Source organism: Aricia agestis, chromosome 1, assembly GCF_905147365.1.
Source record: "Aricia agestis chromosome 1, ilAriAges1.1, whole genome shotgun sequence".
Taxonomy (NCBI): Eukaryota; Metazoa; Arthropoda; class Insecta; order Lepidoptera; family Lycaenidae; genus Aricia; species Aricia agestis.
In genome coordinates, this window is record NC_056406.1 from 2,167,479 (window position 1) to 2,311,657 (window position 144,179).

The following is a 144,179-nucleotide window of genomic DNA, read 5'->3' on the forward strand; positions in this document are numbered from 1 at the left end:
TAATACACGGCGTAAAAACAGACTTCCAACTCGCACTTGACTGATTTTAATTTTTATATAAAAATGCCTAAAATCAAGATAAGTAATAAAAAAATTGCTTTTATATCAGGTAATAGTTTAAAATCCTACGATCGCGGATATTGCCTTGTTTTAAAATATTATATTTGATGTTTTATTACAGAAATGATGTAACGCAAGATAAAATATTTTTTGAGATTATTTATATACAGAAATCACATTTATTTATTGATCTGTGATCATCTTTTACAACATTCAATTATTTTCATTTCACAAATTATTTTGTTGTCTCTTAGAAAGCTTAGCAAGAAAAAGGGTAAAAGTCACTTGACAGTTGACACACAGCTGACAGCTGATAGCTGTCAGCTGTGTGACAACAGCAAAAAAGCAAACACACGTCAATGACGAAAAAGGAAAAACCTTGAAGGCCTTCCGTTCAAAATGGTGTTTCGGTCGCGAGTTTATTTCTAAATTAAAACAAGTTCTAGAATAATATGAATTAAATCCTAAGCTACCAGAGTGTAGTCAAATTACGATATAAAATTTCAACCAGCCGCGAAGTAATTAGATGTTTAGTTACTGTGATAAAAAAAATCTATGCGATTACCGCAAATCAATTTTAGTGTGTCGTGTTTTAATGCCTGTGATGTTATTTAAAGTGTCTTACGTAAGTATTTTGTTATTAAACACAACCATCCGTGCGTTTTGCTGCCAAGATGATGTCGCATCGCTATGCTATTAATTTATCGATTCTTCTAAATTTGTGTCTATTAGACATTTTTATGTTTTCGCCGAGATCAGCTCGTTCACTAATTGCTTATAATTAGACATCATTACAGAACGGTAGCTTAGAAACTTGTTTTCTTGAAGGGTATTTACTATTGCACAGTGTTGTACAAAACATGCATTTAAATATTGTTTTATACCCATTATTTTTTAACATTCATTCATCGTTCTTTTCAAACTTTACTCAAGCTATACGTATCTAAGAATATTTCAGAAAACTTTGTAAATACATAATAGATTTTCAATTGTTATGCGGCAGCCACGTGCCGCTTGGGGATTGATGGGCTAAGTAGAGAATGTTAAAGTCTATGTGATCTTTTATTATCAATATCTTAATCCTGAATTTTTTCCCTTTAAATATTTAAAAGAACTTACAAGACCTTAACTTTAAAACTTTAGAAATATACCATATTTTATTACTTATTCCCTATCGTGTCGACAAACCTGATTCTGGATGCGATTGATTGTAGTAGTGTTATAGTCATGTTAATGCAATTCATTGCCTACTTTAATTGCAATTTTATGTCCGTCTGTTGCAATGTCTAATTTTTATAGCTGTGTTTTATTTAAAAAAATAAAACAACTATGAGGTCATTACATGATGTCATCCTGTCATCATTTACATTACGATGTATAATGCTATATTTAAATCTGTAGATGTAACTGAGGTAGAAACCAACTTAATTAGAACTTGTACACTGTAATCGTCTACCCTAATAACATACCTAATTTATGTTGTAAGCAATAATTAGCTACAACACTTCCATGTCTGAAACTTGGCTGACCATTTTACCATTTATTGAGTATTAAATGTTAAAATGTTACTGTCCAATGTCCATACTACATAATATTATATTTAAAATGTTATTATACTAATTTATCAAGCTACTCTTAAACAATAATGGTCTTTGATAACTACTAACTTAATTTATATAACACATAACACATAGCAAGGCATAAGGACATAACAACTATTTATTTAGGTTAGTACATTAGTCATGGGTTGTGATATCATTTGCTATCTATCAATAAAACAAAGATTAGATACACTTTTTATCGAGTCAATTTTACACAATGCGGATCTTCTCATTAAATTTACAACAAGATTTAGTCTGTGATTTGGTGAAACCAAATCACAGACTAAATCTTGTTGTAAATTGTGGTGCCAGTGCAGTGGACATTTGGCTTAGTGTTGGTGAAATTTAAAAATTATGCTTGGCTGTGTTACAAAATAAAGATTACATAGTATCTGTGGTTGTTGATAAGAAAGTAGAGAGTTTTGTTTATTTTAGCTGCATTTGAATGTCAGAAATGAGTATGAAGTGCCATCAAAAGCCATATTATTTAAGTTCTACAATCTTACATGCAGTTCCGCCTACCTAAATATAGCAGGAAATATTTAATTGTCATACTATCCAACAGCAAAAAGAAGTGTTCATCTCTTATAGTCTGTACCTGACAACTGTGCCCAATTTATAAAACTCAGTCTAGTAGGTACAGAGCCAAAAAATATTTCCTCTTTATAATATTTGTATAGACAATGTTGTAAATGATGTACTTATTCAATGTTTAGTCATTATTTACTTTGAATCATTGCACTAGCTTTGTAAAGTGCTGAATGCTTACCAATAGACTTTGTAATTGTGGTGATCATGGGCACCGGCAGGGGGGTGCCAGATGGTGCACTTGCACCCCTTGGGAATCTCAGGATAAACAGGAATTATTGAAATAAGAATTATGGGCCTAGATGCCTGAAATAAGTGGTAAAATAAAAAAAAAGCACTTTGTAACCCTAATCCCTATTGCCATGCCATACAAAGATAGTTTGTAATGTTTCGGCAATCGGCACTAAAAGTATTCTGTTGACGTAAATAGACTAAATAGAATAGTAAAACGTAAATAGAATAGTAAATAGTTGTTCGTAAAAAGTAAAAAGAAAAGAAAGAAAACTAAAATCTGCACCCCTTGGAAATTATTTCTGTAAGGCGCCCATGGTGATGATGATGTGATATGGCCCCCAATAATAATTGTTATCAGTACATCACATGCCTGTTATCAACCGTGTAAAATTATCAATGTTAATTAGTGATTAAATAGTATCTATTTAATCAGTAATATAGTAAATGCATATAGTACTCTGCTCTATTGTGCACTTAGCCTTAAACTTTGAATAATTTGCAGATTTTGCACAAGAATTCAATTGGTATTGATCAATTGGATCGGCCAAACCGAAATGCAGAATTTGAAGAGAACTTAAAAAACTGTTGACTGTATTCCATTTTTTATTATGATATAAGGGGGCAAACGAGCAAACGGGTCAACTGATGGAAAGCAACTTCCGTCGCCCATGGACACTCGCAGCATCAGAAGAGCTGCAGGTGCGTTGCCGACCTTTTAATAGGGTAATAGGGGAGGGTAGGGAAGGGAATAGGGGAGGGTATGGAAGGGAATAGGGTAGGGTATTGGGCCTCCGGTAAACTCACTCACTCGGCGAAACACAGCGCAAGCGCTGTTTCACGCCGGTTTTCTGTGAGAACGTGGTATTTCTCCGGTCGAGCCGGCCCATTCGTGCCGAAGCATGCCTCTCCCACGTATTCTGGATAGTACCAATAAAGTTATTTCTAGGTAATAAGGTCCAAGTGTAAAATGACAAATCTGATCTGTATTTGGCCTGTAGTATTAGTTTCGACTTTCCACCAGGCTTAGCATGGCCACTGTAGAAATACGAAAAATAGAAACGCTGACAGTTTTTGCGGACAAACTGACAATCATTTCCCTTGTTAGACCATCATTTTGTCTACACTCTACTCTATCGTAAGAATAACCCTTTCTATGGTTGACATAGCCTGCCGACTATTTTCCAAATTTCTTTATAATTGACATTACCTGCTCACCGTCCACCGAGGAAAATGTTACTGAGCTAGTTGACGCAACAAACATTTCGACATGTGTATCGTACTGAATGTAGGATGCTCCCTCACGCACAGTGCAAGTAATGACGAAATTTATTTACGGTACAAAGGAATGTAGCATATTATCAACAAAGTGCCCAATTGTCGAGTTGTGAGCGAGCCGATGATAATGAACTACGGCTCTATATCCTCATTTTTAGCTTTCAAACAGAAAAACTGGATCAAAATCGATAAACCCGTTTTGAAATTTGAAATTTCGGAGCCATAACGTTACGACTTAAGGAGTGAGCACACTGAAACGGGCCGTGCCGGGGCTCATCGCAAAAATCCACCTCCATACAATTTGTATGGAAGCGGAAATCCGCTCCGCTGCACTCCGACACAGTGTGCGATACGCGCATACGCTTCCATACAAATTGTATGGAGGTGGATTTTTGCGATGAGCCCCGGCACGCTGAGCCCCGGCACGGCCCGTCTCAGTGTGCTCACTCCTTTACGAAGTACGAACAGACAGCTTTCAAAAGGAAAATTTTACGACCGATACAAAAGTGTGCCCCTACTCCCTGGACACAAATAGACAACAGACATGTCAATCATACTATGTTTTCGTCGGGGTTTAAAAATAAACAACAGCTGCAAACTTCTCTAGCTGATAAAACAGTCTCTCCTACTATAGACTCTAATACTCCGTAAAAACAAGCTTAACAAGGCTTGCGTTATTTCACACTAGTCTTCCGTAAGACCGTCGCCTAACAAACTAGAGTAACCAGCCCCCGTAGACAAGTGGCAAAACGCTTACGCTAACGCTAACGCTAGCGCTACAAAATGTATGGATTTGACATTAGTATTCGCTAGTGAAGCGATGACTTATGTCAAATCGCATACATTTTGTAGCGCTTGCGTTAGCGTTAGCGTTAGCGCTTTGCCACTTGTCTACAGGCCCTGGAACATTAGAATACGAAAAAAAAAATTTATTTGAACAAATAATACAATACTACATTTTATTGTATTCCTACAACCTGCATTCAGTGAGCAATATATACCAGTAAAATGGCAACTAGCCGTCCAGCCCATGACAGTGACTAGTGAGTGATTCAAATAGCCGGCACATGCAGACGACATCCCATAAATCAGAAAACTACGCGTTTAATAGCTCCAATGGTCCATACATTCTCTTTTGAGAGGCTTTAATATAAAATATAACCTACTACAAACACGAATGCGGTATTCGTAATTCGCCGCTAATCCTTTGGCAGTTGGCATTTTTATATAGAGAGTTTATGGTGTCTCTTTGTAAAATATAAAACCTTTAAAGAATTTCAATCATATTGCTAGCTCACTTATAACTAACTAGTTATAACCTGAAGTCTAAAGACCTCAGTCTTGAAGTTGTACTCAAGTATTCCAGTTAAAGTTTGCAGCTAGGCAGTGGACAGTGGTCAATTTCTACACTACAAAATGTAATAGTGATCCCTCTAGCTGGACATCTCTGGCAGAGAGAGAGGCGAGAACTAGACCTTAAACGCGACCAGCTAAAAGCAAGACCGCCTGCTACTATACGATATTTAACTTTGTTAATGGTGGCCTAACTTGCGAATCCTGCTCTCGCACCTTTTTCTGCCAAGATTGGGTATAATATAATATTAGTCAAATTAGAACAAAACATAATGAGATTGTGTACAATTAATCATAACCAAGTCACCAAAGCCTAGGCCACGGCTAGGTAGATTATTATTAGCTAGGCAGGAACCGAATTCTATACACGGTAATACGATGTAAAGAGTCTTCGGACGTAACCCTGGCTAGTGACGGTATGTAGATCACAATTACATTGGTAACAATAAGTTATACCGTATTTGGAAATGCTCCAAGCTGGTGGAAGTTGGAACACAACGCTCGGAGTCTCGGAGTGAATCACGGTGGCGCATCGTGACTCAACTTTGACTTTTTGTCAACTGTGTCGGTTGGCGAATTGATTTTCTGATGGTACTGGCAATCAGTGGCGAAGAGTCCATATAACCCGATTCCCGTCGGCTTCCCTTTTGGAAAATCGAATCTATGAGCCAAATTACATTTTTATCTAATAAATATTTTACATACCTACTCGTACTTAAAAAACTTTGAATTCACTAAACGCCTACAAAATTTTATATGCAATAAATTTTTCTCTCACTTGAAATAGTTTGAATTAATAATTAATCGCCTACAAATTTATATACGCAATGCAACGTGCAGGTCATCTCCGATAGAAGCCGATAAATTAGCGGGTTATTTCTTCATACAACGATATTTCATAGTAAGCATCTGTCCTTTTCATTCCTGTGAACTGATCGTCATGTTCTGTCTCGTTCTACCACGCGCCAATATACTCGGAAATAAGCCGATACTCGGCGAGTTATTATGTTCGGGCCACACTAACGTTTAACGTCAATGCCCAACAACGCGACAATTATTGCGATAATTTTAACGCGTTAAAGTGGGTGGCTACACTTGAACGGTCAACGTTTAATGCCCAACGGCGTTGTAAACGGCGTTGAAAACGGCGTTGATTTTACTTAACCGACTTTATAAAAAGGAGGTTATCAATTCGACGCGTATGTATGTAACATTCCAGAACTGCCTAATTTTCGTATATCAGCGTCTGAACAAATGTGCCAAAATATTTCAAAAGTGTAGGTATTTATGTATGTTAAGTAGGTATGTATGTATGTATGTATGATCCTGTCGGGCTCTCAACGCAAAGTGACGATACGTAGTGTGGCCGCTTCATCGCATTAATTCTCGCGTTAATCTCTTTGATGTACCGCCACTAGAGCTATCGTCAAACGGCAAACGGCATTGTAAACGCCGTTGAAAATTATCGCGTTAAATTGTGGCTACACCTACGGCTAACGTCCAACAACGCGATAATTAACGGCGTTTGACGTTAGTGTGGCCCGAACATTACGGAGAAAGGTTAATTAGCAACGCACAAGTGCGAGCGAGAAAGATAAACTTCATGAAGTAAAATTGTTATAGGTCAAATGGCGGATGAGTGTTTGTAAACAACTTGTTTGTTTTGTGTTTAAATGTCGAATGTTATTTGTTTTAGCGTTAAGAAGAGTGCAGTGTCGCGAATTTAAATTAATTTGTATTGTGATTTGTTAATTGTGACTCGTACAGCTGAGACTGTCAGACAACTGACAGATTATTTGATGTCGAAGGAAACTTCGTTTTCCAAACTTAGTTTTGAATGACCGTACTGTCCGTATGTGCCGTCACGAGGCATTTTTCAAAGGCATCATTATCAAACTTGAAACTCGAACATTGTTGAACATCAGTGCTGAGCGTTTTGGTAAGTAGATTTTTTTACTCCGGCTTCCCTTCCGAAAATATTCACCCTTCGCCACTGCTGGCAATAGAGACCGAACCGTATTCATTCCATACAAGTACAACCCTTTTTTGACAGGTTTGAATTTGAAACATACTCTCAAGTCTCAACTAAGGCCCCTTATGGGCCATGATAATAGATGGCTGTCTTTGATTTCCATAATGATTGCGAAGCTGTCTATTGTGTCTATGTATTTAGTATTTACCTAGTGCTACAATCAAACCGATCACGTTCGTCTACGCATTTTAGGCGTTGGAAATCGCTCGAATTTTGGACGCTGAATAATGGAACAAGTATTTAAAGGAAAGGTTTTAAAGAGGGTCGCGTCATAAAAAAGGTTGAAAAACACGAAAAAACAAAAGAATGACCGGCTTATGTAACGTACATTGTCGAGTGTAGACTAAACTTTGCCTAGGCTACCAAAAGTATGGCTTCCTTCCTGTATACTCACAAGTCACAACTTGAACATGCATTCTCGAAAACAGTTAAAAAATAACCTTCACATTGTTAATTTTAGCTGAACTGGTAAAACTGGTTCAGAGTTTCTCACGGATGGCAATAAAAAACTAATGTAATAAAAAAAATGTACTTAGTAGTGATAAGTAAGAACCTTTGGTGACATCTTAATAATATGATGTCGCAATATGGGTGCTAGGTGCTAGTTGTTAATTATTAATTAATAATGTTTTTCTGCTTCCTAGAATGTAGGGCAAAGTGCTACAAGCCAAGCATAATTTTTAATACAAGACGCGTAGAACATGAAGCCACTAACATTGCTGTCACTTAGTAAGTAAAGCGTTTAATGTTGCTCTTTTGACCCTCAGCGTACATAGTACGTGCCTGGGTTACCGCTTCGGGGCTTCGGCCGCTAATATAAATTACGACTGTATTAACAGTATCACGAGAAGGATCCTTAGTTCAGACACAATAGACGTAACAAAACCAGTAAGCCGACTTCAAATAAACTGACAAATAGACGCGGGTGCCGCTGTAAGCATGCTATGAAGCTGAACAACACAAAGGCACGGCGCGCTGGGTGATATGACATACAGCATACTTCGTCAAACGTATGGAGAATACTTCTAAGCCGGGCTACTGGTTCAGAAGATAGAGCGCTATCTAAGCCTATAAGTCCTGTTCTAATATTGCCGTAACCAGATGGTTAAGACAATATTAGAATGCGATTATACTATTAGGGAAATTCCATATGATATGGAGAGTTTGTTGATCTTGTTATTAAATAGTGACTGTCCACTGGCATTACCACCAAGTTGACACAGACCGTATGGTAAAATGCCTTATATTCTCATCACGGTTAGCAAGTGCCTGTCTTCAGAGGCTTACTTGCGCTAATTTAGGTTACCCCTGACCCTGCGTTGATATAATATACATTAACTTTTAACTCCATATTATTATCAATGAAAAATCATAGAGATATCATGGGAATTAACCGAAGCCTAGCTTAACCAAGACTTGCACAGGTGAACCTGATATCAGTTGCGTCTTTTGAGTTCATACTTTTTTTTTTTTTTTTTATGAAATAAGGGGGCAAACGAGCAAACGGGTCACCTGATGGAAAGCAACTTCCGTCGCCCATGGACACTCGCAGCATCAGAAGAGCTGCAAGTGCGTTGCCGGCCTTTTAAGAGGGAATAGGATAATAGGGGAGGGTAGGGAAGGGAAGGGAAGGGAAAAGTTGAGGGTAGGGAAGGGAATAGGGTAGGGGTTAGGGGATTGGGCCTCCGGTAAACTCACTCACTCGGCGAAACACGCGCGTGCTCACAGAAAACCGGCGTGAAACAGCGCAAGCGCTGTTTCACGCCGGTTTTCTGTGAGAACGTGGTATTTATCCGGTCGAGCCGGCCCATTCGTGCCGAAGCATGGCTCTCCCACGTATAAAAAACGTACTAAAGAAACGTAACCAAACGCGACTATCCATAAAAGCGCAGAACTAAAATGTAAAGCGGTGTGACGCTGTTTGACATTTCAAGTTGTGCTTCGTTCGTTTATGTCGCTTCGTCAGTGAACACGCGGCGTAATAAAATATGGCAGTTGTATCGATCCTGTGTCGTTTGCATGGAGTATGCTGTATGGAGTATGCACCACTTGATGTATTTCAGAGTATTATGGATGGGCCGGGCGACCTCGTTCGGGCCGTCGCGGCCACGTGAGCTCACGAATAATGACCTAATACTCGCCTGATGATTCTCGGAACTATTTTCATGGAGCTATAAAATATCTCTGATATAACTAGATGGCAACGTCATCTAGATATATCGACGCTGCGCTGTAAATTCGTTTCCGCGTGATCATTTTGCCGGGACAAAACTGTAATTACCCAGAATTCAATGGACCTATATCCATTAAAATTGTTTCAGTAGTTTTGCCGTGAAAGCGTAACAGACAACCCTACATAATATAGCATACTAAAACTCTAAGAAACAATATAGAAGGATTCTTTCTAGAGAAAGTTATCACTTGATCCGGAAACAAATCCTTTTGAGCTTTGATTAACGAAAGAAATCTGTCAATTTGTCCCTAAAACTCTTGTTCCTTCGCATTTGCAATGATAAAGCATAAGTTAAAATTGCAGGGTTAGATAATAGATTGGTAAACTTATTATTGCTGAATGATTTGCCAAATAACTGGTGGGCACCAAAAATAAAGGTTATCTGTAAATGCATTTTTCACATTGATGAAGTCACCAGTCACGACTCACGACGTCCTGACCTCTTATATTTGGAAATTAAACAGCTGTGGCTATTGTGCTCCTCTTCTACTATAGGTATTTCTCTTCATCCATAACTAATAAGCCATTCAACTGATGCGGAATAATAACGCTTCTTTGGCCAATTTTGCCATGACGTAACTCTCTTAGCGACGATGGTAGCCTGTAGGTACCATTTCTTGAGGTATTAGGAAAATTGATGAGGTCATATTTGTCTGCAGGTGAATTAAAATGGTGGTTCGCGCACAGTCGTAGCAAACGGGAGATGTCTGCCGCGTCCGGACTGAAGCATGTCGCCACAGAGCCCGCGCAGCTGGACAACAAGCGTGAGTGGACCCTTTCCCTTTGCTCTTACGCCTGATACTAGAGCTTACCTTACTTAAACCCTTGACCTAAGAGGTGCTAAATATATAAGCTGGACAACAAGCGTAGTGGAGCCCTTTCCCTTTGCTTTACACCTGATACTAGACCTTAACCTGACTTAACCCTTTGACCCTAAGAGGTGCTAAATACATAAGCTGGACAACAAGCGTGAGTGGACCCCTTTCCCTTTGCCCTTACGTCTGATACTCTTACCTTACTTAAACCCTTGTCCTAAGAGGTGCTAAATATATAAGCTGGACAACAAGCGTAAGTGGAGCCCTTTCCCTTTGCTTTACACCTGATACTAGACCTTACCTAACTTAACCCTTTGACCCTAAGAGGTGCTAAATACATAAGCTGGACAACAAGCGTAAGTGAAGCCTTAAGCATTTAGCCTGAACCCTATGAAGCCTGCCTGCCTAGCATACGCCAACGAGATATCTCACTCTCGAGATAATTAAAAACTACTCGTCTCATAATGTCAAAATCTCGACATTATCTCGAAAAACTCTATAAAAATGTGTTACTTCGATGATAGATCTACGCGAAAAAAAATGATTGTCATGCTAGGGTCAATAGAGATGAAGAGACAAACCATCAAACAGCGAGAAAACATGTAGAGTGAGATATCTCGTTGGCGTATGCTAGGCAGGCTGATCGACCTTCGGCCTTACAGGCGCTAAATACTAAATACGTGTAGTCGGGCTCAAAACCTTTTCCTCCCTGGATAGTGCTAGTAGAGTTATAATTTTTTTCCTGAATATCTACGGCCACTAATACAATGTCCCTATGTTTTCTTTTTTTCATAATTTAATTATTAAATAAGAGAGTTCAAAAACCCAAAAAAATGGCCAGATTTTCCGCTGTGTTCATGTTGGAATTAGCTTAAATATTAACTTAATTCAATGCACGGTTATGGCAATAAATGAAAAATTCGTGAAAATTAGATGTATCTTTGTAATTTTTTTCTATCGAGAAAATTTTAAGATATCGTGTTTTCGCTCAGATCGAATTCTTGGAAATATAATGTAGTATCTAATTTTAGAAAATGAAACAATTGGGCTTATTTTCAAATCAAAAAATTTGGGTTTTTATATGAAATAAAGGGGCAAACGAGTAAACGGGTCACCTGATGGAAAGCAACTTCCGTCGCCCATGGACACTCGCAGCATCAGAAGAGCTGCAGGTGCGTTGCCGGCCTTTTAAGAGGGAATAGGGTAATAGGGGAGGGTAGGGATGGAAAGGGAATTGGGGAGGGTAGGGAAGGGAATAGGGTAGGGGATTGGGCCTCCGGTAAACTCACTCACTCGGCGTGAAACAGCGCTAGCGCTGTTTGACGCCGATTTTCTGTGAGAACGTGGTATTTCTCCGGTCGAGCCGACCCATTCATGCCGAAGCATGGCTCCCCCACGTATAAAGTTAGTCGCCTCCTTAAATCGGTTAAGAAGAAGGAATCAGGGGACAACGAATCGTTGATTTTCTGCAGTTGTCTATCGCGTTCTGCGGTATAGGCTTGAGGTAAGGGAGGCCCCTGGTGTATTCTCTTAAATTACACTTTTGAGGGAAACAGATGAGCCCGAAATACTGTCTCTGCCACCAAAGAGAGTGGTATTGCGAATTGCGCTACATGATACATCATACATGTTCTTTGATACAATTTCAGTGGTTCAAGTCCGACGGTCCCGCTATTGCAGCTGAGCTAGGTCAGTTTGTGACCTAAATGTTAGTGTTTAGGGTATTCAGTTCTTAGAATAGATACAGAGTATGGATGATAGTGAAATGGAAATATTTGCTTTGGAATCGAGTTGAAAAAGAAGAAGTTAGTTTTTTGGAAGACATTTTAAAAGACTTTTACGCCACTTGCTTTAGTTTTAGAGTATTTTACCCCTGACACGACCATAATATGCAAAAGACATAACATTTCCGCAAAATCTCTTAAAGTGCGACAAGCCTTTAAAATACTTTAAATGGACGTGGGCGGGGGCGCTGCTGGTAAAGGAGAACTGTTCCTTTTTTCGCCACGTTCGTTTAGAGCCTTGTCGAGCTGTAACACCTCCATCGTGGGTATCGCAGACACAATCGATTTTCAATTGATATGCGGCAGCCGGCTGCCGCTTGGGGATTGATGGGTTATGGAATATTATTCTGAAGGCTCTACTTGCAAAGCATTAAACAGTGTTGACGCCGTTGGGCGGTGACGGTGTCGGGACTTGTGCTCTATCAAGATTCAAGCCTAGCTATAATTAAGTCGGGTTTGTCAAGCCACTGTGATTTGCTATGAGCTGTATACGGAGGGATGTACTGGATCTGTCAAACACAGGACTCCCTCCACTACTGGACAGTGTACCTCAAAAGGGAACGGAGTTCCACCAAAAGGGTTTTGTCAAACCCAGTTGACTCATGACGACTTTGATTGACTTGATATTTACTCAACCAAATAACGTACGTCCGCCATCTGCATATGAATCAATTTCGCTGTAGTACATTTAGGCAAAATGCTTATAAAAATACATTATGTAACACGTCGTTTGGATATTTCCTTCTTTCCTTAGCGTGGAGTGAACACTCGAAATTATCCAATTGCGTGAGTGAAGCGCCCATTTTATTGAAGCAATAATTCGGCTTATCACGTTACGGGTAGAGTATTTTTAGTTATTTTACCTGTAATAGAACTCTTATGCTGATTGCTGACCATATAAGGATCACTTTAGGAACACTGAAATAAAACTACATTTTTGAGCACATTGAGTTGTGACGGGCGCAGCGGAGCTACAACCATTGTGTCATGTGTACCTGTATTTCACGCCCAAACCGCTAACACGATTTTGCTGAAATTGTGTATGGAGATTCTTTGAGTCCCGGGAAAGGATATAGGATAGTTTTAGTTAGGGATATCTGTACGATTCCCACGCTATAAACGAATTTTGTCGCAACGGAGTTGCGGGCGTCGTGTAGTCTTCCATATTTTTATAAGCAAGAGCGCGATAGATTATAAAATATATTATGTGGAAAATGCGGCCCGCTGTGCTGCGTGCGCGTACTTCAAACGGACTAGATAGGTATGCGCGTATGTTGTGGTCGCGAATACCGGCACAGAATATATATTAGATACCGGTAACCTCGGATGTCAAGGTCGGTAGCGGCTACGTTATTAATTTGGGAATAAATTATTAAAGGTAAGTACATATTAGGTTAAGGGCTCGAAACAAAATACCGAATACGAATACGTTTATCGTACTTCATACTAATATTATAAAGGCGAAAGTGTGTTTGTTTGTTACATCTTCACGCCCAAAACGCTGAAACGATTTTGCTGAAATTAGGTAATAGAGATACTTTGAGTTCTGGGAAAGGACAAGGATACTTTTCATCCCGAAAAAATGTACGGTTCCCGCGCGATAAACGAGTTTTGGCGCAACGGAGTTGAGGGCGTCATCTAGTAGAGCTTGATGACGCGCCCCACCACTTCATTAGTTGATATAAACAGAGACCATATTTTTTCTTAGTCTATGATAATATTAATGACTTGAGATATTTGGTACCTACTATAAAAACGAGATACAGGCACGTCATTTTAAAGTAGACGATCTCTATCTAATATCATCAAGATCACCTGAACTCTAAAACCAATTGGATTTCTATGTCCGTACTCCGTACGCCTAGTGACGGCCGAAGGATAAAAAATATTTGTGTATTTGTGTTGACGATAAGTTTCTACAAAAGGTTTTTGAATAGATTACTTTCTTATTCTTTAGTCTCTGAGCAAAACCGAAGATAGACAGACAGACGGACAGACGGACGGACGGACGGAAACTATAAGGGTTCCTTGTTGACTACGGAACCCTAAAAATCTGTATATATTATAACCTTTTTTGTTTGGTCGGGAAATGCCATTATGCCTCCCCGGCAGCGTTGGGGAGGGCAACCGGGGTATGTGGGACTCGCTACGACCGATGAGATGGTAGTGGGGGCCACGCGCAGCTCTACCCACCAAAACCCGACCGTGTTCCTTTCCGCGCCGCTACTGGCAGAGGCCCAGAGCGCACAGACCACTTAGGGATACGAGTTACGACGTATTGCCTGAGCGGAAATGTGGGGCCACCGCAGCTGTCGAGTGTCGAATAACCTAAAACAAAGCTGTATGAATGTTGGAGAATCGAGCATAATCTATTGTCGTATTTGGCCATGTAAGACTGTGCGGTGTAGTCGCCAAGTGCGTACTACCACAGAATACATATTAGTACAAGACGTGTACTACGTACAACATAACGGACATTTTGTTGTGATACCTCGCGCCTCGCGGCCGGTTGACGAATTACCGATGCCGAACACGTTGTCGATTATCTAATCGCGCCAAGGTCGTGTCTATAATTTGTCACCAAAACAAAGCGACGGATTATCTATACGCTTGATCTTTGTACTAATGTATTGCACTGTCATCGGACAGAAACCTCGTCAAACAACTTGTACTGGACATGCATTCAATTCAAACTAGTAGTTTCTGAGATGAGCGCGTTCAAACAAGCTCTCAAAGAATAAGTTTTGTAACAAACTAAGGCTGAAGATGAAGCGTACTAGTAATATTATGATGGAGGCCTTACCTACCATCTGCTACTTACTCTATTTCCTTACTTTAGTTTAGGTTTATTTTGGGGTGGCAAATTTTTGTCACCATTTGGTCTGCAGAGAGAAACTCGCCGCAAATCTTTTCTCTCTGTAGACCGAATGGTGACAAAAATTAACCCTTATCTCTAAAACATAACGTTCACGTTCCAGGCGAGCGTCGTCGCGGCAACTCGACGCGGGCAGCGGGGCGGGCGGCGGCGCTGCGCCGCGTGCCCTCCGACTCGGACTGCTCGGTGGAGACGGCCAGCCTATCCGCCGATAGCGGGGACCGGTCTGTGAGACCGCCGCCGCCGCCGGTCAGAACGTCCAAGTCCAGGAGGTGAGGGTCGCAGACCGCAGTTAGTACAGGAGATAAGAACCTAGTAATATTAGGGTTGCAGTAAGTAGAATAGGTGCAATGTAAATGTCTAACAAGGTCTGGGAGACTGTTATTTCGACAGTTCTGTGCCCTATGGTACGTGCAAGTCCATGAGGTGAGAATTGAGATAGGTCACAGTAAGTCCAGGACATGAGCTTCTAAAAGTAATAGAGTTATAACAGATCCAGAAAGTGAGCTACTAGGAGTGCTAGACTCTAGAGCCACAGTAAATCCAGGAGATGATAACGAAATTGTGAATTGAGGCTATGGTCTTCGTGTCTCTTTCGAAGAACCAATTTCTGGTTAAACCTCTTTTCTGGCTGCCCATTGTTAGCGAGGGAATTCTTAAGTAATTTCTCATCTAATCTGGGTGTCTCTGTGCCCTCCCTGGAGGCCTAACCCCAGAGCCACTAAATACACAAGGCATTTCTCTCAAACGGATAGATTATGACCTTTTCGCCTCATAATATTACCATCTATGAAACAATAACTATTAATAGAGACTTCATAGTCAATAGGTATTGTAGTTTCCACCACCAGTTATTATTATCTCCGTCACGGCTCATTGCACACAATAATGACAGAGTAATGCTTATCATAACGCAGTTTTGTTGTCTCAATGCAGCCTTTTATGGCGATTATGATTGACATTATTCCAACAAATCAAATAAATATGAGTATTGTTCGCTATGAGCTGGAGAGTAGAGGTGTTAGTAGAATTACTAATAAGTAATAAGTAATAGAAGTGGATGTTTTCATTGTTTACGTCATGAATAAGCCACAAAATATGATGACCCCGCAACCTGTTTACGTGAATAAGCCACAAAATATGATGACCCCGCAACCACTTTTGACGCTATCAATAAGTTTTCATCTATTTTTGGGGTATTTGCCGCCTAACATCTATCGAATCATTCTTGGTTTTGGGATATATCATATAACCCATACAAACTTCTTGGGAATAGGACATTTCCTATCGTCGCAGTGCCACTGCGTGCATCTCAGTCCTCACATTTTAGTTTAATATAATATAATATGTAATGATATCCACACTCCGTTGTTATAGTAGGATAGATCAGAACTATAGTATGCTCTGTTACCATCTTGACTACATAATATCTGTAAATAAATCTTGTTTCTAGAATTTTCTTTAATTTTGCAGTCGTCGCCGCGGCTCGGAGTGGGAGGTGCTTGAGGGTCTGAAGGACGGGCAGCGGTTCGACAAACGGCCAGAGGTGTTTAACGGGTACCTGCATAAGAAGAGGAAATGGCCCCTCAAGGGGTGGCACAAGGTGAGAACCTTATTGAGTACTGATATAATATATTGATTTTGGGCCTTAAAAAATAAAATAATAAAGCCTTATCTACAGGACTAGTTAGTAGTGGACACGTTTATGCAGTGCTGATCCAGCGCCAGATCACATTGATATTGGTGACCGATTATGTACAGATTTATATTGAAATAGAGAGATCCTCGCCTATTATATGGAATGTAAACCCTTCCTTTCAAGGCCATGTTGGGTTGGCCGTATTGTATTTAGAATTCGTTACTTTCGAATTCTTTTTTTAGTACCTGTGATGTTTTTTAACCATATCCATAATATTTACAGCGTTTCTTTGTCGTCGACGGCGGTATACTAGTATACGCGCGGTCCGCCGGCGACGTGGCGCGCGGCCGGCTGCACGGCTCCGTCGACGTCGGCCTGTCGGTGCTGTCGGCCAAGCCGCGCCGACGCCGCATAGACATTGACGCCGACGAGTTCATATACCACCTCCGGGCTAAGACGCACGACGCGTTCCGCACGTGGCTGCACGTGCTGAAGACGCACAGGTACGTACGCGACTACGCGTACACGCACGCACGCTCAAACTCAAAACATAAATTATATTTTATGTTGTAATTATTATTTATTATCGGTATAGGCCTTTTTTACTATGAAAAAACCACGCCGGAGCACTACATCACTCCATAAAGAAAGGATACGCACGCAGCACGTGCTAAAGACACATAAGCACACGATTGATGTACGCATTTATTACATTCGTAATATTTTGTGTAATATTTTAGGTACTACATAAATTACTGGATATTTTATAGTTTATAACTTATTTCATATATATATAGGAATTTGAATTCTTTTGCAGGCTATACCGTCAACACCTGCTGACGTTCGGCGCCCGGGAGTCCGTCCCCAAGATACATGCACCCCTCGACGACATACCTCCCAATGAGAACTCCTCCCGTGAGTACTTTACCCGCATAATTCACTTTTTAGGTCGTTAACACACAAAAGGTGAATAGTGGATCCACTTTCTCATACCTCAGATCGGTATAGCCTCAAAAGGTAATCGGTTACAATGCAACGCGCTCTATCGCTTTGTGCCGGACCTCATTTGCTGTATTGTGTTGTCTTATTTCTAGTCATCTTCCAAATCAACCTTTACATAATACTATATTAATATGTGCATTTGTATGATAATAATAAGTGTAATAATTTTCATGAATTTAGTTGTCTTTCTAGTATTGAGAATAAAGCACTACTATTTTCAATCAGGTATGATGACGAGCAAAGAGCATAAAGAAGTTCCTAAACATGCTTCAAATAAATACCCCGAATCCAAACTTTTATCATCAAAGACAAAGAAAAAATGTAGAACAAGGCCTTATTATTCACACTCTAAAGTTTCTTCCAAAGAAAAACCATATTTTGTTTCACTATGCTCATGGAGTGCTGGAAAAGAAAAAACGAAACTAGATTTTAGTAATCAAATAGCTTTTATCAAGTCATCAATACGCAAACATAGCCCTAATTTTTCCCTTGCCAAGAATAAGAAAGAGAAAAGTAAAAGGCAGAAAGGAAAAACAGAAAATAAGCAAATAAAGAAAGCTTCCGAAGGTGGTAATAAAACTATTTCAAAAAATATAATTAAAAATTCCACTGTATCGCGATTTATAGATACCAATAAATCTGATAACCAAAAAATAAGGAGAATAAAAAAATCTACGAACGTTATAAAGTATCAGAATAAATTCTATGAACCGGTTCTCACCAATGCTTATAATTTTGTAGCTTTAAAGAATTCCAAAAGAATTGTATCTGGGTCTAATTCTTATTCTTTAAGCTTTAATGAGAAGAAGGTTTTGAAAAATTGGAATTCACGAGTCAGAAATATAAATAATCTTAATAAATTAGAATATGACATGATGGTGAAAAAGGTAATACAGTTACTATCTGATAAAATAAATGAAGAAAAAGAAATACCTACTACAAGGGCTTATTTGAATGAAGTTTTTGAAGAAATGTCTGGTACCAAACTTCATTCAGAAAATGAAAATTCATTGAAGGAACTGTTTAAATATTTACTTCAATTTTGGCTGAAGACCACTACAACGTTAACTGATGCCGATATTAAAAGACATAATGATATAAAAGCAAATAAATGCACATCGAATACTCATGTTTCGAGTTGTTCTGTCGCAACACAAGCATATGATTATGAGGATGGACTGATTAAATGTGACACTTTTATAAAAGAGAAGCATGATTCTGATCTTGAAAAAGTGCTCAATAATATTGTTTATAAATGCGAATCAACAAATACTCTCTTTGATGCAAAACGTATTTCAAATAACAATTTACGAAGAGAACAGAAAATTACGCAGACAATGGATAGATTGGAGTCCATTAAAATATCAAAATTTAAGAAGACACTAAGCAGGCTGTTGAGTAAAATTCCTATATCGGCGGAAACTGCTTTAGAAATATTACAGTTGTATCTGGAAATCATAGACGATGACAGTGAAAACTTTAACACTAATAACGCTACGACAAAAAATATTAAACCCAAGCTTATGCCATCTAATATCAGTAATAACATTAATTCTGATTATGAAAATACATCCGAAATTAACTTACGAAGAGTTTGTAACACAGAACATGAGAACAATAGCATAAATGTATTTGATTCAAGAAAAGGCTTTGGAAAGTATGAAACTGATTTAAATGATAATGCTAATAACAACTTGTTCAAATCAATTAATGTGCTTGATATGAAAAAGGCTACACCTAACAATAACATTGGAATTAACATCTTAGTGTACACAAATTTATTGAGAACAGTCTACAATAACCCAAGGAAACCAGTAGACGAACGCGTTATGCTGTTACTTCTTGATAATCTACTGCCACTCTCAAAGAGCACAACCATACATAAAGATATAAACAACCTATGTATGAAGTTAAGGAGAAAGTTTGGAAAGAATACCGAGGAGCATGGGTTGAGTTTATTGGGGAAGATTTATGCTGATGTAGTTAAAAATTCTACCACAGATCAATATACTAGTACAAATACAGATTTAAGAGATGAAAGTAACAACGATTTTCTGGAACTGCAATACGACGACAAAAGTACGCAATATATTTTGAATGAAGACAAACTTTGAAAATTTTGATCAAATCTTCAATACAGGAACGCAATTGGTTTCATTTTAGATTGCAATATTTATTTGATAACTTATTTAAATAGACAAGTAAGAAACTGTTGTTAGTTTTATTCATTCTTCTGGATAAAGAAAGTTATTAAAATATAGCAAGGTAAGAAAATCTTTTAGAACCAGTAGAGAGTTTATAATGAGTAAGAAGTGTATGGTAAAGTTGACAAACCAAAAAGGGTATTTTAGCGGTCCTTACTACAGAATTCTATTTGGTCATCGTTTTACTGTAATGCTCCTGTAGTTACATTGTAGTAACATATTCTCTAAGTGCAAAATAAAGAAGACTACTAACATGTTTCAGGCTTGGTAAGCCCCACTTCGCCCCCTCTCCGCGGGCCTCAGGCTGGCTTCGTGTCTGGCACACCAGGTGGACGACTCGCCAGTTGGATCATAGGTTAGTTCTATTTACTTCCCGTTCACTTATTTTCAACTAGAAATTTATCTAGTTCTTTGGAATTAAACTACACACACTCATACAATAAAACATTATCATTATAATCAATTCTGATATAAAATTGAGTTATTATTTATGAGACTTACACGCTGCGCGAATCTTTTAACATTGCCTAAGAATTGACAACGAAACGAGGTGTCCTTTAAATATTAAGTAAAATGAAATGTCAGTACTCTAGTTACAAGCAAACCACAAACAACGGCATGAAGTTTTATATTGTTCTGTGTCACGTCACTTCAATAAAATTAAATAAAATCTAATCGCCCCTTCAACATTAACAGAATCAGGCTCCGGTCTGGAAAGCGCCACACGTTCCCTCAGCGAGGCGCAGCAGGGCGTGGCAGCACTTCAGCGACTTGCAGCAGCACTGCAGGCGGCGGCCGCGCCCGACACCGACGCGTCGCTCGACGGCGCCTCCCCCGGCGTCAAGACTACGCGCCGCAAGTTCGGTCTGCGCAAGAAGAAAAGCTCCACGAAATGCTCGTCCGTAGACCTGCACGCAGCCGCGCACGCTGCTGGCGTACACCTCGACCCGTCCGGCTCGCACACGGTCAGTATACTCTTATACACAGTACACACACACAGCTCCGCTAAGTGCTCGTCCTGCTCGCACACACATATACACACTCAAATACACACACACAGCTCCGCTAACTGCTGTCCGGCTCGCACACGGTCAGTACACACACGTACACACGCCAAATATTCGCCAGAAGACCTACGGAGCTAGTCAATTCCTGTTCGACGTGGCTTCGTTAAGTTGTGGCCGGCTATGAGCCAACTAGAAGTGACAGGCGTTTATTGATAGACGACAAGCTTCACACTGGGAACTTGTCAAAATACGAGTAAAATATCGTTTCGTTAATCAGGTCCCTAAATCCTTACTTTTAAACCTTGGTTTGGTTAACTCGCCGACGCGTTTACATAAGATGAGAGATGGATAGACCGTACCGTACCGAGAGTTATAGTAAAAGAATTGGAACCCTTTACATGGCGAGCACTTCTATTAATTACATTGTTGTATTCACTTACATCCTCTATCTTTTTCAGGCGCTATCCGCTTTAACCGCGCCCCCTTCGCCCGGCGGCGGCGCGTCCTCCATGCCTAACTCTGCCGCATCCCTGCCTATCGGTAAGTACCATAGTCATAGACAAGTATGGCATGCAATATGGTGGACTTAATAATCTAAATAAATTATTTATTAGCTGATAAAAAGATATAGGAGCTTAGTTAAAACCAAATAGATGCACTAAAGTTTGACAACGCAATTTAGGATTTATATAAAGCACTGTTTAATAAATAGATGTTAGTTATGTTGAAGTTAGGCATAGGTTTTAGCTTTTATTCATATACGATTTTAATAATATGTCTTCGCAAGGATTCTACGAAATTGGTAAGTCGGCCATCTTGTAGTGATCACAAAATGGCGCCCAATTTCCCTCGCACGGCGATAATAGAGCTAACCGCTTGATTTAAATGGAAGAAATAATCCATTTAAAAATTGCTATGTCCTTATTTAAAACATACGTCATTCTAAACAAAGATTAATCCCTAACGACATGTAATAGAAGCTATTTTCTTTCAGCGTTTCTTTCCTCCTATCTGGCTTCCACTACTATAGTTCGTAAGGTTTTTTGTTTTTATTTCTCATTCCCCCTCCTCCATGTATCATGCGCATTCCATGTGCATGTGAAACTAGGCTTCATTGTGTGTGTCATTAGATTCTTAATAGAATACAGACATATCTTCGTCTCGCTCACACACATCGGCTGCGGCCCGTGTACAAAGGACCGCTATATCCCTATCAATCGCGTGTGATTTTAAAGAACAAAATGCATGTGAATTTTAACATGGTCATTGGCATAATGTTGAAATCAATATAGACGAAAAGAGAGTTCGAGGAAAAAGAGAAAATATCAAAATGCGGAGGGATAGGAAACCAATGTCATTGTGAAATATTTCACAATCATGCTTATTCGGGCTTTCAGTTCGTCTATGCGCAAATATAAGTCTATGGTCATCTGTAAATGAATCTATCTACAATATTACGTTGATAAAAAAACAAGCGACACTATTATCAATAAACAAATATCTTCATCTCGAACAACCTTGATCATGTAGATAGTCTTATCTCAGATTATCTCATTTTATACGTAGAGAGCATGTCAAAGTAAACTACACCGTAACTCAAGATAGAAGAGTTGAAGATACCGTACATAGACTGTGTTATGGGAATTGGTTTTGATGAATTTAGTTTGATTTCTTCCGTGAAACTGAGTGAATCATTGAAACTTACATAGTGTATTTAGTTTATAATATATTAAACAATGTCTAGCGACAGTGGAGGGTATATAGTTGCGTTGGGCAAATGGCTGGTTATATTAGCTGTTAAAATGTTAAGAGACTGCGAAAGGACGCTTCGTAAGTATTGAGTAGTGAGCATGCCATGCCTACTTTTTTTAAATTGAGTTACCCTCTCTCACTCTGTATAGTTATGAATGCACATTTTGTTTCACAACTCAGATACACCTTATATTTTGTGCAAAGAATCTAAAGTATAAAATAGAATTTTAAACACACGCTGAATATGTCCAAAAGTATTTTTTACCTGAGAGCGTACTTAACCTCTCATATATATCTCACTCTATGTTTACGTAGCATTTGCCTACGTTACGTAGGCTACGTACTCGCTACGGTCACTTGTACGTTACACTCACGTTTATACGAATAAGCGTAACCTTCTGTTGAGCTCTAGTTGTAACTTGTAACATGTAAATTACTCAACAGCTCCTTTGAACTGAGCAAACGCACACATAAGTGTCAATACATAATACGGGATGTATTATGTATTGACACTTCCGTCTGCCATATTCACATTATTGAAATTTAAAGATCTTAATGAATACTTACATATCCAAAATATTGTACGTATACGCACTTACGTGTACGAATACGTTTCAGCGTGCGCGGCCGCTCGCCCGCAGTCCCTGCCGGGTGCGGAGGCTCTCAACGCGCCCACGAGCCTCACCAGCCTCAACCATGAACACCAGCTGAGAGATGACTTCAATGTCTTGGCTAAGGACCTGGTGACCACGCTCAAGGATGTTGTGGCTACTCTGGTAAATGTAATTTTGTATATTGTATGTTTGTGCGTTTCACGTGTATGTAATTTTGTGCTTAAAATGCAACTTAAATGGAAATCGGTATCTTGAGCAGGTTGATTGTTGACGTTTCATGATATAATAATAATAACAAACTGACTTGCTATTTGACAGCTGTTATTATAATAAGTTAACTAGACAATAAATAACATAATTTAAGTTTAAAATAAATGTTAAAAAGTGATTTAAAATACATCTAAAATGTTAAAATCTAAAATTATCACCTTTGGTTACTGCCGCGATGCACCGAAAGCCAGTAAGTAGGCTGGGATCGAGTTTTCCGGGCACCCGGCACACACAGAAAGGATCTCATTGTTTGAAGAACGGATGCGAGACCAAAATGCTGCAACGCGCGCCCTTACAATACTCTATTTACCTATTGATAAGATATCATGACATTATTTCGCATTTTGAAATGTCCTAAAATCATTATATTTTATTAACTTAATATTATTATACTTGAAAAGGTTAGTGGCAAAAAATAATTAAAATTTGTGAAATAATAGTAATGTGAGCTCAACTAAAGAAACTTCCTAATTTCTCAGGTGATGGAGCGTGGTCGCCTTCGCGCGGCGATGGAAGCGGGCGACGGTCCCACTGGCGGCGTGCTCACCGCGCTCCGGAACAATCTGTCCACCGCCTTACATCAGAACGAAGGTAAGAAATGGTGGATCAGTGAAATCCATAATAATATTGTAAATGCAAAGGGGATTATTATTATATACAGAACTACTTAAGATCAAGATTAAAGTTTTGTTTTAAATAAAAAGATTATGTCAGCAAAATGAAGTACTAAGAAAACTGTATAAATTATATCGCTCCCGAAGTATTTGGGTGGGTGTAATGAATCGTGAAGTGTCCTCCACAGAGCTGCGCGCGCGCCTCTCGCGCATACACGACGCCTCCGACCTCGCAGACGTCACCGCGCCGCCCCACAACGCCGAACAGGTGAGTGACATTACTATGACAATACAGGGTGTAACAAAACTAAGTGATAATAGAGTTTGTATGGGTCTGTGCAGCGCCACGATCTCGTGGCGGTGCTAGGTGTAGACCTCTCACTCCCGAGCATGGTGCGCTGCATGCTCGAGAGTGATGAGGCTTGGCAGGCGGCGGTTTCTTTCTGCGAAACCGTCCTTTCACAGAAAGAGGCCGTGGAGCGGAACAGAGAGGATGACCCTTCCTCCGTTCCGCTCCGCCGGCGTAGGACGGAAATGCGGAGGCGTCGCTATGCGAACCTCCAATGACTTCCATCCCCGTGCTCCGGGTCAGGATGGGAATCTGCTCGGCTTAGCTAGTCCCGACGCCGATGGGAACGCTTCAGTTTGCTAAACGTTTCCTAACTTTGGTGGAAGTCCGGTCCCTTTTAGGTAGACCGGCCGGTCGTAGAGGGAGTCCTGTGTTAGACAGATCCAGGACATCCCTCCGTATACGGCTGAAGGTAAACCGCAGGTGGTTTTAGTGGGTAAGAGTCCCTTTTACCCCTAGGGTGCTTCAGCTAATAACTGAAGCACATCTCCTACCCGGGGCACCCATGATGGGTTTCCCGTGCGCACAGTTTACTGTGAAAGTAGCAGCGCTGAAAGAGTATTTTTTTATGGGAAAATTCATGACGCTCGTGCGCTTACCCCCGTACAAATCACCAAAAAAGCTCTTTCAGCTCTGCTTCTAAAAAACTCTAGAGAAAGGACACATCCAAACCCTTAAGTATTATCACTTAACTTTGTTACATCCTGAACATTATTATAACGATTAACGAGTGATGAGTATGAAATGTTATGTCATTTTATAGAAGTGACACCGCACTGAGCGTAACTATGCTGGCGCAAAACAGAAAATGTAAATAAATAATAGGAAAAGCTAAAATGTATCAACACATGAAAATTCCTGGGATAAAATCAGAGATGAGAGAACATTAAAAAAAAATTGCAGCATAGCGATGCGACATATTTTTACGTGACATATAACTGTAGTGCCATCAGCTGTGCCGCGTATTACTTCCTGCGTAGTGCGGTCTCTTCGTTTTATACCAGTAATTTTGAATTAAATTGTATCAGAAGGGATTTTGTGAAAAATTAACTCTCAATAAAATAATTTGATTTGATGTTTCCAGAACCGTCGGTTTCCGCACTCGCTGAGCTACAGCTCGTCGTGCGTGTCCGCGTCGGAGTTCTTCGACGCCGAGGAGCACGACGACAACAAGACCGACGAGATGTTGGACGCCGACGAGGTAAGACTATGCATATATTAACACCGACCTAAATACGTTGTGTTTTCCTATACCCATTTTAATAAAAACGTTATACAATGTACAAGCTATACAATGTGTCTAATACTTTAGAAAACTAAAGTATTAGACAAGAATCGTCTACTAGACCTTTTATAGCGCATCCATTAGTCAAATTTTCTTATTATACTCTAGGCCGCTCGCTAGTGGAGAGAGTTCTGGGGCCGGCCGCGGCAGAGTTCTGTAGCTTTAAAAGTAGTGGCGTATCTACTTACTTGGACGTATCTACCCGAAGATGGGCTTCATCTGCCTTACAAAATATGTCCTACTTCCATACAAAAGCACTATAAAATAATATTCAGTAAAACTGGCTACCGCCGCTCTAAACCGTCCTCGATACAACCTTCCTTGCCATATAGTCAATATGGCAAGGAAGGTTGTATCGTTATACGAGTAGCTACAAGTAAAACAATAATGTTATAATACGATTTGTTAATAACAGGCGGGTGTGATCGAGCTGGACGGTGACTCGTCGTCTGAGGCGGGCTCACTGAGCAGCGACGACGCCTCCGCCAGCACCGACAACTCCGACGCCGTGGGTGAGTACGCACATTATATAATATATAGCCTTTGTAATGGGGGAGCAGTTTATATTGAAACAAGACGATGATAATTGATAGGTCTTCCAATACAGAATTTGCAAGACGATATGCGAAAACTGTTGTCAAAGTCCTTGTAATGTATGTTCTTGGTGTGGTTCATGAAATTCGATTTTAGTTCAGTATCTTCGTCTCGCTTCTGCATCGGTGAACTACTGAGAATAATCTGCAATTTTAGAGGAATACTAACGATCCATAAAGTGCTTTGGCAGCCAGGAAGAAATATGTCGTTTTTATTAAATTTTTAAAAAGTCCATTGCGGCCTTATATCTTCAGTACAATACGTTTGCTTTTATATGTATTTTGTTCTTAGCTTTATGCGATTATGTTATTGACACTGTGGCAAATACGTAGCTAGGCTTGGGGCCCCAAAAAAAAGGTCAACGCGCCGCAGGCTAAGTACATCCGGTAACGAGTCTAATAGATCTAAACGCAAGCATTCCAAACAGAAACGTGAGTTTCCTGCATTCAGCTATCCCTCTCTTTTTGGTATAGCTATCCCTTTTTAAGACATTGTGTGCTTTTCGTCCTTACATCTTAAAGACATCTGCATAAATTCGTACGCGTACGCACAAGTATACGCAGATTGCGTACGTATACGCAAATTTTACATTGCAAGCTCTATGTTTCATATTTATAAAGCTATAAGTGTGGTGTGTTGCTGTGTTTTGTTGTTTATATGTAGACACAATCACACTATACACATTTTATATTATGTCGCAAGCTTTCAATGTATATGTCAACATTTAGTCTGTCTATACAAACTTATGCTAGACGTTTGTGAATTTAATACAAGTTTTTACACATTTTAAATGTTTTTTTATTTGATTAATTGTCATTATGTTTACATTAATTCGTCTTTCTACAGTATTGTACAGTATTGCATTGCTAGTATTTGCTAGTAAATCCTATGTACCTGCTACATTTTTGCCATATTTTGATAGTATAGTTAATAGTTATGTATTTTGTTCAATTTTCTTTTGGCTTTGCGTTTAAATGTAGAATGTAGTTTATGTTGAAAGCATCGTGTGAGTGGTTTATTTTATAGAAAAGGGAAGGATTCATAAAAGCCAAAAAAGAAAATATGGGAGACGAAGAGAAGATAATCTCAGTGCTCAATTAAAAATACCCTAACGACGTTTCAGAGTCATATGGTTTTGGTCACTCTTAAGCCAGATACCATATTATACCTACTAACGTAGTTAATATGACATAAGTTTTGACTCATTGTAAATAATTAATAAGCAAACACACCTAACACGTATCAAATTCACATGATTCTAAAACACCCATAGACAAAACATTGTTTATGGGTGTCACAAGTCACAATATTATAACGTCACAGTACGCCGAGAGACGTCGACGACGGTGAACGGGCGTGCGGAGGAGCGTGTGGTGAGTGCGGGCGAGGAGGGGGCGGAGTGGACGCGGCGCACGCGCCTCCCGCACCCGCGCCCCTCCCCCGCCCCGCCCAGCCTGTGGAACCTCCTCTACAAGAACATCGGGAAAGATCTCTCGCAGATATCCATGCCGGTCACCATCAACGAGCCGCTCAATATGCTGCAGGTGAGCTTGTTTTGCACGCTAAAGATTATATGTCTGCACTACAATTTTATTGTTATTTTCTGTAACAACAATACAATATGTAAAGCCATATTAATGGTAACACGGTTGCACAATACATGAAATTCCCTAAAACCTATCAAGAAATTCTATGTTGTGCGATAGAAAAAATGTTTGAGCGCAAGAAATGTAAGTCACAACTAAGGGTGAAACCAAACGAGCGTAATTTGTGAGTTGTGAGTCGCAGAATTTCGGCTGGCAGAAATTCTGCTGCATTCAGTTTCATACCAAATTCGTGTTTGATTCACACGAGCGTAATTTTGTGAGTCATGATTTGTATGAAAAGATATTTACGTGGCAGAAATTCTGCGACTCACGACTCACAAAATAACGCTCGTTTGGCTTCACCCTAAGTATTACATGATAGCGCAACCGTCACACGTCATGTGCTTATGAGCAACAATCTTCATCTAATGAAATCCCAAGCAATAACCACTAATCACTTTACAGAGACTGTGCGAAGAACTCGAATACTCGGAACTCCTCGACGCGGCCGCAGTGTGTACGGGCGCGGCGGAGCGGTGCGCACTGATCGGTGCGTTCGCTGTGAGCGCGTACGCCGCGACCGCGCACCGCGCCGCCAGCAAGCCTTTCAACCCGCTGCTGGGAGAGACATATGAGTGCGTGCGTGCAGACCGTGGCTTTAGCTTTCTTGCCGAGCAGGTAATTTCAAAATATAGGTGTTTGCTTATTCTGTGTACACTGCACGTGTTGTAAGTTTGCTCTGAGCGTTTGCTGTGAGCGCGTAATTAATTACTTTTTTTATAATATAAGTACGTACGTGAATGCAATGCTTACGTCAACGCGTACATGTACTATCTATAAAGTTGTCGCTCGACTCTCGACACGTACGTTGAAAATTATAAGCTGTTGAAACGTGTGCATGGACACATGCATATTGATACTTATTTACTTAACTAAATCGACAGGAGTTGCCTAATACCCGATCTTTGAGATACGAGGATTGTGCCAAGGTCTTTACTTCAGTGTAATAAACATCTATTACCCAGGTTTCCCACCACCCGCCCGTGTCGGCGTGCCACGCGGAGTCGGCGCGCTGGGTGTTCTGGCAGGAGGCGCGCATCAAGACCAAGTTCTGGGGCAAGTCCATGGAGTTCCAACCGGCGGGCAAGGTGCACGTGCGCTTGCTCACCACCGGCGACCACTACAGCTGGAACAAGGTGTGTGCGTGTGTATCCGCAAGTTAGCTGATAATACATACAATATACTGAGCCTATCTTAACCTAGTCCATCATGGACATATCATTAATCAACAACAACTCTTTAAACCACTGAATCGCGGATGCTTCGGGGATAGGATATTGTCATTAATTAATATTGTTGTTGGTAAGTATTACGTATACGTCAGATTTTAAGAACTAGGAGCGTATCAGCGTTTGCGTCGTCTTTGAAGCTAAATTCGCATTCTTAAAGCGCGCGATGAAAACGACCATTGTAGACTAGATCATCTTCTCTTACAAAGTTTGTGTGTTTTTCATACACTATTACTACCCGCAGGTGACGACGTGCGTGCACAACCTGTTCGGTGGTCAGCGCTGGGTGGACCAGTACGGCGAGATGACGGTCACGTGTCACGGCACCGACATCTCCTGCAAACTCAACTTCATCAAGGTAATGTTACTAAATTACGTTTGCTCGCTGTGAAAACTCGTACATTAAGATCAATTCTTAAAAACGGAACGCACCCAGGATTACCCCTACACACCGTACTATCTAGGCGGGTTTAGACCGCTAAACCCACCTAGATAGTAAAAACGTAACGAAAACTTCGTCGTTAATCATCATCATCATATCATATCAGCCTATAGTCGTCCACTGCTGGACATAGGCCTCTCTCAATGAACGCCAAGATGACCGATCTCCTGCTACTCGCATCCAACATGGGCCTGCAACTAAGCGGAGATCGTCGTCCCACCTAGTTGGAGGTCGACCTACACCCCGATTTCCCAGCCTTGGTCTCCATTCCAGAGTAAGTTTACTCCAGCGATCGATTAATATTTTAATAGTCGATCGTCGTTAATGGCATCATCAAAAGCAGTTCATTGTATCAGACTGTCAACGACAGGTGCATTCCTCCGGGAGAACAATCCAAGACTCTTGGTGGGCCTAATCTGCAACGAATTTCCCAATGACGCTCGTGGCGGTACCCACAATTAGTGCGACATTCTTGCATCGCACTATCGAAGTTTTCTGAATACTCGCTCGGTCGGAAGATCTTCCCTTGTGGCCACCAAGCATATTTCGAAATACTTATGGTTAATGTGGCGCGCGTGCGCGTTTATTTATTGGTTGCAGGCTAGCTCGTGGTCGAACAGCCGGCACGAGGTGCGCGGCGCGGTGAGCGGCGGCGGCGCGCGGCTGCGGCTGCAGGGACGCTGGACCGAGGCGCTGCACGCCGGCGAGCCGCCTGCCGCCAAGTGTCTGTGGAGGCCCGGTGAGTGGGGGAGATGTGATGATGAATGTAGTTGAAATTGAGCTTTATTGATTAAGCATAAAGATAATCTCAAGATAACTCGCGGCGTAAGTGTCGATGATGTCGTGCTGTCGTTTGTCTACGATGTTTATGAGTTTATGATTCTCTGTATTTCGTCTATAGGTTATGACATCAGAAGTCACAATTTGCAAATGTAGTCGTAATTAACAATACAAATAATAATGTATTGTTAAGTCATAAAGCCGTGTCATGCTAGCTGTGTCATGTCATATAATAATATGTGGAGCCGTATGAGTTTGTGGCGGTACCCACAATTCGCCTAACATTCCTGCATCGCGCTATCGAAGTTTCGGAGAACGGCAAGATATATACGACGTCTGAAATGACGTCAGTGGGCTTCGGCCTGACCGATTATAACACCTCGCTCGGTCGGAAGATCTTCCTTTGTGGCCACCACACGTATTCCCACAAGGTACTAAAATGATGTTTGTTTGCAGGCGCGATGCCGGCGGAGCACGAGCTGTACTACGGGTTCACGCGGTTTGCGATGGAGCTGAACGAGCTGGAGCCCGGCATGCGGGACCGCCTGCCGCACACTGACACACGTCTCAGGTATACACATTACACACGTACACACTCAAGTGCACGCACTTACACGCAGCGCGCTCACACCCACAAGTGCCTCACGTACACGCAGCCACGCTCGCTCACACACACACACACACACACACACACACACACACACACACACACACACGCGCGCGCACACACACACACACACACACACACACACACACACTCAAGCGCACGCACGTACACGCATCGCGCTCACGCCCACACGTGCCTCACGTATGTCTCACGGCACAGTCCAGTCGCAGAGCGGGAGCAGAGCAGTCCGCTTGTCTAGGCCTTCTGTCGTTCTTTGACTTACGATACTTGTCTCTTTCACTGGCGCTCGAAAATGTCGCTATTGTGTACCTGTGGGAAGGAAAGTGTATGCTAAAACTCTTCACATTTATTACAGACCCGACCAGCGCGCGCTAGAGGAGGGCGACGTGGAGAGCGCGGAGACGCTCAAGCTGCAGCTGGAGCAGGCGCAGCGTGACCGCCGCCGCGACCGCCCTGACCACCGCCCGCAGTGGTTCCGGTGAGTGATGGTGGTATCCCAGCATGAGGCCCAACCGGCGCGCTAGAGGAGAGCGACGTGAAGAGCGCGGAGACGCTCAAACTGCAGCTGGAGCAGGCACAGCGCGACCGCCGCCGCGACCGCCCCGATCACCGCCGCCCGCAGTGGTTCCGGAAAGTGGACCATATTTCACCAACCAACGAAGGGTGATATATATCTTGTGACAGGCGTTTGACAGCAGATATTGCACATTTCACCAACCAACGAAGGTGATATATCTTGTGACAGGCGTTTGACAGCAGATATTGCACAGTCTCGCGCGTGAACGCGTAAGTGACGGTCACGATCACTGCTCACTTTTCTGTTACTAAATTTCTTAATACTTCTAACGTTATATCAAAAGTTGTGTGACTTACATGCCTCGAGAATTAATATTAATAATCAAAAATAATTTAACTTCATAAAGATAAACTGCTGTGTCACCTAACCTCAAATACGATGCATTGTGCAAAGTGCAAGGAAATTGTTACTGACTTCGTCCATTGTGGCAAGTGTGGTGGTCACTATCACTTTACTTGTGCTGGAATATCAGAGTCCAGCTACCGAAAACTGGGGCAAGAGAAGAAATCTGCCTGGAAATATACCGTGCCGCGCACAAGTGCAATCCTCGGACCCCGCGAACACTGTCTCACTGGCTGACATTTTATTGGAGATTAAAAATCTACGTACCGATTTTAACACGATGAACACCGACCTAAATGATATAAAATCAGATATATCTAGCACTAAACAATGTATGTTGGACCTGGATATGAAGTGGAGCGATATGCAGCAAAGATTCGTCGATATCTGTCTTTACCTTAATAAAATAAAAAAATAAAAAATAATAAAAAATCTATCAGAATGTTGTATACGAAACGCGCTCCCAAACGACGAGCAATGCTCGTCTTTCGAAAGTCTGTTCTTTAGTCTGCTATCGGAATCGGACGTCAATCGGAATTTTAAAAATGCCTAAAAGTGCCGTATTGAGCTGCAGAAATTTAAATAGAAACGTTGGCCTAGATAATGAGCACTTTTCTTATCATCGGTACGACACAGTAGCTATAATAAAGTGGCACGCTCGTTTTCATACAAATGGAGCGACATGCGGTATCTATCTTGATCTACACTCCAAATGTGTGCGGTAAGCAGCAAAATGGTGGCAAATGATGGTTATTATCCCAGGGCCTGTAGAACGCTGACGCTAACGATAACGCTACAAAATGTATGCAATTTGACATAAGTCATCGCTTCGCTAGCGAATACTAATGTCAAATCCATACATTTTGTAGCGTTAGCGCGAGCGTTAGCGTTTTGCCACTTGTCTACAGGGGCTGGCAACACTGTTGAGGTGTCATAGTACGCTGATGATGATGTATGATAAATGGAACAGGCAAGAACATTTTATTGCCTGTTCCATGCTCTACCGTTTTGTATGTATTTGGTTTATCTTGTACCCCTTCACCCCTTTCAACTGTTTCTCGCTCTAATCTCTCCCTCTCTCTCAGGCGGTCCGGCGAGGGTGAGGGCGGCGAGGAGGAGACGTGGGTGTTCAGCGGCGAGTACTGGCGCGCGCGCGAGCGGGGCTTCCCCGACCTGCGTGCGCCGCGTCTGTGGTGACCGCGCCCCGACACGGTCAGTGTGCCTGTCATGTTGACAGCTGTCAAATTTTAAAGCGAGAACATAGAGTATAGAGATCGCTCTGCATACTATGTCCATTGTCCATTTATATTTTAGGGTCTGTTCAAACCGCAACGCGACGCATTGATGCATTTCTAAAGGGGTATGAAGATTTTTGTATGGAGCCTGGCCGACCTACTGTCCGCTAAATGTGTTTTTTCGCGTTCACGACTATTATTTTCAAAAATGGATAGCCAACATCAATACAAACAAAAAATAATCTTGGACAAAACCGCGTAAGGTGTCACATTTCGAAGATTTGAACTGCCAAAGTTGCAATATCTTAAATTGGCAAAACTTTAGCAGCTCATATCTTCGAAATGTGACTCTTTACGTGGTTTTGTCTAAGATTATTTTTTGTTTGTATTGATGTTAGCTATCCATTTTTGAAAAAAATATTCGTGAACGCGAAAAAACACATTTAGCGAAAGTAGGTCGGCCAAAATCTTCGTACCCCTTTGTACCCAATTGAAAGATTTCAATTGCTTGAGACGTCTTCCAAATCTGTCAAATCCATACAAATTTAGAAATGCATCCACGCGTCGCATTGCGGTCTGACTGACCCTTATGTTTATGTATACTTGAAGTCCAACGACGTTAAAATTAAATTACGACTTTATTGCTGCTATAAAGATACCCATATAATTAGTAGCAATCGTAATTTTGGACTCCAAAACTGGGACAACTTTTGGAGAAGCGAAGAGGCAACCATAATATATATCTTACTTTCATTATTTGCCTCAGTTGTCTTGAGAAGCAAATAGATTCTCATAGTTTAGATTCTTTGTTACTTGTTTTTTTTTATCCATGGTATAACCTAAACTGATAGACACATTTTGCGATGATAGTAAACACAATATTTTTCAACAGATTGTTCAGCGTGAGGTGCTCTGCTAGTGGTTGTGTTCGCTTGCTTCGCCTTGACTTCGGTTGGGGTGCTTCGCCCCGCTTTGGTCGGGGGCTTCGCTCCGGGGCTCGTCTCGACTTCGCTCCGGTTAGAGTATTTGTTACTAGTTGACGGCTAAGTACGCGCGTACGCCGGGTTATGGTTATATAGATATATTATGTAACATGGTCGTGTACTGTTTACATAGGTATACAGATACGCTATACGGATTATATAAAATGTGTATAAAATATATCACATTATATTAAATCAATTACGGATATTTTCAGCGATCTGCTAATATTCAATCATAAAAAATTACAATGTAATGATTCTATTCTAAATATTATATTACGCTCTTTCTAGCGCGTTCAAGGTCATTGAATCGGGAAAGAGACGAAACGATAGTGCTGTCTTATTCTATTCAATTCTAATCGGTCTAAGTCACATGCTTGCATTACGCTTTCACGAATATTTACAATGATGTTACCTACACTATAGCTTCGTCTCTTTCTAAAAACAAGCCCAGAGTTGAGACAGATGTTACGGCCATGTTAGGAATTGGTTATACTAGTTTTTAATTTAACAAAACGTATATGTGATATGATAATCTTAGCTGTGAAGTGTGTTGTATAAGCAAGTACAAATTGTTTTGCCCGTGTATATAGAGTATGTGATTTGTGTAGTTTTTTTGTATGTTGACAGTCACGTGACAGTAATTTGACAGTTTCAAGATTGGGGTAAGGGATGAAAACGGTCTCAGAAATTATTGATGATAAAATACTGCAAAAAACATTTTTCATAAAGTTTCTGATGACAAAAACGTTATAAAATTGAATGAATCATTTAACTGTCAAAATTGAATCACTAGACTGTCAATATTCGACAGAATTGCGTATAATTGCGCATTATGAAACGTAATAAAAGGGAAATGTTTAATATTTGTTATTTTATATGTCTTATGATGATACGGATGGAGGCAATAGAATGCTAAGAGATAATAATTAATAAACTACTAAACGTTGTTCTTTTTAAGGGGTTTCAAGTTGGTAATGATAAAAACTCTCATTTCTTTTCAAAAGAAAGCTTTATTATGTATTTAAATCCGTTATTCGAATTCAATTCTATTTTAGATATTAACTAGCTGTCCCGGTGAACTTCGTGTCACTTTAAAACCTTACCTGGACTTCTACGAATATTTTAAGACTAAAATTAGCCCAATCCGTTAAGCCGTTTTCGAGTTTTAGCGTTACTAACACAATTGAAAATCCATTAATATATAATATATAGATTTTTATTGGATTTAAGGCTGTTTGCACACACAGCGAAACGTGATAGAACAAAATGTTGTGTTACAGTCTATTCAGACCGCAACGCGACGCGTAGATGCATTTCTAAATTTGTACTGCATTGACAGATTTCAATTGCGTGAGACGTTTTGCAAATCTGTCAAATCCATACAAATTTAGAAGCGTCGCGTTGCGGTCTCAATTGACCCTTAGGGTGTTCGCTGCGTTAAGCGTGCGCCTGACGTGGCCACGTGCGCGAGGCGTGTTTGTTTCATGTCATCCCATAGAGCAGCGCTGCGTTGAGCGTGTCAGCCGTCGCACGATTACTATGGCGAGCGCATGGTGCGGGCGCCTGCGGCGGGCAGCCGCGCCGGGCATACGCTCAACGCAGCGAATGCCCTTAGGGCCAACGCTAAAACACGGGCGGACTCGGGCGCGGCCGCTCGCTAAAAGCGTACGCCCGCGCCGTGTGCCCGCCGTACCCGCCGCGCGTGTAACAGTCCGTCGCACGCGCCTGCGCTGCCATACTATTTTTCATTATACACACGGTACGCGAGCGTGCGTCCGTGCGAGTTTTAGCGTTGGCCCTTAGAGTCTAACAGTTAGACAGTCGATTTGTTAGCAGCTTTTTTTCAGTTTGCGGCATTACGTAATATCATTATAAGTATAGAACATCCAAAGAGACAGACAGACTTTTGTTGCTCCATCTCTCTCTAAGACCATTTGAAGTATTTGACTCTATGTGTATCATCTGGGCAGTTTGAATCTTGGCAAGTCATAAAGGATCTCCTTGTAGAGTACATAAAGACAACAATATATGCAAATGAATTAAAAGACGATATACTAATTATTGTAAGATATTAAAGATATATGATAATAAAGTCAATTTTCTTATATAACGCTTCGTGTTTAGCAATAGCTAATTTATTTTTACCGAATGAACTAATGGTAACTCTCCCGTACTAATGAAAATATTTATACAATCAATTAAGCTATACAAAGTCCTTGTCTAATACGTTAAATTAGCTGTTTTATAGACTGACATAACATTGTATAGTATTACTTTTTTATTGGGACTAGGAGGCTTGTATCTATAACAAAACAAATGTCTTATCTCCGCACTCAGAGACATTTAATCACGATTAATTATCAATTTAATGAACTCTTCATTAAATTGATGATTAATCGTGACAGATAATTAATGTATGAGGCTTATGTGATTTTTTTTAATTAATTACATTTAAGCTACGAATAATGAAAACTAAGGAATCGTAACTGCCATACTATTACCGTTTTAAATTTGGTTCCTTTTGATCTGTCATGTAACGTCAGCCTAGTACCGCTCAAGGTCACCTAAATATTGCAAATGTATTGAAATGTGTACCTAAGGTACACTTTTTTGACAAGTATTGTGGAGCATGTTTTTTGACGGAGTTACTTTTCCTTAGTTTTTATTATTCGTAGCATTTAAGTAATTAATGTTCCACTCTGAGTGCGGCAGTCCTACCTATAACATGCAGGTGTTGCTTTTTAGATTATTTTTTTGCAATAAGAACATATAAATAACATATTTTGTATTAATTTTAAAGCTTCCTTGAATAGTTATGGCTAAATGAAAAGCCGTCTACGGTAAGGCATTTTTCAAATATTAATTGAAACATATAAATGCTTCCAAAATACCTGCCCGTTTTTTAAAGATTTTTTCCTCCTAGTTAATGCCACAGATTCTGTATAAAAATTACCGTTTAATAATTTTACGCGATTCCAAGAGATAAACAAAACTCTACCTCGTTTTTTCCCGTAAATAATAATTAATTACTATTCTTATTTGCCAAATTATAAGCTTCCTCATTCCCAGTCATTAAGCATCGCTAAGTTGCTAAATATTAATGAAATTTAATTACTTTTTGCTACATTAAATATTAGGCATTCTCAGTGCAAATTTATCCTTGCACAGGAAAATCATTAAATACTTTAAAAATTACGTATCAATTATATCGGCAGTATGCCAGTAAAAAGCTGTTTTTATTTTTAAAACCTGTAGAGAATTAACGCAAGTCCATCCAGTTAAAATGGTGTTGCCATATTGTACAGAGTATGTGTTCAGGTTCACTTCGCACAAAAACGCTAGGCATCGCTGCGATGCGCAGACCGCAGTACGTAGTTTGAGATTATGTTATGACTTGAAATGTACCACGGTCCACGTCGTTGTGGTGTGAACTGACCTTGAAACATAAACCATAAGTTCCTACAGACTACGGAACCATAGACAATCTTTATTTGTGTTTTAATCTAACAAATTATATTGTAAATAAGCTTGTAGGTTTAGACGTTGAATGATTTGATTTGTCGTCGCCTTATAGATGTAAAGGTGGTTGCACATGAGCGTTTGTGTCGCTGCGATTGAAGCATTGCTGATAGTAAATTTTAATTAAAATATTTTTTATTTAATTTAAGAATAAATTTGTCTTATATTATTTTTGTAATATTTCGTCGTATACGTCCTCAACTCATCAGGAAAAAGTTTTGTAGGCCAAGTAAAGGCCTTTGATAGAAATACATATTTCATTTTTATTCATAAAGTTTAAATATGACTGTTCCAGTAAAATTACTGTAAACTTTTATAACATCTGATTCATGCTAATTTTTTTTTCTTAGATCTAAAAGTTATTTTAACTGAACATACTATATATAGCTCCCACACCGGTTTCGGTGACGGTGGCCGGTTTCATTGAAACCAGGCCAAGCTACGCAGGAGTAATTTTATAGTGCCCAAGTGTTTGCGCAGTACACAAGAGCACTCTCTATTCCTCTACTCTCATAACCCAGTGGGACGGCAGACCGACACGACCGGCGAGAGATCAGGCGCAGGACCAACTTTTTACATGCCCATCCGACGCATGGATCATCTTACTTGTCAGACAATCAGGTGATCAGCCTGCATTGTCCTAACCAAACTTGGAAATAACATGTTTCCAACGCGGGAATCGAACCCACGACCTCCGAGTCAAGAGTCGCGCTCTGTACCACTAGACCACGGAGGCGTAACTGAACAACTTTGGCTGCAAATAAGTAGAAAGATACGTTGAAATAAAACACTCGTATCCTCTGATAAAATAAATAAAGCTTTTTTAGTGCATGTAGTGTGCTTGTAGCACGCTGTACCTCACTCTCACAACCTCAACTTACTAATTTGTTTGTTGTTAACTCCAAAAATAATAAAATATATTAAAATCGAATTTACCGAAACTTTTAATTGTATAAGCCTGGGGTTTTGAATCGGTTATTGTTATAAATTTGACAATAATGGTAGTCGTGTATGTTGTTGCAGATGTGTTTGTTGAAATAAACGAATTAGGACTTTATTGTAATATCCAGGGTATATTCTTTATTATGTAATAGGTAACTCCGCACTGAAACAAAACAGTCCACAAATAGATGTTGCCAGTAATGATATTGATAATTCTAACATGTTTATTGTTTACTGTTTCAAATGTATTTCTACTACGACTGGACTTCCCTGGATTTCAAATACTTCTTACATCGCGTTTGCAGGGCAGCAATCTTGAAGCCTACTGTTAAGTTACTCATGTTATATCTGTGTGGATGATTTTATCGAGTACAATGAGTTGTTACCATTCCTTTGATGGCTTTCGTGTTTATGAAATGTAAATTTTAGTAGTAAGTTTCATTAATATAAATTATGAGCTAGATTATTTTGTAAGTGAATAATTTTATAATGTTTTTCAATGTGAAAATGCGGCTAGTGATGTTAGATTAGAAACAGGTTTAGTACGCCATAATGAGCCAGACGTTCAGAATTTCAGCTCGTAGATTTAGATTATATTTAATCGAAAGTTGACAAATAAAAAAAATTATAAGTAAATGAAAATTTAGACGAATTAACGTTCAATTGTTCCATAAAATATCATAATTATTATTATATTGCTTGTTTTGACAAAATGTATGCACGCAAAATTGATAAATCAAATCTGTCGTTAAATAGGCCAGTTAATTAGACGCCTAGACCCATCGAATACTTAAATTAAATACGAGTTGGAATAATTCTTGATCGTTAGAGATTCTTAATTGTTTAAAATATTTTTGTAAAAACGCATGAACGGCTTATTCATCAAGTTAGCTGGCAAATTTAACGCTGTGGCTGCGATTTTTTAAAATGAAATAAGGGGGCAAACGAGCAAACGGATCCCCTGAAGGAAAGCAACTTCCGTCGCCCATGGACACTCGCAGAATCAGAAGAGCTGCAGGTGCGTTGCCGGCCTTTTAAGAGTGAATAGAGTAATAGGGGAGGGTAGGGAAGGGAATAGGGGAGGGTAGGGAAGGAAATAGGAGGGGGTAGGAAAGGGTAGGGGATTGGGCCTCCGGTAAACTCACGGCGAAACACAGCGCAAGTGCTGTTTCACGCCGGTTTTCTATGAGCTCGTGGTATTTCTCCGGTTGAGCCGGCCCATTCGTGCCGAAGCATGGCTCTCCCACGTCTACACGTTATATATCTGTCTATGTAAAATGTTATATCTGTCACGTTGGGACAGATATAACATTGCGTACGTAGTGTATGTATTTTCACAGCCGAAGTACATTACACAAGTGTATTAACTATTACCTATTGGCCATAACTATAACCCCCTTGGAGTAAAGTTATGTAGCGACTAAAATATTAATTCATCAATTCTTTAAATAGCTTTTCGTAGTTACAAGGTAAAAAATTATTAAAAGTACATTTAGACTGGGTTGCACCAGAGGCGTGGGTAAAGTTAAAGTTAAATATGGCGTCTAAACACCCCATATTCTCATACGACATCTGTCAATTTTTCCGGTTATAGTTAAGGTTAAAGTTAAAGTTAGTTGGTGCAACCCAGTTTAAAGGTTATGCTTTCGTTTTGCAATAAGTATCAAGCTTGAGTTTTGTGTGGTTTTGATAAAAATTGCGTTTATTAGGTTTTGCGCTTTTAAAGATACATAAACAGATTTTTATTGGATTCAGTATATTTAATACAGTTTTACAGTAACTGTACTGCACAAAATTTTAACAGTGTTGATGATGCCTGCTAATGATGCCTGCTAATTCCTTTATAAAACAGTTTTAAATAAATGTTAAAAATAATGGAAACTTTTTATAAACCACATTAATTGTAACCATGCTTTCGCGATTTTTTTTTGCATTCAGAAATGTTGTAATTTTATTATACGAATATTTTCAAACATTGTGATAATTTAGATTTAAATTGCACTTTGGTAAGGGTCGATTTTAAGTTAAAATATGTTTACCGAGATCTTTATATGGACACCTTATATGGAATAATAATATAATAATATTATTATAAAAAGACAATCATTTAACTGTACGAATTTTTATTTTTCTAATTCCTTACGGAAATGTTATATAATATTATTTGCATATTTTTGTTACATGTTTTGTTTTGAACATGCGTTTACCGCGTGCGTAAGCGTCAGTGTGCTACAACCCTAATACCAAGTCAAAACTTCAGACCGAATGAAAAAGTGAAGATGGAGCAATAAAAAAATGATCGGTTATGGGACTTTGTCTTCACTTCTCTATTTGGTCTCAGGTGCCGACAGTTGTTATTGTATTACTGTACTTAATTGTGTTTTGTTTACAATTTTTATTTGTTATCTACGACATTATGAAATTATCTTTATATATTTTTATTCACAATTCCAGTTTATTGTAATTTAAATAATATATCGTACTAACAATTTAGAAAGTTGTATCATTTTTCCTTCATAAAGCAACATAGAAATTTATTTCATAAGAGTAAAGTTGTAACTTACCACAAGACGCCAGCAACTTCAGTCTCCAGTGCACTAAAATTCGGACTGCCGGCCCTACCGGCCACACGCGCCGCAGCGGTAGAGACTAGAGCACAGAGTACTTTATTATATTTATATAGAAATAACTCAAAGGCCTAGACGGGAAACTACTAGTGGCGCCGTCTGATAGTAAGCGTCTGAACTACATCGTGTATCGATTCAAGCGGCAGCCTACATACATATAAATATGTATGCTACATACATATAAATTTAGATGTGGGAGAGCCATGCTTCGGCACGAATGGGCCGGCTCGACCGTATAAATACCACGTTCTCACAGAAAACCGGCGTGAAACAGCGCTTGCGCTGTGTTTCGCCGAGTGAGTGAGTTTACCGGAGGCCCAATCCCCTAACCCCTACCCTATTCCCTTCCCTACCCTCAACTATTCCCTTCCCTTCCCTACCCTCCCGTATTACCCTATTCCCTCTTAAAAGGCCGGCAACGCACTTGCAGCTCTTCTGATGCTGCGAGTGTCCATGGGCGACGGAAGTTGCTTTCCATCAGGTGACCCGTTTGCTCGTTTGCCCCCTTATTTCATAAAACAATAAAAAAATAAAAAAAAACTTCACAGATTGTGTATATCTGATTCCGCTGTAACAACATATACTAAAAACTTTCTATATATAATAAAGTACTCTGTGCTAAAAACTAAATAAAATTAAGATTCAAGGGAGGATCCCATACAACAAACGTGATTTTTTGCCCTTTTTGGCTCCTAATCTATAATGGCTATATTATGTAGACACATGATTTTTTTTTACGAAATCCTCAACTATGTGTGTACTTTAATATTTAATCGCAAAATTAAAATAAAATAAATAATTAAGAGGGGCTCCCATACAAAAAACATTTTTTCCCTGCTTTCGCTCTATAACGGTACGGAACCCTTCGTGCGCGTGTCCGACTCGCACTTGGCCGATTTTTTTTTCTATTTAATTGTACATTATTGTCTATCAACATCGCTTTCACGAGAAATAAGTATCACAAAAACAAAGGAAATAACTAGTTGATTCGAAGTAGATACCACACTGTCTATCTCAGATTTATTTTTTCAAATTATCGGTTTCGGTTATGGTTTAGAAAAAAATGAATAACATATTTTCAATCTACTATTTATGCTCTACTTTGCTGTACATAAACTATTTTAATCGACTATGGGTCCTTTAAAAATGTAAGGCATTGTGCTAAAGCCTAACCTTGCATACCAGTTTAAAAAAATGTTTGACGCACTCGGCACTTGACATTTTTGACATGTCATTGTTTCTGTCATAATTTACGTGACTTGGCAAGTATTTTACAAAACAAATATTTTAATAATTTATCAAAATTAAGTGCAGACAAAGATAAAATCTAGTTTCAATCGATATTTGCGTTTGTAAATTAGTTCTTTACTTCTCTCAAATGTCGCCAGCTGTAGTGATATAGTTTTTATCGATTAAAAAAATTTGCGTTATAAACGGTAAGTCATTCGAAAGTTAGCGGGCGGTTTTGGCTTTTCTGTTTGTTTAAATGCATGTTAAACCTCTAGCTTACGTAACTAAGTTCTTGAATTAATGTAAACTATAAATTAAAGTCAACATGACAATATGCGGTATATTAGTCTGTCGAACAAATTTATTTTGCCGTGTGTCCTTATTTTCAGGTAATTGAGCTTTTTTATTTTGCAAAGTAACCTACAACACGCAGAAATTAACTCGGCACTTACTTCTATAAAGTTTCCTTAGAATGAGGTGCTTATTTAACTTATAGGTGTTATACATTTATGCAGAGTTCTTGCTAGTGCCCCTATAGTATTAAAACTTATATATATAACCTATTTTTTTTTTACAGCAAGAAAGATGTCTAATACATCTGTTAGCATAAAGTTCAAGTCTAGGCTGACGGAGTCTGACCCCGAGCAGAAGCCTGTTCTGTTCATTGGACAGCCTGCCCACCTCTCAGCTCTGTCATGGCAGGATGTCAAGTGCAAGCTGGAGCCAAGAGTGACAGAAGAGGTAAGATGTTTCTCCATTCTGTCTGTTCTGTGTAATACTATAAGGGTGAAGCCAAACAAGCGTAATTTGTGAGTCGCAGAATTTCTGCTGGCAGAAATTCTGTTGCACTGCCACACAAGCATAGTTTTGTGAGTTATAAGTCGGGGAATTTCAGTCGCAGAAAGTTGGGCTGCCAGATGAGTGCATTTTATTCAGTCGCTGTCCAATGTTTATACCAGGTGTTTGTGTCGTGCAATGGAACCGTTGAAAATTTTGTGCATTTATGTAGCATATTTAGAAGACACAGAAGATAATGTCAGAAAAAGAAGCTGGGTAAATACACTTAATAAGGAAATACTGAGGGCTTGGACAGTTTCACACCTTATATGAAAAATTATCTGTAAATCCAGATATTTGAAAAGTACTATCACTTGCAATAAATTTGTTATTATAGCGGCAACAGATATACACAATCTGTGAATATTTCAGAAATCTAGCTAAAGTGGTTATTGAGATACAACCTGGTGACGGACAGACGGACAGAAAATGGAGTCTTAGTAATAGGGTCCCATTTTTAACCCTTTGGGTACGGAACCCTAAAAATGTTAATGAAGTAAAAATAATTAAGTAATAGTATAAAAGAAATACAAATGATAATAATAGTAATAAAAACGAAATAAATGTACATATTACATTTACGCTGCAAAAATATTTTTACACTCAAAAATATCCCCAAATTACTCCCTAAAAACCCACTGTTTTTATTTTTTCCCACTAAATTTAGTAGGAAATCCCCATAGTTGGCAATACTGCCCGCGCTCCCCGCGAACTGAATTTGGTTGGTCGTGCGAGCTGGCAGACAACTCATTTTGAGTCACCGTATGAATCAAACAGAACTTTTGTATGAAACTGAATGCAGCAGAATTCTGCCGAACCGACATTCTACGACTCTCACAAATAACGCTCATTTGGCTTTGTCTTAAGAATATGCTGTATGACAAAAAGTGAAAAACAATTGTATGGAAGTTAATTCCATACAAATGGTTTTTATATAATGTTGAGATATACCAACTATGGACATCGTAAGACATATTTTAACTTTGCTCACTTATGTAATTTTTACAGGCCTGGAAACGTGGGCTGTCAGTAGCTAGTGCAGGGGATACAGTAGAGCTATGGCCAAAAGCCGCTACTGTCGGGATCCTGCCACCCAAGGTGTCTCGTCATGCCACACCGGCTCGGTCTCATGTCATCAGTAAGCTAGTGCGCAGCGCTCTTCGCAGTGCTGCTGATGAGTACATTGTGGTGAGTCAATATTAAATTACTTGTACTATCAGAGAAGTTGGCGTTATCAGATGGCGGACCTGCGGGCTGCGTAGATTGGTTGTGTTATGTCTGTAATGTATTTGTAACTACCTGCGTACGCGCGGGTGTGTGTGTGACGTCGCCGAATCACTCGAGAATAAACGGTTGCGCTATAGTGCGCGCGGAACTAGTTGGCCGCGCCTTAGTTATGTGAGGACGGAGAGGGGGGTGGTATTTCTCCGGTCGAGCCGGCCCATTCGTGCCGAAGCATGGCTCTCCCACGTCTAACATCTCTCCTTACCTTTACGCGGCGGCAGTCAGCGGCACGTGTTGCAGTTGTGCAACACGTGCCGCTGACTGCCGCCGACACGTGCCGTCGCCTGCCGTCGAGTGCCGCCGACACGTGCCGTTCGTCTGTAAGCGGTCTAACATTAAATCTACATAGTATGACCAAATGATATAGGTCTGTTAACTGCCTGCCTATGAATCAATTTCTTCAATGGTACAATGTAACATAATATAATTATCTTATTGTGTGCATTGTATGACAATAAATCTATCAAATTCTATTATTGCAATTATTGTTCATTAATCATTACTATTCATACTTTAGATAGATAGATAGAAAATGCTTTATTTGTACAAAAATTAGAAACTAAATTACAATTTAAAATAATATATGAACCTGTACAAATAGGCGGTCTTACCGCTGAAAGCGTTTTCTTCCAGACAACCTTACTTTACTATGTGCTTTGTAGTTTGTATATACTTTACTACTATATTGTACTTTGTATCTATCCATTATCCATTTATTTTCATACAGAAAGAAAATATATCAAATTGAATTATTGCTAAACACAAATAAAACACAATATTACTTGCACTTTTTCCACTATATTCATTAATTACTACAAAATTTAACTTAAACACGACCGGTTTCGATATAAATCATCATCAGGTGTACTTAACGTCGGTAGTTTTGAATAATTAAATATAATCAAAACAAATATTAGGGTTGTCAGCATCATGGTATTTTTTACAATTTGGTAAAATTTCCACCAAGAACCGACAGTACAATCAATTATATATATGAATTATTGCTATTGCTATATTATATACATTGTGTTGAAATTTAAGCAAATAGTTTATTGTGCATAATGGGTGAAGTGATTAATAAATATAAATGTTATCACACGCCAAAGTAGGCACACACATAAAACTGATAAGCTGAAAACATACACTCTGATAATGATATTTCAAATAAGAGTGTACTATGTATTTTTAAGTACAGTGTTCCCAAAGTGATAATGCGCATAGAAATTTTCGTAATTTTTCGGCAACGGTCGTATTTCCCGAGCGTCGGAAGACGTCGCTCCAAGCGCTGTTTTAAACTTAAGTTTAAAAAAAACAGCGCTTTGCAGCGACGCAGAGGCGACTGACGTTCCTTGGACGTTACCGTGGTAACGCCGCGATGGCCTCCCGGCACTTATTGACGGACCGGCGACAGCGGACAGCCACCGGCTATATAATATATTTACTTCTATTTCCTTTGAACAAGGTCCAAAATGCAAGTTTCATAGATTCGGGTGTTTTCGTGATTACGGCAATTAGCGAAGATTTCTATGCGCATTATTAATTTGGGAGTACTGTACATCTTGATTAAATACCCCGGTTCTGTAACAATTGAAATTAATTTAATTTTTTTTGCAGCTGGTATGTCGCAAGAGAGACTTGTTGGCCAGTGCAGTGGCTATTGCACGCTGTGTGCCACTGTACTCGGCTCGCTCTGCACTCGGGCCCCTGCCCACCGATGGGCCCAGCAGCCCAGTCACTCCCACTAAGAGAAATCTGACTGTGGAAATACAATTGGCACAGCCTGGTAAACAAATCACATTAATATTATAGTTTATGAAATGATTAATAATATGAGGATTATTAAACTTGCTCAGTCATTTTCTGCTCATAATTTTATTTTATTTAGGCCAAACAGCAAACTGTACAAAATAACATAATATTATGTACATAGAATGTTTAGGAATATCACAATATACATAATATACAGAACATACATACTCTCTTACTTAATGGTCTCTAAAAGAAAATACTAATACCTGATTAATTAAATACAGATTACTCCCAAGAGGGTGACTGTGAGGATGTGGAGCTCATGGACCCTGTTCTTCTGGAGACGACTCTGTCATCAGACGAGCTGTGCACCGTGCAGGATGTGGTCAACTCCGTGCGTCTAGCGGCCATGATCACTGACATGCCGGCTAACATTATGACCATTGATGCGTTTATTGAGGTACAGCGGATTTTCAGCGTCACATCTGTCGCGAATTTTCTATAACCGCTAAAAAGGGGCCCCCTTTTTAGCGGTTATAGAAAATTCGCGGCTTTTAGCGTAGCGCGGTGCGGTTAGCGGAGCGCGGCTCAAGCGGAACAGAAAGAACTTCACTCTTTCAGTCCAGCGGCTACGATTTGCGACGAACTTCACTATTGGCGCAAGTGGCGCCAAACTCGCGCAGCGGATATCGAGGGAAAGAGAGGATTATATATAGGACAGGATCGATAAGACCTCGTCCAATGTCATAACAGTGCACAAACACAACAACACATGGCGTTATAAATTATATGCGGCAACAATTCATAGAAATATAACAAACGGCGCCTTCACTTTATGTGTAAAGAGGTTACAGACAGAAACAATTTTTAACCGACTTCCAAGAAACGAGGAGGTTATAAATATTATATTTTAATTATTGTATTCAATTTGTGTATTTGTGTCCTCAATCATTTATCCCTAAATGATTGACGACAGAAAATGCCAGTCCCAATGTATGTTTATTTTTCTCTATGATGCCTGTCCACAGTCTTAAATACACTTTTGGCACTAAGCATTGTTAATTTGTAAATTGTATGATTTCATTCTATTTTTCATTTCATGATTAGTTTGCACAAGACATTGTTCAGTATTTGACCTTTTTTTTCCTTTCAGGAAGCGCACAAAGTAGCCAAGGAGCTCGACCTGGCTCCGCCCACCGTCATCCGAGGCGAGGAGCTGAAAGCGCGCGGCATGGGCGGCATCTACGGTGTGGGGAAGGCCGCGGAACAGCCGCCCGCTCTCGTGGTGCTGTCCTACCGCCCGCCCTCGGCCACCGAGAGCGTGGCCTGGGTCGGCAAGGGCATCATATATGACACTGGTGGCCTGAGCATGAAGTCCCCGGTATGTTATTCTTAATTTATTGATCTGAATAGAATATAATAAGCTATTCTATTATTATAATATATATTAATAATTTAATTTAATCCACTAAAATTATGTTCATTTTTCACTGAACATCATTTTACTGTAATATACATTTTATTATAATTTACAGAATTAGGTAAGCTATATTATGTCTAGTGTTAAGACTTTTATATTGTGGCGGTTCAATCAGTGGTAAGCCCCGAGTCGTGCTATCGTATTAAGGCAACACTTTTAATAGTTCTCTGACCGAATTCCAGAAATTCGATAGCGTAATTCTCGAAGCTTCGATTGGTCCGCAACAATAACACGGTTTTTAGGCTAAGCTTAGCTAGCTCTCTGATTTTTACATATATTTCTTTCATCATCCATTTTAGACCTGCCCTATGTCACCAGTACTTATATTTCCCTTGTATTCCAGTCGTCGATGCTAGGCATGAAGGGCGACTGCGGCGGCGCGGCGGGCGTGCTGGGCGCGTTCCGGTCCACCGTGCTTGCCGGCTGCCGCGCCCAGCTCCACGCCGTGCTCTGCCTCGCCGAGAACAGCGTCGGCCCGCGCGCCACCAGGTACACACACACACACGGTCACACACAAACACACACACATATACAGGGACAGAAACATATAAACATGCTAAACACAATAGGCGACTGAACTGACGCCAATCTGCAAACTCACATATACTTTTAATACGTGGTAGAGCCTAGAGCACGTGCGCGGCTGTGTTTCGCCGAGTGATTGAGTTTACCTACCCTTGTCCCTTCCCTATTCCTTTCCTTACCCTCCCCTATTCCCTTTTAAAAGGCGGGCAACGCACCTGTAGCTCTTCTTATGTTGCGAGTGTCCATGGGCGATGGAAGTTGCTTTAAAACAGGTGATCCGTTTGCTCGTTTGCCCCCTTATTTCATAAAAAAAAATATGCACTTATACAGGGACAAAACACACATAAACTGCACACATACACAGGGACAAAAACATAATATAAACATGCTAAACATAATGGCCGACTGAGCTGACTGGCCTACGCCAGTCTGCAAACAGCGTTAGCTTAGGTATTAGGTACTTTTTAAACGCACAGAATTTATTGACGAAAAATTATATTTACAGGCCTGATGATATCCACCAGCTGTATTCAGGAAGGACTGTGGAGATCAACAACACTGACGCTGAAGGTAAATCATCATTTTTACTGCTTTAAAGATTATTATTATTACTATAGGCGCTAGATGCAGATAAACATACTTATAATAATAGTTGACACCCGCAACTCCGTTACGCTAAAGTTCGTTTATCACGCCTGAACCGTACATTTTTCCGGCATAAAAATCTTATGTCCTTTCCTGGGACTCAAAGTATCCCCATACAAAATTTCAGCAAAATCGATTCAGCGATTTGGGCGTGAAGAGGTAATAGACAGACAGACACACTTTTGCATTTACAATTTCTTGCGATGATAATTATCTAAATTGTAAAAAAAACGCACTTGCAGGCCGTCTGGTGCTGGCGGATGGCGTGACGTACGCGCACCGCGACCTCAAGGCCACCACCATCGTCGACATGGCCACGCTCACTGGAGCACAGGTGAGAAAAAACATCAACACCTGCAGGTGTAGCATGGTTACCATAGAAACGGTTTCTTTCTTCTACGGAAGAATACACAAAGTGACAGTTAGACAATGGAAATCCGCCATTTTGCCCCTAAAATCTGTCAGTCAAAAATCAAAATCAAAATTGTTTTATTTCTGAATAAATTTAAAATAAATGTTTTCAGAATGTCCTACATGATGCCTACCACCGGTTCGGGAACTAACCCGGCGAGAAGAACCGGCGTAAGAAACTCGCACGGGGCCCACTTTTTTACCAAAAAAAGTGAGAAAAAAATTAATCTTTTAAAATAAAGTTTACAATTTTGTAACTAAATATTATATACAATATCCACATACATAATTGTAAGTCCTATAATAATGAAGAAGTAGCCTTGCAAGAAGCCATCCAAGAACTTTTTTAAATTTATTAATGGAAAGATTTTGAACGGTTTCTGGGATTTTGTTGTAAAGCAACAAAATCCCAGAAAACGTTCAAAATCTTTCCATTAATAAATTTAAAAAAGTAGTTAAAGAACGTTTGTGTGCCAAAGCCTATTATAAGGTCAATGATTTCATAAACGATGGCACACCTTGGGAGTAGGATGGCTTCTTGCAAGGCTACTTCTTCATTATTATAGGACTTACAATTATTATGTATGTGGATATTGTATATAATATTTAGTTACAAAATTGTAAACTTTATTTTAAAAGATTAATTTTTTTCTCACTTTTTTTGGTAAAAAAGTGGGCCCCGTGCGAGTTTCTTACGCCGGTACGCCGTACATTGACCTTTAAAAGATTTACTGACTACTAAGTCTGATCACCGGCATATCTAGCTTGTGCTTATTTCTAGTATTCCTAGAGTGAATATCACTTTTAACTTTAAATTTACTTATATTTTTTCTAACATATATTACATTATCCAAAATTTACCTCGCAGAGATTCTAAAGCAGACATTTTATAAATAGAACGTATGGCTCGCTTCTGCAGCACAAATATTGTATTAATGTCGGCAGCGTTTCCCCATAAAAGGATTCCATACGACATCCTACTATGAAAATAACTAAAATATACTAATCGTGCCGTGTCTTTGTCAGAAATTTCCCTAATTTTTCTGACTGCATATGCTGCAGAACTATGCATACCTGCAAGATTAACAATATGAGGACCCCACTGTAATTTACTATCAAGTGTTATACCTAAGAATACAGTGTTGTCTACTAAATTCATCTTCTCATCATTTAATACTACATTGGTTTGGACTTGCCTAACATTGGGCAAAGTAAACTTTATACATTTAGTTTTACTAGAATTTAAAAGTAAGTTATTAACATTAAACCAATGTACTATTTTTGAGAGAGCACTGTTTACCTCGTCGTAGTTCGACTGTTATCGCTTCACTTTAAAAATAAGTGAAGTGTCATCAGCAAAAAGCACTGTCTCATTATTATTGCCCTTAACTAGATAAGGTAAGTCATTTATATAGATGAGAGAAAGAAATGGGCCTAATATAGATCCCTGTGGGACACCTAATTCTATTTTGGTTCCTTTGGACCTTTTACTATTTACCTCAACCCTTTGAGTGCTATTTTTAAGGTAAGAAGTCAAAAGGCTGAGAGCAGAGTCTTAAATTCCGTAGTGGCGCAATTTCCTGATCAATGTAGCATGCTCAACACAATCGAAGGCTTTGGAGAGATCGCAAAACACACCTAAGGCATCCTGCGACTCCTCCCATGCCTCAAAAATACTGCAAAGAAGTCCTATACCAGCATCCGTTGTGGATCGACCCTTAGTAAATCCGTATTGATTATCATGTAGTAAATTATTTGAATTAAAATGTACTAGTAATTGTTTTAAAATATTTTTTTCAAATATTTTACTAAAGCTCGGTGAATTGATATAGGCCTGAAATTCGTGGGATCCGATTTAGTTCCGGCTTTGAATAAAGGAACAATCTTGCTATGCTTCATTAAGTCAGTCACCATTTTTTATACAGTCATTGAAAATCATTGCTAAATGAGGAGCTACGATGTCAATTATTGATCTAATAATTTTTGTGGACATGCCCTAGAGATCAGCAGTATTTTTAATACTCAACAATTTAAAGGTATCAATATTATTTCTGGGGTTAATTTCTCTAAACTTAAAATTGACATCACATTCCTTTACATTGTCTCTGAGTAGCTTTTCGGCAGCTTCAGGCGAAGAATTTAAATTTTTTGTAGTTGAGACCGGAATGTCAGCAAGAAAACTTTTCAAAGACCGTCGCAACTTCTTGATCATTAGTAATCTTTTTATTTTCAAAGTATAGTTCAAAATCAGAGCTACGACAGGTGACATTTCCAGTCTCACCAGCTATTACCTGCCATGTTGTTTTGATTTTATTTTTAGAGTTTTTAATTTTATTTTTATATATAAGGCTTTAGCAGCTTTACAAACTTTTCTGAAGGTTTTTGAGTAGTTTTTAACATATGCTTTAAATACTTCACTATTATTAATACGCCTTTCGTATAAGTCATATAATCTTTTCCTACTTATTTTTATTCCTTTTGTTGCCCAATTAATAAATTTAGTTTTTTTATTACTGTTTCTAACCGTTTTAGAAGTAAATATTGAATTAAATTGAGTTCTTATCACCTTAAGTAATTTATTAAAAGCTTCATCAGAGCTATGTGACCTATCCAATAAATGGATATTTGAATTTAATTTACTTCTAAATTGCTCAAAACGTTTTGTGGTCACAGGAATAAACACAAGATTTTTCTTCGCGTCACTGTCACATTTCATATTAAAATAAGCTATTTGTCCACAGTGATCAGAACTTAGCTTATTAATTATTTCTTTTTTATCAGGAATAAGATTAGTAAATATGTTGTCAATACAAGTGGCTGTAGTATCACAGACCTTTGTAGGTTCCTGAAACAAACTGAAGGTTATACGATTGAAATAAAGATGTGAATCTAACAGTAGTGGAGGTTAAATCTAATAAATTAATGTTAAAATCAACACATATAATAACCTTTTTATTAGATGCACATACTTTTGACAAAATTTGTTCCATTGTTACTTCAAAAGAATCGTATAACCCTGATGGAGGCCTGTATACGCCCACAATGATTAGATGGCTCAGCTCTATGCACGCCACTTCTATTATTCGTTCAGTAGAGAGACTCACGATATCCTTACGTTCCTTAAACTTCAAATTATTTCTGATTAAAATGAGAGAGCCTCCTCTAATGGCATTTTCTCTACTGAACGAACTTGCTATCTGGTGATTATTGAAATTGAAAATGAGTTCATTTGATTTGAACCAATGTTCAGATATACACATAATATCAATGTTAAATTCCTTTAAAAATAACTCAATTTCAAGTTCTTTACCTACCTACCTTGTAAATTCTGATGCACCAGATTAATCAAATTACATTTATTTTTCCTCAGTTTAATTGAGTCTATCAAGTTATTGGTAGGATTTTCATCATTTAGACTTGAACTTAATTCATTTGTGTAAGAGATGTCCTCCATTGTCTTATTATCTAATTTAAATAAATATTTGGAACATATTCCAAATCGTTAACACTGACTAATATTCTGCTCAATAAAAGCAGTCGGGGTACGTGGGTCTCCGTAAGTCTTGACTACACCTTATTATTGCCATAGCGTTAGTTTCAATAGAAAAATAGACAAAAAGTTTCATCAAGGCCCTTTTGCTTCAAAAATTGTGACAAATAATAAATTGATAGTAGAAGCGCAAGGAAATAGAACTGATATTCTATTTCCTTGCGCTTATACTGTCGTTATAGGATAAGGCACAAGTGCAAACGATGCACAAAACCACAGAAATGGATCTAGTTAGATAGGCCATGTGTATGTACTTCGCGTGCCATCGCGTTCCCAAAGGTTGTACAATGTCAATCTTTCGAAAGTTTGTTCTTTAGTCTGCGCTCCACCATTATCGGAATCGGACGTCAATCGGAATTCTAAAAATGTCTAATTGTGCCGTATTGGGCTGTGGAAATTCGACTAGAAACGTTGGTCTAAATAGTGGATACGTTTCCTTTCATCGGTAAGTAATTTTATTATTAAATCATGTGTCCTTTATTTTAAAATCAATTATTTAATGTCAATCGTGGGTGGTTGCAGTTTTTACCATGAAATCTACGTAACTGCGTGTGTACCCCATGATTCATAATACATTGCCGCTTTAATTAGAAAATTATAGAGCCCGTTCTGTTTGTCCGCTATTGAGCGCGCAATGGAAATAAAACAATCGATACTTTCACTCATCGCTTAGTTTCGTGGTACAGTCAATGTTCTCATTTTTCTGTCAAATGAAGCAAATAGTGTTGTACATATTCTCGATTCTAATTAATCGATTTTCGAAACAGACATGAAACAGAGGTATGATAATGTTCGCTATGATAAATTTTGTGACTCGATAATTATATTTTCTGTAATATGTATTTATGTTCCTGTTTAGTTTAGAATAATATATCACTAGCTGTCCTGGCAAGCACGTAAATAATAATCGATAAAAAAAATCGATACACCTATTAAAGTGGCAAAAGAGACGGGGCGCGGCGATGCCTTCGAATCGATTCCGCGCGTACGGGTATTCCCATCACTAAAGCGCTCTTGTGACGTCACTGAAGGTATGAAAAAAGTGACACGCTCGTGTTCATACAAATTGTAGCGACATAGCGGTTCTAACTAGATCCATTTCTGTGCACAAAACTTTATGCCTTGTCTTGTCGTAATCTTGGCACTTAGTTTAGTTGCCTGGTGTCCACATAAAAACCTACCCTATTTTCTTGTACCAAATCACAAATATCAAAACATTATTATAACTGAGATGAAACGTTTAAAAGATTCATCTTCCCCCAGGGCACAGCGACGGGCAAGCACCACGCGGCCATCCTCAGCAACCGCGACGCACTGGAGGCGCGGTGCGTGCGCGCCGGCCGCGCGTCAGGCGACCTCGCGCACGCGCTGCCCTTCGCCCCCGACCTGCACTTCCGCGAGTTCAGCAGCGCCATGGCCGACATGAAGAACAGTGTTGCTGTATGTTGACGCCAGATACTCAGATACTAACATTTCCGTGATCTAGTGGTTTAGAGCGTGGCTGGCTCTTGACTTATCGTGGATTCGATTCCGCGTTGCCATTGTGACAAATAGCCAACCAATGTTATAGTCACCAACGTCCAGCCTTATACACCCTTAAAGCTCGAAAATCGGAGCGTACAGTGCGAACGGAGCGTCGTCATTTATAATAATTTGTCAGGCGCAAAAATGACGTTCCAGTGCACGCAGTACCAAAAAAATCAATACAAAGCAACAAATCCGTCCGCTGCGTACGTTCAACCTCCGTTTACCCCATATAGTGCGTGAAACACAACAAGCAATAATTCACGCCGGTTTTCTGGCAGGCCGTATTAACCCGGTCGAGTCAGCCATGTCCCCCTTACCTAAAAAATATTTAAGTACATAGTTTATAACTTTCTGTGTCTTTATACGAGAGATAACATACACTTTGTCGGATACGTATGAAATAACTTGTTCAAGACGGTATAAGCATTTTAGTATGTTTTTACTTAAAATGTCACTGACTGTTTGTACAGGATCGCGGCAACGCGCAGCCGTCGTGTGCCGGCCTGTTCGTGCTGTCGCACCTCGGGTTTGACTACCCCGGCGACTGGCTTCACGTCGACATGGCCTCGCCCGCACACATCGTGAGTATATTATCTCATCACCATTAATATCTTATCTCTCTAACAGCCAAAGCTGATTGCTGCACTCAAGAGGGTTGAAAGTATCAATTGTGTAATCAGTATTTCAAAGCTGCGGGTTAGAGATAGTTATGTAATAGCTATCGTTGTTGCTAGCTCTGCATTTTAATGTACTCTTTGTGTGAATCCAAAGCCTACCACACATTTCTTCAAAATATGCTTAGTAGTTTTTGCATAACATCACTGACCTCCATTATACAAGTACGCTGGACTTATGATACCCTTTGAAATGACGACTATTTTTTGTGCCTATTTGAAGCGGAATCAGCGCCCCCAATGCGGCGGAAGAGAACTAAATCTGACGTAAAAATGACGTTTGAAAGTCGCCATATTGGTGCTGATAGCAGTGGTGAGAGTACTTGGAACTAATACTAGTGGTGACCACCAATAATGATTAAGCGGCCATTTGCAATTTACGTCAAATTTACTTCTCCCCCGCATTGGGGGCGCTGATTCCGCTTCAGATAGGCACAAAAAGCAGGTGGGTATCATAAGTCCAGCCAGCGTACTTGGATAATGGAGGTCAGTGCACAACGTGTATATTACCAATTTCATTAAAAAATAGATAAATACTTAATTGTAATTCTGTACAGGGTGAGCGCGCCACGGGGTACGGAGTAGCGTTGCTGAACGTGCTCTTCGGCGGATACACCAACAGCCGTCTGCTGAAGGCGCTCAGCCCGCCGCAGTAAACTAGCAAGCCAACCAGCAAGTCAACTAGCCAACCAGTGAGTTAACTAGCCAACCAGCAAGATAGCTAGCCAACCAACAGGATAACTAGCCAACCAGCAAGTTAACAAACCAGTAAGAAAATTAGTAAGCCCCCAGGATAGTTAACGAGTCAACCAGCAAGGAAACCAGCCAGAAGAAAGATTGTGGATAAAATAAAAGGTATTTGTAAGGTGCCACTAAAGAATCTTATCATTTATATATTTTATGCATTTTATGTCTTTATTTTTATACACTAGTAATGTAAACTGTATTTTAACAACACTAACATACCTCAGATAGGCTTTTAATAAAATGTGAGGCTTATGAGATGTAAGTTAATTTAAGATTTAGCGTTTGTAACAACTAAACCATATGTATTTTTAATTTTCATGTTTATTTGTTAATAATAGGTTTCAAACATAATGCAAACATTATGCACATTAACATCAAATAAAATCCAAATATGACAGTTTTAAGCAAATGTTTTTAGACTGTACCGGTTGGATTATTCTTATAGACAATAATATTGTTACATACAAAAAGTCCTATAATTACTTACCCAATAAAATATATTTAATAATATTTGTAATAGTCGCTAGGCCATATTTCGTTGTTACCCAATCAATATTAGACCCATAGTGGCAAAAAATACCATCTACTGTGGTTCTATTATAAAACATTTTTATGATTATTATACTCTTAGGGGTTGATTCAGACCAATCTATCAACCCTCGCCTCTAGTACATCGACGCTACAAAAACGCGAAACAGCGGCGAACCGATTTGCTGTCTCACTCGCCACACGACAATGCGTTATAATATGGCATCTCGCTCTATTCCTATTTCGCGTTCCGCAGCGTCGGTCGGTGTACTAGAGGCGTTGGTGTTGTTTATGACGGTAGATGTTTCAAAGAACTACAGAGTGTGCCGTTTTCATACCATAAGAATTATGATATACAAACCATTTAATTTGTAGTAAAACTATACATTGTCATGTGTTCACCATTAAATAAGATTGTATTAAAGGTTTTTAAATATTTTCTGTTTTATTTTAATCAAGTGAATATTCTAGTTCCACAGCTTTTCATCAGATGTCAATGTTTTTCGGGGCAGACCATAAAGTTAATATACCTAGCGGAATAGAGAAAGGCCTGAGCAAGAGAGATGTCACTATCAGCAACACTGCGTGGTAAAAAGAGACGTGTGATACATGACAGCAGCACTCTTTTTTTGACGTCCAGTCGGCACGTGCCGCACGTTGACAATTTAAATCTCATAGAAATCATGTTCAATCATGCTTGTGTAAGTGTATACGTACACATATTTTTCACACAGATGTAAACCAATTTCGGTTTCGTTTGACAGCTCGAGATTGTTGCTCTATTCCGCTAGGTATATTAACTTTATGGGGCAGACAGGTTTGAATAAAAGACAACAAGCAATTGTTTATTTTCTATATTTACCTTCGTTAATATTGTAATATTACGTCACAATTTATTTACTTCAATTAAACAATGCAACTACTCAGAACAAACAAAAAGTAAATGCACATTGTTATCTATCATAAAAATGCGACATGAATAAAAATTCAGACTTGCATATTTTGTTTAAACACATTGAAGTTTACTCAACAACATAATTATTATGCTTTTATTTATTGCAATAATTCCCATTTCATTTAAACCGTTCGTTCCAAAGAATCACTTAATTTTTATTTTATCTTAGATCATTTTTCGCGTCTTCATAGCAATTTCCTTTTTTATTGTAGAATAAAGTATTTAAATATTGTAATTCAATTACCGTACATAATATTATTTTCTCACAATAGGTATTCTGAACAAATGTCAATTCAAATGTAGGTAAGTAATAAAAAGTGCATACTCAAGCTATTCTATTTATTAATTATTATTATCTAATTATTATTAAATAATATTGAATGGCAAGGTATACCGTATATTATAAAAAATATCAAAAGTTTTTTGATTAGCCTAAAATGTTTGGCGAGTATATTATAACAAAATACAATTGTACACTATACTAAAAATGGTACAATTTTAAGCTAAATTCATTGATAAATTTCCAAAAATTCGCAAAATTTGTTCCGTTTATACAAATGCAATATTTGAAGCAGTACTTTGAGTAATACAAATATTTTTCAGTAGCGCTTGGACTATAAAATCTGGAATAATTCAGAATGCCGAGAAACATTGAGATCATTGAAAATAAAAACTTAACTCTCCATCTTTCATTTCAATAATCTGAATTTTTCTCTCTCTCTGCCTCTAGGCTAGTCGGTTTATGTATTATGAATTTGGTAAATTCAGCATAATATTAGATATAGAATGATCACTCTCTGGTGCCAGTTCCGTAGTTGGCACCACCAGCTCTGTTTAGCGCGTCCCTGAATTGGTCGATGTCTATTTCAGCTTGACTCTCAAGTTGGAGTTCCACTGCAAAATTCTGAAAAAAAAAGACCGCATATTTCATTATATACAATGTAAAAATAAATTTACAGCTGTATCTACATAATATTATTTAACTTGACGATTTATTTATAAAGTAGTTTTAGGGTTCCGTACCCAAAGGGTAAAAACGGGACCCCATTACTGAGACTTTGATGTCTGTCCGTTTGTCTCCAGGCTGTATCTCAAAAACCGCTACAGCTAAACTTGATTTTCACAGATTATGTATTTCTGTTGCCGCTACATAAACAAATACTAAAAATAAAATAAAGTTAATAATTAAGGGAGGCTCCCATACAACCAATTACCAACGTAATTTTTTTGGGCTTTTTGGCTCGTAGAGGCACTTAAAATTTTCACTAAATCAATAAAATAAATATTTAAGGGGTGCTCCCATACAAAAAACACAAATTTTGCATACTTTCGCTTTATAGCAGTACGGAATCCGACTCGCACTTGGCCGATTATTTCGCTTTATTAACTTAAGCTTTTTTATAATGAGTCTTAGCTTTGTATCATAAACACTAATAAAAAAAGTTAATGTCACATTGACAAATGACATTTGACAGATGACAATGAGTCAATGACAGTTTTAAATTTAAAAGTTAAAGAAAGTTATAACTGTTCACATTTTTCGCCTCAACTCTGACGCTGGCAACTCCTAAATGGGGGGCTTACGCCAAAAGAAGAAGAAGAAGAATTTGCGGGAACGGGAATTGTCTCGATTATTATTGTTCTAAAGTGCAGTAATGGATGGAATATTAGCTAAAGTGCCCGGGCGAGATAGCCAGATTAATGAATTGATTGAATTACTCGGCGAAGATGACGAACCCTTGCCGGTTTCGTTGTTTATCAGCGGAAGCATGGCGACCGGCAAAAGTTTGTGTGTGACGACTGTGCTTCAACATTTAAGACTTAAATTTGTTGTAATTGATTGCATAGAGTGCTACTCCCCGAGGATAATTTTCGAGGCGATATTAACGGAACTGGATGAAGACGAATTATTGGAGGTTAAATGTGATTCGCTATCTGAATTTATAAACGTTTTCAAAACACTGACATCAGAGAAATTCCAAAGCAAACCTATTGTTTTAGTATTCGATAGAGCAGAGAGACTGCGTTGCATGGATAGTAACATCATCAGTACATTTTTAAGACTACGAGAGTTCTGCACTGTGAATGTTTGTACTATTTTTATATCTCACCTAGTTTATGATAACTTTTACTTTAAAATGGGCGTGCGTGAGCCGATAAAAATCTTTTTTCCGAACTACAATAAAGAGGATTTGTTTAAAATCGTATTCCTAAGCCACAAAGTGTATTTACAACATGTATTAAATATTTATCAAGTTGATGATGATCTAGTAGATGTATTGAGCAAACCGGAGTTGTTTGCCAATTTTCTGAATGCATTCTTGAGTGTGTTCTACAGACCCTGTCGGGATCTAATTGAGCTAAGGTACATGGCAAAAACAAATTTCATTAAATATTGTGAGCCAATAATAAAACATGAAATCAAACCCACAGACTTGGCCAAACTGTGGCGCCATATCGCCCCCATACTTAAATCCAACTTGGAGCTTTTGTATCTTAGAATAAACAACACAAAGAGTCTGACACAATCGCCGGGAAAAGAAAATAGTGATGTTGAATGTCACAGTCACAATTATGAGAAAACCCTAAAAGAGGAATTGATGTCCACTAAAACATTTGCACAGAGTTTTGAGTTGCCATATTATGCTAAGTTTCTTCTGGTCGCTGCTTACCTGGCGAGCTATAACCCACCAAAAGAAGACAAGAGACTGTTTATGAAGAACCACGGCAAGCAACGCAAGAGACTTCAACAGACTAAAGCGAAGGCAAAAATCAATGAGAAGCTAAACACGCAGCTTGGGCCAAAAGTGTTCACTTTGGATAGGTTGCTAGCGATATTCTATGCTATTCTAGAAGAGAGAATAGGTTTAACGAGCAATTTACTGGCTCAGATAGCGACTTTAGTGGAGTTAAAGCTCATAGCCGGCACCAAGGAGGTTGATTTAGATTCAGCTAAATATAAGTGCATTGTTGGATATGACTTTATATCTGCTGTAGCCCAGACCATCGGCTTCAATGTTAAAAAGTACCTGTATGATTTTATCTAGTTCAAAGAACTATCAAGTGATTGTGTAGAGATTGGTGAACATTCTTAAGTGATAAACTAAATCACAATTTAAAAAGGCATTGCTCAGTAAAACTCGTTTGCAGTTTTAGTAAAGTAAGTCAAAAGTATTTTTCTACTACTGTCTAAGTTGTAAGCTATTTATTTGTTTGTATTGTTATACTATTTATTTAAATAAAAATCAATATTGAAGTATTGTTTTTTAATGACAATATATTTTTATTAGGTATGATTATTATTTTTATGTGGGAATAATAATTTATTTTATTGCATACAATCAAGATTTATGTAACTTATTCTTAGATAATATAAAAAGGCACTTACTGATATGATATCTTTGATGATAGCTTTGTCGGTGGACATTTTGGCTCGATTGATCACAGACACGTTGGGCCCCACCCAAGTCACAAACAGAAACTTCTTCCGTTTTGACAACTCGTCGCCCATTTGTAACCTGAAATAATACTTAAAATTAATTATAATTAATATTAGCAAAGTCAAAGTAATGCAATATAAAGTAAGGGTCAACTTCAACTCGCACCAAAACACCACGGTCCGCGTATGCATAATGCATTGTCGAGATATTTTTTTTGGCAGGGGATTCAAATCGATGTTTATATATTGCATAAACTTATAATGCATAGACCAACAAAGAGTGCGAGGGAGAAGAAAATCCTTTATGGAATTATAACAAGATGAAAAGAGAGAGGCAGTCTAATGAAAATTGTAACAACTTTTATTTGACAGGTCGTCAAAAGTCGTCAATCGTTTTTATGCCCTTTCGGTATTTGCAATTTATTATTTAAATCGTATGTTATTTTCAACAAATACTATTATATATAACAATAATAACTTGTGCTGTGATTGCAGTGTAAATCATAGGAATAATCCTGAAAAATATACATTTCACCCGTAATTAATCTTCATGTCCTAATTGCTACGATGTGTTTATTTTTGCCAATGATGAAATACTCAAACCAGATATTATGTTACTACCACGCGCGTTGTGAAGCTTCAAATACGGCCCAATTGGGCTGTCTGTTGTTTAGTCTGCATCGAGCGCAGTCACGAAAGTGCCGCGTCTTGTCTTAGTTCTTACCTAAATCAATTGAAAATGACGTCGTTCGTGTTTCGAAAATGTACCAATTATGACTCGAAAGTAAACAAAACACATGGAATCTCTTACCACATGTCTTGATTGCAATAAATACCTCGATTATTTACATTTTCAATTATTTTTCGAACAATCTGGAAAAATCGAATTTTCGTCATAGCTCAGGCGAAGAAAGAGACAGCGGTACGATTCGACGTTTAAAAATAGAAATGTCTCTTTTATGTAAATAGTTTTTCTTATCTTTTATTTCACTTATCTGTCAAATTTGTCAATGTCTGCAATTTTGAATTTGAAAATTGTTCGGAAGAGATTTAAGCCGGAAAATAGTATGGACGTAACATATCTGTATAAGTAGAATATCATTGATTTTTGCTCTATTCTGTCTTTAGCTCTCTATTTCAAATAAAATATTGTGAATCCTCCCTTTTACTTTCATATTTTGCCTAACTAAAGTTACTATTGTTCTTATATTACACTAATTTTGAAGAAAAATTTTCATTAAATTTTTTTACATATACGCTAGTGCTTGAATCAAATTTATCGATATGCTTATCGATATTTTACAATAACATAAAACTAAAATAAAAATCATTTACCTTTATATTTATCACCTTAAAAAGGACATATTATCTTATTTTAACGATTATTTTTAAGTAATAATTATCTTTTGACATACCTTTTTTGTAAAAAAGAAACTATCGAGCATTTTTTGAGTAATCGCGTTTTCGTCTTGAGCATTTAATTTTTATGAACTGAAGTTACTTGTGTCAAAAAATCAGTTTTCTAGACCTTACAGATTTTGAGATCTAGGTTAAAGTATGTAGTCAAGTTAGGGTCATATGGGCTCTTAATAAAGCTCACCTGAGGTATCCGAACGCGCGCTCATCATCAGCAAAATGCGTCCTGAATTCCGTGAAGTCGCTGCCTCTTCCAGAACACACTATCCGTGCTCCTTCGAATTTGAACACCGCCCTGAAAAGATACAAGAAATTGTTAAATCAGCAGGACGATTAGCTGATAATATCTTCACAGATATTTTGCAGACCCGTTCAACCAAGCTTATCTCTTCTTTGAGATGTTAGAAGAACTATTACTTTTCCAGAATATCGGACTCAAAAACGTTACCGTGTGAAAAACGTCTGTTGCAGGGCCGAATTTATATTTTTTATTGCCGCCCATAGGCCATTGACTATACTGCCTAGTGCCTATACATAAATCCAGGGTCTATTGGGTGTAATAGCAGCAAATTTTTCGCATTTTTGTCGTTATTTGCATTCTAAGAAGTAAGATTTAAACTCTGAAGGCACTTTAGGCATAAATACCCCTGAAGTGTGGTACTCTAAAAGCAATGATTACCACTCCGTGGGTGAGCTGTCGGCCCTGACGTCCTCATACGCGGCGCGCACCGTGTCTCGGTCCAGCCCCGTCGTCATCGTCACCTGCAACAAACAAATATCTTTAACAGAGACCAATAGTATAATAATACAAATAATGAATCATCAGCGCGTAGATGGTCCGTCGAATTACGCTTGCATGATCAAAGGGATGTAATTTTCTATCGGGAATCTCTAAAACGTCGTCTTTTAGGTTTAATAGTCTACACTCTACAGTTTGGAGTAGTCGCTTGCAATTATGGAAGACTATGGTACTGGTTTTTACAATAATTGTAATAGCCGCAAAAACGATTATGGCTACAAAGTAAAAAGCTCGTATTTCCAGTTTCCCAGACTGATGTAGAAGTTTTTGTGAGAAAATGCTCTGATGTTATTTGGTCTTCATTTAAGCTTTTGCTACCGAGAGCATATTTAATTACTTGGATATTATCTACTAAAAACTACTTAGTTATTACTTTAAATAGTATGCGACTCCTTATTTGATTGTCGGTTGGTTTACCTGCTGTAGTCACCGAAAGTCTTATTTGTATAACCAAGTAAAATCAAGTCGACACGTATGTTTATCTGGGAGAAGTAGGTACAACAGCTAAACTTCGGACCACAATTTACCTTAGAAGAAATAGATAATCTGGATATAACTGAGTGGCAGGAATTAATTTCACTGAAATCATCGGGATCTTCTCTGTCAATGCTTATTTCATTGTTTATTTTTTGTGATTTAGCGCAAGTCTCAATTTTATCTGTGATTTTGTACAAAATGTTTTTCATTTCGTCGACGCTTTTGGAGAGCAGTTCAAACTTGTGTATCATATTGTTCTGATTGGTCGTTATTGTTTCGATGCGCTGCATGAGATAATCATCCATTTTGTAAATATTTTAATTTTTTTTCGCTTTATTAGGGTATGGTTTTGAAAGATAAATAAAACGACAAAATTACAAATTGTTACGTAGTATATGACATTCTCTTTGTTACAAATGCGACAGGTGGCAAAGTCATAATGTTGTTTTTGTTTAGGTAATTTTTTATGAATTATTTGGCAAAGCCAGTGACGGATTAGCCCTTAATCAAATTAAGCAATTGCCTAGGGCATCACGTCTGAGGGGGCACCAGAAGAATAAAGGTTCAAAGACCGATTCTAGTTGAGATACGGATAGGGGGGCCCACAGGCATGGATTGCTTAAGGCATCAAGTAGTCTTAATCCGTCACTATGCAAAGCAATAAAACGCTCTGACTAAATAAAAAAGTTCGAAAACAAAGATTGCGCATGCAGCAAAAATAATTAACATAATATTGTGTAATGTAATTATTTCTAATTACGCAGGTGTTATTAAGAGCACTAATTATTAATTTCACTTAACTTTCTATTTACACATGTTACAAAATTACTACGTCTTAACTAGAGGCAATATAAAGACTGTATGGTTTGTAAATTGTACGCAAAGAGAAAAAAGAGAAACCAGTAGCTGGCAAACGAGAGGTATCTCGTTTGCCAACTACTGGCACGAGCCAGCATCACTGTTACGATTTAGTTAGAATAATATTGACTGGTCCCTTAACTCTACAAGTCCCCTACTTCTAGGAGGGCTCAAGCGGTGCGATATAGAAATTTGTTTGGGGCCCTCAGAAAAGGTAACTTTCGTACGTCGCGGCGGTCGCCGCAGTAGCCCGGGTAGTCTAAGCGATAAGTTGAGAATGGCGAAATATAGAGATAAGGGTCATAAAAATACGTGCGATAGCTCATTAGATTCGGGAAGACGTCTAGAAAAATGTATCGGAAGCATGTATTAGCACACAAAAAATTGCAAAAGTTATAAGCAAATTAGGTTGCAAAAAAAAGGTATTATGTTTTTTGTTAAAAACTCCGAAACTATTAATATTTAAGAAATTTTAATAAAAGATTCTTAAAGAAGAGGAAATTTCCATAAAAAAATCTCAACTCCCGGAATTCTATCTCTATTATTTATAATTTTAATTTAACGCTGAAAGTAAGCCTCCGCGCGGCATTTTTAGGTAGCGCGAGTGGCTTCAAAACCGAGCACGTCACACTGATTATTTTTTTAAAGGTATTAAATATTAATTTAAAATTTTCAAAAACTTATGGTGTATTCCGAACACTTCAAAGAATTTGCTTCCGTTGGGAATTTAACTTAAAGTTAATTTTTCAACAAATTAGACAAATGTTAACTAACGAAATTTTTTCGAACTTCCGTCCTCATTGTACTTTAAAGAAAACGTTTTAATAATTTTCGTAAAATTTTTCACTTCGTGGAGCCCTTGATATAAACATACTTAACATGATCACGCCATAAAAGTTTAAAAAAATTTAATACTTTGTGTATAATCATTTTTTAACTTGAACAAAAAACTAGAAATCCACGTAATATTGTCAAAAAAAGTTGTTTCATTTGTTATCACGTAAAAATATAAAAAAAAAATTCCGCCATTTGCTAATAAAAAATTTATTAACCAATGGACTATTTCGATGCTTTTAAAAATATTTTTTCTTACCTTTATTCTCTTTAAAATATTATAATTTTTAGAAACAAATTTTTTCTTAATAATAATATTTTATTGTTTATAATCGTTTTTTAAATATTTTTATTGTTTATATTATTATTTTAGAAAAAAATTCCTCTTAAAAAATCATGATTGATAGTCTTCCATATGGTTTTTTGTAACCTAATTTGCTTATAACTTTTGCAATTTTTTGTGTGCTAATACACGCTTCCGATACATTTTTCTAGACGTCTTCCCGAATCTAATGAGCTATCGCACGTATTTTTATGAAACTTATCTCTATATTTCGCCATTCTCAACTTATCGCTTAGACTAGGGGGCCCCATGTAATTGATACGGCAGATTACAGATACGACCATGGGCGTACCGAGGTGGGGGCAGGGGGGGGGCATGCTCCCCCTGGATCATGTTGACGTCCCTACTAAGTATATTATCTAGTACTTTCATCTATAAAAATAAAAAATTAAGAACGAATTTTTGCCATTTGTTTGCAATACAATATTTTTACAACTAAAAATTATTAATTTTTTATTCTTTATAAAAAATTAATAATTATGAAAAATCTGATTTGCCCCCCCCTGGCCCAGAACCTGGGTGATTTGCCCCCCCCTGGCACCAGAACCTGGGTAATTTGCCCCCCCCTGGCCCAGAACCTGGGTACGCCCATGGATACGACGGTAGTTATGCTATTGGCTCTGCTCTCTTCCTAGGTGCAGAGTAACACCTTAAGTGCCACTTGCGCAGATCTGGTTTAAAGTTAACCCTGTCGTCAGTCGTCACTTAAGTATAAAGAGGTTCACAGAAGGTATTTAACTCAGGGTTACCTTTTACTAAGACCTAAGATATTCTAAAGGTTAACGCGTTGTGTAATAATTAAATTGTCTAAAATACTTTGAGCGGTATTTTTTTATTTCGCATGATTCTTACTGGAACATTGGCAAGTGACTGGCATCTAACAATGTTATGAGATGCGAAATTACTACGGCATGCATTGCTAAAAACATTCACGGCTCGTTGGCATCAGCACGCAGCGAGAAAAATTCCTACTTGGCCATTAAAATCACTTTCTTTTCAAGGAAAACGAACAGTAGATCAGTAGAACGATCTTGATATCACTTTTAACATAACTCCTACCGGACATCAATAGAATTAGATTAAGTTAGTGATAATATTTATTTGTGTATTGCATACCCTTTAAAAACTGTTTGATTTTTTTTGGCATTTCCAATATAATTAGAGTGCCGAGTGTCTAAGTAGCATGTAGGTATATATTGTGTATGGATGAACTTAGCTGTTTAATTGACACCTTGAACCACCTAAACATTATGGTTGCAGACAGACCCAGTAAGACAAAAAGACATAATTAAGTACTTAAATCATAACATCTGCCGCATAATACGGAAACAACAAGTCTTTGTTAGAATGTGTGGCAGTAGTGAAGTGTACCAAGTGTCCTAGTCAGTTATTAAGGCCAGGCTATCATACAAATTCAACATCCGGCATTTTGTTTATTACCCATTTGGTTTATGAGCGGAAGTGTATAGTTTAGAGATTGCTTTCTTTAGCCAACACCAGTACTCGTGCCATTTAACTTAGCCATTTGGTGAGGGTCTTTTAATGAAAGAAAAAATAGGAATTTAAATAAATCTGTTGTAATTTGTGAAGAACATTCTTCTATACCTTTAACTATACTCGCAGCGTATACAGGGTGTAACAAAAATAAGTGATAATACTTTAGGGTGTGTACGTGTTCCTTGTAGAGAGTTCACTGTGAAAGTAGCAGCTCTGAAAGACAATTTTTTTTTTCACTTTTGTATGGGCCCGAGCGCCACAAGTTTCCCCATACAAAAGTGAAAAAAAATTTTGGTCTTTCAGCACTGCTACTTTCACAGTGAACTCTCTACAAGGAACACGTACACACCCTAAAGTACCACCTGTAGATAATGGCTTTAGGTTCTAAGCCTGATCAAATTTGAAAATATTCTAACGTCGAATCACCTTTTTCTTCTTGCTTCTTTAGAATTTGTTCATGGGAAAAAATAGGAATATCAGCTTAAATACAGTAACCAATACACTTAACATCGGGTTATTGACCTCAATGTCTGCTCCTTGTTTTGATCAGCTCAAGCTTGTCAGAGTCAACAAAGGCTGCTGTGTTACTCATAACACGTTTGCGAATTTCTTGTAATTATAAGTAGATGTATTTATTATAGCATTTTTTTTCACTTAAAGACTCGACGAAATTTTTTACTCCATAGATTTTGGACTAAATGAAAGCGGCTAAAGTTGGCATTGTTCTACAATTTATCTAAAAACAATACAAAACCCAAGTGGTTATTCGTGTACAGTAAAAATATGTTTGCTTTTCATGAAAAAGGGACTAAAAAGTAAAGCTACAGGCAGCCTTTGTCATGAAGGGGATCCGGAAGTATCCTACACAATGCGTCTTTATACGGGTTCACTGACCTCTGTTAAACCATTTAACTAATCGTTAAAGTGATTTGTTGGTTCCGCAATCGATTAATTGAATTCGATTTGTTAGAAAACAAGATGGTGTAGGATGTATCTAAAGATTTAGAGCAATTATTATTGAGCTATAGCCTATAGCTAATACATTTCAATGATAAAAATGCAAAAAAGAGCAATTCGATTTAGAACCATTACTTAAGTTAAGTATTTATAATTATCATGGCTATGAGTTATGACTTATGACTGTAGTCCTTTCTTAACGAAAATAAATAATTTAAAAAAAATGGAACAATAATTATTGTCAGGATTGTTGCTAAAGCTCTTATTCCCAAAGACTTATATTTAATAGAATTCTTTGCTTATTCCTGTAACTTTTTTTTTAAACTAAATAAGGGGGCAAACGAGCAAACGGGGCACCTGATGGTAAGCAACTACCGTCGCCCATGGACACTCGCAACATCAGAAGAGCTGCAGGTGCGTTGCCGGCCTTTTAAGAGGGAATACGCTCTTTTCTTGAAGGTTTGCAGGTCGTATCGGTCCGGAAATACTGCTGGTGACAGTTCATTCCAGAGTTTTACAGTGCGCGGCAGAAAGTTACGCGAAAAACGCACTGTGGAAGACTGCCACTCATCAAGGTGATGAGGATGGTATGTTTTTCGCGTGGGACGATAGCGAAAAGTTGCAGGTGGTATGATTCCGAACAATTCCTCAGAGCACTCCCCGTGATACAACCGATAGAGGATGCAGTGTGAAGCTACATCTCGGCGTAATTCCAGGGGGTCCAAGCTGTTTGAAACACTATGGCAGTCAACAAGTATCTGTAAACACCGAATTATATCTAAACAAACTAAAAATATTCTAAGTCAAGTTAAATTCATATTACTCATTTAAATGTTGTTAGGGTATTTTCAAAGTACGCGCGAACACAAAATAAGTGAAGTTCCAAATATGGTGGAACACCGAAATAGTCTGGCGACGTGCCCGGTGCACTCCAGTCGAGGTCACGGCTATACATAGGCCCCTCGCTGTTGCTATATTATGGCAGCATGTTCTTACTATTAATTCAAAATGAGCAACATCAACTACATATCTTCAAAATATAGCTCACCAACCAGTGATTACTTACGTTAGTTAAACTAACCAACGAATTTTTAAAATTCAGCAAAAAATATCTTATCCTGTAAACGTAAACGATACAAATGAAATGTACTAAATTGATTAATGTTCTATATAGTTTTTATTTTATTTCATTTCATAGATAGATCTGTAAAAATATTAGCGTGGCCAATATTATTAAAATCATTACTATCTTATTTCTTTCATAATACTTACATATTATTTAGTTTTGTAATTTAGTGTAGGTACCTATATTCAATAGGTCAGAAACATCTAAAGTACTTATAAAGTCTACAAAAATTGCCATCTTGTTTTCATTGACCTGAAAAAAGCCTTTGACCATACAATGCATATATGGTAAGTTTACCTACTTGCTTACTTGTACGATAATTTACCGTATTTTACATATTTGCAATGATGTACTTATTAATTGTAATTCAAGGTTCAATAACTAAAATATTTAAGCTTTATAAAAGTCCGGTCAGGTGTACTCCAAGGAGTTGTATTTGGTCCATTTTTTCACCGTTCTAGTAATCATTATTTAGACAATTAGGCTCTTGGCAAACAATGGTTTGCACAATTTTTAGAGAAAAGTAAGATTATCAAAGGATTGTACCCCATACTTAAGTGAAGAGTGAAGATCTCGAAGAGACGACTCTTACCGCCCCTGATGAAACAGATGGGGTTTCACTTTGAGACATACCACTCGACACTCGACAGTCAAATAAAATTTACAATTCTGTGAAGATAGTCTAGGATGCCCAATATTATTTTTTGTAATGTCCATCGAAGTAATGGTCATGTTATGTCAATAATCAATTAATGTTAGTCGCGATCTGTCGGCTGGATTTAACATAAACTAACCAATTTACGTAGGTGTACCATCGGCCTGTGAATCAATTTCTCTAGCAGAACATTCTATTTTATTTTATTTACTTTTATTTAATAATTTATGTACACAACTAGTTTACAGAGAAAAACTTAAAGTAAGGGATACATTTTAGTACAAAGGTACTACTTATTTCATTCCATTCTATTTTAACAAACAAATACATGTAAGTACCTACTGCATACATGTTAAGTTATGAATTTCTATTGTAAACTCAAGAGAAAAGAGCGTCATTCAATCAAATCTTGACTTGGATTCAAGGGGCGTTAAATAGCGATCAAGTTCATACCACACGTGCGGATTGTGAACAAAAACAAAAATAACATCTAATAATACCCCGGCACGGAGTCGGCAGGATCTGACTCACGTCACGCAGGGATCACGATATTATTGGAGCTTCGATGATATTTCTGGCTTTCTACAACCATAAGGTTCTTGTAAGACCTGAAAAACATCCGCTATTTCTTTTACAGAATTTAATAAGTATATTTATTTTATTAAAAGCAATAAAAACTTAATAAGTAAGTACTAATTAAGTATACAAAGTTAAAGTAAAAATTTTAAACCATGACATGTACCAAATTGTCCTTGTTTTGGACATGCGAAAATAACTTTTCATGTGGAGATAAAATACTTAATTACTTTTACATCGATGATTCAGTAGTGTTATCCTGTTTTTCACGCATTTCGTATTCGAGGCGTCAGGCGACAGAAATAGACGCATTCCCTGGTATTTAGTAATGTTACTAACATGAATATTACGGTGGTTAGTTTACCGGAAAGCGTCGTTTAGTGTAGTAAGTTCTATGTATGACGCTCTTAATTCAAATACTAGACAAACTTCATATTTTGCTAGGTTTTTAAAACAGTGGTTCGAGACCAACTAACATGACAAGACCTGAATATTATCTCTTAGATAGATTCTTAAATTCCATTTCTAAAGATACACAAGATTTGTTGAAATAAATACATAATAATATGTATTAAATATAAACTGTTGGGTGGGTCATATTCCATAGAAAGGATTTCAATTTTCAATGTCGTCCTTTAAATAGAATGTAAGTTAATAGCAATAATTTTCTTAGACGCCTTATAAACGCTATCAGAATGCCCAAACATAATCCGATTAAGTCCATAGATCAATCAGTAACTGTTGCCTATACCAACCGCAGACGAAGAAACAGGAAAATTAAATTAGGTACACATTTCACGTGTTTGTAAAACTCACTTGAATAACTGAACGGAATATCGGAACATAACGGGCGCGAGTCTGGGCCGCGCCATTGTCTAAGATTTAGAATTACTGTTAGCCAACGTCGTGAGAAGTGGATACATAATATTGATTAAATCACATAATTAATAATTATGTATGCTTAAGCTTGTGACGTACCAGCTTTTGCAACTTTCTCAAGAGGTTCTTTCGATTAATTAGAATATCTACTAGGATTGTGCTGCTTTTCTCAATAATTGTGTTTTTTAAGAGCTACGTAAACGTTGCTTAGTGCCTGTGATAAATAGAAGTTCCACAGATGCTTACGGGACCCATTAATATTGGAGTTTTTCCGAAATCGACCGCACTAGCTTTAAAGCCTCAGCACTTTTCATTTTGCAGTTGAAGTTATTGCCAGAGCTCCTGTAGCTCGCCTTCGAAATAGCACTGTAACATCATTCACTATAATAGTGAATGATGTTATGTAGTCTGCCAAAAACCACTAGGCTTCATATACCTACATAGAAAGATCATTATTAGACGAGTCAGTAGAAACTTTTGATGTAGATATAATATTTCTGAGAAGGACTCGAGGAAAACTTCGTTAAGGAAATTGTTCTCCATAAGCTTAAATCCTATTTATTAAGTGATACCTAAGTCCCCGTGCCAATAAATGTCATTGAACCTCATTGAACCATATAATTGATCTTCAAACAATACCTACAATACAGCATAGCATACACCTAGGGTTGCGGTCGCCAAACCTACGATGGTAAAAGTAACTATTAGCTTACATTTGTATAAAAATGCCAGACACCTTGAGGACGTATCATTTCAATTTTACAATTTACTTTGGCATCACGTTTTAAAATTTTCCGTTTTATAAGACTGACGCAAAATCGTCTAATATTAGTGCAATGTTCATATAAGATAGATGATCTTAGTTCTACAAAGCTTATTAATTTTGGCTGGACACGCATTCAAAAGGCCTGACTATGTCTGGCTTTATCTGGACTCCTGGCAACCCTATAACACCTATCTGCCTTACAGGTAAGTGGTAACTGTGATAAAGTACATATCGATGAGTAAGACAGCGTTAAGTGCTGATAACGTATCGGTAACTTACATCTATCCTCATTGTTAACCTTTCTGTGGAATTACGGGATTACGGTCCCTTGTGTTTGTACTGTGGGTGGTTAAAAGTTAAAACTTAAAAGTTAAAACATTAATTATTATTATTGTTGGTGTAGGCCTAAAAATAGAGTTTGATATTAAAGTATCCATTGTGAAATCTTTTGAGTTGGAAAATGGATCGAAAATCCGAATGTACCATCATGTACCATCGAGGAAATTGATTCATAGGCAGATGGCGGACCTACGTAATTTAGGCGCATTATGTGAAATCAATATTATTCGCGATCTCTTGACTGCAGACTGGGTTTGACATAACGCAACCAAATTATGAAGGTCCGCAATTTAAACAGACAGAAAGACAGCCACACTTTCGTATGGAGTGAGATATGGAGTCAGGTACGTGATGGTACAATTCCTGTAATTTCTCTGTGCAGTTGATCACATTCGGCCTTTAAAACATGTTTCCCAATGTCAGCTGTTTGCCAAAAGTAACCGGTTCAAAGGCATCGGCTTGTTTCCACTTCCCAGCATTGGACCACATGCAATCATTTATAGTGGGAGAAGAAAATAATGAATAATTATAATGATCGGAATAGGCATGATGACTATTTTTTTTTCGCTGAAAGAATGACTTTGATAGCTTAAAAATTCACCAAGATATGACAATTCAAATATTTCATAAAATGGACCTGCCCGAAACGCGCCATACAAAGTGCTACGAAAGTATGACGTCACTCTTTCGTAGTTTGTACGCATCGGGAGAGAGCTTTGTTCGATAGGTATATTAAATATTGCGTTTATGAAAGTGGTTTCATAACAAAAGTTGTTTTTATTTGCATAAGTTATCGAATGGTATACAAATATTAAAAAATTTAATTGAAAAAAAAATCGACTTGAATATCCAACTTTGAAGGCGCAGAGCAAAAAAATTACAAATGCTATCAAGCTGAAATTTTGGGAACACTTATTTTTTACCGTGATTTCTTTATTTTAGTATCAAAATTTGCTAATCTTTGACCTTGTCATCATCCCTATTGCCGCCGAAAATCAATAAGTACTTACTTAATTAAACACGAATCACAGATGCTGTTCTGGAGGTACAAAGTTGTACAGAAAGTAAATAGACATAATATTTATATTATTTACTATAGTAATCGATATGAATTAATAGAAAAACCGCTAAATACCACGATTTTTTTCCTTCTCTGCAGTATTTACTTCTCGTAAAATAAATGAAATTATTAGCCGACAGGGCCTTTTATACTTAATATTCTTGTGGACAAAAATTCTAGGAAGGTCCAAAGTAATATTAAATTGAAAATAAGACACTCAGTTACCGTAGTTGCATCCAGAGTTCCAGACAGATACAGATTACTGTGCATTCCTACATAAATTGCACCCAGACGTATAGCACACCGGCCCCCATCAATACGAACATAACCCCACCGACCAAACTTTCCGTCTGCTGCTTATTATTCCAAATTAACGCAAATAATTTCATTAATTTAAATAAATGAACCTAAAACGATAGTTAAATAAGATTTAATGTTAGCGTTGATCAATAGACATTATTAAAAAAATATTTACTTACTCGTAAAAATATAAAAAATAAATTCGAAACCATCGAAACATTTCAAATTCAAAATTTAAAAACTTACTTTTTTCGGTCCGTTTTGGACGATGTTTTCATATTCTAATCCCTCCACGGACATTTTGCCACAGCACTAAACACAAATTATTAACTACAATAAAAGCGTTCAGTAACGTCTAAATCGATATCACAAATGACGAATCACTGTATAAATAACATTTATTAGGATAAATGGTTTTAGAACGCGCGGGTGCATCAACCGCACACGCCTACTCAGCCTCCCGAGCTACAGCGAATGAGAACCACGTCCACGCGATCGTCATACACGTATAGAAACTAGAAAGTAAAATATAATATACTATCAGTGTATCAGTACGGCTACCACGCCCGCAGAAATGTCTGGGACAGAATTCAATGAAATTTGTTGCTTTATAGATGCGAAAATGTGTACCGAATACCTATGTTTGTCTGTGTATCTGTCTGCAGTCTGTAGATGATAAATGATAACTATAGGTAATTTTGTGCTGTCTGCTGAACGGATGGGTATGGAGAAACTTGAGTTCCGGGAAAAGCCAAAATATTTGCGATAAAGGAATTGCGGGCAATAAAGTGGAGTCAAAAAGTGCCGAACTAGAAAAGCAATTTTCCGAGTTCCGACAAAAAAATATCTCTAGTAGCAAAACCGTTGGCCGTTAAAGTACTGTTACTATTTTAACCTATTGTTAAAAACATAAACTCATAAAGTCATAAGAGGCCATAAGCAATTTAGTCTTTCCTGCTGCCTGCGCCAATCAAGCCAATGTTGTCACTGTACATGGGTGCTCGATTCTTCTTGCACTTTGTCACTGAAAGTTCTCGTGAGTATGTAAAAGTGGAAGGTGGCTGTCTCGAGCAATGCAAACCACTTATAACACGTTCCATGATAAGCCAAATAACATACTATACATACTATTGAATGTTATATTTTTGCTTTAAATTATTAATTATTATATTTGACGACTTCAATGGGTTAGTAGTTAGAGTGGTTCAACTTCTAACCCATTGAACGTGTACATCCGCAAGTCGTGGTCGTAGAATAAAATAGAAAATCATAACTTTTCCTATCCCGCTGAAGTAACAAGTCTCCTGTGTTCCTGAATCCTGGGGCATGGATGTATAACTAGCCGAGCTTTGTGAGGGCTCGCCTCGTCACACCTTGACTGACTGACGATAACACAGCTACATAATATCTATACTTAATATTATAATTGCGAAAGTATCTCTGTCTGACTGTCTGTCTCGCTTTCACACTAAAACTACTGAACCGATTGTAATGAATTTTGTACACAGATAGTCTAAAGCCTGAAAAAGGACATAGGCTACTTTTTGACTGGAAAAGGAGTTGTAAGGGGGTGTTTACTGTTTATGCGTAAAGTTCAATTTAAGTTAGTTCCAAAAATTAATAACAGATGGCGCTAAGAGTCGCCTACATCGCGCTAACGCTTACTCAAACGTTTTTCTATAAGAGGTGGTACCATATTGAGTTAAGTTTTCCGATTCTTTCAATTGATATACACGTTTTTAAATAACTCACTAATCAGTACTTCGTCTATGCAGTGATGTAACCTTAAAACCTAGATATCAATGATAAATAGGTAGTTTATGGGCAATGCTAAAGTTGTGAAATGGAGGGCTAAATAAGCCTTAAAATTTGGCATATAAATAAAGTTTAATTTTAAAAAATTAAATGCAGTAGATGTTTTTGGGTATTTTGATTTAACCGCACCTTTGCGGTACCAGGGTTTTAAAAAGCTTTTACATTTGACACCAATTTTGTTGACACCGCGCGCTATAAACTGAAGTCCACGCGGACGAAGTCGCAGGCAACAGCTAGTTGTAAATAAAAATACTATGATAAAGCACAAATCAATAGGCGTGATAACTGACAGGTTTTTTCGTAAAGTGTACCACAAAATGTTACTAAGGTTGTGGGATATACTAGGGCTCGCTTCGCTCGCCCTAATAATATTATTATGGCGTAATAAACCATAATAGTCAGGGAGTCAGGTAGAACAATTTTTTTATTACTATCAAGCTCCGAAACTAGACGCGCCCACCTGTCTGGGTGCATACAGGAGACGTGCCCGGCCCAGCTCCACTTAAGGCTAGCTGCCTTTCTGCATACGTCAACGAGCTTCGTTTGGGAAACGCAGGGTGGTATTCCGGACGCGGTCAATCCTTTTTATACCTAAAATGCTGCGTTCCATTATAGCTCGTTGGCAAACTCCGAGTCGGGACTTCTGTGAAGCTGTCAAAGACCAGGACTGGGCACCGTAGGTCAGAATAGGAAAGATACACATGTTCACGACTGTTCGGCGTAACAGAGGCCGACCCAAGAAAAGGTGGCGCGACAAATCGACGAAACGCATCTAGCGTTTGATAAAGAGTGGCCAACAACATCACAGGATCGTGATCTTTTGAAAGAGAGAGGGGAGGCCTTTTCCCAGCAGTGGGACACTGTAGGCTGATAATAATAATAATAATAACTATCAAGCTAATTTTTGTGAGTAGCTTCATTTTGATAAGACAAACAACATTTTTATTTGCGAAAAATCTTGAAAGTGGTAAGTTCAAGATTTTTCGCAGATAAAAATAGTTGTTATATTGACAGTAATAAATATTGACAGTTCTCCTTTACCAGCAGGGCTCCCGTCAATGTCACCGACGTTTAATAAAGCCTTGTCGAACTTGTAACGCTGCCATCATACAAAAACGTCATTTTTGACAGTTCTCCTTTACCAGCAGCGCTCCCGCCCACGTTCATATAAAGCCTTGTCGCACTTTAAGGCGCCAACCATGCGCCAACCCACCGCGACCATATTATGTTCCTCTTTGGTCGTATTTTTGTTTTTGTTTTGGCACATGCGATTAAAATTGTCAGAATCCAATAGGGACCGTGCAGAAACTATAGAGGGCGGTGTTGGAAAAGCGCGGGAACTCGCAAAGGGCGGACGCGGTATTTTTTCGGAAAATTTTAAAATTATTTTTATATCTATAATTAGTTAATTAAATAGTGTAGTTTTAGTTTTAATTTTCTTAGTTTTTGTATATATTAATTTTATTTGGTAAGTTTTTATTTATATATTTAGTTCATAAGAATATTATGGAGGAGCCCGACCCGGGGGGACCTGGTCCCCCCGTTGGTCATTATGTTACGATATCGAACGATTCGAGCATGGACACCGACACCTCATGCTCTGTTAATACCAGAAAACGTCCAGCGATTCCTAGGAAGCGTTGCAAAAAGTGCCAGAAAAAAATAAAAAAAGACCCGAAAAAGGCCAAGCCTGATATCAATTGCATGTGTCTTAGCGATACCGAAAACCACAATATTCCTAAACAAGACATTATCCTTGAAACTCAACCAAATGTGAATACAACTCAAAAATCCCAGGGCTTAGATTCACGGGTCGGTAGGATGCTGTATAAAGATACAGACTCCTCTCCGTATATTGTCCATATACAAAAGGTACCAAAGTCACCTAATGAAAACATAAACTTTCACCCTATAGTGTTTGGCCATTACTTGAAAACAAATAACATTAAAAATATTGTAGATGGTAGTATTAAGAAAATAGCCAGAAACCGATTATCTGTAGCCTTTTCTTCATATAGTGAAGCCAATAGTTTTATAAGTAACCCTCAATTCAATTCAGAACAATTTAAATCTTTTATTCCATCATTTCAGGTTAGTAGGATAGGATTAGTTAGAGGCATACCTGCTGATTGGTCCGATGATGATGTTATAAATAATATTACTTTACCAATTGGATGTGGTGAAATACTAAAAATTAGGAGGTTAAAGAAAAAAACAATAGTGAATGGAACCGCTCAATTTATTAACACCGAATCTGTGGTAATAACATTTGACGGACAGACGCTACCAAAGAGAGTCTTCATGTGCTATAATGCACTTCCTGTAGACTTATATATATTCCCTACAATACAGTGCTTCAATTGCTGTAGATACAGACATGTGAAAAACTAATGTCGGTCAACACCTAGATGCTTTAGGTGTGGTCAAGGGCATGCTGGTTATAGTTGCTCAGTTGAAGAGGAGTCTATTTACTGTTGTATTTGCCACGGTTCGCACATTGCAACTGATAAAAAATGCCCAGAATTCCAACGCCAAAAATCAATTAAGGAGTCAATGGCTCACAATTGTCTATCCTACTCAGAAGCTTCTAAGTTACATCCTCCCATTTCAAAATTATATTCTGACGTGTTAATATCATCTACTTCTTCATCATCATCACCTGTAAATACACAAAAATCATTTTTCAACAACAATAATAATAAACAGAATTTGAATTTAATACAACGGTCATATAAAAAAACTGTTTTCAAACAACCAAAATTGCCACAGAAACAACAAAATGGGTATGACAGACAAACACATAATAGCTTAATAAAAGATTATAATCCTCCATTAGGAGATAATGGATCTGCATATCCAGCTCCCGGTATTAACATGGATTCGATACAAGAAACAATTTTAGCATTAAACAAACTGATTACATCATTATCATCTTTATCACCGTCCAACGCTGCCATATTCACCACTGAATCACAAATTAATACCACTTCCAACAATGGACAACGTAGTCCAGTGGAATTGCCGCAGTGTGGTTAGTAAAAAACACGAAATTATTTTTTTAATTAATAAATACAAACCTATTGTTCTTTCCTTACAAGAGACATGGCTCAAGCCGGAATCACTTTTCAGGATTTCTGGCTACACTTGTCTCAGGGAAGACAGATCAGATGGGTATGGTGGTACAGCCATGCTCATCAAACACCATCAATCATTTCATCACATTCCTCTTCCATCACATCACTCTGATTTTTCAATCATTGCTGCATCTGTAAATAACATATGTTTTGTTTCACTGTATATACCTCATCCTTCATATTGCATCTTCTCTGAAATAAAAAGTATTATTAGCCAATTACCACAACCAGTAGTAATTCTAGGAGACTTCAATGCACAGCATCAGTCATGGGGGAGTCACAAAGACAATCAATGGGGTTACGAAGTTTTAGATTTAATAGATTATAATAAACTGTGTATTCTCAATTCCGGCCAACCTACTCGGCGCACTGCTCCTCATGAAGGTTGTAGTGCACCAGATTTGTCAATATGTTCACCAAATCTATCATCTGTTTTTCATTGGAATGTGTTACAGTCAAGTCATGGAAGTGATCACTTTCCTATAATTCTATCATTTCCAGGTAAAGATAAAAGTAAATCGAATCAGTCTGAATCAATAAAGTATCATATTAACAATAATTCTAACTGGGATAAATTTCAAACTTCACTCAGGAATCAGTTATCTTTTCTTCCTGAAATATCATCAGAAAATGAGTCACTATGTGCTGAGGCTTTGACTGCAGCCTTTATAAAAGCTGCTGATGAATCATTTCCAAAAAAAAATACTTCACGTCATCATACACCATCTCCACCTTGGTGGGATCAAGAATGCACAGTTGCCATTAAGAATAGGAAAGAGATTGAAAAACAGTATAATACAAATCCAAACATAGCCAACTATCAGCTATATCTTGATTGCGTTAAGGATACTAAGAAATTATTCAGGAAAAAGAAGTTACTTAGTTGGAGAAATTTTTGCTTATCATTAAATCCAGGTATTCATCCTACTATAGTATGGAAAAACATAAGACGGTATAGATCTGCATTCACTATCCCATCTCACCCTATATCTGACTCTTTAGCTTCTGAGTTTCTAGATAATTTGGCTCCTCCCACTATTTCTACTGAACCTCCTCCTCCTTTACAAAATGTAAATTTTGAAGACCTAAATTCGCTTTTTACAATAGAAGAGTTAAAAGGGGTAGTACAAAACTTAAAAGATTCTTCTCCCGGATTAGATGGCATTCCATATTCTTTCTTTCAACATGCTGATGAGGAAATTTTACAATACTACCTCAAGTTAATAAACCAAATTTTAATAACTGGTAATTTACCCACTTCATGGAGAAAACAAAAAGTTATTCCAGTACCAAAACCCAACAAACCCCCATATTTGGCTACATCATATCGCCCCATTGTTCTATCCTCTGTTTTATTAAAGATTGCGGAACATTTAGCTAAAAACAGACTAGAATGGTTTGTAGAAAAACATAACCTCCTTTCGAATACACAGTTTGGATTCCGCAAAGGTAGAGGTACCATAGATAATATTGCCATATTAACCACAGATATACGCACAGCATTCACAGAAAATAAATCTGTTGTTGCAATTTTTTTGGATATAAATTCTGCATATGATAATATTATTATAAGTATCCTAAAGGAAAAGCTAATTCAATTTGGTTTGCCTTTAATTTTAGTAAATTTCATTATTAATATTTTAATAGAAAGAATAATAATTTTAAATAACTCTTTGGAAACTAGAACTGTTCGAAAAGGCATTCCTCAGGGGTCAGTCTTAAGTCCACTACTTTACGATATATACACATCCGACTTAGAAAATTGTCTAGATTTAAGTATCATAAAATTACTTCAATATGCAGATGACAAGGCTATTTATGTAATCAATAGTTCGATAAATATTGCATGTAGAGATCTTATTAGCGCTTTGAAACAGTTAAAATCTTGGATGGACAAGCATGGCTTAGACTTGTCTATCAATAAAAGTTCCGTCGTCTTATTTACCCGTATGCGTATGCCTCCTCCTATTACTATTATTTATGATGGAGTGCCAATTCCCGTTAAAGACAAAGTCAAATTTTTAGGGCTATATTTAGATGGAAAATTAAATGGCAACGCACATATCGATTACATCTGTTCCAAATGTGAGCGGCTTCTAAATATGTTAAGGTGTTTATCTGGTGTCTGGTGGGGATCACATCCATTTACTATGAAATTAATTTATAATGCAATAATTAGGAGTGTCCTAGATTATGGCACTTTTCTTTTGGAGCCGTGTAGCGTAACTGGTTTACAAAAAATGGACAAAATACAAGCGAAAGCCTTGCGTATAATCTGCGGAGCTATGAGATCATCTCCAATAAACGCACTTCAGTTGGAATGTTGCGAACCTCCTCTTCAACTCCGTCGACAATATCTGGCGGATAAATATTTTGTTCGTTGTTATCAATTTAAAAATCATCCCTTAATTCCAAAACTTAGAACTTTATTTCAACTGTGTCATAGTAATAATAAATACTGGCATCATAAATCTCATCCCTTACTTCTTACTAGTTATCGTAAATTCTTAGTAATTGACGCCCCCACTTTTCGTTCTCAAACTTTTCCATTATTTGATTCAGTATATGAAGCTCTAACGCTTGTGCCAGATATTAGACTTGACATTGGCATTCAAAAAACAGATACATATTTTGCTAACAATATATTTAAGTACATCACGAATAACAATTGGCAGGGTTACCACCACATGTATACAGATGCATCTAAGGATACTACAGATAGTTGTGTTGGAGTTGGTGTCTACCATTTACAATATAATATTGTTCAAAAAGTAAAGTTTCCGCCTGAAACATCTGTTTTTACAGGAGAGTGTTACGGCCTTTTTAAGGCTGTTGAGTATATTTTACTTGGCAGGCTTAAAGAGACACTAATATTTACAGATTCTTTAAGCTCTCTACAATCCCTAATTAAATTTCCTTTTAAATCAAAAAATTGCTATCCAATTATTGTCCAAGTTAGAAACCTTCTATATCAATGTAAACTTCAAGGCTTTTCAATAACATTTATATGGATACCGAGCCATTGCGGAATTGTTGGCAATGAAATTGCCGACAAATTGGCAAAAGAGGCTGTTTTCAGTGGTGATTTGTTCCCTTTTAATAATTATGCGCATGATTTGGCTGCTCTGGCACGGAGTTCCCTATTGAAATCTTGGAATAAGTCGTGGGCCTTGAGTAGCCAAACAAAAGCTATACAGTATCGTAAAATTCAACCAGAGATCCCTACTAAGCCCTGGTTTTCTAAAATATTCCTCTCTAAAAATATAACAACATCAATTATTCGGATGAGACTGGGTCATATGTGCATTCCAACGCATCTTAGGAGAATTGGCGTTAAAGATGATGATTTATGTGACTGTGGAGAAGTAGGTGACTTAAACCACATTATCCTATCGTGTTCCCTCCACGATCATTCCCAACTGTATAATAAACTATCTTTAATCCCTATTCCATTTCCTACTTCTGTAAATATACTACTTGCTTCCAATGATAAATATGTATATAATTGTATATCTAATTACTTAACATTAAATAATATTAATATTTAGAATAAGTTATATGTCATTTAGTTTATTGTAGAATTTAATTATTTACCACACTAATTTAATTAACTTTCTTCCAAATTCCGTTTCCTTTTATTCCTTCCGCCGTTCCTTACCTTTTTACCCTGTCTGTGGCACAATACTCATCCTTTGTGTCAAGTTGCCAAAATAGAAGAAAAAAAAAAAAAAACTATAGAGGGCGTCGTAATTCGACAGCAGCGACACGATGCGAGTAAAAGAAGTAACTTGTGAGTGACTTTGGCTTCGCATTCTCTTTGACCCCGGCTAGTTTATAAGTATTTTTTATATGTTTTAGACTATAAAATGATTTAATACTTACACTCTCAAGTTGCCACATGCGGCCGCGAGAACAACAACAGATTTCCAAGAATCCGCGATTGAAGGATTAAAGTAAAAGACTAGATGACGCCCGCAACTCCGTTGCGCCAAAAATCATTTATCGCGCGAGAACCGTACATTTTCCCGGAATAAAAAGTATCCTATGTCCTTTCCCGGGGCTCAAAGTAAATCCATACCAAATTTCTGCAAAATTGGTTCAGCGGTTTGGGCGTGAAGTGCTAACAGACGTCTACATTTTCGCATTTATAATATTGAGTATGGATGAGTTTCTAACCGTAAACAAAGAACGAAAGCGTGAATAAAAATGTTTAAAGCTTATCCACTCCGTGGCTATAGGCTATTTTATCACGGAAACTAATAGGACCGAAGAAACAGAGGAAATGTAGTTAAAACGGAAAATTATTAGCAAGGGTTTATCTCACGACCTACTAAAGCAATTTTGTATGTTATTTGGCACAGATATAGAGTAGACTACGTGAAGAGAGATAAGCTATTTTGTTGCGAAAAAATGTACGATTTCCGTAAAATCCATACTAATATTATAAATGCGAAAGTATCTCTGTCTGTCTGTCTGTCTGTCTGTCTCGCTTTCACGCCAAAACTACTGAACCAATTGCAATGAAATTTTGTACACAGTTATTCTAGAGTCTGAGAAAGAACATAGGCTACTTTTTTACTGGAAAAAAGGTTTGTAAAGGGGTGAAAATGCGTAAATTTGTTCAAATTAAGTTAGTTCCAAAAATTCATAATAGATGCGCCGTGCGTCTTCTACATCGCGCTGACGCTTGCTCAAAAGTCTTTGTATAAGAGGTGGTATCATCTTACAATTAAGATTCGATTTTTTCGATTGTTATATCTATTCTACGGTAATAACTCAGTACTTTATCTGTGCAGTGACGTAACCTTAAACCTATCAATGATAAATAGTTTGTGGGTAAAGTTGTGTAATTGGGGGGCTAAATAAGCTTTAAAATTTGGCATAAAATATAAAGTTTAATTTAAAAAAATGAAATACTTATTGTGTGCACACTGCACAGCCGTATTGATTTAAGGGGTACCAGGGTTTTTTTTATAAAAGCTTTTAACACCAATTTTGTTGACATCGCGCGCTATAAACTAAAATCCACGCGGACGAAGTCGCGGGCAACAGCTAGTTCCTAATAAATTACGCGAGTAAATTTTTTTTTTTTTAAAGTAAGATAAATTTGGCTCAAGGGCGCAAACTATAGTGTGTCAAGAAAATAAAGAAATTAAAAAGTGGCAACATTGCGAACATGTCGCGAGCTTTGCGAGTGTGGATCAGTAAATTTGGCAGAATGCGCGATCCGCGGCGCGATGCGCGCCGCGATCCGTGCCGTGGTCCGCGGTCTGCTGTCGCGCGCGAGTGTGGATCGGCAGTTACTCATGCTTCGCAGGAATTTCGCGGCGCAGCGGCGTCGCGCATGGTTCGCGCGCGAGTGGGGATGCGGTCGGGGAACCAGCCGCGAAGTGCGAAAAATATGCGAACCGGATCCACACTCACGTTTCGCGGAAATTCCGCGGCACAGATTACCTACTAGACGTGTTCCGCGGCGTCCCGTCGCGCGAACCGCGCGCGCGAGTGGGGATGGGGCCTCACACTAATAATGACATCAAAACTGTGTCAAATGTCAATGTCAAATTGACAAAGCAGCCGTTTGGCAGCCGTGTTTTGGTATTGGTTTTGGTTGGTATTTTGTGGAAATTTTGTAAATAGCAAAAAACGAATATATATAATTTGGTAAAAAGAACAATTCCTATATTTGAAAATTTAATTACTATCTAACTTGCAAAAAAAATCTATCGAAAAGCCCTATCCTATAATATTTCCTTGTATTTTAAGGTTATAAAGATGTGTGATGAACTAAAACTGTACAAACAAGGCGCCGAAGCTAGGTTGTATGAGTGCGTATACCTGGGTAAACCAACGATAATTAAAGAAAGATTCCAGAAGAAATACCGGCATCCCGACTTAGACACCACAATTACAAAAGAGAGGATAAAAAATGAAGCCAGGTCCATAGTAAGATGCAAAGCTGCCGGCGTTAGGACTCCTACATTATATTTAGTGGATTTTGATCGTCGGAGAATATACATGGAACATTTCACGAACAGTATCACAGTTAAAGACTTACTAATATACTACAAAAAAGCAAACATAGATGAATCCGCTCCAAATACTGTAGCTAAAAAAATTGGTGAAACAGTGAGAAAAATTCATGATAACAATATTATCCATGGAGATTTGACCACGTCAAATATGTTACTAATACAAAATAGTCCAAGCGAGGCATCAGACCACACTAAATGGCTGAAATATGATAATTTAAACATAATTCTAATAGATTTTGGGCTGTCTTTTATTGATTCCAGCACTGAGGACAAGGGTGTTGATCTGTATGTTTTAGAAAGAGCAGTGATAAGTACACATAATGATTATCCAGATTTATTTAATAAAATTCTAGATTCTTATAAAAAATCTGGTAAATCTAATATTAAAGAAGTTATGAGTAAGTTTGAAGATGTCCGAGCTAGAGGCAGAAAGAGGACCATGGTTGGATAATATGGTAAACCAATTTTCAACAATAAAATATTTTTTCTATTAAAATATTATATTTGATTTTTAAACATGTTGCTTTTTATTAAGAAATGCTTTAACACATTCATTGCCAGTTGCCACCAACCCACCCGTAACATCACCGGTGGTGCCACTTGATTTTTTGTTTTTTCTAACTTAAAAATTAAAATACATTGTTTAACTAGGGAATGCAATCCCGCAAGATAATTTCAATCCCGGTATTTGCGGGACTGAACCATCACAATCCCGCTGGATCCCGGTATTTGCGGGATCCCGCAGGGTGGACTTAAACTTTGAAAATAAAGGAAAAACTAAATTTTCTTTTTGGAAATGGCTATGTAATAATAAAGGTTAAAAAAAACGCGCTTATTTATTTTTTTCTTTTATTAAAAATATTCATTTTTTTTAAATATAGGTAAAAATCGTGCTCAAAGATTCCTTTACATAATATGTATACATCCCAAGCTTATGAATAATGAAAAAAAAGTTAAGGTATTAATTATTGTGTCGTCTGCCAAATGGCTTCTGATATTCGACACAAGGTAGCCAGCAGCTGAAAAAGTTCACTCAGCTTCCACGCTGGTTGGTACAATTATTATAATTATTGTCATTTAAAGTGAATTATAGGTGAATTGAAGGTAAATTATTTAGCTGGCTGCATGTAGCCAATTAGGCGGGTCCACACCAAGCGAGCCGTCTCGGGCGAGGCCCGCCGCGCGCGGCAAGCGAGCCGCCGCGGGCGAGGCATGCTCGCCGAGGGCGACGCGGCCGGGCGTACACAGCAAGGTTGCCTCGCTCGAACAGCCCGAGCCATTGCTCACAAAGACACGATGGCAACGCACGTACGCGTGGTAGCTTATGCTTTTATTTTGCTATACACAACTATAAAAAATAGGAGAATCTCGTCTGTATAATCCTAACAAAGACTCCATTTTTTTAGATCCATAACAGGAATATTCATTTTGCGGCAGATTTTTCTCCAAGAATCTTTCCTCATCCCTATATCTATATATCTAATCATCCCTGAGGTCCACACCAAGCGAGCATACGGCGCATGCCGCACGAGGCGGACCGCGGCCGAGGTGGCTCGCTTGGTGTGGACCCGCCTGTTCACGCACTCCCGCGCGCAGAGTTACATGTATGAATCACGCTTCTTTGTAGTCCCGCAGGTCCCGCTAAATTTTCGACCGGGATTAGTCCCGCGAAATGCATGCGGAATCCCGGTATTTCGGGATCCCGGTATTGCATTCCCTAATTATAACTAAGCTGCCAAACAAGAGTATGGCCCACCTGATGGAAGCTGGTTACCATAATGCCTATGCGATGTCTGCAACACCAGCGGTGCTACTCGAGCTTGTCGCGAAATCCCCTCTTCCCCTCCCTAACTATTAAAGATTTTTCGTCATACAATAAAATATTCAACCTTACTTTTCAAGCCCATTCATTTGGTATATTAGTAAAGTAAATTGACCAAACAATATAGATACCGTGCACCCAGATATAAAAGGTTGAGAACTCGTGTAGATGAACACACCTGGCATGTTCGCGGCAATACATAATAAATTATTTTCGATAACATAAAAAAAGATCAGATCATGGAACCACTTAAGAATTCATTAGCTTACGGCACAAAGTTTATGCTCTGAGAGTTTCGGTGAAAAAAACTGTCTTATCTTTGAGATATTGTGTGTTTTCCAATAAGAGCATTGCGCTACAATAAGCGGCATAATGCTTAACGTTGAATGTTTCAACAACAACACCGCTTCGCACAATCGAGCACTAGAGTCTGGCTAGCGAAAGATGAGACTGGCTTTTTATTCCAAAACTGATTATGGTAACACTGTCATTAACGTCAGTGTCACCTATAGCATCTGTTGTTTACTTATGTGTGAAAGTGAAAAATATTTCTGTGGTTTACGTGATTTTCTGATTTAAACGTGATGAAAACTTTGAAAAGAGATTTGCGATAACTGCTTTTAGCTATGATTAGTAAATAGGAACAAAAAAGAAGTGAAAAGGATGCAATTGTTAAACAAAAACAAGATTGTTTACATGAAATATCCCAGTGCATTGGTAAGTACAGGTAAAAGATTTTGATACTTTCAATTACAATTAATTAAAATCATTATTATTTATCATGTAATTGAATTTATTGTTTTGCAGGTAACATGAATGATGCAAAGGATTCAGTTATGCAAGTTAAAATATCAAGCATAAATAATTTATGAGATATTATGTTCCAAGAAGAGTGTTTAAAGACAAAATCAGTTCCCTGTTGAGATTCCTTCTTAGACCGGTAAGACCCTAACGTTACAAAAGAAATACCTGAAAGCAACCTTGTTATTGAATGCTAACTTTATTTATGAACATATTTTCAGATGTCAGTGTTTGTACCCAAAAAGGATTAAATAAGAAGGCCACATAAATAAAGGCGTGTGAATACGGGAGTTTGGCTGGGAGGTGTTAATGCATCCGCCGTATAGTCCTGACCTTGCACCTTCAGATTTCCACCTGTTTCAATCGCTTCAGGATTCCTTAGGCAGTGTCAGGTTGACATCACAAGAGGAATGCCAAAACCACTTGTCGCAGTTTTTTCATCAGAAGCCCCAAATTTTTTATAGCAATGGGATCATGTCCCTACCAACAAGATGGCAAAAAGTTGTCGAACAAAATGACACCTATATATTTTAGTCAATTGTAAATAAACTTTATAAAAAAAACCTGTCGAATGTTTATAGAAAATGCGAAAAAATCCGCAACCTTTGATTTTCTGTGTTGTTTTTTCATTTCCCCTTAATCCTTGGTTTTTAATCAATTTGCAAGGGGGGGGGGGTCAGGTTAGGTTAGGCATGTACAAGTATGTATAAACATATTTGAGTATAATTAATACAATCTATGATGCTTGCGAGCATAGACTTATATAGGTTTATGCTTCCGAGTAATAATATATTATTATAGGAAAATATTAAAATTAAATTTTATATATTTTTTTTAAATAAGGGGGCAAACGGGTCACCTAATGGAAAGCAACTTCCGTCGCCCATGGACACTCGCAGCATCAGAAGAGCTGCAGGTGCGTTTCCGGCCTTTTAAGAGGTAATAGGGGAGGGTAGGGATGGGAAGGGAATTGGGGAGGGTAGGGAAGGGAATAGGGTAGGGGATTGGGCCTCCGGTAAACTCACTCACTCAGCGAAACACGGCGCTAGCGCTGTTTCACGCCGGTTTTCTGTGAGAACGTGGTATTTCTCCGGTCGAGCCGACCCATTCGTGCCGAAGCATGGCTCTCCCACGTATAAAATAATTATATATTTAAACTTAGAAACAGTAGTGACAATGTTAAGTTTAAGAAAATGAAGTTAATTGTTTGGTTAAATTATATTTTTTAATATATTTCATGATGTACGGTAAGTATTAAAGAAAAAGTTTTAATACTCCGACAAAAACATGCAAGAGTTTTCGTCAAAAACAAAACACAATGAAATGTATTGCAAAATAAAATTTAAGTAAACAACAACAACTTATTCTTGAAATGAGTTATCCAAACTAAAATATAATATTATTGCCATAAATAATCAAGTATCAAAACTAAATATCCGACTATAGACAAGGTTGCCATACGTAGATTTTTTGAATTTGCCGCCTTTTCCAGTCTCATCTTTCGCTAGCTAGATTCTATCAAAAGTAGTGCTTTCGCTTGATGCGTGCAATGGATACCAACTCCGACAGAAAAGTAGTTTCAGCATAATTCGACATTAGCGCGAAAAACTAGGTTATTTTTTTTATTAATATATCATTGTATATATTATTGTATATTATAGAGGTCAGTGGTCTACCACTTTGCTAAAATAACTGACTTGACTCGTTGACTTTTACTGACTACTTTTTTAGACTTTTACTAGACTTTCGACTTGACGATCATCTGGAAAAATGACTTTAAATTTGGTAAACTCTTTGTTTGTAAACTTTTCACGAAAAAATTTTTTTCCCGCCATATTTTACTTGACACTGGCCATGGTTAAAAAGCCGAGCGCCATATTATGAAAAAAACCTCAAAAATTGAGAAGAAAAAGATTATAACCTAATTTTTTGTTTTCATTTGATTATTCCGTGAGCTTTTTCAATTAACTATAAGTATTCCAAAATGAAAAGACACGCTGTATGTGTATCAAGGATATTGTTAAAATCAAATAATGCTTCATCCATAGTCTCCATTCGTGAGTAGACTATTCACTTGCGACTTTCATAGAAATGAACTTTACAATTTTGATTTTTGATGTAATATTTACAGGCTGTTTAAACACAAAAGAAGCAATTGAACGTAGACATCATTTATTCACATTAGAGAAGAAGCGGCAACTTGATAAAGTGGGTAGAATAGAGAAGATAGAAGTGAACTACAAGGGTATTCCAAATGACTGCACACTTGTTATGAACAAGGATCTTTCCACACCTTATGATTGTGCTAGACGTAAGTTATACTAATATTATTTCCATACTACCATGATTAGAAGGAAGATTTGTAGTTTGTTTCCATTGAATGAGCTTCAAAAGTACTGAATATAAACTGTTATTTTTTGTATACAAATTTTTCGAAGATATTAGCTTGAAACTGTTGTACCTGATTTCCTTAAAGGACACAATTCAGAGCAATCACAGTAAAGGACACAGGCTACAGTTTATCTGGCAAACTGTGTGATTTCTGCATGATAAGCATGTAAAGTAGCAGTGAACTGTGAACGTTTAATTAAAATTATAGAAGCACACAACAGATTTGTTTATTTACAGATTTAAGTGAGTGGCATGCAGATAGCAGTGCATTGGCCGTTATCAATGACTCAGTATACTGGGATATGCACAGACCTTTGACAGAAAACTGCACATTGCAAGTAAGCATTTTAGTATTTTATTAAAACTGTAAAATAATACAATTTATGTTGAATAGGCTTCCAATGGCACATCTTTTTTTAGTTCATATATACAAGGACAGAATGTAAAGCTGAGGGCAATATCGTCTTTCAATATTCAATACATTGTTCAGGAGTAAACATTGATGACAACCTCTGTAGCGCGGTGGTGAGCATGTTGGTAGCTCAAGCCGGGGGTCGCGGGTTCGAATCCCGCTGACGCACAGTGGATCGAAAATCGAGTTTCATAGACATAGGAACTTGAGTTTCCAGATGTAATTTTTTTGGGCTGAAAAATGTTCTCCTAGTTGTTATTACATAACAAAATGTAAAAAGACTCAGCTGTGTGTAATAATAAGGGAGTTATAATTTTTTAAAGAAATTTTTGTATGGAGCCGACAGGAAAAATGAGCATATCTCTGGAATCGCATGGTTGGCTATACGTACTATAATAGTGTGTGAGGATATAACGATATCCTCACACACTATTATAGTACTAACTAGCTGTTGCCCGCGACTTCGTCCGCGTGGACTTCAGTTTATAGCGCGCGATGTCAACAAAATTGGTGTCAAAAGCTTTTATAAAAAAACCCTGGTACCCCTTAAATCAATACAGCTGTGCAGTGTGCACACAATAAGTATTTCATTTTTTTATATTAAACTTTATACTTTATGCCAAATTTTAAAGCTTATTTAGCCCTCCAATTACACAACTTTACCCATAAACTATTTATCATTGATAGATTTAAGGTTACGTCACTGCAGATAAAGTACTGAGTTATTTAATACCGTAGAATAGATATAACAATCGAAAAAAATCGAAACTTAAATGTAAGATGATACCACGTCTTATAGAAAGACTTTTGAGCAAGCGTCAGCGCGATGTAGAAGACGCACGGCGCCATCTATTATGAACTGTTGGAACTAACTTAATTTGAACAAATTTACGCATTTTCACCCCCTTACAACCCTTTTTTACAGGCTTTAGACTATCTGTATACAAAATTTCATTACAATCGGTTCGGAAGTTTTGGCGTTTGGCGTGAAAGCGAGACTGACAGACAGACAGACAGACAGAGATACTTTTGGCGTTTGGCGTGAAAGCGAGACTGACAGACAGACAGACAGACAGACAGAGATACTTTCGCATTTATAATATTAGTATAGATTATGTGCACACTGCATAGCTGTTTTTGGGTATTTTGATTAATTAAGGGCCGCGCTACACCGGAAGCACTTACCAGGGTATTAAAAAGTTTTTAAATTTGACACAAATTTTGTTGACACCGCGCGCTATAAACTAAAGTCCACGCGGACGAAGTCGCGGGCAACAGCTAGTATTATACATAAAATATGTTTAAGATTTTTGAAATTTTATTTTAATACACATCCAAGACCCAGGAACATTGAAAACTTTTTGTTCCGCCTGCGGGACTCGAACCCAGGACCCCCGGGATGAGCGCTGGCCACGCGCAATGCGAATTCATTTTCATCGATATTTTCATGGAAATAAGATATTTTCCCACATCAAAATGTAGCCTATGTCCTTTCTCAGACTCTAGAATAACTGTATACAAAATTTCATTGCAATCGGTTCAGTAGTTTTGGCGTGAAAGCAAGACAGACAGACAGACAGACAGACAGACAGACAGAGATACTTTCGCATTTATAATATTAGTATGGATAGTATGGATTAGAAATGCAGTAGGAGTTCTACATAAGATAAGATAGATTGATTATTATTATACCAAGTGATAATATTATTAAACATAATATTCTAACGTATTAAAAACTATAAACAAAAACATACTAACTAATAAGTATGATTAGTTCTATGTTACAATAAAGTAAAAAATAAAACACCATCTGTTGAATCGTATTAGAACTAAAATGTTCATTCCATCGATATATTTCTGGATTTTTTATAATATTATACATAAAATACGTTTAAGATTTTTGAAATTTTATTTTAATACACATCCAAGACCCAGGAACATTGAAAACTTTTTGTTCCGCCTGCGGGACTCGAACCCAGGACCCCCGGGATGAGCGCTGGCCACGCGCAATGCGAATTCATTTTCATCGAAATTTTCATGGAAATAAGATATTTTCCCACATCAAAATGTAGCCTATGTCCTTTCTCAGACTCTAGAATAACTGTATACAAAATTTCATTGCAATCGGTTCAGTAGTTTTGGCGTGAAAGCAAGACAGACAGACAGACAGACAGACAGACAGAGATACTTTCGCATTTATAATATTAGTATGGATAAGCAAGAAGGAATATTTTGGTAGATTTTTCACACAATTATTAACACTTAATACGGTTCCCTTTTTTCTCCCATTAAATATAGCCTATATTCAGCAGAAATAGTGTGGATTAAAAAATATGCATTAATACTTCCATCGTGCATCGGCATCGTGTGTATCGCAGACACAATAGATCTTCAATTGTTATGCTGGCAGCCGGCTGCCGCTATTGGAGATTTATAGTTAAAGAAATTAATTAATTATAATAGCAATCAAAAATAATAGTCATTCAAAACTTATTTTAAAAAGTTCTAAAAATATTACTTTCGTAGTCATAACTTTTAAAGCTTTTTTGAAATTAGGATTATAATAATGAAGCACGATAGTCTATATCAAATCAATAAAGCAGCACCCGGCTGTCGCATAACTATTGAAAATCTATTGTGTCTGCGATTCCCACGATCGAGGTAATATTTACGTGGACTCTCCGGGCGAGTCTGTGGCACTGATAATTAAATCTCTCCCCTACCGCACGCACACCCGCGCATCGCGCCTTGACGCCCAATTCGCAACGTGCAGCAGAAATCGTAATATTTTAATTTCGCCATGACATTAAAACCAAACGTCCAATTTTAATCATTCAAAGACCGAATATTATCTACATTAACTGTACTTAGTGATGAAATAATTTATTTTGATAAGGGTCAATAGCATGATTTAAATAAACGCATTTAAATATAGTCCAAAAAAAATTCTAGATTTTTTAATAAAAAAATGGTTATTGTGCCTCACTCAACATAGATAGGTATAGTGTGTCGCGGACTTTTTTGTAGATATTTAAAAGATCTATAATTACTTAGAACATTTTATGCCTCTATCTTTTATAGTTTAGGCAGCGTACGCAAAATAAGTAACTTTTCTGGTTGATTTTTTAAACCTTGCGTCCGAAAATCCCAAATATCTTACGGAACCTTATATTTTTCCAAAATAAAAATTAGCCTATGTTCAGCAGAAATAATGCAGGATTCCAATGGTAAAAGAATTTTTCAAATCGGTCCAGTAGTTTCGGAGCCTATTCGACTCAAACAAACAAACAAACAAACAAACAAACAAAAAATCAAATCTTTCCTCTTTATAATAGTAGTGTAGATTATTACTCACATTTTGGCATATTTTGTATTACGGCACCATTTGCGATTTTTTCTAAAATTCATAAAAATTAAAAATATTTTTTCTATTTGTATTTGTTGCAAGAGTTTATGTTGTGGTTAAATGAGGTCTCTTTCAATATATTTTAAAACCATAGGATCACATAATTGGCCAAGTGCGAGTCGGACTCGCGCACGAAGGGTTCCGTACCATTATAGAGCAAAATTAGGCCATAAATTGTGTTTCTCTATGAGAGTCCCACTTAATTTTATATTTTAGTGTAATATTATAGTTAAATATGAAAGAACACATATAATTAAGGATTATGTAAAAAATTCAAGAACCTATCTGTTGCCATTATTGATATCTAAGAGCAAAAAAGCCCAAAATTCATGTTTGTTGTATGGGAGCCTCCCTTAAATATTAATTTTATTTTGTTTTTAGTATATTTTTTTATTATAGCGAAAATAGATATTACATTATCTGCTTCCTGCGAAAATTTCAACTAGGTATCTAGATACTCTCAAAGAGTAGATGATTAAGAAAGCTAAGTACAGTGTTGTTGATCGTTTAAACTATTTATTAGGGTTCCGTACCCAAAGGGTAAAAACGGGACCTTATTACTGAGACTTCATTGTCTATCCGTCTGTCTGTCTCCAGGCTGTAACTCAGGAACGGTAATATAGCTACATAGTTGAACTTTTCGCAGGACGCAGATTATGTAATATCTATTTCCGTTACAACAACAAATACTATAATCTGGAAACTCAAGTATGTCTATGAAACTCGATTTTCGATCCACTGTGCGACAGAACAAAAAGTTTTCAAAGTTCATGGGTCATGGATGTGTATTAAATATGTGTATCATATAATAAAAATCTTAAATGTATGTATACAAATAAAAGTATTAAATATATTTCCATTGTCTGGTACCCGTAACATAAGTCCTTCAGGTACTTACCACGGGGCCAGACTGACATAGTGTGAAGTGTCCATAGATATTATTATTATTGATAATACCTGTCTCATTGTCATTTCAGTTTCAAAACTTCACTGTGCCGGAACCACAACAAGTGAACAAGGCATTCTGGCGTACATGCTCACTATTGCTCGGCGCTTGTGCATCCGTTGCCTTCAAAGACACAGTACCCGTCAAACTACACAGTTTCCCTGGACCGGATAGTATGCATCTTTATTTACTTTTGATGTGATAAAAGCTTTTCTTGTGCTTTGTATTAGTGTATACTGTAGGAATGATTTTTTACCCAGATTGTAGAGAGTGGGTCTAAATGTATCATAACTGTAATAATTGTATTTCAAATTTTTCAAATAATGTAAAGAACAAGGGGCATTTTTGCATGGATATGTTGTTTTGGTATGGCTATACCAGAGCTGTAGCACATCCACACATATATCAAATGAAAGGGCTTGACAAGCTAAACATTTTATTGTATAACATAAAAACTCTAAACCATGGGAGAAAAAGGTAAAAAAATATCACAAAGGAACACCTGTATTATTGCATCAATTTATCAAAACCAAAAATCAAAATCAAATTATTTATTTCTAAATAGGTTCTTCTTCTTCTTTTCGTTTAGGAGTTTTCTAAATAGGTTATCAAAGTCAACACTTAGAATGTCCACATGAGGCCTACCACCGGTTCGGGAACTACCCCGCCGAGAAGAACCGGCGTAAGAAACTCGCACGGGCCATCTTTTACTAAAAAGATGGAAAATTACAATAGTAACTTAAACTAATTTACAAAAATCATGTAAAAATGTGTTATATTTATATAGAAGCAGCTTACAGTCAGTCACCTTATTTTTCACACGAATAAGACATTGTCCAAAATGTATTTAGAGATTCCGGTCAGAATTCTTATTTCTTAAACTTTTCCCTGAGAGATTCAAAGGATGACATTTTATAAATAGATTGTATAACTCATGGCGCATTTTCACTGGTCGATAATGCCCGCATGCGGGGTGCGGGAGATTATGCCACGACCAATAGACATGCGCCATTCGTTGTCATAGACTCCCCGTATGCTGTATACCGTACAAGTTAACGACTAATGAAAATGCGCCCTCATAGTGTTATAGCTTATAGTGTTGCTGTAAGCAACTGGAAAGTAATTGCATAAATTATGGCAAACTTGAGGAAAGTGTTGTATTTTAGTAAATTGTTTCATATTTTAAAGAAATGTATGAGGAAACAATAATTCAAAAAACCTTAAAAATCTAACCTTTCCGGGATTTTATCGTATAAGTATAAATTATAATCACTTTGGAGAAATTGTTTATAATTAGCAATACTAGAGAATGGTGTAATATTACAGGGTGTTTTATTTTCCTTAGAAATAAAAAAAAATGGTTTAGAGATTTTGCATTGTGGCACACAATTCGCGTAACAATCCTGCATCGCGGTATCGAAGTTTCTGAGAACGGCAACATATATACAACGTCTGAAATGACGTCAGTGGGCTTCGGCCTGACTGAGCATGCTATCTCTCTCGCTTCTCTGCACCAACATTAATCGTCCCACACACAAATATATTCTTAAGTACTGAATATTTATTTTCATTTCAGTTCGCAGTGGCTCATTCATCTATGACATAGACCTGCCCACGCTGGACAACTGGGTTCCCACTGCCCAAGAGCTGCAAACCCTCAGTGCGGAATATGTGTTGCTGAGTAGAAAATGTCTGCCGATTGAGCGACTGGACGTATCAGAGGAACTGGCACTGGAGATGTTTAAAGACAACGAGCACAAGGCCGGACAGATACCCAGCATTGCAAGGGCTAATGGTAATTTATACTCTATATTAATATTTAATCCATACTATACTAATATTATAAATGCGAGAGTGTGTCTGTCTACCTCTTCACGCCCGAACCACTGACAGATTTTGCTGAAAGGTATGGAGATACTTTAAGTCCCGGAATTAAGTAAGGACATGGGGGACTTGGGAGTGCCATGTTTCGGCACGAATGGGCCGGCTCGACCGGAGAAATACCACGTTCTCACAGAAAACTGGCGTGAAACAGCGCTTGCGCTGTGTTTCGTGGAGTGAGTGAGTTTACCGGAGGCCCAATTCCCTTCTCTACTCTCCCCTATTCTCTTACCTTCCCATCCCTACCCTCCCCTATTACCCTATTCCCACTTAAAAGGCCGGCAACGTACCTATAGCTCTTCTGATACTGCGAGTGTCCATGGGCGACTTAAGTTGCTTTCCATCAGGTGACCCGTTTGCCCTCTTATTTCATAAAAAAAACAGGATACATTTTACCCCTGAAAAATGTACGGTTCCCGCGCCATAAACGATTTTTGGCGCAACAGAGTTGCGGACATCATCTAGTAAAAATGTATAAAAATATTTACGCCACGATATAAAGGTCTCTACATATTCGGCTGCAGTCTGCCGGGGTGGAGACAGAGGTAGAGACGGGGATGACAGAAGACAGCAATCCTAGAATAATTTTATTACTAATAGTTATATTACTAAGGGCCTGTTTCACCGCTTTCTGATAAAGTGCCTAATAGGCTATTCACAACTTTTTTGACAGATTCTCCATATTTGATGTGTCAAGTTAATTGGTGGATAGCCTTATCAGGAAGAGGTGAAACAGGCCCTTAGTGTCTTAATATTAAGTTATCTCTTTCAATTTTTATATTTTGGATAGACAGTGTTGATATTTCTAGAAACTACTAATAATCATCCAGACGAGCATTTTTTTCTTAGTAAAAAAGATACAAAAATATGATGTAGTAAATAATTATTTCTACTTTTTGTTTTAGGAAAGGTGACATTATACAAGGTGGACAAGCACGTGGATATATCTAAAGGCCCCATGATCAGCCACACGGGGCTCATCGGTAAACTCACCATCGCCTCTGTACATCAGATACCTGGTAAGATTTTTGTTGACAAAATTTTGTTAAAAAGAAGATGGCAATAAAAAGGGCGCAAATAAAAATATTCTTACAAGCCGGCCCCTAGACGATCAATTATATGTTGCAATATCACGCTTAAATGTTAAACAGTTTATTTGACAATAATGTAATTGACGCGCGATGTTCAGTATTATGCATTAACCCTAGTGACTATCTAGGTCAAAAATATTACGCAATGCTCGTCCAGCGTAGCTAGCACGGGGTTTCCCAGTCGATTCTTCGGAAGAAAGTAATGGCAGTTTCTTTCCCATGTCTACATATCTTATTCCCGAGCATGGCACCACCCATCGACTTGAGTTTCAGTGGACAAAGACAAAAAAATCTTTCCATAGCAACGGCAGTTTCTTGGTTCTTTTTTTTTAATTATGGCACCTCGGCTATAAAACCATGGCCAGTGTCGAGTAAATGGCGGCAAATTCTATAGTTTTGATCTACGAAATACGAATAATAAAAACTAAGGAACTTTATTATTCGTAGTTTGTAGATCAAAACTATAATTCCGGCTATAGACAGGGTTGCTATACATCGATTTTTTTAATTTGCCGCCATTTACTCGACACTGGCCATGGTTTTATAGCCAAGTGCCATAATAAAATTAAAAAACAGAATCAAGAAACTAAATGTCAAAAGCGGATCGTCATGCTTGACTTATAGATTTTCAAAAGCGAAAGATATCGAGATAGGAAAGAAACTTTTACTCCAATGTTTTTCCGGTAAAACTGTCAAAATTTAGTTTCTTTCGTTTGTCTACGTGCTTGTGCTAGCTATGCAGGGGCCCGCTTAGGAAAGAAAATTAAGAGAGAAAGGATAGAGTGGGATAGAGAACATAATATTATCTCTTTATCTTAACAATTGATATCTTTAAATCTGCAGGTTCAGAAGATGGCAGTTTGAAGCGGCTGTACCGGTTCCAAGGAGTTGCTCTCCCCACTGGAGTCATATTGAACCATTTCACTTTCTCCATTCTCCAAGAGCGCGCCAAAAAATTGGTATGTGTACTTTAAAATGTTTTTTTAAAGTCTGTTTATGTTAAATATCCTTATGGCCTAGAGAGGTAAAATTATAATACCTCTATCGTATGTTCATTTGGCCTCCCTTTTTTGTAAGATTCAACTGAACACACTTTTCCTTTTATTTGTTCCAGAACTCTGCAAGATCTCCACTCAGTAAATACGAAGATACCAGGGACAGCGTAGCAGCTAGTGCCTAATTACAGTTCTTTCAATCTACGAGCGCGCGTAGCCTTTATTTGTAGTTGTAATTGTAAATAGACATTTTTGTTAGTATGCGTACCTGACGGAGCAGTCAGTAGCGAGCGAGCCATGTACGCGTGTGTAGATACTCTCACTCACACAACTAAGGGCGCCGCGCACTCGTAGATTGCAAGAACTATAATTGCATTTAATTTAATTTGTAAATAAGGTTAGAAATAAAATAGTGCTTCTTACTTTTTATTATTTTATTCTGTCAATAAACAAAATAGACAACAGATTATTTAAAGAACTGGCTTTTGCCCGCTTCTTCGCTTGCGTTAAAAAGTATTATTATATAATTATACAATCTTTCATCCCCTATTTTATCCACTTAGGGGTGGAATTTGTCTAAGCCCTTTCTTATGGGATGCCTACGTCATAGTAGCTTAATGCAAGCTGAGACTTTCTCAGCTTGATCGGTTTAAAATTGACAAAGTTTTATACAAACTTTCATCCCCTATTTTAACCCATCGGGGGTAGAATTGATAAAAATCCTTTCTTTGCGGATGCCTACATCATCTACGTGCATGCCAAATTTCAGCCCGATCCGTCCAATGGGCTGTGCGTTGATAGAAGGTATTTTCTAGATCACTATTACTTTTTTTACGTCCGTGATCACTATGTCAGTCAGTCAGTCACTTATGAGTTTTATATAATATAAAATATATTTACAATAGATACACGTATTACTTTTTCTGAGAAACGTTAGCATTAATGCCTAAACAATTTTACTCAAAAATAAATTATTAATAATTATTTAGGAAGGCTTCAGCTATTCCTGCCATTCCAGTGATGAATATCGACATTCATCCGTTCATCCATATCGATAAAAAGTGATAAAAAGACATGTCGCACACGGCACATCTCTATCAAATGTCACTGTCAAATTTAAAAACAAAAACTTAACGTCATTCTGATCACAGACTACAGAGTACTTTATTACATACTGGGATAGAGACCTCACTCTTTATTTTGTGGAAACCGCAATAAAGCGCCATCTGTAACTTACGACGGTCTAGTACCGTCGTAAAGTTACAGATGGCGCTTTATTGCGGTACTATGGATTTTAGTATTACTATAGGTACCTAGTAAATATTTATAGAATATTAGATGTACATTTAAAATTAAAATAAAACAACAGAATTTTATAAATTTTATTTATTACAAGAACATTATTTTATTTCAAAACATTTTAAAAGAACACAACACTTCTACAAAGTACAAAGAGTCCTATCAGGGGCGTAGCTACCGCCGTATCAACCGTATCAATTATACGGGGCCCCGACCTACGGGGCCCCCCAGGTGCGTAAGCAAAAATTAATAAAACTTCATAATATTTTTTTCAATTTTAGAAATGAGAAAAATAAAAAAAGCAATAATTTCTTTTTTCCCGAGTAAGACCATTCGCGCACGGGCAACTTAGTTGCTCGGCGATTTATTTGTCTCTTCCGAAAAAATAATTGCCATGTCGTCGGGGTGCGCGCACGAGAGCGACAGCAACCCGACTTTTTTCAGTTTTTTTCTTGACAGTCATCAAATAGATTTGGTCGAGACGGCTGCAGTGGTCGTTGCACTCGCTATAAAAAACCGAAGAAAGCGTCGAAAAATAGAATAATGGGTGCATCCACTATGGAGCGATCGGCTGACTCTCGGGAAAGTTTATACTAGTTTTATGAAATTGAGAGCATACCCACAAAAAATTTTTAGTTACTTTAGACTGAGTGTCGAAAGTTTCGATGAACTGTGCAGAATCTTACTAGATTGGCAGTTTACGGCAGCAACGCGTTGCCACTTCGAAGATGTCTGCAGGCATATCTGACCTACATAATGACACAATAACAATATTATGAATTGACATTGTCTTTTGAGCTATCAAGTGGTTACGCATTTCTCTCAGAAATGCGTATTTTGTAAGACGTTGCTATTGCTACTCTAGTATTTTAGAAACTCATTGCTGCAAGTACACACAAACTCACGCAGCGCTGGCAACTGGCCTATCGGCAACTTTTTTGTTGCCCGTGCGCGCACTTGCATAGAAACCAATAGAGAAGGAGACAGTTGCGTCGCGGGCTCTGGGCAACGAAAAAGTTGCCCAGAGTTGCGTCGCTACGTGCGCGCACTTTCATACTAGCTCCTAGACTTCATCAAGAGACAAATAAATCGCCGAGCAACTAAGTTGCCCGTGCGCGCGTAAAACGTGCGTTCAAATTTTAAGAACTTCTATGGGCCTGTCAGACCTGTCACTATTGTCTAATGTCCATAGAGGCAGAAACTTAATAAAAACTAAAGTCATCATCAGCTATGAATGATATTAATCTTTGCCGAAAAAAGGCAAGGACTGGAGTGTTAATATATTATTTAATTTGAATTGTTTTTAAAAATGTGACAAATAGATAATAATTATGATGAATAAATATTTATTTTAATTTTATGCAAACATTTTTTCTTTTTTGAGAAATCTATACCCTTCCTAAGGGCCCCCAAACAAATTTTTATACGGGGCCCCGCCAAGGTACGCTACGCCCCTGAGTCCTATCTAAGATCTTGCACAGGAGCAATCTCACAGCACTTACAATTTACAAACACACAAACCGGAGGAACGGAGGCTCTACTCGACGGACATAATTTATATGCACAGAAACAAACAAATTTTTCCGTAATTCGTAAGCCGCAAAAAAAAGCGTAGACGCATATCTATGACAGATAGCACCACACTCTTCTTCTTCCTCTTCTTTTTAATAGTGGCTCCTTGGTGAGTTGCCAATATCAGAGTGAGTGGCAAAGACTCTGTGTTGAAGAAGGTCTAATGCTTAAACAAGTGTACGGTGTACTACTTTTATAAAATGAGTCTGTTGAGAGAACCTAAAATAACACTAACATTTAGGGTTAGTAACTACTAACTAATTACAATTTTATTTTATTAGTATCAATAAATGTACATAGGTAACATTTTAATAAATGACGTATTTACAAAATATAACACAGATTTAAAATTGATAGGACGGGGAATGGTTGCGGGGAGAAGATCATATAGGGAACAATTATGGTTATTAGGACAAGAGAAAAATATATGATCCAAGGTACCTTCGTCTAGCCCACACTCACAAAGGGAACTATCCCTTACCCTAATTTTTGCAAGAAAGACAGGCGAGCAACAATGTCCGAGCCTAACTCGACAAATTGTAGAGCACACTGTTTTACATGCTTCTTTAGCACCACACTCGAAAGCAAAAAGTTTAATTGACTTTGACATTTTTGTTGGGATATTTTTATCGATGTTACCAGAAGGAAAAATAATATTATAGCTGTTATGTTACAAAAATACAACACAGTAAGTACCTTTTATTGAAAATATTTTATTTTAAAATACTATATTCATAAAAAATTCTCAATTTTTTTATATTTACATAATATGTATTTTAGTTACAAATAACTCAGTAGTGACATCTAGTACAATTTATGATAAAATCTGATGCGAAAGCTTTACAAGCGCCATGTCTTATTTTGCGACGGAGTTATTAACTATTTTTATCCTACCAAATTAAAAAGTAAGCATTTCATACAATAATTGGGTACTTGGCTGGTCTTCTTTATTTTGGAGGTTTAAAATTCTTATGTTACCGTGTCAAACATTCTAAGATTGTCAGGGTTGCCAGATTGGGGGATTTTTTTCGCAATTCTGGGGAAAACTTTGACTCTAGGCGAAAATTTGGGGAAACAGTATTTTTGGGGAAATGTTTGGGGAAAATAAATACACTATGGGGATTTTTTGGGGTTAGCACTTCTACAAAACACAACAAACAATTAATGAAACGAACGTGCTTTTCATTCGATTAACATCCTGGCAAATATGCAAGAATTCAGAGCCATAAAAAAAATTAGCTAGTCTATGACTGATTCTGTCTTGTCTGTGACTGTCTGTCTCTGGCTGGGTTAGTTGTTTGTTTTAGTTTGTTTGGTCGAGTGCGTAAAAGGCCTGACAAACGTACGAACTTAAATCACGCGGGTTTTAAATTCGTGAACTTACCCGGCTCGCGTCGTCGGTGAGTGGTGACCCGTGACACACGAGAATCGCTCACACTGGATTACCATGCCCCCAGGCTCGCGGCTTGCGGCTCGCGGCTCTTTGCTGACACACAGGCGATTAAGATCGTCGAGCCATAAGTCCACGTACTTACTCGCACGTCTGTCACCCCCTTAAAAAAATTGTCTCTTTGTTCGAGCGAGCGACCCTATGTAATTGTGTATCTGTTTAACTGTCGAGTGATCGAAACTACTAAATCGAATATAAGTAGTTTCAATTTTATATTCGGGTTTTTTTTCTGTAACAAAGCGATTGGGGATTTTTTTTTGAAAACGTATCATTTTGGGGAAATATAAAAATCAGTTTGGGGGAAATCGTAAAATTGCATCTGGCAACCCTGAAGATTGTACACCCTGATTATATATTCCAAATATATACTAGTAATCTGTGATATATTCTGATTTTGTTGCGACGGCGGACGCACGTTCAGAATGTTGAAATTATTAATATTTTTTGTTTGCTACGGGGTATCTTTGGCTTATATTAACAAAGGTAATCACATTTCCTTTTTATTAGCAATAAAAAGTATACTACGTATCTATTTACCATAAATATTGTACCGTTTGAAATTGCGGCCGACTTAAGTCATCGCAATTATTTAATTAAAATGTTTTCATTGGAATTCCTGCAAAAAACAAGAAGAAATATTTAAAAAATGCACATAAACGGTATACAAAGGTGCAACTGCTGAAGATGCACAAATGTACAAAAAGCACGATTTGATTGTAGCAGTTTTATTTTTATTTTTACCGACAAACAAATAATGTGTGACGCGCTGAGTGCTGACAAAGAAAAAAATGAAGATTAAGTAGCCAAAAAGCCTTTTAGATTCATCAAAAAGTTTTTGAAGATTCAGTTAAAAGTTTGCAATTAAAATATTATGTAGGTAGGCTATGGTTTAATATACTTACTTAATATTTTTTTAGATTCACCCCCGCAATGGAACGAAGTTTACACAGTGAAGGGGCTGCTAAACATACCTTATGCTGAACTTCACGAGCCATTCTACGCTTGGTAAGTGTAGTAAATAATATATAATTATTTTACAATTTTCAAAGCTATCCATTAAACCCTTTCCTCATACTAAGAACTAGAGTAAGTAAAATCTCATAAATTCATAATGTGACTACTTTTATACAAAAGTATTGGAAAAAATCAGTAAAACAATAGCTTGTGCCATTCTACACTTGGTAAGTGTATTAAATGTTAACCCATCAATCCCCAAGCGGCACCCGGCTGCTGCATAACAATTGAAAATCTATTGTGTCTACCATTCCCACGATCGAGGTATTAAATATACTATGTATTTAAGTAGTTTAAAACTTAAAACTATTGATGAAACCCTTTCCATAAACTTAGAATTCTGAATAATGTTATTTGCATTCAAGTTATTAAATGATAGCCTGCGAGATATATATTATTTTTCTATGCAAAGGGACCTAGTTTACAATATTATGTTATTAATTTTCATTATTTATAAACCATACTTAAAGTAGCATTTCAGATAAAATAATCCCATACGATAAAAACAAGGAAATAAGTTAAATTACCTTGTTAATATAATTATAAATAGGGTAACATACAACAAAATAAGTATATCAAAGAAAGAAAACATGTTATTTTTCCTCATGGTTCACTGTGACTCAACTGTTGTATTTAGAAACATTTTGTATGAATTTGTTTGTCCAAGTGTTTCACGTAAAACAATACCTAACTTGATAGTATATTTTTAGAGAAAGGATTACCTATGTACAGTTAATTAATATATGATAAAGTCAATGAACTTTACCTATCGTTTTCGTATGAATAAACTAATTTTTTTAATATATTGCCTAGGTTTTAAGTTGTAATGCGTTAGCATATAAATAATAAGAATGTGATATAAATCAGTTTAAAATGATAAAGTAAAATATTAGTCAGTAGAATGGTAATTCTACTGACTAATATTCTGAGGTATCTTTTCCCTAGTTTTGCTATTGATTTAAAAACATTTGATATTTCTGTGTCAATACAACAATAACATAATCGGCAATACTCAGTTAAATAATTTCTAAGAATGCACAGCATATTTTTTGTCCAAAAAATTGGCCATGCCTTTTTTTGGAAATCTCATACAGAAATGTTATGTAAATAATTTATTAGTATTTTTACATGCGTTAATTTCTTATTATGAACAATAAAAATTCACTTTAATTATTTTTTTCAAAAAAGTTAAAAAAAGCCATAACTTTCTAAAAATGTACTTCATTGTCTTCTTGATTATTCTGATCGAGAATAATAAAAAAACACACAATTTAACCCAATTTACATATTTGTTAAACAAGTTTTGAAAGATTTATTTACGATTTATGGTTTTTTTTCTTTAATTTTTTATGAGCGTATTTATAATTATTTGGATTTTATTTTTATACAGAATTGTTACTTCAATGTACTAGAATTCGTGTACAAAAATTAGATCCAAATAATAAAGGGCACCAAAGTTAGAGGCTTCCAAAGTTTTCTATGGTAACTATGGTTTTATGGTTATCAATATTTCTATACCTTTATTCATTTGAACTTTGTTTTTTTTTATTTCTGACTAATGCCTAATACTTAAACAGAAGGTTAGAGAAACTACATTGAGTCACTAAAGTAAATGGATAAATCGAGAAAATATTTTATTAATGCCGTGAAATATTTTTGAGCAGAAACAAAAAAAAAAGAGCTACTTTTCAAAACTTATTAATCGGGACTTAACGCGATTATTCTAGTAGTAAGTCCCGATTAGTAAGTTTTAATTATAATGCAACGCGAAAGCTTAAAACGGTTACTTTTATTTTAGTTTTTAAATATAAAAATACTTCAGTAAAGCAATATGCTATTACAAAAGCTTTGCAGTTTTCATATTAATTTGAGTACTTCAGTATATACTACCTTGGATTTTTTTTAACAAATTAAAACTTTTCTAATGTACACATGGTGAGACATTTAAAATATTTTATAATTATATTTCCGGTATAAAATGGTCTCATATAGATTTAACTTTAACCGAAAATTTATTGTTTAATAGGTAGCCGGTGTAGACCGGGTCCAGTTTCGGATTTTATTCTGGTCCTAAAACGTCACGTGAACGTTCCAATTTAAAAAATGAACATTTTAAATAATTTTATTGGGTAACGTATTATAACAAGTAAAATATTAGGTATTTACAACGACGCCTGATAATAATTTGTATAGAAAATATTAAAAATTATCAGACTTTCATTGGACTTAAAATATTTTTTTTGTATTAAAAAAATAAGTGTCAGTTTGTGATACCAAAACGATCAAATTAAGGTCCAGAGAAATTGAAAGTCACGCGAGCGAAGCCGCGCGCAACAGCTAGGTAATTGAATAATACCTACTATGTTTTCACTTGAAACTTCTGAAATATTACTCTACCAAACACACAGTGTTTCGACTAGTACATGCAAACAAGACAATATATTTATACTTATTTATATTATTTAAGTATATTCATGGCATGTTACAATGTTAGATTTTTTTACTGACTTCAAAACTCAATATAAGAGTGAAACAGCAGTGAAGCAAAGGGGAAGAACTCGTAAAGTATAACGCGAAGAAAATTTAAACTGTAGATAACATAATAAGAATTTCCATGCGGGCGGAGACGCGGGCAGTAGCTAGTAATTAAAAAATGACTTACATTTGTTTTGTTGAAGTTATGAACTTCATTAGAAATATGAGCATAATATAACAACCTACTTCAAATATTATTCAACTATACGGTAACAACCCTATCCAAAATAATATAAAATTGAATAACTCCAGTGCCCCGCCTCATTTAGATCCCATTTTTTTTGGGTTATAAGTATCAATAAAAAGAATATTTCAGTCTTAGTTTCAAATCCAAATATGAAAAGACATGGCGTTAAAAAAATTAAAACATAAATTTACAAAATCAGTCATAAATACGTTATCTTGAACAAATAAAGCCTGGATGTTTTTCGTTATCGTAAGGCTTTTAAGACACTATTTAGATCAATTAATAAAATCTTAAAAGAATATCAAACTTTTGAGCTATAACTGTTTCTATATTTTTTCTGGAAACCATAGAATTTTTTTTCAAGTACTAATTTGCATTCTTCTATATGAAATGGGCAGTCGGGTGTTCTCGTCCTGCATTTATAATCATAAATCCTATAAAATTAAGTAATGAAAACGGCATGGCCAATTTTTTGGACAAAAAATACACTGTGGAATGGTGCAAAGCATGAAAAATAAGTATATTGTTTATAATACCAATATGTTGACCTGATTTCAAATTGTCTGTGTAAATATAAATTATTGCAATCTCACACTTAGCTATGGCCTAGTAAAATGTTGTTGATAAAGCATAAAGTATTAAATACGCAGAATTATTAGGAGCATTATATTTGAACTAGCTTTTGCTTTGTCTTTGCAAGCCTGAGAAGGTTATGATCCCCCTATGTAACTATGAAAAATAAACTAAAATTTATTTCTTATTTGATGCCCACATCATAATAATAGTATGTATGCAAAATTTTAAGTTTATGGCTTTAAGAGTTTGGTCTTTGTGTTATCCATTAGTCAATCAGCATTGTTTTTAATTTATAATTTGTTTTATAATGAGGAGAAACAGTACACATGCGAGAGTATAATAGTTTTATTACAAGTGTTATTTATTATCAATGTAAGAGGTCATGTCTTCAACCTATGTACAGATAAGCCAGCAGTTGTTATTATGTTTACGTATATAATGCTATGTACTAGTTTTATTCTTATTTATATAAATTAATCTCTTTAAACTAAATAAGAAAATATCGTTCTGTCTAGCCTCCTTGCGCTTGTTAACTTCGTTCCAAAAATATACTTAATAATTGGCATATATATTATAGTTATCTTAGGTATTAATTATTATTGAATAAAACAATATTAACTTTACTATGTATGAATATAAATCAGAGTACTTTTTTTTAAACTTATTGAGTCTTTTTCGCTTTTGTTTAGGTTTGACAGCAAGAATGGCAAATCCAGGATTGATTACTACGGCGCCATGGTCAAGACCTATCAGCTGTCTTCTGCAGTGTTCCCTACATATGGATCTTCCATCAAGGTATACTTTTTATGGCATTATCAACAATACCTAGACCCTATTAAGCCTACAGCAAAAGCTGACTTGTAATCTTTTCAATTGGCAAAAGAATGATGCATAATATCCGTAAGTATTAAGGCGCTCCCCCTACGGAGATGCCGTAATTTAACGTATTTAGAGCCTTGTAAACTCATAATTTGAAAGCTACAAAGTTATAATAAAAATACAGCAATAATCTTCAGTATATCAACATTCCTTTCCCCGTTATTAATTTTCTATTTTTGTTTATTATACTCATGATATCAGCTTCCAAAGTAATACCAATTTATTAAATTTCAAGCATACTTTCAGCATCTCCCTAGTATTTACAATTTACGTTTATTTTAAACACACGAAAACGAAAACACGTTGGAAAAATGTTACAAACTTTAAGATGCATTCTGTCAAAAGACTGACTGAAGAATAATCCTTCAAGCCCCATAAGAACACCGGTGACCGCGACAACAATGGAACACAATAGCATTTCCAAGAATCCCCGATCGAAGGGATAATATCAGTCACACCATCCAGTAGACCAATTTTCAGCTTATAACTTCCTTGGGTGGCAGCTAATCGACGTCTCGTCTCGTCCTGGCCCTAAATCTCGCAAAGCCACTTACTCCGGAACTTGCACCGGTCATTGACTCTGGGCTGATTGCAGACGCCTGACTAATGACCCTTAGGGGGGTATTACATTATCATTTATATTGGATCATTTCTATGATAATATAATAGGATCCAATATATATGATCATTTGATCATATCTGCTTATTACATTATCATATTTCATTGATCCTATTTTACGTCATATGTGGTTTCAATAGCCAATGGAGAGCGCTAACGCTGACAGGTATTGACATCAGGGTTACTAGATCTCAGAGAATTCGATGTGTCAAAAGACATCGTCATTTTTAATATGGCTTGTTTTTTGTTATTTCAGCAAGATTATCCAATTATATAATTAGAAAAATAATTTCATTACATTTTTTGAAACATATTAACGAACAAGAAATTAAAAACCCTTTTTTATATTAAATAACTGGCAACACCTATTTCTATGACAGTATTGGATCCAATCTCTCAGCAAATGTCAAAAATCTATGATCAAGGAAGAAATGAATCTTATGTCTATATTACATTATCCAATATCATTGACTCAATGATGTCGGATCCAATATATATGATAATCTAATATCCCCCTTAAGCTTACGATAGGCCTCGTACAATTTTAAGATCGCTCAGCGCAGCTTCGTTTGTTCAAAGTTGATCAAAGACTATCTGCTGCACTCAGAGTGGAACATTAATTACTTAAATGTAATTAATTAAAAATTTTGGCATAAGCCCCATATATTATCTGGAAAATCTTCATTGAATTTAAGGTTAATCATAATTAAATGTCTCTGAGTACGGTGGTAAAACGTGTCACCTCAGACGGTGACACGATCTACCAATGACCCATATGTATCAATTTTGATCACCGATTTACCAATAGCGTACACTAGCCCCGCTAGAACTTCTGTTCTACTAAGGGTTTTATACTAACGCAGAGTCGTAGCGAATTGAAGCGCGTCGAAGCGTCAAATTCGCGACAAGTCGAACGAGTGCGCGCGAATTCGCCAGAATGCCTACAGTAATCACGCGTAGATTCGCTTGTGGGCGCATGGATGCGTGAAAATGCGCGCGTACCAAAAGGCGTTGGTCAAGCGAATTCGCGCGAGTGCGCGCCAATGCGCGCGCCTTTTTAAATTCTCAGAAGTAATATGCGCGTTAATGGTTTGGAGGTAAGGTATGTTCAGTTTTGAAAATTCGCTTCGATGCGCTTGGACTCTGCGCTAGTATAAATTGACACTAAGAATTCCCCTTTTTGCCGAGATATCTTAAAGGCTTGATTGTCCTATACATGAGCACATATTGTTGCCCAACCGATAAAGTTTTTTGCGGCCTACATCTTAGCAGATTCCGGTCAATGACCTCACGGTTGTTTATAGATAGCGCCTGTGACGACGGAGCGTGTGCTGAACCAGCAGACCTGTCTGCAGGTGAACGGCAGCGCCGACGGGCCTGTCAACCCGCAGTCGGTGCTGCCCGACATGACGGACTTCAAATACGTCGGTCAGTATCACTGATTACACCATTCACACCCTAGTATACGACACATTGAACACCGCTTTCCTGTGTTATGTTACCTTTTTCATGAATGCGGACAACGGAAGTGATTAAATAATAGTCAACTCGGCCTGCGCAAAAAAGCCTCAAGGCCTAGCCAAGAAGCGTACTACAAAATATATAATAGTGTAATAGTTACTAATAGCTAAAGTGCCGTATGTAACGTGGGAGCGCCATGCTTCGGCACAAATAGGCTGGCTCGACCGGAGAAATATCACGGGTGAAACAGCGCTTGCGCTGTGTTTCGCCGAGTGAGTGAGTTCACCAGAGGCCCAATCCCCTACCCAATTCCCTTTCCTACCCTCCCCTATTCCCTTCCCTTCCCATCCCTACTCTCCCCTATTACCCTATTTCCTCTTAAAAGGCTGGCAACGCACCTGCAGCTCTTCTGATGCTGCAAGTGTCCATGGACGACGGAAGTTGCTTTCCATCAGGTGACCCGTTTGCTCGTTTGCCCCCTTATTTCATAAAAAATACGGCGTCCTTGCCTTGCGATGCCTTGCTGCAACGTAGCCGCTCCAAAGTTTTACATACTTATAATGCCCGTATAAATAGTCGCGGTTCGGCTCTATGATTGGTCCAAATTTTGACAGCCAACCAATCACAGAGCTTGAACCGTCTCTTGAGACCGAGATGCAACTTGAGTACTGACTATTTATACCGGCCTTAAACTGATATGCTATTTGCCACTTTCATGCGTCGCGTCGGACGCGATGCTTTGACGAAACGACAGACAGGAGACGAAGCGGGAGGGTGAACTGTTCTGGTCGTGTGTCGCCAGAACCCAGCTATGCATGCACTACGTTATTTCGTTGAAACGCTGCAACACATGACGCTAAAAAAAGCTCACCTTCCAGGCACGGAGACGATGCAGGACTCTGACACTAGCAAGTGGCGCATGGTGATGAACGTGGGTGACAAGATCAACAAGTACACCATGTGGGTCAAGTACCGCCGCACGCTGCGAGGGGACAACATACCGATACCCGTCAGGTGAGGACCCAGCTGATGATGATGGAGATATAAAAGATAGAGGCGAAAGATTACATTGAAATATTGGTGCAAAGTTGTGTGTCTGTACATTCTGCTCTGCGGCCTCCATTTTAGAGTACGAAAGACAAATATAATAGTAGTGTAACAAATCTGAAGGGGGTACTTTAACATTTTAGGTACGAGATGAAGGGCTTCAACTCGCTGCTGGGCTCGCACTACGACCACTACTACATCGAGTACTCCGACTACAACATCGACCAGATTGATCCTGGTGTCTTCAAAATTGACCCTGGTATGTACTGAATTTGTTGGAAAAGGAGTTTTTAATCCTTAAATCCAACCCACACGCACCACAATCACACCACGTGGTCGGGCGTATATATCGTATTGTAAATGAACTGGACTATTCACACGTACCACATTTTGCAGTCGTTGTCGATCGCGTGTGTGATACCGACCACAACGCAACCACCAGCGAACTAGTGGCAGACCACAACGTTGCGTCAATGCAACGACAGTGCGCGCACACCGCCCGCGCTCTTCCCCTCTCCGTTTCATTGACTTTCGTACGTCGCAACTACTGGCGACAACGCAACCACGTCGACATTTTGTCGGTACCACAACGCAACTACAAAAAGCTGCAGCGACACCATTCACACGTAACCACTGCTTGACGGCATTTTGTCGTTGCGACGTGGTGTGGTTGTGGACTGTGGTAAGTGTGGGTTGGCCCTTAGAATGACAATTAAGCTTAATGTAAGAAAATATGTAGGCACAAATATTTTTCTACGTTTACAGGTTACATTTTAAAGAAATAAATTATGATGTTGCGCTCAAACAGTAGTAGCATACGGCTACTGTAACTGTAAATGTAAAAAACGTTCGAAAATATTGAAGTATTTGACAACGCTTAGTCGCTTGTTATTGGCCAATAATCGCGTGGTATGTTCCCGAATCTTATTCTAATAGTAAATAGTAAATCTAATACCCTGGTTGATTGAAATCTCCTGCTCCACTCACTCACTCAGTCCTTACCCCACTAAACAGCTCATAAAAATCAACACAGCACATTTTTGTATAGACACATAAAAATGAAACACTGCGCATTTTCGTTGGGTACAAATTGTGGGCTGTAAAATTTTATCTAATTGGTGTATGTTTCGGACTCCCCTTGCTTGTGGTAGGCTTGGAGAAGCTAGTAATTAGGCCATATAATATAAAAGTATAGTATTAAAAATAATAACATAAAAGACTCAGTTACTTTACATTTCGTTGAAACAATCTTTAATTAATTGACAAATCAACGAAGGAATTGTCATTTTAGAACCAGGAGGCCTACTACGAAACCTTTTTGAGACTCATTTCTCGTTTGTTACAGCAGGACGCGGCATTCCGATTCGTTCGGTTTAGTCTTAAAACGGTTTCGTGGTACAGTCCCTGTACCTATGAAGGTTTTCATAAGTGTATGTTTGTTCCAGCATACCAGTGCTCGTCGTTCCCCGGCCCGGGCGCCCGCCACCGCGCCACATTCAACCCAATGATGGAGTTCGTCCACCCCGCCACCGACGACCACGTGCACCACGAGTTTGACAGGTGATCACGACGATACGGGGCTTAAGAAATGATCACGAGTCACGACGATACGGGGCTAAAGACGTGATCACGACGATACGGCTTTCTACGACTTTCAAAAAGTGTATCATGGTACCCATTTTGAATAAAAGATATTTTATTTATTTATTTATTATGGGACTTAAGAGGATACACCATGGGCTAGAGAAACTCGCAGAGCGCGATAGAGACAACACGACAAAAGTTCTAATAAAAGAACAGAAAATCATCGATTCATTGTCCGCTGATTCCTTCTCCAAAACTTAACCGATTTAAATAAGTACTTTTTTCATTAAGTATTAAAGCAAGGATTGAGCTGTGTTCCTATGTTTTAATTTTTTTGTATATTCTAGCCAGTATTGTTTTCTGGGTGTTTGAACACAGAGGAAAATCTGGCCATTTTTTGGGTTTTTGAACGTTCATATCTTTTTTATTACTTAACTAAATTATGTATCTTTTTTATTACTTAACTAAATTATGTATCTTTTTTATTACTTAACTAAATTATGAAAAAAAGAAAACATAGGGACATTGTATTAGTGGCCATAGATATTCAGGAAAAAAATTATAACTCTAGCGGCATTATCCAGGGAGAAAACAGGGGACAACGTTTGTATGGAAAAACGGCGGTGTGGACTCCTCTTAAGACGTGATCACAATGATACGAGTAACGAGGCTAAATACGTGATCACAATGATACGAGGCTCAATACGTGATCACGATGATACGAGGCTAAAGACTTGATTGCGATGATACGAGGCTAAAGACTTGATCACGATGATACGAGGCTAAAGACTTGATCACGGTGATCACGGTAATATTAGTTAAACTGGCATAGTAAATCGACAATATCATGACTGTTTCATTTCAGGTTCAAACAGAAGCACAACAAGCAGTACTCCAGCGAAATTGAACACGCCAAGAGAATGAACATCTTCAGACAAAATCTCAGGTAATAATCACATTAAAAAATCAAGTCTTAAAAGAGTGTCGTGATTAAGGGTGGGTTGCACCAACTTACTTTAACCATAACAAAATGTCAAATGAACTGTCAAATCCCTAGTAAAAGTCCATAATAGACGCCATATTTTACGATAACTATAACTACGCCTCTGGTGCAACCCACCCTTAATGATTATGTGAAAGAATCGGTTATTGCAAATGCGATTATGACGTTGCAATTTCTACTCTATGCACCTTACAATAAAGCGTTCGTTTATTCCGTTCTATATAAATTCCAACTTTATGCACCATACAACAAAGAGTAATATCGCAGGTTCATCTACCTACAATCCAAGCGCACCTCGGATTATTGCAATATCTTGTCCACGTGTCATTGCGATTCCAACAATGATTTACACAATAAAGTGTAATATATAGGTTATGGTAATATCGCGTTGAGTTGACAAAGCAATTCCAACTCTATTCTCCACACAATAAAGCGTAACATCGCAGGTACATCCACTCGACGAACCGCGCGCACCGCGGGTTCTCTGTGGCGGTGAACCACCTCGCCGACCGCACCGATGACGAGCTCGCCGCGCTGCGCGGACGCACCTACAGCGGGCCTAATGAAGGTACACGATGCACATTGATTAATAAGGTTAATTAATGAGGAAATTCGAACAACCCTCGATTCGAACGCACCTACAGCGGAGCTAATGAAGGTACACTTTGTAGTACGCAACACAGTACTAACTCTTTTCCTGTCTTGCGTGTTATCGCCCGCGCGCGGATTAAGTCCACACGAAAGTAGCCCACACCCTATCATTACATAGATATTTTTCCTGTCCTACGTGCAACACTCAGTGCTCAGGAGAGCGTATTGTCACGCGCAGGTCACAACACGCATGACAGGAAAAGTTCCCTTAGGGTCCATTCACAGGTGTTAGCGCAAGCTATAGCATAAGCTAAATAGCAGTACATTGGGTACACGAAGCCTTAAGGTCATAGCACACATATCAACTCTAAAGGGATCGACACCGTATCGCCTCGAGCCGTTCAATATTGTTTGTATGAAACTCCCTATTGCAAAGCATACTAAGCGGAACCGTAACGTATCCAACGAGCTGCTGGCGTTCGTACAACACGTCGTCAACACCATGGACGAAGATGGTCGTGCAGCTGTGCAGGTCCACCTACACCAACGAGGAGATCTGCAAGGGCAGGCTCGTGCTGTACGAAGCGCTCGGGAAGACAGCGCAGATGACGTCCCGGAGGAGAGACGGAAGCGAACGAAGTTTGCAGGACATCATCTCCCTGCTCAAGCAGACTAATCCTGCGGAATTGCCGGTGTTTGTGGCCAAGCAGCTCCACAAACTGCTGGCGTTATCGACGGACCACGTCAAAGTCTCCAGCCTGCTCCAGAAGTTCAACATCATGAGAGCAGAGCTGGACGAGATGCGAGGTAGATTGGATGCCTCGGAATCCACCATCAGTGAGTTACGTAGTGAATTATTACAATTAAAAAGTAATAATTCATTATGTAGGTCACCCGAGCATCCGATCGACTCGATAAATATGCGTCGCGGAGCTCAGCGTGACTCGCCGTTTTGCACGTCAGCGAAATCGAGTGGGTCAGCAACAGCCACCGCCGTCAGCTCGCCGTCTGCGTCACCACATGACGTCGACGAAATTGAGGCACTCGACTCAAGCGAAAAATTATGCAAGCGTCGCCCCCCTTGCCCCGCACCACCCCCGCGGCCAAAGGCGAGGGGTGCAAAGGAGGGCCGCAAGGCTGAACATCTTCGACTCGACAGGGACGAGAGCAGGAGGTGCGATAAGGAGGGCTTCGTTCTGGTGGAGAGGAGGAAGAAGAGGAAGCCCGCCGTCCGCAACCACCGCGGCACCGCACCTTATGTGCCCGAGCTGCGCCTGCGGAGCGAGGTGCCCGCGACGCCGCTCTACGTGTCGCGCCTGCACTGGTCCATGACGGTCGAAGACGTCGTAAACTACATCCGCGAGAAGACCACCTACACCTTGAGGGTGGAGCGTCTGCACTCTCGCCACAAAGTGAATTTCAGTTCCTTTGTGGTGAGAGTGCCGACTCAAGTTTTATCCATCTTCGAGGTGGAGGAGTTCTGGCCCGCCGGTGTAGTTTACCGGAGGTTCCGGGGGAGGCTTCCGAACGAAGCGAGCTTCACGTCGCCAAAAGAGACTTTACGTGATAACGTGTAGTGTGATTGATAAATTATATAATTAGGATAAAATTGTTCGGCGTGCATCCGTTGTCTGATTGTCATAACACAAGTTTTTACTTAGCATGGGATTAGACGACGTGATGTACGCTACCTAGCTTTTATACTATTGTATATTATTGTATGCTTAATAAAGAATTTGAATTTGAATAATGTATGAAGCGTCAAAAAAAAAAAAACGCCTCGCTTGACGCCTCGGAATGGGGCAGCGGTCGGCGAGCCGTAGAAACTCACGTAGAAATTCAAGATGAGTTTCTTCGGCACGACGTCGTACGACGCCGTACGGTGCCGTGCCGTGGTTTTTTACGACGCGCGTCCGACACGGCGCCGTACGGCACCGTACGACGCCGTACGACGTCGTGCCGTGTTTTTGTGTCCTGGCCCTAAGCGAGGCGTCGCCTAGCCATAGCTGAGTTGACGTGCAGGCGCTACTTATGCGCGTTGTTAAAACGTGCATACGTTAGGTTGACGCCTGGTTGACGGCGAGGCGAAGGCGATATGATGACGATCCCTTTCCGAGTTTATATGTGTGCTGTGACCATTAATTTGCGTCATGTAATATTACGGTCGTCGCTCCCAGTTCCCACAGTCAAGTGTTGAAAATGTGCGGTAGATCATACAATTTTATGCAATGAATATTTGGCTTTAATATAGTCGCTTCGTTGAAACAACCACCTTTCACAAAACTCAAAATTTTACGAATAACAATAGGTCGCGTTCGTATTCATTCGTAGAAATCATCACAGACTCTAGACATTAACGCTAAAGATTCATATAATATTATCTCAGAATATCATCTACATATACATTTGCTGTAATGATGTGATCTGTAGGTCTGCCATTCCCGTACGGCGCGGAGGACGTGGCCGAGATGAGCGTGAAGCTGCCGCCCGAGTTCGACTGGCGACTCTTCGGAGCCGTCACACCTGTTAAAGGTAAATAGAAACCTGATAATTAATCCTTAACCAAGAATTATGTGGTAATCATTCGTCGTTTGAAATTTAGTTGTTAAAACTGTAGAATGTTAAGCACTCCCTAGACGGCAATTCTGTTTGCATGCGTTACGTGCTGTAATGCACGCATGATCGTTTCGCGATCGGCATGCCATGCAACAATACTGTCACGTAAATGCATGTAATATTGAATTACTGTCTAGGGAGTGTTTTATTCTCATATACGTCAAACGCTGTGTAAGCTAAAACATATACGGAGCACGACCCTTCGTAAGTTAACCGTACGTCTCGCTGTTTACTCGGGCACGAAGATATTATACTATAGGGCTCCCTAACGCAAACATGAGGGAACAAGATAATAAATTCTGCATGTTCTGCGTTCGGGTTTTTGATATCTCCCGGTTTTATCTATGACCGCGCCTGTGTGTGGGTATAACTTAAGTGTTTGATCGTTCCAGACCAGTCAGTGTGCGGGTCGTGCTGGTCGTTCGGCACGGTGGGCGCGGTGGAGGGCGCGCTGTTCCTGCACAACGGCGGACACCTCGTGCGGCTCAGCCAGCAGGCGCTCGTGGACTGCTCGTGGGGGTGAGAGACTGTGTAGAGATTTAAGCTTCGGCCAAACCTGCGCGTCAATGACGCGGGACGCGATACGGGAGCGTCTGCAACGCGAAACTGGCGTGCACACCTGCGCGACTAAGGTGCGAACAGCGCGGGTTGCAGGTGTGCACAGTGCCATAAGATTACATGGGTAGTGTCTGCCGCGCGGTAGACGCTCCCGCTTCGCAGTGGCTTTGGTCGCGCTGCGCGCAGGCTTGGCCGAAGATTTAGTAGTCGTTGGGTCGTCCAGTTTGATAGTATTCTCCGAGTAAAAAGCAAGGATTCAGTGTCAGGAATAAGTGTTACGTAAATTCGAGCTAAAAATAAACCATGTTCGTGTGCTCGTGCATGCATGTTCGCTCGCGTGCTCGGACACGTCTGCATATGCAGTCGTTGGGTCGCCCAGTTTGATAGTATTCTCCGATTCAAAACCAAGGATTCAGTGTCAGGAATAAGTGTTACGTAAATTCGAGCTAAAAATAAACCATGATCGTGTGTTCGTGCATGCTCATGTGCTTCGTGCATGCATGTACGCTCGCATGCTTGGATACATCTGCATATGCAAGTGGTCAAGTATACTCAAAAGTGGTTTCAGATACATAAACCTATCGAGCCGTTATTGGTATCAAGTTCGCCTTTTGTGCATCATCATAATATGTTGTCATATTATGTAATATGATTTTAATTTGTATTTTATGGTGTGCAATAAAGTGTTATTGTATTGTATCAACGATGTGTAATTTCTCATGGACTTCCCAAGAGACCAGCTTGACGTCATAAGTCGCGTCTATAGATCAATACTAACATTTCAAATGCGAAAATGTGTCTTGTCTATCTGTTACCTCATTGTTCACGCCCAAACCGCTGAACCGATTGTGCATGGAGGTACTTTCCATTCTGGAAAAAACATAGGATTGAATCAGGCCTCTTAAACTACTGTTCACGCATGTACTTGGTTCTTATATTTATTTATTACAAATATATAAATAAACGCTATTTGTGCTTCAGTTTCGGTAACAACGGTTGCGACGGCGGCGAGGACTACCGCGCGTACAAGTGGATCATGAAGCACGGCCTGCCCACTGAGGAGGACTACGGCGGGTACCTCGGACAGGTGGGGTATACGTAGCGAGCCTACAGTACTCTGTACTATGTCACATCGAGGAAATACCTAGCACTGAACTATATTATACAAGTACGCTGGACTTATGATACCTTTTGAAATGACAGCTATTTTTTGTGCCTATTTGAAGTGGAATCAGCGCCCCCAATTCGGGGTAAGGGAACTAAATCTGACGTAAAAATGACGTTTGCGGTTTGATAGTCACCATATTGGCGCTGATAGCAGTAGCGGGAGTACTTGGAACTAATACTAGTTTCTACAACCAATAGCGGTAAAGCGGCCATTTGCAAGTTACGTCAGATTTAGTTCTCTTCCCCCGCATTGGGGGCGCTGATTCCGCTTCAAAATTCAAATAGGCACAAAAAACAGTTGGGTATCATAAGTCCAGCGTACTTGTATAATGGAGGTCAGTGATTCCTAGGCAATTGACGGACCTACGTCATGTGGTCAATGTCAATTTAATGTTAGATCTGATAAAGACATAAAGTTAATATACCTAGCGGAATAGAGAAACATAGGTCAGGCCTGAGAGATGTCACTATCAGCTTGTACTATTATCTATTCTGTGTTATCAGTAACACTGCGTGGTAAAAGGAAACGTGTGATACATGACAGCAGCACTCTCTTTTTGACGTCCAGTCGGCACGTGCCGCACGTTGACAATTTAATATCATAGAATTCATGTTCAATCATGCTTGTGTAAGTGTATACGTACACATATTTTTCACACAGATGAAAACCAATTTCGGTTTCGTTTGAAAGCTCGAGATTGTTGCTCTATTCCTCTAGGGTGAGACAGTAAATCGGTTCGCCGCTGTTTCGCAGTTCGCAGCGTCGGTATACCAGAGGCGTTAACGCGACCAAATTACTTAGGTCAGCCATCTGCCTATCAACGTTTTATACGTGGGAGAGCCATGCTTCGGCACGAATGGGCCGGCTCGACCGGAGAAATACCACGTTCACACAGAAAACCGTCGTGAAACAGCGCTTGCGCTGTGTTTCGCCGAGTGAGTGAGTTTATCGGAGGCCCAATCCCCTTCTTTACCCTCCCCTATTCCCTTCCCTTCCCATCCCTACCCTCCCCTATTATCCTATTCCCTCTTAAAAGGCCGGCAACGCACCTGCAGCTCTTCTGATGCTGCGAGTGTCCATGGGCGACGGTAGTTGCTTTCCGTCAGGTGACCCGTTTGCTCGTTTGCCCCCGTATTTCATAAAAAAAAAACTTCTCTGATAGTCCCTTGCGTCGACGGAACGGCGTAACACATTGCAAACGACTTAGCAGCATGGCGGCATTGCTCCGCCATGCCGCCATGCTGCTAAGTCGTTTGCAATGTGTTATCTAGTGGCATATTCTTTAACGGAATCTGTTTCAGGACGGGTACTGCCATATCGACAACGTGACGCTGGTCACCACCATCAAGGGCTGGGTCAACGTCACGGCCAAGAACGAGAGCGCGCTCAGGGTATGTGAGATATTACTTTTTTAGTGACATAAATAATGAGGGCTCGAGTTTGACTTTACTTGTAATAAAAATGCCTAGTGTAATGAAAACTTATGTAGCAAGGACGATAAAAGAATGTTGATAAATTAGAAAATCATAGAAAATTTCGCCGATCACGTGCGTGATTCAACGCTACACCAACTACGCTGCTAATGAATCCCAGGAAAATTGGAACACACGAATCGCAAAATATTTTGTTTCTGTACTTTGACATCATTATACTATCTTCAAGTATTACAATTAAAAAGTTTACATATTCTGTTTGCTATTCAGGACAAATATTTCTTAGCGGGCCCCCACACGATCAATTTATATTATTGCCCATTATTACGTATTGTGCAATATTATTGACGGCCTAGGGGGAAAAGAAGATTTTTAGATTAAATTGTTCTACGGTTAGTATCTCTTATATAGTAGTTCGCTCGCGTTAGCAAATATTATTAATTATTACACATATTATACTAAATTTCATCCCCTATTTTGACCAATTGGGGGTAGAATTGACCTAAATCCTTTCTTAGCGGATGCGTACGTCCAGAGACCAGCCATGGTACGTCATAACATCCACCTGCATGCCAAATTTCAGCCCGATCGGTCCAGTGGTTTGGGCTGTGCGTTGATAGATCACCATGTCAGTCAGTCGCCTTTGAGTTTTATATATAGACATTTTATGATAATGGTGTGTGTACAGCTGGCGATCTTCAAGCACGGTCCGATATCGGTGGCGATCGACGCCTCACATCGCAGCTTCAGCTTCTACGCCAACGGGGTCTACTACGAACCTAAATGGTAAGCTCTACTAATATCTTTACTAATATTATAAATGTCTGTCTGTCTGCTCACCAAATCGCTGACCAATTTTGCTGGGTATCAAGATATTTTAAGTCTTGGAAAAGGACAAAGTAAGTATACTCTTTTACCCCGAAAAATGTACAGTCCCCGCGCGATGAACAAATTTTGTTACATATCTTGCAATATACGAGCGCGCGGCGCCCTTAGTTGTGTGAGTGACCATATCTATATACGCGTACATGGCTCGCTCGCTACTGACTGCTCCGTCAGGTACGCACAGTAACGAAAATGTCTTATTTACCATCACCACTACAAATAAAGGCTACGCGCGCTCGTAGATTGAAACAACTATACAGCGTATAGACTATAGACGAATGCTAGGTGTTCCACTGACACTCGAAACACGAACGCAGCATGTGTCTTAGAAATTAGAATTTTTCAAAGTTAATATTCAGATGTGATGTTTCAAAGCTGAAGTCTGTTCTATCAAACTCTGTGCAGTAGTTTTATCATAAAGTAAAATTCTTACCTAAAACTTTCATATTCATAATAAAAGTTGTATAAACTGCAGAAGTAATGACGAAAATTTCAATAATTTGCTTATTAACTTCTAAAACTAAATCTAGTAGTCCTTGTGTGTTTGCTGCTTCTTACGCCCGTTCCCAATATTCAATCTATCTCTGGTTTGACATACAACCGATCGCAGCTATAGTTTGTGCGTTTTAAGATGATATGCGTGACACATTATAATTGACAATAGTAGGGAAGTTACCTAAGAAAATTAATCGATAATTTATAAATATCGAATCACTTCGTAAAGGAATTGCAATCGAAATTATCGATTTCGTACTGACGTTTCAGAGTGCCGCCGGCGATTTAAAATGGCCGCCCTTTTTATCGATTTGATTTCGATTCAACAGTGTCAATCTCTATTGGCATAAGTTCCATTTCATGCATCTGACATTTTTCAAATATTTTCGGAACAATAATTTTCACAGTTAAAATTTATAATTTTATATTAATAAGTTAGCATTTAGCAACTTTTCATTTTTATTCATTTACAATTATAGGAAACATTTGTTTTTGTAGATGGAATATAATTTATTACATTTTGTTTTTTTTGTTTTCTTGTAAAAAAAACCCGTAGCAAGGAATATGAGAAGTGTCACCCATATCATCTTAAAACGCACAAACTATAACATTGAATTGACATAAAATAATATGTCTTTAATGTCTAATGTGAGCTATTCCTATCTCTAGTAGGGCAAAATCAGAGATAGATCAAATATTGGTAACGGTCGTTATAGAAAAATCCTGGTTAAACGGCATTACTACACTCGACGTGTTTGGGCTTTCACATTAATTAGTATCTTCCCTACATTCCAGCAAGAACCAAGTGGACGAGCTCGACCACGCGGTCCTGGCAGTGGGTTACGGCGTCCTCAACGGCAAGAAGTACTGGCTGATCAAGAACAGCTGGTCCAACATGTGGGGCAACGACGGCTACGTGCTGATGGCGGCGCGCGACGACAACTGCGGCGTCATGGCCGCGCCCACCTACGTGCTTATGTAGAGGGGGAGGAGTTACACCTGGGTTTAGCTTCACCCTAAGGCTTCAGCCTCGAAATCTGCGAGTAGCGGGGCGGGCGCGGCGCGTTTTAATGTATACTAGGTTTATATGGACCGGTTCTCAAAAACAGCGGCGCGCGGCGTACTAGACGACTCATTATTTTTACATTGCCTGCTTGATTTTGAGACTGAAGCCTAAGGCCCTAGCATACGGCTACTTTTCGGATTTCTGATGCAGTAGTGATACTGTCGCGCGTCTGCATCGATAGACTATGGTTACACGGTCAGTCTGGAATCAGTTCAGTCCATCAGTCTGAGATTGACACTTGAATGATGACCGGAAAGAACATAATAAAAATGATCCGTCAATCAGTCCGTCTATCAAACGGTTACACGATCAATCTTTCTTCAGTGTGGATCAGACTGATGGACTAACTGATGCCAGACTGACCGTGTAATCTATGTCATACAGTTGCAAAACGTTCGCTAGCTGTGTGCCCGGGCGCTCATTCAGTCGCGAACGCGATACGATCGCTACACAAAAAAGTCACCGTGTACTAGACCCTAAAGGAGGACCCATTCTGTCTTATCATTCCGAAAATGTGTAAGGATCTTATTATTGGCATAAATTGTGTATTCAAGCAAAAAAACTTAGTGCCAATAATAAGATGACTGTCAACGATGGGGTAGTTTTCTCTGGGTCACAAAAATGATATTATGAGAAGCGCTAATATTAAGATGGGTACTTACATTTTTAATATCATTTGACCTTTTTATGACAAATGTAGGTAGGCCACTACCCGGGTGTATTCACATTGTGATATTAAGCAATTTTATTGAGGCATTTAAAGAATATTAGCATTGAAAATTAGTTTTAAAGTGCTCTCTTTTCCATCCTTGATGTAAGATGTGTTGTTTGTTTCTTTACTAAGAAAACGTATCAGTTTGCACAGCATGCTTTGGTCAAATTCATTATAATATAGATCTGCATATCATTAATAACTTTATTATTATTATAGTGAATTGATGTAGCACTTTATGATATTTTAATGCTCACTTTTTCGAATAGTAACCAGTCTATGTTAAGTTCAAATCTAGATAAGTTTTTTTATTTTTTAGCAGGATGAATAAAGTTTTTATAAAATTATAATTATGTTTCATTTATGCATGTATGCACAATGTTTTGTCCTTGTCCATTGTAAAGCCTTTTTAACGTATCGGATAAGGACAAAACACTACATAACTAAAGCGTCTGAATACCGCTTGGCTTGAAATATTAGATGAGATTTTTTGCTTTCCATTTCATGTTTTATGTTGTGGATTAATTAATTTGTTATTTATTAATGTGACGAAGAATATACGCAATCTGAAAGTCTGTTGGCCCAAATACAAGAAAATAAAACCATACAATAAATTCGCTTCTAGACATTGTTAACTCAAAACAAACACCGAAGACTGAATCGGAAGCCGCGTGGTAATGACACACTCCCGAAGCGAAATGTAATCTGAAATTCGAGGAAAATTAATTATTACAATATAATTGGCTACCTATAACATCGCCACGCCGCCGCAGGGAGACTGTTTTCTCACTTTTCCGAATGTTTTACCACAGTAGACAATAATGATTATAATACATATAGACATGTTTATTTAATGCATCTTAACCTATTGAAATGTAAAAAATAAAGATACAAGTAAGTAATTTGAACTAACAACAAGAGAGCGAGCAGCACAGAGAAAAATAATAAATTATACTTATATATAATAAGAATAATATAAGAATTAGACGTGGGAGAGCTATGCTTCGGCACGAATGGGCCGGCTCGACCGGAGAAATACCACGGGCTCACAGAAAACCGGCGTGAAACAGCGCTTGCGCTGTGTTTCGCCGAGTGAGTGAGTTTACCGGAGACCCAATCCCCTACCCTATTCCCTTCCTTACTCTCTCCTATTTCCTTTCCTACCCTCCCCTATTACTATTTCCTCTTAAAAGGCCGGTAGCGGACCTGCAGCTTTTCTGATGCTGCGAGTGTACATGGGCGACGGAAGTTGCTTTCCATCAGGTGACCCGTTTGCTCGTTTGCCCCCTTATTTCATAAAAAAAGAATTATGTTAATATTATTATAGCTGCGTCACGTCATGGGGGGGGGGGCAGTTTACTACCTACTACAATTCATACTTTTCTCATTCTCTATAAATGAGAAAAGTAGGTATGAATTGTAGGTAAAGTCGACAGCACATGAAGCTTTTCACTTGTACTACGAGCCTTACATCTATTACCAGATTTTAATATTATAGTGGTTGTTGTTTGCATTTAGGGATTGCAATCCGGAAAACCGGATCCGGAAATTTGCCGGATCCGGCGTCATTTTTCGGGTACCGGATCCGATCCCAATATACCGGATCCGTAGACCGGATCCGGCGTTAGCGATTTGTGGCAATAGTTAATACAATCAGGCGTTACTTTGCGGAAATCCATAGCTTAAAATTTGGTATATAAATTCATGAAGCCCTAAGCGGCCACATCCGGCCGCGATAACAATAGATTAGCTATTGTGTCTCGTTATTCCACGATCGATGGGTATTTAGCTGCCCCTCCCTGCCTAGTCTAAAAATAAGGTTTTAGCCAAAAATTATTTAATGGGCATGTGTTAAGTATATTATTATATGTATTTTATACTTCATATAAAGTGCTTTCACCTAAAACGTTTACTGCCAAAACACTTACTAATATAGACTAAGCACTCTATCTGTGTTGTGTAAACGACAAACGTGGAATTAACTCTAAAAGCTTCTTTATTCGACCAAATTGAGTTTAGCTCACGTGCGGAACTTCGCACCGCGGTTGGGGGCCGTCCATAAATTGCGTAAGACTTTTTTTGATAATTTTTTTGACCCCATACCTTTGTGGTAAGATATCATGAGATTCGCCTTGACTCTCTCTCACCCCCAACTGACCTGTTAAGTTTGCAGCGACTCGTCAGTGTTGCTTTTTCAACAATGTCATACTAGAATAAAAAACCCACTCAAACTAGGCAAATAACGCAAATTATCGAAAAAATATTTGAATTTTTTAACACCACCTCACCTTCATAATATATGACATTTGCTGAGATTTAACTAAAGTCCAACTGGACTTACCTCTCGTAATTTCTGGACGCCCCTAACCTCGAAATATTAAAACTTTTCGCTCTCAAATTTTCCCTAAAATGTTAACGAGGTTTGGATGTAATGAATTGTGTTACAGCCCTGCCCCGTTTAAGTCTAATATGGGATAAATGTTAAATGTATGGCTACATTTTTTAATTTCGCGGTCTGTTACACCTGAAACGCTACTCAACGCAGCGCTGCGTTTATTTAGTGATTTAGATTTGAACTGTATTTATTTTAAAGAAGGATAAAAGAGCAGCGCGAAGCATATGGAATTTACAAAGCTGTTGCAATAGTACTAGTTATTTCATCCTATGTTGTTTGTAGGTACTATCAGAGAAGTTGATTCCTAGGCAGATGGGGGATCAACCCAGTTTGGTCGCGTTACGTCAAACCCAGCCAACAGTTTACAATTAACAGTGAATTGACATGATCCGGCCAAATGACGTTGGTCTGTCAACTGCCTAGGCATAAATTTTCTCGATGGTACCTAAGTGCATAAAGTTGAATAAATAAGCTATTGTAGAGTGTGTCTCACCTCCCTCCGATATAAGGTTAGATATGTCAGTTAAAACGGGCTCTTGGCCCCCCACACCTTCCCACCGCTGCCGCGCTGCATCTTCTGTGTCGCCATCCACATCCACGAAAACCCTTTGATAAGATCTCGGCAGCCCCAGGGACATGATAAAAGTGTCTTGGGCCGCAAACCCGGAGCGAAATTAATCAGAAGAAGATAGGAGGAGTAGGAAGTATACAGTTTTTTCTTCCCATAAAAAGCGGGAGACAGCACAAAGTTGACCGAAAGTCAAAGAACTAAACTGTAAGGAAAGCACCACGGAAATAAATGTTGTAGATAGATTATGATCTATCTACAACATTTGTTTCCGTGGTGCAATGTGCAGGCTTCCGGAGTCTAATTAAAAGAGGTCTTGTATTCGCGAATGATCTTTATTGTGTAGGTAACCTCTTTTAATTAGACTCCGGAAGCCTGTAAGGTAATAAGTGAAACAGAAACCTGCGACTTGGCTACGACCTAGGACAGTGATAGTGCTTAGTGTTTCGGACTTAGTGCTAAGTGTTGTGACCTAGTGTGTGCTTGTGTGACCTGGACTTAGTGAATAAAGTCTTTAAGAGAGTCGGCAGGTCTTTCTGTCCAAATCCTCGAACCCTAGCACGTAACACTATCTTAGTAGGCAAAATACTGAGTATATCTACGACAACATCTGTAGAAAACATTAAAGTACAATATAACAAAGTCAGCATCACGTCAGGACTCAGGATGTATCGAGCAGGTGAGTGGCCGTTACCGCCATTATTACACCCCCCGTAGCGACACAATACAATATACACATACAGTAAAGTAACTCCGCCCCAATGTGCCTAGCACATAGCGGCTAAGCTTGTGGTCCGATTTTCACAAATGAGGTAAAAAATTTGTAGGTAATATTATGCCGCCGGTGATACAGGCGATATATTTTTTAAACTTAGTATTTCTACGTAGTGTAGTTTTTTTTAACTTGTTACTAAATTTGCAGCTTCAAGTTATCTGAAATCACGTTTATGTCGCATACATTAACGTGTACTCTGTTATTCGGAGACAGACAAGATAAAAAACAGCATTTATTGAAACCTAAAACTATTTAACTCACTAAGAAGCAGCGGAGATAGTAAATTAGAACCTTCAACCATAATTAAAGTTTCATCAAAAAGCTCGCGCTCTACTTTGGTGAACAACGATGCATTTTATCGCTGTGTGTAAACGACCCTGCCGTACAGAGCGATTTGGTCGGTCTAGAGTCTAGATTCTAGACCGACCAAATCGGCCTGTAAGGCAGGGTCACTCTAGACCAGCGGTCGTCACTTTACTGGCCAAGGGCCACATATGACAATGTGAGTGCCAGCACCGGGCCGCAGAGTATTTGAGGGGCGCTCCAAGAACGGTTCCACACTAATGCTTTTTCTTTTTTTACACCTACCGAGTAAAGTGGCGAGACAGTACTCTCGGCAAATTTTAATGGTTGTTGTCTTGCCACAAACTTAACGATAACCGGTCAAAACTGGCCGGTTTTTTAACTTTGAATTTACTTTGTCCTTGCTGTTGTCGTTGTAATTTTGAATGTTGGATTTCCTTTGGCTGCATAAATAACAGCCTCGGGCCGTATGCGGCCCGTGGGCCGCAATTTGACGACCACGGGTCTAGAACGTAGTCGCAAGGATGGTCTACTGTATATAATTTATATTGTGTAAGGTAAGGGCTCTGTATGGCTCCAGGGCGGAGGGCTGAAAGCAGCGTCAATGGCCCTTGTCGCCCTCCCATATTACAGTCCGTGTTTTGCTACTGTAATTATTCCGTGAAAGGAAATCTCAGAGTTGTGATGCTGTGCAGCGTGAATCTTCTGGGCGAATGTCAATAAAAATGGAATTTGACATTTGCAGTGATTGCATTATTAATGTTATTTTATTTTAATAAACCAATTAATCCATACTTCCATACTAATATTATAAATGCGAAAGTGTGTCTGTCTGTATGTCCGTTTTTTTGCTTAAAATGTAAATAGCTAATAGCTATGTCACTGTGCCTTTTTTGTTCATCAAGGGCATGCGTTAAAGGCTATAGCGCAGTCAAAGGCGCACGTGAGGCATGCCCGCGAATGCGCTCTGACTTCAACTGAACAAAAATGACTATGTTGGCATTGCGGTCGTTGTAATGAGTGTTAAAAACATTAAAAATAATTTATATAGATATTACAAAATATTAGTCACATAACACTCTAGTATTTAGTAACTACCTAAATTTCACCGTCGAAACTTCTAGTTTTCAATACTAAGTAAGTACTTCAAATAGTGCAAAAGCAACTAAAAGCTTAAAATAATCTATTTAGTCTATTAACTGAGCAATATTCGGTACTCACTGTTAATGGAAGACTTTGCATATTGCATTTGACAACGAGCATAAGGGAGCTAGGGCCCGATTCTAGTAACTCGAATTCGGTTGTCAGTCTGTCTTCACACCTGTGAAGTTTGCCAAAGCTGCTCCTGCAAAATAGTTTTGCTCGGTTCCCAAACCTAGATTACCTTATTCGTGTTCCTCCGATTCGTTCGATTGTATAAGCTTCATAATCACTTCAAGGGCTATGAATAGGACCCCTGAACTGCTTCGGGTTCCCCTGAAGTCGAGTGTTGCAACTTCGGGTGCTTAATAGTATTGCTCTTATCAGGTATTAAAGCTGCAGAACAACTCACAAAGGATTACTTAATAGACATACAATTAACATAATATTATTTTATTGTAAACTAGCTGTCCCGGCAAACGTAGTTTTGCCATAAAATGATTTTCCCTGTTTTCCTGCTTTTCTCTTGAAGTTTTTTCTGATTTTTTTTGTCTATAGACCTCACGGAGCCCGAGACCTTTCCAACGAATGCAAAACCGTGGAAATCGGTTCGTGCGTTCTGGGGTTATAGCGTCAGGAAGGAAAACCCGACTTATTTTTATACTTATATTAGATTATTTGTTGTTGTTATTGTAAAATATTAATGTCATTCGTATAAATCTGGTTTATAGAGATTTTGTTAGGGGGGGGGGGGTATTTTAGAATGCTGTACTTTACGTTCGACGTTAGGCTACTGTTACTGTTACGCCAACGCTAGAGCTTAAGAGGATACACCAGGAGGAGGAGGAGGCTAGAGAAATGAATAAAAAGTACGTGTAATATCTATAGCTGTCTCCCTTACCTCAAGCCTATACCGCAGAACGCGATAGAGACAACTGCAGAAAATCCAGAAAATCAACGATTCGTTGTCCCCAGATTCCTTCTCCAAAACTTAACCGATTTAAGTACTTTTTTCACTAAGGATTAAAGAAAGGCTTGAGCTGTGTTCCTATGTTTTGCTTTTTTTGTATAATCTAGCCAAATCTGTTTTCTGGACGTTTAAACACAGCGGAAAATCTGGCCATTTTTTTGGGTTTTGGAACGTTCATATCTTATTTAATAATTAAATTATGAAAAAAAAGAAAACATAGGGACATTGTATTAGTGGCCGTAGATATTCAGGAAAAAAATTATAACTTTACGAGCATTATCCAGGGAGGAAACAGGGGACAACGTTTGTATGGAAAAAAGGGCGGTGTGGACTCCTCTTAAACGCTACAAAATGTATGCGATTTGACATATTATAAGTCATCGCTTCGCTAGCGAATACTAATGTCAAATCCATACATTTTGTAGCGTTAGCGTTAGCGTTTTGCCACTTGTCTAGGGAGGCTGCTCTTAAACTTTCTTTTTCAATAACAACATACATAGGGATAAATTTATAATTAATACATGAACAATGAACATTCAATATTATTTCTGGTATTCATCAATCATCTATGTACATTTTATTTAATAAGTTCGACGAATGACGAATTCGCGATACCATAGTAATATTATGCAAGTCATACAATCTTGCACGTAATATGATGTAGATTCAAAACGACATCTCGTGCCACCGACTCCGATAATCCGCTTTTCACATTGACTGCATCCGACTGATCCGACGTCGAGTCAGCTCATGGCACAAGTTATTAGGTACTCAGTTCAGGAAAAGACAAGGGAAAAGAGACCTTGTGATAATCTAGACTAATAATACATAAATGCGAAAGAGTGTCTGTATGTCTGTTTCTCTGTTACCTCTTCACGTTTAAACCACTAAATCGATTTTAATGCAATTTGGTATGCATATACTTTGAGTCCGTGGGATAGCCATGTATAAGTGGGAGAGCCATGCTTCGGCACGAATGGGCCGGCTCGACCGGAGAAATACCACGTTCTCACAGAAAACCGGCGTGAAACAGCGCTTCCGCTGTGTTTCGCCGAGTGAGTGAGGCCCAATACCCTACCCTATTCCCTTCCTTACCCTCCCCTATTACCCTATTCTCTCTTAAAAGGCCGGCAACGCACTTGCAGCTCTTCTGATGCTGCGAGTGTCCATGGGCGACGGAAGTTGCGTTCCATCAGGTGACCCGTTTGCTCGTTTGCCCCCTTATTTCATTTACAAAAAGTCCCGGGAAAGGACATAGAATACTTTTATTCCGAAAAAATATACGGTTACCACGCGCTAAATATGAAATAAAGTCAGTTAGTATCCCATATTCCAAATGAAGTTACTTTCTTATCAGAACTTTTCTCGCGTTTGAATTTTTGGCGGCAGTCAGCACTGTGGCAACTGGCAACACAATTTGTCCATGGATACTTTTAAGAGTCATAGCAGTTAAAAACCCGTCCAGTACGAAATCGACTCGTTTTTAGCTCGATTAGTGGTTTTTACTTCGTGTTCCGGCTAAAACACATTTTGAAAGCCATAGACGTTAATTTTAAAGTATTTGAATTTTTAATTTTTATTAATTAATATTTTGTGTTTTTACATCTTTATTGACCTGGTTTTAATATCATGGCCAATTATATTGAGCAATATAATAACATCGTGTAGTTTGGGCGCTTATGAGCAGATGTTTCATGTTGCTGATGATGCCGTGTCCAGGGACCGCCGACAATCGTCCTGACTTCTGAGTATATAGTCTATAGCTGGTAGTTAAACAACATATTATTATTATTAGGGCCTGTTTAACCACTTCTTGATAAGTGCCTGATAGGCTATCCATAATTTATCTGGTAATTATGATGACTTCAGCGCAGCCTGTGATTTTATAAATGAGATGTATTTTTTACCGTAGCACCTAAGATTTTTACTGGACTGGTTTACTTATAGTGCGTCAAGAAAGTGAAGAAATTAAAAAGTGGCAACATCGTAGTGTCATCCTTTTTTTCTTAGATTGATTTGAAAGGGATGACACTACGATGTTGCCACTTTTTAATTTCTTCACTTTCTTGACGCACTGTATATATGTATTTTTAACCGACTTCCAAAAAACGAGGAGGTTATATATTCGGCTTTGGATATTTTTTTTTTATTTTTGTATGTTCAACGATTGCTCCGCCGTTTGTGAACCGATTTTCGAAATTTTTGTTTTGTTATATTAGGTTTCACTCCAATTTGGTCCCATTTTCACAAAAGTGGTGACCTGATGATGGGAACCATGAGTAATCGAGGGAACTCTTCGAAATTTATATTGAAACATATGGTGATTTTGGTTTTATGAGAAGCATCCTAAGCATATGCTACCAAAACGCGAGATTTCGCAACGAGGTATACTATGGTTCCGAAGATACTAAGAGAACTCCGGATTCCTTATAGATACAAGTTTGGAGGATTCGGCGCTGTTTTAAGAACTGAAAGCATATGCTACTATGCAAATTACATTCATCATCATCATCATCATCATTACCACGACAGGTTCACCAATGTCACCAAAATTGAACATAACAAATTCAACCTTAACTCCAGAGCGTAAGGCACACATTTGACATTACTTCTGAGAAGTAAGCTGCTTCGATAATACAAGTAACATTAATTAAATAATGAATGTTACTTGTATCTCTCAATTAAATTATTATACACTTTCCTTGCACTTATTCCACTTTATTTTAAAAAATACACACCTGATGATGATTTTTTCGAAACCGGTCGTGTATTTAACAATTTTGTAATATTAAATATCTTAAACGGCGCAGAAAGCCCCGAAAGGGGGGTTCGGGGGCAGCCCCCCGCCAAAACAAAAACAAACACAATCCAGAAAGTCCAAGAGTAGGTTAAGTTAGAACTTAGACCACAACACAGAGGAAGCCGAGCGAGCGGAGCGAGCGTGCTGCGGCAGCAGCCGGCGACCGTCTTACTTTCGCTTTATAACGGTACGGAACCCTCCATGGGCGAGTTCGACTCGCACTTGGCCGATTTTATTATATGTTACCACCTCATTGTTTAAAAAGCGGCTTAGAATGAGATTTCTTACTGACAAATTCCGATTCGTTACTGCCCACTGCTCGTAACCGCTCATTCATTAATTTTTACCGCTCATTGAATTATTTTACTGTTTAATAATGTTTTCAATGATCCATTTAATTATTTTTTACAACTCATATTTGTTTACTTTACTGCTTAGTTTTAACTGCTAAACTGTTATTAGACGTGACATTTATAATTTTTAACCTACCAAAACTGCAATTTACAACTGACCCTTTAAATAAGTGTCTTATAATATTAATATTTAATACAATAAATAAGTACATCTTCTTATCTTCATAAATTATTTAAAATTCTCGTGTCACAATGTTAGTTACCTTACTCCTCCGAAACGGTTTTACTGATTATACTCCTATTAATCCTTCGATCGTGGATTCTTGGAAATCTATTGTTATTCTATTGTGTCTCACTCACTGGTGAGCTTGTAATAAGATACGTAGAATAATATACAGGTGTATTAATTATTCTATGTATAGTACGCGATAGTTTACTAGGTAACTAAAAAGAGTGAAATTATTATTTTTAACAAAAAATTAAAACCGATTTCCAAGGTAAAAACAATAATAACATCCTTATAATATGAACTAAAAAGTATTAAATAATTTTTCCTATCTAATAGTGCCTTTTTTTTCGGCTAAAACTCTACTATTTCTGTACTCAATCTTCATAATTTTGAAGTCGGTGCCAGTTACAAAAGTTTCAAATATTCTGGCAGACTGAAGATTCAGCTATATCTGGTACCGACTTCAAAATGATGAAGATTGAGTACAGAAATAGTTGAGTTCTAGCCGAATACAGAAAAAGGCACTATTAGATAGGAAAAATTATTTAAGACTTTTTAGTTCATATTATAAGGATGTTATTATTGTTTTTACCTTGAAAGTCGGTTTTAATTTTTTGTTAAAAATAATAATTAATTTTTATTGTGTAAAATTCGGTATAAACAATTTTCCTGGTAAGAGCGCTTACAGACGAATTTTTTCACGAAGTGTAAGCGGGGAAAGGGGAAGGCGATTTTTCAGATAAAGTGGCTACAGAACAATCCCTGATTAATACACGAGACTATTGAGAGTGTAAAAAAAAATCAATGAAAAAACTTAAGCGACTGCCGTCGACAAGTGCCGTTCGTCTGTGAGCGCTCTAACCTCGACTAGTAACATAAATATAATTATATAACTTTAACAGTTTACGTCTGTAAGTTTAAAATTTGTAGCTATAAGATATTTTTCGTCTTGCTGTATCGACCCCAAACATATCATCACAGGTTATCGAATCTGTGTCAATTGTCACCCCTTCTCATCCACACACATAAATATTGATGCCGCGTCAGTGTCAGGACACCGATGTCCTAAGACTAGGGATTGAGGTCGCGGGACCTTTGTCATGTAAATGTAGACGATTTCCAAGGGACTTTTAAAAACATTTTCTTTCAAATGCTAGTTGCTTTACGAGTTTTCTCGCGCGGGAACCGTACATTTATCCGGAATAGAAGAAATCTTATACAGTATTGGAATTAAACGAGGTTAAATTCGCACAATTTTTTTACTTCCGGTTTTTTAAAATTAATTTTAAAATTCACACTTCTGGAATAGTTTTGGCTGAGTCATCCAAGTTTTTTTATACGTGGGAGAGCCATGCTTCGGCACGAATGGGCCGGCTCGACCGGAGAAATACCACGTTCTCACAGAAAACCGTTGTGAAACAGCGCTTGCGCTGTGTTTCGCCGAGTGAGTGAGTTTACCGGAGGCCCAATCCCCTACCCTATTTCCTTCCCTCCCCTCCCCTATAATTCCCTTCCCTACCCTCCCCTATTACCCTATTCCCTCTTAAAAGGTTGGTAACGCACCTGCAGCTCTTCTGATGCTGCGAGTGTCCATGGGCGACGGAAGTTGCTTTCCATCAGGTGACCCGTTTGCCCGTTTGCCCCCTTATTTCATAAAAAAAAAAAAAAAAAACACTTGCCAGTTGCCACATTATTAAAAAGAACAACACTCCATAGACAGACGTTGAAGTTATACAATGTTTTGTCATTGTTTTGTTCTTTAAGAGCTCCCCTGACTCTAAAAATCAAACATCATCCTTCTCTCTTCACACTCACGCCCGCCTTTCATATGCCAGGTGAAAAAGGACGGCGCGGAATCATCGCCGAGTTAGTTTCACTTGAATAAAAGACGAACTATAATGATTATGAAAAAAGTGTTTTGAGCAAATTTAGGTTTTATCAATACCTTTTTAGATATTAAAAAATATTAAAGAAAAGACAGCAAACTTCGAAGATCCAAGCAAAAATGTGTCTAAAACAAGGTTTTTTGTAAAAAAGAAACTATCGAGCATTTTTTGAGTAATCGTGTTTTCGTCTTGAGCATTTAATCTTTATGAACTGAAGTTACTTGTGTCAAAAAATCAGTTTTCTAGACCTTACAGATTTTGAGATCTAGGTTAATGTATGTAGTCAAGTTAGGATCATATGGGCTCTTAATAAGTTGCTTGACAAACAAGGACAATAAATATTATATCTCCATTCCAAATTTTAGCAAATTCGGTTCAGTGGTTTGGGTATAAGGAGGTTACAGACAGACATGCAAACACACATGCATTACGTATAGCGTCTGTAAATTGTAATCTGTATAGTGTATACTGTATTGTGTATACCATGTGTATTATCCAAACGGAACAAAAATTCAAATTTTGTAGGATGGCGCCAATGACTGTTAGGATCAGGCCACATGTCGTTAACTGTATTAGTCTGTCGCTAACAGACGGACTCCGTCTCGGCCGATTGGATTTTAATTAACGCGAATTCGGCGGGAGGCGGGACTAGCCTGCTTCACAAAACTCGACTACTGACTACGCCAATTCTAGTCGTTTTATTCTGCCTGATTATAAACGATGAATTACCTACACACCCTACTTAGCAGTAGCTAATAAATGTGGTTGTCGTCTGTCAAAATGGCAAAATTAAAAGGACGACTGCAATATGGACTTTATTAGATCCGAGATCAATTTTTACTATATTTATTAATTTCTGCCATCTGTAAGTTAATGTAACGTCTCAACAGTTTTACCAAATTATAAAAAAATAACGATAGCAAACGTTTTAAAAGTTTGTTTTACAAATAATTGTAGTTTGTTTGGTGTATTTGTCCTCTTGGTTGAATCAAACAAAGCACGAATCTCCATTGGATTAAAATATCACTTGAATTCACAGGTGCTATAAGTTTAAAAATAATAATGATCGTTCATTACAAATTAATAAAAATAATTCCGGAATCCGGACGTCTGAAAATGTTCAAAAGGTTCTGTTATCACTGCTGATAACGGGATTATCCGGTGAATTTGAATATCGTCACGACTACGTGCTAATAATTATTTTAGCCAGATGTTGAAAGCTTTATGGAATTTCGTGTAACCTACTGGTGCAAAGTTCAGCAAAATCGGTTCAATGGTTTGGGCGTGATAAAGTAACAGACAAACACACTTTCGCATTTATAATGTTAGTGTGGATTATTTTCCGGCTTTTTAAAATCAGGAACTGATTCGAAGCTGTAATTGATGTTTTATTTCAACAGCAGAACCGCATTATCCACAGCTGTCAGCTATAATAGGCGTCTCTCTACTACAATACTTAGGGTGGGTTGCACCAGAGGCGTAGTTATTTAAGGTTAAGGTTAACGCCAAATATAGCGTCCTTTACTAGGGATTTGACAGTTCATTTGACATTTTGTTATGGTTAAAGCTAAAGTTATAGTTAAAGTTAGTTGGTGCAACCCACCCTAAGCGATAATATTATCTAAACTAAGTGATAATACTTTACGGTGTGTAGAGTCCCCGGCATTGAGTAGGCTGTGAAAGTAGCAGCGCTGAAATAGCAACTTTTTTTTAAAATTTTGTATGGGTAAATTCCTGACGCTTGGGCGCTAGCCCGTACAAATTACAAAAAAAAATTGCTCTTTCAGCGCTGCTACTTTTACAGCGAACTCTATACAGGGAGCACATACTCACCTTTAAAAGTATTATCACCTTTTTTTAATAAATACTGTATAATTAGCTTAGGGTGGGTTGCACCAGATGCGTGGTTAAAGTTAAAGTAATAGTGACATATACAGTTAAGGCTAATTTAACTTTAACCTTAACTTTGACCACAGAATTTGACAGTTTATTCTTTATTCTAAGACGTTATTTGCGTCTTGAAATGAACGTGGGCGGGGGGCGCTGCTAGTAAAGGTAGAACTGTCAAAAATTGCGTTTTTGTATGATGACAGCGTTAGTTTCTTTTTTCGCCACGTGCATTTAAAGCCTTGTCGAGCTCTATGGTTATGGGTAAATATGGCGTCCATTTTTGACTTTAACCAAAGATTTAACATTTTGCATTTTAATTAAAGTTAAAGTTATAGTTAAAGTAAGTTGGTGCAACCCACCCTTAGTTGGTTGCTACTATATATTCTGTGCCCTTAGTAAAGTCTGATGATGATGGTGTATCTTCTTTGTCTGTGAAGAGCACAAGTCTCTGTTGCGCCCCGCATTGCGGCGCCGCTGCAGAGTAGTAACAACAAATTATTGCGGTTTACAATAAAATAAGTACACAGATTTTCGGCACGAATGGGCCGGCTCGACCGGATAAATACCACGTTCTCACAGAAAACCGGCGTGAAACAGCGCTTGCGCTGTGTTTCGCCGAGTGAGTGAGTTTACCGGAGGCCCAATACCCTAACCCCTACCCTATTCCCTTCCCTACCCTCAACTATTCCCTTCCCTTCCCTACCCTCCCCTATTACCCTATTCCCTCTTAAAAGGCCGGCAACGCACTTGCAGCTCTTCTGCTGCGAGTATCCATGGGCGACGGAAGTTGCTTTCCATCAGGTGACCCGTTTGTTCGTTTGCCCCCTTATTTCATAAAAAAAATAATAATAACCTGATGGTAGTTGGTAGATCACATAATATGGACACCAGCAACACCAGAGCACTCGCATCAATCGCACGTTTTCTGCTTCTTTATAAAAGGGAATGCGCCCATTTTTTAGGGATTGGAGCATTTTTTGCACATAGTAATAATTTATAACACGTCACCCACAAAACAGAATAACATGTAGGTAGAATATATCGTAGTTCAATATTAATTATTGTTAATGAAAAGAAAACTAGAGATGACTCGGGACATGTCACATGACGCGATCTAATCAAAAATTCGTAAGTAACTACAGCGGCGCTAAAATGGTCGCTTTGAAGAATCATGATATGAATCATAATATGAATCATATTTCTAAAATCGCAAAATGCAACTCTGCTTGCAATAATTAATTTCTGTATTTTTCTACTGATTTGACATTTGTAAGTTTGACAGTTTTGACAATTCATTTGCTGAATTGATTGAGAGGAATTGCTAAATGTGACCATTGCCGCAGCTAATGCCCGTTAGTCCGTTGCGCCAAAACTAGTTTATCACATCAAAGAAATAAATTGATGAGAAAAAAAAATGATTATTATAAAAAAAAAAATTATCTCCATACCAAACAGCAAAATCGGTTCAGCGATTTGAAAGTGTGTCTGTCTGTCTGAGGTTGAGCGTGTCACAACCTCAGACAGACAGACACACTTTCACATTTACAATATTAGTATGGATACCAAATCGCCGTTAAAATAAGATCATAGTCATATTCTAAAATCATTAGCAATATTATAGCTTAATGCACTCCAAAAAACTGGTACAACTTATATTAGAGAAAACTACGAAAAGAGACAAATCTACGTTTCTCAAGCCAATATTTACCTTTGGGCTTTTATCTTTGATATTATGTGTACCAATGGGTTTCTACCTTTTATATTTTGTGTAAGAAATAGCTTACGGCAGTGCTTCCCAAACTTATTTGTACTGTGACGCCCTTGGCACTTTGCCATTTCTTTACGACGCCCCTCATCCCAACCCCCAAAAATACTTTTCAATTTCAGAACCAGCCTCCATAGGTTATCATAAAAACACTATTCGGACACTTATATTTTTATTAGGAAATAAGGAAAAATAATGACCAAATCAAAAAACATAAGCATAAAAATTTAAAAAGATATTTTTATGAAAGCTATTGACAGCAAAGCTGGCTAATGTGAAGGATGCGCTTGCTTTTCTGAGCATAGCTTCTAGCTGAAACCGGGGATGTATTCAGAATGATATATATTTGGTTGTGTTGACATGCGACGCCCCTGGGATAGTGTCGCGACGCCCCGGGGGACGCACAGTTTAGGAAGCCCTGGCTTACGGTATTCCGTTTCTATTCTTCATAGTATATATCTATAATATCTATTGGACGTTTCACACCATCAGGTACTCACAGGTACCGGTACCGTGGTAGTTGGTACCGTGGTAGGTTCCATGATCCGGACAGGAACAAAGAAAACTTTTAGTTCCGTCCGCGTCGGCGGGATTTGAACCCGTGACCCCCGGACTCGTGGTCAGCTCAACCACTGAGCCACAGAGGTCGTCTTTGGTCTTTGAGCCATCGCCAATCGGTATTGGAGTTTTCACTAGTAGTGTCGATGTCGCAGAAGAGCTCGAGTTATCATACAACTAGTCCCGCACCCCGTGAAAATCCATCTTACAATGTGGCCTACTGCCCCTTATGCTAAGTACACATTTTTACGTGGGAGAGCCATGCTTCGGCACGAATGGGCCGGCTCGACCGGAGAAATACCACGTTCGCACAGAAAACCGGCGTGAAACAGCGCTTGCGCTGTGTTTCGCCGAGTGAGTGAGTTTACCGGAGGCCCAATCTCCTACCCTATTCCCTTCCCTAAGCTCCCCTATTCCCTTTCCTTCCCATCCCTACCCTCCCCTATTACCCTATTCCCTCTTAAATGGACGGCAACGCACCTGCAGCTCTTCTGATGCTGCGAGTGTCCATGGGCGACGGAAGTTGCTTTCCATCAGGTGACCCGTTTGCTCGTTTGTCCCCTTATTTCATAAAAAAATACGGTTCTGCTCGATGGAGCAATAACGTCGAGCAAAACCCGCGGCTCGGGATTTCGTGCACACATTCAGCATTGCTCGATAGTTTTATTCTAAATCGATATATTTAATTCCATCGAGCCGGCTCGATGCGAGCCTTCGAGCTGTGAGTTTTGCGGTCCACACAATAACAATTACTCGATTTGAAAAACCGCATGTGAGTACTTAGCATTAAACAAAGAATCTTTCGTTAATAAAAACGATGACCAAATTCGTTACCAAAATGTATTCGGTTTGACATAAGTCATCACTAAATGACATTTCACTTGCAAAGAATAATGTCAAATCTCATACATTTTGATAACGAATTTGGTCATCGTTTTTAAGGAAAGATTCTTTGTCTGTCGCATGTTGAGTCGCATGTGGTCTTTGTATTGCAATTTGCAAGGCATATTACAAATTGCAAGATGACGCCTACAACTCCGCTGCGCCAATATTCGTTAATCTCGTGGAAACCGGGATTTTCCGGGACGAAAACTATCCTATGCCCTTTCCTAAATTATCCCCAAACTCCATACCGAATTTCAGCAAAATCGGTTCAATGGTTTGGGCGTGAAGAGGCAACAAACAGACGCATAAGATTAATAGTTACAATTTAGCAATTTGTGATGTTCACTGAACCGACTTCTCATGTCCCAATCACAAAGAGCTGTGTAACAAATAGTGTAATATGCTAAAAGCCGGTGACGAACGAGGGCGGGCGGATGGGCGGATTGACGCCGCCCAATGTACCGGAACACTTGGGCGACATTGTACAGGTAATGTAGATGCGGCAAAGCCTTGCATAGTACACCTATGTCTATAAGTCTATATATAGTCTATAGATATAACTGTATAGGATACTTGACGATAAATATTATAGCTGTACTAATTTCGATTATACAAGGTGTAACAAAATTAAGTGATAATACTTTAGGGTGTGTATGTATAGAGTTTACTGTGAAAGTAGCAGCGCCGACAGAGTAACTTTTTTCACATTTGTATGGAAAAATTCATGACGCTGGGGCGCTCAAAGCACAAAAAATATATCTCACAGTGAACTCAATAATCAGTTTATCAATTTGTTTGTTTTAAATACTCACAATAGTTTGTAGATTTTGTAATAACCGTATTTAACGTGGGAGAGCCATGCTTCGGCACGAATGGGCCGGCTCGACCGGAGAAATACCACGTTCTCACAGAAAACCGGCGTGAAACAGCGCTTGCGCTGTGTTTCGCCGAGTGAGTGAGTTTACCGGAGGCCCAATCCCCTACCCTATTCCCTTCCCTACCCTCCCCTATTCCCTTCCCTTCCCATCCCTACCCCCCCCTATTACCCTATTCCCTCTTCAAAGGCCGGCAACGCACCTGCAGCTCTTCTGATGCTGCGAGTGTCCATGGGCGACGGAAGTTGCTTTCCATCAGGTGACCCGTTTGCTCGTTTGCCCCCTTATTTCATAAAAAAAAAAATTGTAATAACCGTATTTAATGTTAATATTGTTTCTTACATAATATTTACATTTATGTAAATTATATTGTATGGACTTTTATTGTTACTAGAGATCGCCCAATGGTCGAAATTCGACCTTAGTTTCAACGACATTAGGACTACTACCTATATTTTGTAAAAAAATATTGACTTGATCTCAAACTGGCTGTGTAAGCATTGTCTAATAGTATGTAAGATGCAATAAAAAAAACTATAATCCATTTTCAATTTGTCACCTTGTTGTCAATAGACTTCAACCATAAATAAAAGAGTATAATTCGTATGTATGGGCTTGTCACTCAAAAATCTGTCATTTTTCCTAGTGTGTGTGTTGTAGTGTGCGTAACGTTTTATTTGTTAAAAAAATGTATGATAAAAGCATAATTTAAAAAGAATATTAGCTCGATGCACACCTTCTCCTCACAATATAAACTATAACTGTGCAAAATTTCATTCACCTACGTTTCCCCATTTTTCGTCAAAAGGGATAAGTACAAAGTTTTTGGCTCACGTATTAATATATAGATGGGTTACGTAGAACGTACCTGTGCTGAGGTGTTGGCAGTTACCTAGTCCCTTAACGACCGCTGGTTGACATTTGGCACCACAATGACGCCATTGAGAGGCCATTGGGCGACCTACCTCGACCCGACTAAGTCCGAGCGACATAAATGATAACACCCTGTCGATTTAACTACCGATAGGGTATAAAGGTATCAACAATACAGGGTAAAAAACAAAGTAATAAATAATAATACTTTAGGGTTTGCATGTGTCTTATAGAGTTCCCTTTTTTGTTGATTTGTATGGGCAAGCGCTCTTAGATACAGTCATGAATTTGCCCATACAAAAGTAAAAATATACCTAACTCTTTCAGCGCTGCCACTTTTACAGCAAACTCTATATAGGGGACCCATACACAATCTAAAATAGTGTCACTTAGTTTTGTTACACCATGTAGAATGTAGATTATTCTACATAATATAGTGTTTTGTCAAGATTCTCCTTTCACATCCGTGTTTCGCACGTGGATGTACCGTTTGACAAATACGCCTATTATTGGGGTGTTTGGGTTACCACTTTAAATATTAACCAAGCGTTTTGTTACAGATGAAGGAGATGGATGGCGTCATAACAACCCTCCTACAGAGGCGCAAGAAAACCAGGACATGGTATCATGTATGGTATGGAAATACTTTTCAGAGTATCTCCATACCGATTTGGGCGATTTGGGCGTGAAGAGGTGACAGACAGACACACTTTTCCATTGATAATATTAGTAATGGATAGGATGCGGATAACCTGCATGCGGATCAGATCCGCGCGCGAAGCCCTTATAGATGTGTCTATAAGGTCTCTTTTTGTAACGACAAAGTAAATAAATACATTAAAAAGTAAAAACCCTTGACAAAACCGTCTCCCACCTTTTAAGTTTATCTCAGCTTGATAAACGATTCCAACGCATGCACTTTTGCACAAATCCTAGAGGTTAAGACTAAAATGCAGTTTCCAGTTGAAAAATGGACGCACACGCTGCGAAATGAAATATCGCCCCAGATCGCTCCGAATTCATTATTCTCGTTTTCTACCTGAAGTAGGGCGGAATGCGGGTGCTTTTGTAAATGTTACGATCTGTATCACTTTAATGCAGCTTCGTTTCCCTGCTCGATAAAGTCCATTTCAAACATATAAATAGTATTCATATCATATACCCAGAATCCCAGAGATCCAGAATCATTGCAACTGTTAAGGGTTCTCTTCGGATGAAAATGCTTTAGATTACAGCAATATTACCTTTATTGCCAAGTGCGAGTCGGACTCGCGCACGAAGGGTTCCGTACCATTATAGAGCAAAATTTCTGTTTTTTGTATGGGAGCCCCGCAGAGCCCTCCCTATTTTTTATTTAATATTAATATTATTATTAAATATTAAAGTACATACATGAAACTAAGGATTTTGTGAAAAATTCAAGTATGTACCTACCTGTTGCTATTATTGATATAGAGCAAAAAAGGCCAAGAAATTCACGTTGTATGGGAGCCCCCCTTAATATAAATCTTATTTTGTTTTAGTATTTGTTGTTGTAGTGTATGCACTTAGTATATAACTATCATAATAAGTAGGTATAACACGGTCTCGTGCTCATGGTATGTGGAGGAGGCACACATCACTACATCGAGAGCCATGGCCGAGGGCGGATGTGTGCCGGAGACCTGCCAGTATCGTGTGTTGCCGAGCCTGTGTAGTTATGGGAGATAAGTAAATAATCCAGTACATTACAGTTGTTATCGCGGCAACAGAATATATACACAACCTGTGAAAATTTCAACTCTCTAGCTTATTACCGTTCTTGAGTTACAGCCTGGAGACATACAGACGGACAGACGGACAGATAACGAAGTCTTAGTAATAGGGTCCCGTTTTTACCATTTGGGTACGTAACCATAAAAACGTGATGTCTTGTCAGTTTTTAGATGATGAATTTTGTGTACCTGTACAGCACGGACGTAAAAAAAGTACGGACGTAACCTTCTCTAATCACGAGTGAAGCCTAGTTATGGCCGCCCGTGTAGGACGTGTGCGTGATATGAGGGTTGCCATATAAATCATAAATTTGTAAAATTTCCCTACTTTTTTTCGTAAACTCAGACAAGTTAAATGTTATTTTTTATACTTAAACATATTTTTATGTTTTTTCGCTTCAGAAATGTAAGCGGTTGTTAAAGATGTCATAATGAAAATATTATTTTTATGACACTATAGATAGAAAAAAAAACACATATTACGTACAGAGAAGTATATTATTTTCATAACATTATTAGTAATAATGATTATGTACAAACATTTACAATAATAAAATTATTACTAGCTATTTGACCGAGCTTTGCTCGGTATTCGATAAAACACGAATAAAATGACATTTTCTAAAAATAATTCCTAGCTAGACAGATTTATCGTCCCCGAAACCTATATAAGAAACCTGTATACGAAAAGATATAAGATACATATTGGCTTCACCAATAGCACCTTCCCTCCCCTACTACTGAAGGAAATCTAAGACAACAATTTTATCTATGGACGCTTCACACCAAGTCAGTCTGACCCCGAGCTAAGTACCTGAAGGACTTGTGTTACGGGTACCAGACAACGGAAATATATTTAATACTGTTATACTATACATATTATATTTAAGATTTTTATTATATGATAGGTACACATATTTAATACACACCCATGACCCAGGAACTTTGAAAACTTTTTGTTCCGTCGGCAGGATTCGAACTCCCGGCTTGAGCCACCGACAGCCCACCCACTGAGCCACAGAGGTCGTCAAACAACAATTATATCCACTTTTGTAAATTAAGGAATTAGTAGGGGTGTAGACTATTTT

The 144,179-nt window shown here is 38.2% G+C and overlaps 7 protein-coding genes and 2 long non-coding RNA genes across 21 annotated transcripts; 6 read left to right on the forward strand and 3 right to left on the reverse strand.

Annotated features, from left to right (window-relative positions):
* The first annotated feature begins 406 nt into the window (after window positions 1-406).
* Window positions 407-34,675, forward strand: LOC121732424 (oxysterol-binding protein-related protein 3-like). 7 transcript variants are annotated; one of them, XM_042122327.1, is made up of 25 exons: window positions 407-685; window positions 10,036-10,140; window positions 14,954-15,122; window positions 16,324-16,453; window positions 16,772-16,992; window positions 17,307-17,404; window positions 19,958-20,050; window positions 20,392-20,660; window positions 21,161-21,242; window positions 21,697-21,735; window positions 23,073-23,230; window positions 23,818-23,929; window positions 24,129-24,220; window positions 25,386-25,502; window positions 26,002-26,098; window positions 26,513-26,611; window positions 27,504-27,724; window positions 28,232-28,444; window positions 28,792-28,962; window positions 29,300-29,413; window positions 30,098-30,236; window positions 30,734-30,848; window positions 31,261-31,383; window positions 32,910-33,036; window positions 33,952-34,675. In XM_042122327.1, the coding sequence occupies exons 2-24, from the start codon at window positions 10,080-10,082 to the stop codon at window positions 33,019-33,021; spliced, it is 3,045 nt and encodes a 1,014-aa protein (XP_041978261.1). In that variant the 5' UTR covers window positions 407-685; window positions 10,036-10,079; the 3' UTR covers window positions 33,022-33,036; window positions 33,952-34,675. The 7 variants fall into 7 exon arrangements, with proteins under 7 accessions (XP_041978261.1, XP_041978277.1, XP_041978230.1 ...); XM_042122296.1 differs by lacking the exon at window positions 407-685 and adding an exon at window positions 7,788-7,872; XM_042122305.1 differs by lacking the exon at window positions 407-685 and adding an exon at window positions 7,788-7,872 and having other exon boundaries at window positions 24,141-24,220.
* Window positions 34,676-37,467: 2,792 nt separating this feature from the next.
* On the reverse strand, window positions 37,468-52,596 carry LOC121732690. Its single transcript, XR_006036423.1, has 3 exons — window positions 52,586-52,596; window positions 52,046-52,049; window positions 37,468-37,670 (listed from the first exon to the last, which is right to left on the reverse strand). It is a non-coding gene; the product is annotated as an uncharacterized LOC121732690 (long non-coding RNA).
* On the forward strand, window positions 42,389-56,756 carry LOC121732492 (probable aminopeptidase NPEPL1). 3 transcript variants are annotated; one of them, XM_042122403.1, is made up of 12 exons: window positions 42,389-42,569; window positions 42,941-43,104; window positions 44,209-44,388; window positions 46,099-46,267; window positions 46,518-46,693; window positions 47,387-47,614; window positions 48,057-48,202; window positions 48,744-48,808; window positions 49,126-49,217; window positions 54,108-54,284; window positions 54,842-54,952; window positions 55,603-56,756. In XM_042122403.1, the coding sequence occupies exons 2-12, from the start codon at window positions 42,949-42,951 to the stop codon at window positions 55,699-55,701; spliced, it is 1,599 nt and encodes a 532-aa protein (XP_041978337.1). In that variant the 5' UTR covers window positions 42,389-42,569; window positions 42,941-42,948; the 3' UTR covers window positions 55,702-56,756. The 3 variants fall into 3 exon arrangements, with proteins under 3 accessions (XP_041978337.1, XP_041978329.1, XP_041978343.1); XM_042122395.1 differs by lacking the exon at window positions 42,389-42,569 and adding an exon at window positions 42,621-42,752; XM_042122409.1 differs by lacking the exon at window positions 42,389-42,569 and adding an exon at window positions 42,822-42,840.
* A 1,225-nt stretch (window positions 56,757-57,981) lies between these two features.
* LOC121732604 (coactosin-like protein) lies at window positions 57,982-74,078 on the reverse strand. 2 transcript variants are annotated; one of them, XM_042122555.1, is made up of 5 exons: window positions 73,843-74,078; window positions 62,810-62,892; window positions 62,315-62,425; window positions 60,664-60,793; window positions 57,982-58,179 (listed from the first exon to the last, which is right to left on the reverse strand). In XM_042122555.1, the coding sequence occupies exons 1-5, from the start codon at window positions 73,894-73,896 to the stop codon at window positions 58,066-58,068; spliced, it is 492 nt and encodes a 163-aa protein (XP_041978489.1). In that variant the 5' UTR covers window positions 73,897-74,078; the 3' UTR covers window positions 57,982-58,065. The 2 variants fall into 2 exon arrangements, with proteins under 2 accessions (XP_041978489.1, XP_041978481.1); XM_042122547.1 differs by lacking the exon at window positions 73,843-74,078 and adding an exon at window positions 63,457-63,748.
* Window positions 58,884-60,478, forward strand: LOC121732534 (origin recognition complex subunit 5). The gene has a single exon (XM_042122454.1). The coding sequence runs from the start codon at window positions 58,931-58,933 to the stop codon at window positions 60,320-60,322; it is 1,392 nt and encodes a 463-aa protein (XP_041978388.1). The 5' UTR covers window positions 58,884-58,930; the 3' UTR covers window positions 60,323-60,478.
* A 3,760-nt stretch (window positions 74,079-77,838) lies between the features above and the next one.
* LOC121732676 lies at window positions 77,839-80,035 on the reverse strand. Of its 2 annotated transcripts, none has more exons than XR_006036421.1 (3): window positions 79,800-80,035; window positions 78,489-78,737; window positions 77,839-78,070 (listed from the first exon to the last, which is right to left on the reverse strand). It is a non-coding gene; the product is annotated as an uncharacterized LOC121732676 (long non-coding RNA). The 2 variants fall into 2 exon arrangements; XR_006036420.1 differs by having other exon boundaries at window positions 78,489-78,677; window positions 79,529-80,033.
* Window positions 80,036-84,105: 4,070 nt separating this feature from the next.
* LOC121732590 (EKC/KEOPS complex subunit TP53RK) lies at window positions 84,106-85,070 on the forward strand. 2 transcript variants are annotated; one of them, XM_042122534.1, is made up of 2 exons: window positions 84,106-84,152; window positions 84,309-85,070. In XM_042122534.1, the coding sequence occupies exon 2, from the start codon at window positions 84,318-84,320 to the stop codon at window positions 85,026-85,028; it is 711 nt and encodes a 236-aa protein (XP_041978468.1). In that variant the 5' UTR covers window positions 84,106-84,152; window positions 84,309-84,317; the 3' UTR covers window positions 85,029-85,070. The 2 variants fall into 2 exon arrangements, with proteins under 2 accessions (XP_041978468.1, XP_041978461.1); XM_042122527.1 differs by having other exon boundaries at window positions 84,127-84,206.
* Window positions 85,071-89,121: 4,051 nt separating this feature from the next.
* LOC121732562 (39S ribosomal protein L39, mitochondrial) lies at window positions 89,122-98,670 on the forward strand. Its single transcript, XM_042122489.1, has 8 exons — window positions 89,122-89,257; window positions 89,332-89,511; window positions 89,829-89,929; window positions 94,387-94,528; window positions 95,932-96,150; window positions 97,142-97,255; window positions 98,171-98,286; window positions 98,442-98,670. Exons 1-8 carry the CDS (start codon window positions 89,185-89,187, stop codon window positions 98,505-98,507), a joined length of 1,011 nt encoding a protein of 336 aa, XP_041978423.1. The 5' UTR covers window positions 89,122-89,184; the 3' UTR covers window positions 98,508-98,670.
* A 4,347-nt stretch (window positions 98,671-103,017) lies between these two features.
* LOC121732511 (digestive cysteine proteinase 1) lies at window positions 103,018-134,907 on the forward strand. Of its 2 annotated transcripts, XM_042122432.1 has the most exons (17): window positions 103,018-103,126; window positions 103,561-103,648; window positions 107,645-107,750; window positions 109,758-109,881; window positions 110,793-110,928; window positions 111,105-111,220; window positions 112,407-112,521; window positions 113,411-113,491; window positions 113,995-114,116; window positions 116,570-116,671; window positions 117,148-117,274; window positions 118,295-118,400; window positions 119,783-119,872; window positions 120,603-120,700; window positions 122,090-122,297; window positions 128,051-128,056; window positions 134,896-134,907. In XM_042122432.1, the coding sequence occupies exons 1-15, from the start codon at window positions 103,066-103,068 to the stop codon at window positions 122,274-122,276; spliced, it is 1,659 nt and encodes a 552-aa protein (XP_041978366.1). In that variant the 5' UTR covers window positions 103,018-103,065; the 3' UTR covers window positions 122,277-122,297; window positions 128,051-128,056; window positions 134,896-134,907. The 2 variants fall into 2 exon arrangements, with proteins under 2 accessions (XP_041978366.1, XP_041978357.1); XM_042122423.1 differs by lacking the exons at window positions 128,051-128,056; window positions 134,896-134,907 and having other exon boundaries at window positions 122,090-123,419.
* The last annotated feature ends 9,272 nt before the right edge of the window (window positions 134,908-144,179 follow it).

Excerpts from the sequence above, each read along its gene's own strand:
- LOC121732424 (XM_042122296.1), top strand. The coding sequence starts at position 7,845 with ATGAAGCCACTAACATTGCTGTCACTTA. Across the intron at positions 15,123-16,323 it reads AGAACGTCCAAGTCCAGGAG|TCGTCGCCGCGGCTCGGAGT; the intron begins GTGAGGGTCGCA and ends TTAATTTTGCAG. Across the intron at positions 26,099-26,512 it reads CGACAACTCCGACGCCGTGG|CTAGGCTTGGGGCCCCAAAA; the intron begins GTGAGTACGCAC and ends GCAAATACGTAG.
- LOC121732492 (XM_042122395.1), top strand. The coding sequence starts at position 42,689 with ATGACAATATGCGGTATATTAGTCTGTCGAACAAATTTATTTTGCCGT. Across the intron at positions 46,268-46,517 it reads AATACAATTGGCACAGCCTG|ATTACTCCCAAGAGGGTGAC; the intron begins GTAAACAAATCA and ends AATTAAATACAG. Across the intron at positions 54,953-55,602 it reads TGGCCTCGCCCGCACACATC|GGTGAGCGCGCCACGGGGTA; the intron begins GTGAGTATATTA and ends AATTCTGTACAG.
- LOC121732534 (XM_042122454.1), top strand. The coding sequence starts at position 58,931 with ATGGATGGAATATTAGCTAAAGTGCCCGGGCGAGATAGCCAGATTAAT.
- LOC121732604 (XM_042122547.1), bottom strand. The coding sequence starts at position 63,711 with ATGGATGATTATCTCATGCAGCGCATCGAAACAATAACGACCAATCAG. Across the intron at positions 62,893-63,456 it reads GATTATCTATTTCTTCTAAG|GTGACGATGACGACGGGGCT; the intron begins GTAAATTGTGGT and ends TGTTTGTTGCAG. Across the intron at positions 58,180-60,663 it reads TCATCAAAGATATCATATCA|AATTTTGCAGTGGAACTCCA; the intron begins GTAAGTGCCTTT and ends TTTTTTTTTCAG.
- LOC121732590 (XM_042122534.1), top strand. The coding sequence starts at position 84,318 with ATGTGTGATGAACTAAAACTGTACAAACAAGGCGCCGAAGCTAGGTTG.
- LOC121732562 (XM_042122489.1), top strand. The coding sequence starts at position 89,185 with ATGAAAAGACACGCTGTATGTGTATCAAGGATATTGTTAAAATCAAAT. Across the intron at positions 94,529-95,931 it reads CAGTTTCCCTGGACCGGATA|TTCGCAGTGGCTCATTCATC; the intron begins GTATGCATCTTT and ends TTTTCATTTCAG. Across the intron at positions 98,287-98,441 it reads AAGAGCGCGCCAAAAAATTG|AACTCTGCAAGATCTCCACT; the intron begins GTATGTGTACTT and ends TATTTGTTCCAG.
- LOC121732511 (XM_042122432.1), top strand. The coding sequence starts at position 103,066 with ATGTTGAAATTATTAATATTTTTTGTTTGCTACGGGGTATCTTTGGCT. Across the intron at positions 109,882-110,792 it reads GACGGACTTCAAATACGTCG|GCACGGAGACGATGCAGGAC; the intron begins GTCAGTATCACT and ends CTCACCTTCCAG. Across the intron at positions 118,401-119,782 it reads ACGGCGGGTACCTCGGACAG|GACGGGTACTGCCATATCGA; the intron begins GTGGGGTATACG and ends AATCTGTTTCAG.